This window comes from Sus scrofa, chromosome 4, assembly GCF_000003025.6.
Source record: "Sus scrofa isolate TJ Tabasco breed Duroc chromosome 4, Sscrofa11.1, whole genome shotgun sequence".
Taxonomy (NCBI): domain Eukaryota; kingdom Metazoa; phylum Chordata; class Mammalia; order Artiodactyla; family Suidae; genus Sus; species Sus scrofa.
Genome location: NC_010446.5, coordinates 111,387,559 through 111,531,737, shown reverse-complemented (window position 1 = coordinate 111,531,737; position 144,179 = coordinate 111,387,559). Strand labels below are relative to the sequence as shown.

Below are 144,179 nucleotides of genomic sequence, written 5' to 3'. Positions count from 1 at the left end.
ACTCCAGGATTTCAAGCTATACAACAAAACTATAACAATAAAAACATACAGTACTAGCTTAAAAATATTGTGCAAACTTTTTTGGTGGTACCCATGGCATGTGGACACTCTAAGGCCAGGGAGCAAACCCACGCCACAGCTGCTATCTGAGCCACAGCAGTGAGGACACCAGTTCCTTAATCTGCTGAGCCACCAGGAAACTCCTAGCATAAAAATAGACACATAAATCCATGGAACAGAGTCAAGAGCCAAGAAATATACATTGTATACAAGAAATTCATACAATTCAATAACAAAACAATCTAATGAGCACTATCACTTATGATGGAGCATAGTAATGTGAGAAGAATGTAAATATGTAGGTGTGACTGGGCCGCCTTGCTGTACAGAACACTGTAAACCAGCTATGATGGAAAAAATAAAATAAATAAATAAATAGATATCAATAGATCCAGATATCCAACATATTAAATAAAACTAAGATCAGGAGTTCCCGTCGTGGCGCAGTGGTTAACGAATCCAACTAGGAACCATGAGGTAGCGGGTTCGGTCCCTGCCCTTGCTCAGTGGGTTAACGATCCAGCATTGCCGTGAGCTGTAGTGTAGGTCGCAGATGCGGCTAGGATCCCGTGTTGCTGTGGCTCTGGCGTAGGCTGGCAGCTACAGCTCCGATTTGACCCCTAGCCTGGGAACCTCCATATGCCGCAGGAGCGGCCCAAGAAATGGCAAAAAGACAAAAAAAAATAAATAAATAAAAAATAAATAAAACTAAGATCAAAAGAAAAAAAAATCTAATGAAAAAAATTGGCAAAAGAACTAAATAGACATTTTTAAAAGAAGACATACAAATCATCAACATATATTATGAAAAGACAGTCCATATCTCTAATCATCGGGGAAATGAAAATCAAAACCACCTCACACTTGTTAGAATGGCTGTTATTACCTAAAAAAAAAACAAGCAATGATGAATGTTGGCAAGGATATGAAGAAAAGGGAGCCCTTATATACACTGTTGGTGGGAATTTAAATTGGTGCCGCCGCTATGGAAATAAGGTTCCTCAAATATTAAAAATAGAAGTACCACAGGATCCAGGAATTCCACTTTTTGGTATATAGCCAAGGATATGAAATCAGGATCTCAAAGAGATATCTGCACCTTCCTGTTCACTGCAGCATTATTCACAACAGCCAAGATACGGAAACAACCTAAATGTCCAGCTACGAATGAATGAATAAAGAACATGTGGTATAAACATACCATGGATTATTATTCGGCCACGAGAAAGAAGGAAACCCTGCCATTTGCTTCAACATAGATGGCCTTGAGGGCGTTATGCAAAATGAAACGAGCCAGACAGATAAAGACAAATACTATATGATATCACTTACATGTGGAATTTTAAAAACCAAATTTATAGAAACAGAGTAGAACGGTGGGTCCCAGGGGCTGGGAAATGGGGAGATGTTTGTCAAAGGGTATAAGCCTCCAGTTATAAGATGAATATGGGAGTTCCCATTGTGGCTCAGCAGTAATGAACCTGACTAGTACTCACGAGAATGCGGGTCCAATACTGCACACATTAACTTACAAAATGTTATATGTCAGTTATATCTCAATAAATCTGGAAAAAATAGACAAAGATATAACAGACAGATCATAGAAAAGAGCACGTGATTATCTAAGATTTCTAAGATGCCTAAAATGCAGTAGGAATGAAAGAAATGCACATTATAACAATAAGATACCACTTTACACCTAACAAAATGACAAATACTAGAAAACTAGATGATGCCAAGCAACAGCATAAGTAGAGAAATAAACCGTCATGTATTGCTGGTGGGAATGTGTTGCGAGACATGTTTTTATAATATTTTCTTAGCCTCTTTGCTGAAAACTCCATCTTGTCCTTCCTTACTTTGTCCCGTCTTCCTGCGTGAGAAACAGTCACGGTGATGGTAAATGACTTGAGCTTAAGAACAAAGACCTAAAGGCATGGGTTATTCGCAGGGTCAGCTGAATGAGGACATAATACATTGGTCTAGGCGCGCTGGACCTGTGCAGATTGGAACGCCCTTTGCACAAGCATGATATGTCCTCTAAAGAATAAGAGAAAGAGGAACCTCATGGCCAAGTGGTTTATGAGTGATCGTTAGCAGAATGTGCATTAGCAAAGAGAACCAAGGTGCAAACCTAGGCACACAGGGTTGTGGCAAATCGGCATGCCTTTTGCAGAAGCACAGGGAGGATTCTCTGAAATGCTATGCATAGATAGCTAACTCAAATGCTAATGTTTCTTAAATGCCTAAAGTTTAGAGTAAAAGTTTAACCATCTACCAGCTAAGTGACTTTTAAAATAATAAAAGAACTTATAAAATAATTTAAAAAACCTATATCCTGCACCTACACCCCCCTTTTCACTTGACATAATCCTCAAGAGCACAATAAAAGCAGTGTGGTTTCTTGAGGCAGGGCTCTTGGTCCCTGAGACCTTGAGGTCCCCCCCCCCCCCCCGCTTTCCCACTTTTACTTAAGATAAATGTCTCTGTGTCTTGTTTTATGTTAACTTTTTTTCCTTAAGTTCCACAGCACCCGTTCTTCAGCCCCATCCTGCTGAGCTGGTCTCAGCAAGAATGTAAGCAGGCACAGCAAGTCGTTTTAAGAAATAACCATGTCTATAAAATTAAAACTGGATAGCCTAGGATATTTTACAAATGTGTTATTCCTTTTGACTCAGAAATAAAGGTGAAATTCTTTAAGATACATAAGAGACAATCACTTTAAGTGTGTGAGGAGTTAGAGAAAACCTATACGTCTATCACTAGTGAAGTGGATAAGGAAGATGTGTTAAATTTGTATTGTATAGTACTCAGAAGCAATAAACTAGGTGAATGCATAACAAGAACAAATCTTAAAATCATACTGTTGAATAAATAAAATAAGAGCTAAGATGTGGCCTTTAACACAATACTATCTCTATAAATTAAAAACACACAAAAATACTACATGATTCCTAAGAATATATACATATTCAAGAATACAAATCAAAAAAGTGTCTATCCCAATAAGTAACATTTTTAAACATGTTTATTACCCGATCAACCCTTTTCTAAATATGCTAATGTACTAATTTAATTCTCAAAACTTTTACCATTATCCCCAGTATATAAATGAGGAAACTGAAGCACAGAGGGATTATATAGCTAGTGGTGGCAGATGGGGGGTTTAAATCTAGGCAGTCTGCCTCCAAAGCCTAGACTCTTAGTCTTCCCCAATATTGTATATGAAGAGAAGGCAAAAAAAGTCACAAGAATGGATGAGACTAGCAAGCCATGAAAATGACTGACTTAACCCCCTGTACCCGAGATCTAAAGAAAGAAAAAAAAATTATTCTTATTCAAGTGCTTATATAAAAAAGCTGATAGATTATATATTTGATCTTTTCTGATTGTAAAATTTTATCTTAATCTTTGACTACGTTTCCTATGATGGAAGGCCAAACATTATATCTGAAAAAAGAAAAGATATTATTTTCCCACTTTTCTAGGACAGTTAACTATAGCAGAGTAATTTATTCTCAACACAAAGTAGGCCCTTTCAGTAGATGGATAACTAGTTTAAGTTGTAGGTTTTAGCAAATAAAGAAATTGTGGTTGCTGTGTTTGTACATATAACACTAATACTCCTGGCTAAATTAGTAGAACACTCTTAGGAGAGATTACTGTTCCTTTAGCCGCTGAGGCTGGAAGTATTAGAGGGATTATATGATCATACTAACAGCTATGACATTTATGGCAAAATAAAAAGAGTGAAATACAAAGTAATCTAAGTAGAACACTTCCAGAAATGAGCAATTTCATCAATATTTGTTGCAGGATGAAGCAGAAAGTAGCACTTCCATTCATTCCAGTGTACTGTCATTGTCCCATCACTATCGATGCTGAAATTTAAAAATCATTTATAACATAGCACCTTTATAAAAATTAATTAAAGTCCTCTTACATATTTATCATAGAAGCTGCTCCTTTGGGCTTCATAAATATTGCTATATATTAAATATCTTTAATAGACTATTTTTTTTTTTGTCTTTTTGTATTTTTAGGGCTGTACCCGTGGCATATGGAAGTTCCCAGGCTAGGAGTCAAATTAGAGCTGTAGCTGCCGGCCTACTCCACAGCCACAGCAACTAAGGATCCGAGCCATGTCTGTGACTTCCACCACAGCTCACAGAAATGCCAGATCCTTAACCCACTGAGCAAGGCCAGGGATCAAACCCACATCCTCACGGATACTAGTCAGGTTCGTTAACCTCTGAGCCACGATGGGAACTCCAATAGACTATTTTTCAAAATAGTTTTAGATTTTCAGAAAAATCTTTGAGAATATTTATTGGGATTCATTGTACAATCTATTAAGATATTACTGAGAGTTCTCCATCTATCCACACACCCCATTTCCCCTAACGGTAACATCTTACATTATTATGGTACATTTGTTACAATTAGTAAACCAATATTGATACATTATTAATAACTAAAGTTCATACTTCAGCTCTTCGGGTTTTTTTAATTGAAGTATAGTTGATTTACAGTGTTGTGCCAATTTCTGCTGTACAGCAAAGTGGCCCAGGTATACACATAGATACACTTTTTTTTTTTTTTTGGCTTTTTGCCGTTTCTTGGGCTGCTCCCGCAGCACATGGACATTCCCAGGCTAGGGGTGGAAACGGAGCTGTAGTCACCGGCCTACGCCAGAGCCACAGCAACACGAGATCCGAGCCGCATCTGTGACCTACACCACAGCTCACGGCAACGCCAGATCCTTAACCCACTGAGCAAGTCCAGGGATCGAACCTCATGGTTCCTAGTCAGGTTCATTAACCACTAAGCCACAAAGGGAACTCCATATACATAGATACATTCTTTTATCTTCCATCATGTTCTACCCCAAGAGACTGGATGTAGAACCCTGTGCTATACAGTAGGGTATCATTGCTTATCCATTCTAAATGCAATAGTTTGCATCTACTCACCCCAACTCCCAGTCCATCCCACTCCCTCCCTTCTCTCCCTTGGTATCCACAAGTCTGTTCCCTGTCTGAGACTGTTTCTGTTTTGTGGCTAGGTTCTCTTGTGCCATATTTGAGATTGCACATATAATTGATATAATATGGTATTTGTTTTTCTCTTTCTGACTTACTTCACTAAGGATGAGAACCTCTAATTGCATCCATGTTACTGCAAATGGCAATAAACCACTCTTTTTATGGCTGAGTAGTAGTCCATTGTGTACATGTATCACATCTTCTTAACCCATTCATTTGTAGATACACATTTAGGCCATTTCCATGTCTTGGCTATTGTGAATAGTGCTGCAATGAAAATACAGGGGCATGTATCTTTTTTAATTATAATTTTATTGGGATATATACCCAGGACCAGGGTTGCTGGAGCATATGGTAGATCTTACAGTGGGTGTACCAATTTACATTCCCACCAACAGTGTAGAAGCATTCCCTTTCCACCACACCCTCTCCAGCATTTGTTATTTGTACACTTATTAATAATGGAAATTCTGCCTAGTGTGAAGTGGTACCTCACTGTAGTTTTAATTTGCATTTTTCTAATACTACGTGATGTTGAGGATTTTTTTCATGTGCCTACTGGCCATCTGCATGTCTTCTCTGGAGAAATGTCTACTTAGAGCTTTTTGCAGAGCCAGAACTACCACACCCCAATCAGCGGGCACCCTTGTACCTACACAAAAGTGAATGACTTTCCTCAACAAAACCACTCTAAAAAGTCTAAAAAAATATGCAGACATCAGTGCAAGGCTACAAGAAACATGAAAAATCAAGAAAACATGACACCGCCAAAGGAATACAATGATTTTCCAGTAATTGATTTCAAAGAAATGGAGAGCTACAAATTACCAAGCAAGAAATTCAAAAAAAATTATTTTAAGGAAGTTAGGTAAGCTATAAGAGAGCACAGATAGACAAGTCAATGAAATCAGGAAAGAAATACATGGACAAGATAAGAAGATCAACAGAGGGATAGAAATCATTAAAAAAGAATCAAAGAGAAACTCTTGAGCTGAAGAATACAATGAATAAAATGAAAAATGCAATAAAGTACCAACAGAAAATTTAATCAAGCACAATAAATAATCTGTGAACTCAAACACAGGTCATTCAAAATTATCCAGAGAAAAGAAAAGAATGAAGAACATCTACATGAATTATGGACCCCATCAAGAAAAAAAATATTCACATTATGGGGGGCTCAGAAGGAAAAGAGTTTGAAGAAAGGGCAGAAAGCATCTTTAAAAAATAATGGCTGAAAACTTCCCAAATCTGGGGAAAGATAATAAATATCCAGGTACTTGAAGCCCAGAGGTTCCCATACAGATTCAACCTAATGAGGGCTTCATCAAGACACATTACATTAAAACTGTCAAAAATCAGAGACATTAATTGTCCAAGAGAGAGAATTTTGAAAGCATCAAGAGAAAAATACTCGCCTCATACAATGGAAACTCCATAAGGCTACCATCAGATTCCTTAGCAGATATCTTGCAATCTGGGAGAAAGTGGGATGATATATTCAAAGCATTGAAGGAAAAAAAACAACCAAGAATACAATCAGCAAGGTTGTTCTTCAGAAATGAAAAAGAGATAAAGACTTTCCAAGACAAAGGAAAGCTGAAGGAGTTTATCACCTCCAAAACTGCCTTATAAAAAACTAAGAGGAATTCCTCAAGCAGAAATGGAAGGACACTAATGAATAACATAAAAACATGAAAAAATAACACTCACTGACAGAGATAAGTCAAATTCAAAATACTCTTAATACTACAATGGTAGTACATAAGTCACTTAACTGCAGCATAAAGTATAAAAGACAAAAGTATTAAAAAAAGTTGTATTCAGTTTAAAATACTTTATGTTTTATGTAAGCTTCATGGTAATCACAAAGCAAAAAGCTATAAGAGATAGGCAAAAGAAAAAGAGACAGAGATAAAAGCAACCACTAAAGAAACTCATGAAATCAAAAAAGAAGACAGGGAGTTCCCGTCGTGGTGCAGTGGTTAACGAATCCGACTAGGAACCATGAGGTTGCGGGTTCGGTCCCTGCCTTTGCTCAGTGGGTTAACGATCCGGCGTTACCGTGAGCTGTGGTGTAGGTTGCAGACGCAGCTCGGATCTCGTGTTGCTGTGGCTCTGGCGTAGGCCGGTGGCTACAGCTCCGATTCAACCCCTAGCCTGGGAACCTCCATATGCCGCAGGAGCGGCCCAAGAAATAGCAACAATAACAACAACAACAACAACAAAGACAAAAAGACAAAAAAAAAAAAAAAAAAAAAAAAAGAAGACAGCTAGAGAGAAATAAAGGAACAGAGGAATGACAACCCATCAAAAAACAGTTAAGAGAGATGGGATTGAGATGGCAGAACAGAGGGACTGGAGCTCAACTTCTCTCCTAAAAACAACAAAAGTTACAACCAAATGCTGAGAAATCTTCAACTAAATGGACTGGAAACTTTCAAAAAGATATCCTACTCCAGAAGAAAATGAAGAGTCCATATCAAGAGGTAGGAGGGGCAATTATGTGATATAAGCACCCCCATACCTCCCAGGTGGTAAGCCCCACAGACTGGAAAGTAACTGTATCACAGAGACTCACCTAGAGGAGTGATAGTTCTGAGCCTCACATCAAACCCCCATATGTGGAGATCTGGCAATGGGAGAAAGAGCCCCTGGAGCATCTGGCATTGAAGGCCAGTGAGGCTTGTGCACAGGAGCTGCATGGGACTGGGGGAAGTGGAGACCCCATTCTTAAAAGGCACACACAGACTTTCCATGCATTGAGTCCCAGGGAGAAGCAAAGTCTCCATAGGAATCTGGGTCAGACCTGACTGCAGGACCTGGAGGACTTCCTGGGAAAACAGGGGTGAATGTGGCTTGTTGTGGGGGAAGGACATTGGAAGCAAAGCTCTTGGGAATATTAATCAGCATGCCTTTCTCTGGAGGTGGCCATTTTGGGAAAATCTGGCCCCACCCATCAGTGCTGAGAAGCCCCAGGCCAAACAACAATCCAGGTGGGATCACAGCTCCACCCATCAGTAAAAGCCACCTAAAGACCCTCCTAGGTGCACAGAAGCCTCTAATCTCACCCAGAGACAAAGTCCTACCCACCAGAGGGATAGGAATCAGCTCCACCTACCAGTGCAGGCATCAGTCCCTCCCATCAGGAAGCCTACAGCAAGCCCCCGTACCAACTTCAGCCACAAGGGGGGCAGACACCAGAAGTAAGAGAGGCTACAACTCTGTTATCTGTAAAAAGGTCCCCACACCAAAAACCTATGAAAATGAAAAGACAGAGAACTATAACTCAGATAAGGGAGAAAAAAAAAAAAACCCAGAAAAAAAAGCTAAGTGATCAGGAGATTCTCAGCCTCCAGGAAAAAGATTTTAGACCATTGATGCTGAAGATGATGCAAGACACTGGAGATAAACTGGAGGCAAAGATGGATAATTTACAGGAAACACTGAGCAAAGAGATACAAGATATAAAACTTAAGCAAGAAGTGATGCAAAATACAATAACTGAAATAAAAAATTCATTAGAAGCAGCCAACAGCAGAATACAGGAGGCAGAAGAACGAATAAGAGAGGTGGAGGACAGATTAGTGGAAATCACGGGTGCGGAACAGAAAAGAGAAAAAAGATTGAAAACAAATGAAGAGAGTCTCAGAGAACTCTGGGACAACATTAAATGCAGCAACATCCGTATTATAACGGTACCAGAAGGAGAAGAGAGCGAGAAGGGGACAGAAAAAATATTCGAAGAGATAATAGCCAAAAAATTCCCTAACATGGGAAAGGAAGCACTCACTCAAATCCAGGAAGTGCAACGAGTACCATATAAAATAAACACAAAAAGGAGTACACCGAGACACATATGAATCAAACTGACCAAAATTAAAGATAAAGGGAAAATCTTGAAAGTAGCTAGGGAAAAGAAACAAATAACATACAAGAGAACCCTGATAAGGTTATCGGCAGGTTTTTCAGCAGACACTCTGCAAGCCAGAAGAGAGTGGCATGATATACTTAACATAATGAAAGGAAAAAACCTCCAACCAAGATTACTTTACCCAGCAAGGCTCTCATTCACATTTGAAGGAGAAATCAAAACCTTCACAGATAAAAGCTAAGAGAATTCAGCAACACTAAACCACCTTTAAAACAAATACTAAAGGAACTTCTCTAGGCAGAAAAGAAAAGGCCACAACCAGAAACAAACAAACAAACAAAAAAAAACCCACAAATGACAAGGCTCACCAGTAAAGGTATATAGACAGTAAAAATACGAAATCATCCAAGCACAATTATGCCACCAAAATCAGAAATCGTGAGAAGAGGAAGGTATAAATGGAGGACACTGGAGATGCAATTGCAATTAAGAGACCAACGACTTAAAACAATCTCATATATATACATTGACCCATATCAAAACTTCAGAGTAAGTGCAAACCAAAAATCTACAACTGATACACAAACAAATAAGAAAAATCAACTCAGGAGTTCCCGTCATGGCGCAGTGGTTAACGAATCCGACTAGGAACCTTGAGTTTGCAGGTTCGGTCCCTGCCCTTGCTCAGTGGGTTAATGATCTGGCGTTGCCGTGAGTTGTGGTGTAGGTTACAGACATGGCTCAGATCCTGCGTTGCTGTGGCTCTGGCATAGGCCAGTGGCTACAGCTCCAATTCAACCCGTAGCCTGGGAACCTCCATATGCCATGGGAGTGGCCCAAAGAAATAGCAAAAAGACAAAAAGAAAAAAAAGAAAAATCAACTCAAGTACAACACTAAAGACAGTCATCAAACCACAAGAGGAGAGAACAAGAGAAGGGAAGAAAAAAGAGCAACAAAAAAAATTTTAAAAATTAATAAAGTAGCAATAAGAACATACATATCAATAATTACCTTAAATGTTAATGGACTAAATGCCCCAACCAAAAGACATAGACTGGCTGAATGGATACAGAAGCAAGATCCATACATATGCTGTCTTCAAGAGACCCACTTCACTTCTACGGACACATACAAATTGAAAATGAGAGGATGGAAGAGAACAGACCACACAAATGGGAATCAAAAGAAAGCTGAAGTAGCAATACTCATAATAGACAAAATAAACTTTAAAATGAAGAATATTTTAAGAGACAAGGAAGGTCACTACCTAATGATCAAAGGACCAATCCAAGAAGAAGATATAGCAATTTTAAATATCTACACACCCAACACAGATTCACCACAATATATAAGGCAACTGCTAACAACCTTAAAAGGAGAAATCAACAATAACACAATCATAGTGGAGGACTTTAACACCCCACTTACAGCAATGGACAGATCAACCAGACAGAAAATCAATAAGGAAACACAGGCCCTGAATGAAGCATTAGACCAGACGGACTTAATAGATATTTGTAGGACATTCCATCCAAAAGCAACAGAATACACATTCTTCTGAAGTACACATGGAACATTCTCTTAAGATTGATCATATCCTGGGCTACAAATCCAGCCTCAGTAACTTTAAGAAAATTGAAATCATATCAAGCATCTTTTCCGACTACAATGCTATACGACTGGAAATCAACAACAAGAAAAAAACTGCAAAAAACACAAACACATGGAGACTAAACAACATGCTACTAAACAACCAATGGATCACTGAAGAAATCAAAGAGGAAATTAAAAAATACCTAGAAGAAAATGACAACAAAGATACAACACTCCAAACCTATGGGATGCAGCAAAAGCTGTTCTAAGAGGAAAGTTTATAGCAATACAAGCCCACCTCAGGAAACAAGAACAAGCTCAAATAAACAAGCTAACTTTACATCTAAAGCAGCTAGAGGGAGAAGAACAGACAAGACCTAAAGTAAGTAGAAGGAAAGAAATCATAAAGATCAGAGCAGAAATCAATGAAATAGAAACAAAGAAAACCAAGAAAAGATCAATGAAACGAAAAGCTGGTTCTCTGAAAAGATCAACAAAACTGATAAACCCTTAGCCAGACTTATCAAGAAAAAAAGAGAGAGGATTCAAATCAATAAAATTATAAATGAAAAAGGAGAAGTAACAACGAACATCACAGAAATATGAAAGATCATAAGAGACTACTATATGCAACTATACACCAATAAAATGGAAAACCTAGAAGAAATGGACAAATTCTTAGAAAAGTACAATCTTCCAAGACTAAACCAAGATGAAATAGAAAAGATGAATGGACCCATCACAAGTACTGTGAAACTGTGATTTAAAAACTTCCAACAAACAAAAGTCCAGGACCAGATGGCTTCACAGGCAAATTCTATCAAACATTTAGAGAAGAGCTAACAGCTATCCTTCTGAAACTATTCCAAAAAATTGCAGAGGAAGGGATACTCCCAAACTCATTCTATGAGGCCACCATCACCGTGACACCAAAACCAGACAAAGATACCACAAAAAAAGAAAACTACGGGCAACCTCACTGATGAACATAGACGCAAAAATCCTCAACAAAATACTAGCAAACCACATCCAACAATACATTAAAAGGATTGTACATCATGATCAAGTGGGATTTATCCCAGGGATGCAAGGGTTCTTCAATATCTGCAAATCCATCAGTGTGATACACCACATTAATAAACTGAAGACTAAAAACCATATGATCCTCTCAATAGATGCAGAAAAAGCCTTTGACAAAAATCCAACACCCATTTCTGATAAAAACCCTCCAGAAAGTAGGCATAGAGTGAATCTACCACAACATAATAAATGCCATATATGACAAACCCACGGGTAACATCATTCTCAATGGTGAAAAGCTGAAAGAATTCCCTTTGAGATCAGGAACAAGACAAGGATGCCCACTCTCGCCACTACTCTTCAACATAGTTTTGGAAGTCCTAGCCACAGAAATCAGAGAAGTAAAAGAGATAGAAGGAATCCAAATTGGAAAGGAAGAAGTAAAACTATCACTATTTGCAGATGACATGGTACTATACCTAGAGAATCCTAAAGACTCTACCAGAAAACTGTTAGAGCTCATCCATGAATTTGGCAAAGTCACAGGATACAAAATTAATACACAGAAATTGACAGCACTTCTATATACTAACAATGCAAGATCAGAAAGAGAAATTAGGGAAGCAATCCCATTTACCATCATATCCAAAAGAATAAAATACCTAGGAGTAAACCTACCTAAAGAGTCAAAAGACCTGTACTCTGAAAACTATAAGACACTGATGAAATAAATCAAAGATGACACAAATAGATGGAAAGACATCCCATGCTCTTGGATTGGAAGAGTCAATATTATCAAAATGACTATACTACCCAAGGCAATCTACAGATTCAATGCAATCCCTATCAAATTACCAAGAACATTTTTCACAGAACTCAAACAAAATATTTTAAAGTTTGTTTGGAACCACAAAAGACCCAGAATAGCCAAAGATATCCTGAAAAAGAAAAATGGAGCTGGAGGAATCAGGATCCCTGACTTCAGACTATACTACAAAGCCACAATCATCAAAACTGTATGGTACTGGCACGAAGCCAGAAATATAGATCAGTGGAACAGGATAGGAAGCCCAGAATTAAACCCAGGCACCTACAGCCAACTCATCTATGATGAAGGAGGCAAGAATATACAATGGAGAAAAGACAGCTTGTTCAATAAGTGGTGCTGGGAAAACTGGACAGCCGCATAGAAAAGAATGAAATTAGAACACTCCCTAACACCATACACAAAAATAAACTCCAAATAGATTAAAGACCTAGATATAAGACCAGACACTATCAAACGCTTAGAGGAAAACACAGGCCAAACACTCTCTGACATAAACGACAGCAACATCTTCTCAGATCCACCTCTTAGAGTAATGACAGCAAAAAAAAAAAAAAAAAATGGGACTTCATTAAACTTAAAAGTTTCTGCACAGCAAAGGAAACCCTAAACAACACGAAAAGACAACCCACAGAATGGGAGAAAATCTTTGCAAATGAAGCAACTGACAAGGGATTAATCTCCAAAATTTATAAACACCTTCTGCAGCTCCATACCAAAAAAGCAAACAACCCCATCAAAAAATGGACAGAAGATCTAAACAGAGAGTACTCCAAAGAAGACATACAGATGGCCATAAACCATGTGAAAAGATGTTCAACATCACTCATCATTAGAGAAATGCAAATCAAAATCACTATGAGGTACCACCTTACACCAGCCAGAATGGCCATCATCCAAAAGTCTACAAACATAAGTGCTGGAGAGGGTGTGGAGAAAAAGGAACCCTAGTACACTGTTGGTGGGATTGTAAATTGGTGCAGCCACTGTGGAAAACAGTATGGAGATGCCTCAGAAAACTAAACATAGAACTACCATTTGATCTGGCAATCCCACTCCTGGATATCTATCCAGAGAAAACCATGACTCACAAAGACAGACACATGTACTGCAATGTTCATTACAGCATTCTTTTCAATAGCTAAGACATGGAAACAACGTAAATGTCCGACAGAGGGGTGGATAAAGAAGATGTGGTACATATACACAATGGAATATTGCTCAGCCATTAAAAGGAATGAAATACCAGCATTTTTGCAACACAGATGGACCTAGAAATTATCATGCTAAGTGAAGTCAGCCATACAATGAGACACCAACATCAAACGCTTTCACTGACATGTGGAATCTGAAAAAAGGAAGACTGAACTTCTTTGCAGAACAGATGCTGACTCACAGACATTGAAAAACTTATGGTCTCCAGAGGAGAGAGTTTGGGGGGTGGGGGGATGTGCTTGGGCTGTGGGATGGAAATCCTGTGAAATCAGATTGTTATGATCATTATACAACTTCAGATGTGATAAATTCATTTGAGTAATTAAATAAATAAATAAATTACCTTATAAAAAAAAAAAAGACACAGGTACTCCGATGTTCATTGCAGCACTATTTGCAATGCCAAGACATGAAAACAACCTAAATGTCCATCAACAGAGGAGTGGATAAAGAAGATGTGGTACATATACACAATGGAATATTACTCAGCCATTAAAAGGAATGAAATACCAGCATTTTTAGCAATACGGATGGACCTAGAAATTATCATGCTAAGTGCAGTCAGTCATACAATGAGACACCAACATCAAATGCTTTCACTGACATGTGGAATCTGAAAAAAGGAAGACTGAACTTCTTTGCAGCACAGATACTGACTCACAGGCTGTGAAAAACTTATGGTTCCCAAAGGAGACAGTTTGCGGGGTAGGGAGATGTGCTGGGGTTGTGGGATGGAAATCCTATAAAATTGGATTGTGATGATCATTGTACAACTATAAATGTAATAAATTCATTGAATAATTTTAAGAAATAAACTTATACTAGGCAAAAAAAAATTTATGGGGTACACCTGAAACTAATACAACATTGTAAATTAAGGATATGCTAATACAATTAAATTTTTTAAAACAATTTTAAGAATTCTTGGAGTTCTCCTAGTGGCACAGTGTGTGAAGTTTACAGCATTGTCACTACAGGGGTTCAGGTCGCTGCTGTGGTGTGGGTTCAATCCCTGATCCAGAAACTTCCACATACCACAGGCATGGCCAAAAAAAGGAATTCGCCTCAGGGGATTTCTCAAATCCTTGAATGAAATTAATTTGAATAAAGATAATGAAATGCTGTGAAATGTGAGCTTCCCAAAATTTGAAGTCACCTGTCTCAATTAGCTCCCCTTCTCATTTTCCTCAGTGACTACTGCTAATTTTCATATAAATCTGCTCAAACCACTGAATCACCTTTTGGCACTCACCCTCGGGCCATATTGTCCTCCATTTCTTCCCAAAACACAAGTGTTCAAGAGCTCTCATCTTAAAATAAAATCTCTTCACCCCACCTACCCCACTATCTCCCCTCATCTCTCTTAGCCTTTGCAGTATCACTTTAAAGACTTGTCTACCTTCTGTCTCCAGTTTCTCCTTCTCATTCTCTCTGGATCCCACTCCCATCAGGCTCTCAGCACCATTACTCCACCAATGGTCTCCACAGCAATAAATCAGTGGTCCATTCTCTATCCTCCTCTTCTTTAGCCCATCAGCAGCATTTGACAAAGATAGTTGTCTCCTCCTTGAAACATTTCTTCGTTTGCATTCCAGAACAGAGTGTTCTCCCAGCTCTCCTCCTTTCTCTCTGTTTGCTCCTTCTCAGTCTCCTTTACTGGTTTCCCTCCTCTCTCCTGCCTCTAAACATTACAGAATACCAGGACTTAGTGTACTATACTCTCTCCTTGATTATCTCTTTCAGTCTCATGGCTTAAAATTCATCTAGAAGCCCATGACTCCCAAATCTCTCACCTGAATGCTCCGCTGAACTCTCGATTCCTATTTCAAGTTGCCCACTTGTCATCTCTACCTAGGTGTCTGATTAACACCTGAAACTTAACAAAAACAACCTGAACTCTGATATCCACCCCAACCCAAACCTGCTTTTCTCACAGTTCTACCCTTCTCGATATAAGGCAACTCCATTCTTCTAGATGCCCAGCACAAAAAATCTTGGCATTATCCTTGATTACTGTCTTTATTTTACACTCCACTCATGATCCAGAAGTATCCTGCCAGCATTTTGAAATACATCCAGAATCCAATCACCACTTACCTCCTTCATCCTGGTACAAGCCACCTTCACATGTACCTGTCAAATGCATTAACTGTCCTCCCTGCTTGCACCCTTGGCCTCTACAAACTCTTCTCAACACATCAGCTAGAATGAGACTGCTAAAACCTGAGCCCATGTCACACCTCTGTTTAACATCATCTAATGAATACCAAAGGAAAAGCCAAAGTCCTTAACATTTCCTGCATGATCATATGTGGTCTGACTCCTGTTACCTCTTAGGGCTCATTTCCTACCACCCTGTTCTCCACTCTTCTTCACTGTATTCCAAACACACTGTCCTCCTCTTGACGTCCTAGCCCTTTCAGGACCCCTGCCTTCCTTGGGACTTTGTTCTTGCTATTTCCATTACCTAGAAAGCTCTTCACCAGAAGAGATCCTTCCTCGCCTCCTTCAGGTCTCTACTCAAATGTCACCTTCAAGACCTTCCCAACTCACCACATCTAACACTGCAGCCTCCCTGCCACCCACACACCCATACTGTTTTCCTTCTCTGCCTTCTCTTTCTGCCTCTCACCATCTAACATAACTTATTTATGGAGATTATTTGTTTACAGTGAGTTCCACAGAGCAGAAATTTTTGCCTAGTTCCTTCGTTGCTGCCTCCCTAGCTCCTAGATGAATGTCAGGCACTCGATAAATATTTGTGGAGTGAATGAATAAATTTCTCCCTACCTGCTTGTCCTTACCTCGTGTGTTCCAGTTTCAGAGAATGAAATTTTGACTCTTATTCAAGGACCCTCTCTATCTCCTGAGCTGTTTCCTCTCAAATCTGAGAATCTCCTTTCTCTACAACTCTCTCTCTCTCTCTCTCTCTCTCTCTCTCTCTCTCTCTCTCTCTCTCTCCCTCCCTGTCTCTCCCCCACCCCCCACGGCTAGTTCTCTACGAATCTCTCTTATCCTTAGCAAAAGAAGAACACAGTTTTAAAAGACTCATTTAGTTGTCTCCGCCTCCTTATCTACACTCCCCAAATCAGTAAATCATGTTCCTAGTACCCACACCCTCACTTCCCATCCTTTCAACAGCCCCATGCAATCTGACTTAACCCTTTAGTATACCCCTAAGAACTGCTTTCACTGAGATCCCCAGGAATCACCCAAATGAGCAGATCCAACGGATTTTTTCAATATTTATGTTGCTGGTCCTTCCTGTTAAATTTGACACTCTCCACTCCGGGCTTTTGTGACATCGAATCAGTCACAAAACATGAATTGATCTACTAGTATGTTCCAGACACTGTGCCGGGCACTGGTAATAAAATGATGGATAATGTACTTTGGTTCCTGTCTTCATGAAGCTTAGCTCTAGTGGGAACAGAGAGCACAACAAATGGCCCTCCATAAAGCTGTTGTAAAAGCAAATACCAGCAAGGTCAAAGTTTCATAGGTTAGAGTCATATCTAAACTAAGACCTAAAGAATAAGTAGGAGATATTCAAGTGAAGGCCCTGGGATGGGTCTCCTAGACAGAACAGTTTATACAAGGATTGGAGGAAAGAGACACCATGGTTATTTTAAAAGACTGAAAGAAGCTCAGCCAGCCTGGAGCAAAGAGTGGAATAAGAATTGGCAATATGATGAGGCTAGAGACATAGGTGGGAACCAGTCCATGCACAGTCCTATAGACCATGGAAAGGAGTCAGGTTTCATCTTAACCCTTGAGATAGCATCAATTACTAGTACGGATATGAAAATTCTAAATGAAGTGACAGCAATCAAATTTATCCGTATACTCAGAAGTGCAACAAAAGCCATGTTTCTATTAATGAACCCAAGAACAGTTACTGAAGACCTTTATAGAGACTATATAAAACTTATTAAATAACATTAAAGAGGATCTAAAAAATGATGTATGATGTTTTCATGAAAAAGAAAATTTAACATCATAAATATATCAGTTTCGGAGTTCCCGTCGTGGCGCAGTGGTTAACGAATCCGACTAGGAACCATGAGGTTGCAGGTTCGATCCCTGCCCTTGCTCAGTGGGTTAACGATCCGGCGTTGCCGTGAGCTGTGGTGTAGGTTGCAGATGCGGCTCGGATCCCGCGTTGCTGTGGCTCTGGCATAGGCCGGTAGCTACAGCTCCGATTAGACCCCTAGCCTGGGAACCTCCATATGCGGCGGGAGCGGCCCAAGAAATAGCAACAACAACAAAAAGACAAAAAGACAAAAAAAAAAAAAATCAGTTTCCCCCAAATTAATCTATGAATTCAATGCAATTGCAAACAAAATTCCAAAAGGGGTATATGAGTGTGTATATGCACATGTGAATATTTGTGTATATAACCAAATAAGCTGATTCTAAAATCTGAGTTCCCTTGCAGCACAGCAAGTTAGGGATCCAGTATTGTCACTGCAGCTTCTCTGGTCACTGCTGTGGCATGGGTTCGACCCTTGGCCGGGGAACCTCCGCATGTTGTGGGCATGGCCAAAAATAAATAAAATTAATGTAGAAGAGAGAGCAAAGGGCCAAGAATAACATTGACACTACTGAAGATTAGGAAAGTAAAACCAGATATCAAGATGTATTCTACTATTATTAATAAGTCTACAAATAACAAATGCTGGAGAAAGTGTGGAGAAAAGGCAACCCTCCTACACTATTGGTGGGAATGTAAATTGGTACAATAATATGGAAAACAGTATGGAGGTTCCTCAGAAAACTAAATATAGAACTACCAAATGATCCAGCAACCCCACTCCTGGGCATATATCCATACAAAACTTTCATTCAAAAAGAAACCCCTATGTTCACTGCAGCACTAGTCACAATAGCCAAGACATGGAAACAATCTAAACGTCCATCGACAGATGAATGGATTAAGAAGCTGTGGTGCATATACACAATGGAATACTATTCAGCCATAAAAAAAGAACAAAACAATGCCATTTGGAGCAACATGGATGGAATCAGAGATTCTCATACTAAGTGAAGTAAGTCAGAAAGAGAAATGCAAATACCATATGATATCACTTATATCTGGAATCTAATATATGGCACAAATGAACCTATCTACAGAAAAGAAACAAACTCATGGACATGGAGAACAGACTGTGGTTGCCAAGTTGTGGGAGGAGTGGGATGGACTGGGAGTTTGGGAATGACTGACTACACAGAAAAAATAACACCTATTTCACAACATGTACATAGATGAATTTATATTCACCTATTTATAGATGAATTAAATAACTAAATGTAAAAGTACAAATCTTTAAAAATAAGATATAGATTAATATCTTTACGTCCAGGAATAAGGAAGGAAGAACTTCTCAAGATGTTAAAAGCACATCCATAAAAGAAAAAGATGGACAAATATGACTACATTAAAACTTAAAATTTCTGCATGATGGCAAAAAAAAAAAAAACTAAAAATGAATTTTAGAATAAGCAGCAAGCTGGAAAAAGACATGTGCAGCACATATAACCAATATAGAATTAACATCTAGAATTTAGAAAGACCATCAAAAAGCCCATTATGAAAAAGATGACCAATCCAGCTAAAAAATAGGCAAAAGACATGACTTAGGCAATTCATAGGACAGTAATATCTAAATGGCCAATATATGAAAAGATATTCAGACTTACTAGTAATGAGGAATTTAGGTAAATTAAGTAAAATCATATTAAAACAAGGACCCATGGGTCCTGACCCACAAGTTTGGAAAGTATTTAAATACTAGAAGACTTCACTATCAAGTACTGGGAAAGAATTACATTTCTAGTAGAATACTAAATTGGTACAACCGCTTTGGTGAACAATTTGGGATAGTAATTAAAGTTAAATGTCTGCATATCCTACAGTCAAGCACTCCACTGCAAGTAATTTACAAGGAGATGTAGACGAGAATATTCATTCCAGCGTGGTTTTGTACTAACAAAACTTTTTTAAAAATCTAAATGACCATCATCAGGAGTATTCACAAGTAAATTAAATTACATTCATTAAGTAGAACTATACACTCACTAAAATGGTTGACGTAGAGCTATATGTATCAACATAGACAAATCTCAAAAATAGAAGGTTTAGAAAATGTTTTGGTTTTTTTGTTTTTTTCGGTTTTTTTTGGGGGGGGGGGCTGTGCCCATGGCATTTGGAAGTTCCCAGGCCTGGGATCAAACCCACACCGCAGCAGTGACCCAAGCCATAGCAGTGAGAATGCCAGATCCTTAATCCCCAGAACCACCAGGGAACTCCTAGAAAAAAAGTAATTTTTAAAACTATGCAGTATGCCACCATTTAACATCTCAAAATATGGAAACAATATCATATTTAATAACATGTCTATAGTAAAAATACACACAGAGATAAAATACTGTATGAGAATGATAAATTCAGGATAGTAGTTACTTCTGGCAGCAGAGAAGGAAATGGGTTAAAAGAATACACTGACACTTCAGCTGTGGGTAATATTTTACCTATTTGAAAAAATCTGAACCAAATAGGACAAAATGTTAAATATGACAACCCCAGTGATGGGATGGTTGTTTGTCCTTTTATTCTCTTTATTGATCTGTATTTTTTTTTTAATTTGAGTATAGTTGATTTACCATGTTGTGTCAATCTCTGCTCTACAGCATAGTGACCCAGTCATACACATATATACATTCTTTTTCTCTTTGGAACTATGTCCCATCTCTTGGGGGTAGAACATAATGGAAGATGGTATGAGAAAAAGGTTTGTACGTTTTTTTTGTTTGTTTGTTTTTTTGTTTTTTTGTCTTTTTGTCTGTTGTTGTTGCTGTTGTTGCTATTTCTTGGGCCGCTCCCGCGGCATATGGAGGTTCCCAGGCTAGGGGTCCAATCGGAGCTGTAGCCACCGGCCTACGCCAGAGCCACAGCAACGCGGGATCCGAGCCGCGTCTGCGACCTACACCACAGCTCACGGCAACGCCGGATCGTTAACCCACTGAGCAAGGGCAGGGACCGAACCCGCAACCTCATGGTTCCTAGTCGGATTCGTTAACCACTGCGCCACGACGGGAACTCCTGTACGTTTTCTTGAATGAAATGTTCATAACGAGTTAGCTTGATCCCAGGAGTGTTTAGCGTTTAAAATCTACTACTATAATACATTATATAAATAGGTCAAATGAAAAAAAAGCAGTATAGTTTGAAAAAATTCAGCTCTCTTGCCTCATAAAAGATATGTTTCTTCATAGTTTTCCTATACACTCCTGTTATAATTCTTACATTGCAACTGCATTCCCTGCCCCACCCCCACAGACTGTTGGTTCTGCAAGGGAGGCACCAGCACCACCCTGTTCACCACTGAATCCTCACTGGCTACCACCTGCCTGCCGACAAGCATCAATCAGGAGTTCCCATTGAGGTCACGAACCCGAAGAGTATCCATGAGGATGCAGGTTTGATGCCTGGCCTCACTCAGTGGGTTAAGGATCCAGCACAGCCATGAGCTGTGGTGTAGGTCACAGAGGCGGCTCAGATCCCATGTTTCTGTGGCTGTGGTGTAGGCCGGCAGCTGCAGCTCCAATTTGACCCCTAGCCTGGAAACTTCCATATGCCTCAGGTGCAGCCCTGAAAAGCAAAAAAAAAAAAAAAAAAAAAAAAAAGGCATCAATAAACATCTGATTGATAGACTGCTTTGATTGACTGGATGATTGATGGATTGACTAGTTGACTAGTAATATAAAGAATGTGATCTTACAAAAAAAAACAGGTCTATGCATGAATATAAAAGATATAAAATTATATCCTTGGGTTAATTTTGGGGTGGTGGATTATGGTGACCTTGGGTGAGTGACTTAACCTCACTATTCAACAATTTCCTCATCTGAGAAATTAGGGAAATAATAAGTTTTGTTTCTAAAGTCTTGTGAGAATTAAAGGAGATAATGCGTGTCAAGTACTTACAACAATGCTAGCAAACAAATGATTATAAGCAATTATTCATGTTTCCTTAAAGTTTCCATAGTTGTCACATTGCATAAATGTGTGTGTATATATGTAAATACATATACATATTAAGAGCTGGCCTTTCAATAATCCTCAATGCCTCTTCCTCAGAAATATGGATACCTATTATGTTGAAAATATTGATGATTTCTGAAGTCTCAGTTACTCCTTTAAAGGAATAAAGAAATAAGCATCAACTGGAAGGTTTGAAAAGATGCTGACATTAAGTTGTCAAGTAGCATTTCACACATTATTACATATTCCGTAAAATAAAACACCCACCTCCCAATTATTTCTTCTACTTGCCAAGATAAAAGATGACACTGGAAAGCCCATATGATATTTCCTATGTCAATAAATAATTGACCCTCCACCCTCCAGTATTGCTCAAATAGGTCATTCTTGCCTCTTTCTTTTCCCTCACCCTGCACCTTCAACCACCAAATGTGGTCCGTTCTATGCCTCAATATCTCCAAGTCATTTATCCCCATCTCCACACAAATATGAGGGTGTTATCACTTCCCTACTGAAAACCCTTCATGGCCCTTTAGAATCAAGTCCAGAAAACGTCACAGGCCCCAATGCCCTCCATGACCCGCCTGTGCCAGCATCCCAGCCTTATCGTTGGTACCTCCCCTGGCTCCCAGCTTCAGCCTCGCTGGTCTTCCTCTAGTTTCTCAGATGAGACCAGCCCCCTTAAGGTGACCCCTGCCTCCCAACGAGCTATTTCCTCTGTCAGGGACACTGTTCCCCTCCTTTCACTTAGCTAATTTTACTGATCTTTCCAGATTCAACTTAACCATGGCTGCCACATGGAGCTTCGTGTAAAAACCTTATCAAAATGTAGTAAATATTTCTCAGACCTTTAGCTAAAAAGCATATTATTGGAAGAGTATAACCTTCTCATTGATGGTTTTATTTTTGAAAGATAGTATATGAATAAAATTCATATCATTTTAAAATATTCCTTAGAAGTAATAACAATAGAACAAAAGATGGAATTAAATAAATGAGTTTTTAATAACCTTTCTGGGAAGCCAAACACCAAATAATAAACCCTAACTAAAATGTAGTTAATTCTTGGATAAAACTGCTAACTCAATAAAAACGATCCATCATTATTTGTATCCAAACTCTTAAAAGTCAACTTCATTTTTACCTCATTATCTTTAAGGTATTGCATTAATGTGCCAAGGTTCCGTAGATTATGCTTGTTAACATCAACGGATTTTAAAATTATCTATAAGAGAGGAAAAAAATGACATTAGAGAAGACACAGATTCAGACAAGATGGATTACAAATTATAGTGCTTCAACATTTGTACATTATCATATGTAAATTAGTCTTCCATAAACTAACAGTGCCTTAGCTTAAGAGTAAAATTTCTAACACTAAAAACAGAATATCTGAGTATTCGAATTTTAAAGAATTTTAGCAATTGATTCATCTTTTCTACTCAAGAGTCATGCATTTATTTATTCACTCAACGAATATGAAAGAAACTCTTCCAAATACTTGAGAAACAGGAGTTCCCTTGTGGCTCAGGGATTAAGGATGGGGCATCACTGCAGTGGCTTTGGTCGCTGCTGTAGCGTGGGTTCAATCCCTGGACCCAGGTGTGGCCAACAAAAAAAAAAAAAAGAGAGAGAGAACCAGAAATGAATCAGCTATAGTCCTTGCCCTTGAGAAGTTTACAGGCTAAAAGAAAAAACACCAAAACCACTATGATAGAAAATGTTCAAGGATCAGTGGGCAAAAAGATGTGACTGCTCTAAAGGAGGGACGAGGATGAAGGAAATCTTCACAGAAGTGACTTAACTTGAATATTTTTTAAAAGATAGCAAAAAAGTGCGCAAATGAAGAAACAAGGGTGTGAGAAACGTAGCAGAGACCTCTAACGTCCACCAATTCCCCATCACCTTCTTTGGACACACAGCTGGCCTACACTTCCCAGCCTCCCCTGCAGTTAAGCATGGTCATGTGACCAAGATGTCTCCAACAAGATACTAGGGGTGGTAATGTACGCCACTTCTAGACCTCGCTAATAAAATCACCTCACTTATATTCCTTCATGCTCATTCTACTTTCCCCCGCTGAATGAAGACCATGACAAAATGCTTGAGAAAGAGAGAGCCGCAAGACAGAAAGAACCAGATCCCTGAGAACTGCCTCACCAACCCTACACCCACCAGATATCATGAAGAGCCTTCAATACCATGCTAAGTGGCTTGAAATTTTCCCACCAACACTGTCAGTTGCCGAAGAACTTTAAGCAGGGTTATGAAATGATCAGATGTACTTTTCGTAGTGCCCTATGGTGGCAGTGCGGAGGAAGAAATGGTGAGAGGTAAGGGCAGGAAGATTGACTATGAGAGTGCTACGGTAACTTAGGTGAGAGATGGTAGAGGCTAGGGCTTACCAGAAGCAATGGTTACGAAGGGAAGGGAACTGGTTACGAGATATATTAAGGAACTACCCAGGCCCTGTGATTACTGGATGTTGGGGTAGGGAAAAGGAGGCCTCTAGAATGACTTGGTGGTGGAACACTTAATCAAGACTACTATCACAGAGGGAGGCAGAGAGACGCAGAAGCTGGGGGAAATTATCAATGTGTGAGTCACCCATTTAGGTGATAGTTGGAGCCTTGAAAAGTCATCTTGGAGCTCACCCACATTTGAGAACTGAGCCGAAAAAAGAGTCAGTAAAGGGATCTGAAAAGCAGCAGTGGGAGAGCAGAGATCAGAAGCCGAAGGAGAAAAGGTGGAGGTTTTCATCAGTGCTCCATGCTGCAGAAAGGCCAAAGAAAGAGCCCACTGGGAGCAGCAACAGAAGTTTTTAGTGACCTTTTAGAGAGGAGAAGAATGGAGACAGAAACCTCACATCAGACAGACAACAGATGAGTGAGAAAAGTCAAGACAGAAAGCATAGACTTGCCTCCATCAAAGACCTTGACTGCTCAGGGAGGAGAATGATAGAGCAATATCTAGATGGGGCAGGGGGCGCCCACAGGAGGATGGTTGTCATTTGAGAAGAAAAGCTTGAAAATACAGGACAAAGACGGGGAACAGGTTAAGGTGTACTTTTCCTACTTTAAAGGAGATAGGAGAACACAAAGTCAGAACTGTAAGTGGAAAACCCCAACTTGGAAAAAGACCAAAAAACAAACAAACAATAAAACACCTCTCTCCTTGAGACTGGAAGGAAGAAAAGTGAACTCAAGTATAAATAACAGTAAGATTATAGCTGATGTATTAAACTTATTGAGGCTTACCTATGGAGCTTCACTGCTTTAAGCTCAGTAAAACCATTTGAAGCATTTTTCATTTATTTGAAATAAAAGCATTTTTATTTATTCGTCATGATAACCATCCTCTGAGCCGGGCACTCATATTATCCCTATTTCACAGCTTAGAACACTGTGTGAGAGGCCAGAACTCTGGAGGGCGCTCATGCCAGTTCCCCTCTATTTACTGGGTGAAGTAAAGGGTAAGCTTGGCAGCTGGGAGGCAGGAGCAAGGAACTCATGCCTGGAATAAGGACGGTTTCTCGACCCGAACACTATGGACATTTGAAACCAAGTAATTCTCTGCTGTCCTGGGCACTGCAGAATCTTCAGCATCACCCCTGACCTTTACTCAGTACATCCTGTACACACATCCCCCTGTCACGATCTTCAAAAAAAAATGTCAAAAATGTCAAATGTCTCAGAGGGACAAAATCACCCCTGATTGACAACCACTGGGATAAATGGATGGAAGATAAACCTGACAGGCTGATCAAACAGAAGACCCAGCTCTTTACTGGGAAGAGAGATGGAAAATAAGATTCTGAGGCTGCATGCTGAAGGAAAGCATCATCTCACCACTTGCCTTTCTGATTCTGCACGATGCAAAATAAATGCAACAAAAAGCCTTGGACACACGTATATATTTCATTACATATGAAATCAATACCTTCCGTATATAATGAAGACCACCATCTGTGGTTGGGTGGGCCTCAGGGAACAAATAATCAGTTTCCATGTGATGAAGGCGAGATAGGATTATCCCTCCCCCCATCTCTCTGACATACACTTTATAATCCTAAAAAATACAGACAATACAAAATGTTACTGTGCTGACTTTACGGTTTTTCTGGGTTCAGTGTTCTGTGTCCTCACATCCACCACTCAGTTCAAGCCGACCAGAAGGAAACTTAGAAAATGTTTTCTCTCAACTGAATCTAAATCGGCAGACTCACAAGGAAAAGATTTCTACAAAACTCAGTGTCCGGTCCCCTTTTCAAACACACATGCACACGTTCCCAAGCCGTGGCTGAACCTGACAGCCTCCTACTGAAGCTTTAAGAAAGCAAAGTTTTTGTGTGTGTGTGTTTTTTCTTTCTTTCTTTCTTTTTTTTTTACTCTACTGGATCAACTGGTTGAACGTACAACCCTCAAATAGCAGTGAGTATGGATACTGCAGTTTGTTAAGCTTAAGGATAAGTCTACACTATAGTGTAGGGCATAATGTTACAGGGTAGTAGAGAGATGGCTACAGTGTTAGGTTAAACTAAAGCTGTGGGTTGTCATTAGCGCGTTTAGTATCGGAGCACCTCCCTCTCCCTGCCTCCGGAGCAGCAGGTGCACACGCAGCAACGCCTGTGAGCGGCTGCAGCTCTGCGGGCGCACCCACAAAGCGCATTTATGGAGCCGCAGGAGGCCCCTGGGGAGAGCTCAGGAGGAGCCATTGCTGGCCCAGCAACGCCGACCCTTGGTGTCTCCAAGAGCCAATTTGGGCCCAGGCCTAAGCGTGGGCTCACTGCCGGGGGTTCGTTAACGTGACAGTAACGCTAGCCCGGCCTTTTCTGTGTTTGGATGGTTTGGGCCCCGCTTAGGCGAGAGGTTAAGTCTTGTACATGTTTCTCGGTAGCAGCTCACTTACAGGACACAAACACGCCGAAAGTTCCAACAGCGGGGCAGCTGAGTGAAGCAGCTCACATGCAAAGAACCTCTGAGCCCCAGGGGGAGCTCGGAAGGGCTGCGGGGGCGGGGGGTCTCCTCCGCCCGCAACTCCAGGTCTCCCCAGCAGGGTCTCCAGCCCCGAGATCTCCCCGCGGCCTGCACGCACCACGACCCACCTCCTCGTCCTGGGCCACAGGGATGCCCAGGGCTTGCAGGCCCTTCTGCGGTTCCACGATTTTCACCATGCTGTCCCCGCGGTGGTCCGGCTTCTGGAAGACCTCCTCACCGCGGCTCACGAATTCGTTTACCGGGCCAGCCACGGTGGGCAGCAGAAGCCCACTACCCGCATCCGCCTGGTCCTGCCGCACAAAAGGACCCGGGAAAGTGGAAAAGCCCCACCGGCAGGAGCAGGGGGCCTCCGAGCGAGCGAGGGGCTGCTACCCGCCGCGTAGCAACGGCCCCTGGAACACGCGTCCCATGCGTCTGGGTTCGGAGTGAAGAACGTGCCCCTGGTCGGGCAGCAACTCTGGTTCCGGATCTGCTTCTGCCAGCGGTGGCTGGGGGCTTAGCTGCTTGGGACCAACTTTTTTTCTTTTTTCTTCTCTTTTTTCTTTATTTCTTTCTTTCTTTTTTTTTTTTTTTTTTCAGGTTAATGTTTGGCTGTACGGTCCCAGACAGCACAGTCTTAATTCAAGCGTCATTCTGATATGTTCCAAATTTTTATTTACAAATTTTTCTTCGATTTTGTGCTCAGAGCCAAGGTTGATGGAGACCAACCTCCATGAAGCCTCCCTGGACCAGTTCTCCCTCTCCCTGCTCTCCCCGCTTCCCTGGGGTTGTTGAAATTCAAACTCCTTTGTAACCAAAGGAAAAAGTATTAGGACTTCTTTTTATATTTATAAAAGTAAGGGGGAAAAAATAAGCTTTCTAATATTTTATGTGAATTAACAATCACACGGATATACAATATTTAAATAACTGTACCCAAATTGAGAACAGATGAACAGGGAAATTTGCTCACAGGTATCAGAGATGATCACCTGGTCAGTGGGCTAGATGAAAGATTTGGTGATAAAATCAGCAGCAGCCAAGGAAAGCCATCAGAAGCACTGCTCAAACAAAAAGAACAGACCAGTCACACCTGCAAAGCAATGGAGACCAGCACTGAACACAGACAAGAGACCAGCTGATGCCAACCTGCATGCTTCAAGAATCTATGCACGGAGTTCCTGTAGCAGCTCAGAGGTTAACGAATCCGACTAGGAACCATGAGGTTGAGGGTTCAATCCCTGGCCTTGCTCAGTGGGTTGAGGATCCAGCATTGCTGTGGCTGTGGCATAGGCCGGCGGCTACAGCTCAGATTCAACCCCTGTCTTGGGAATCTCCATGTGCCCTGGATGCAGCCCTAGAAAAGACAAAAAAGAAAAAGAATCTACACAGGCAGTTTGTCACTTAGCCCTAATGCCACAGAAGTCACAGGTAAGCCACATGCCTCCCTCAGACACCAGCCCCCAAGACGCTCTCTTAGGGAGAGAATTAGTGAACACTTGTTATCCAAAAGGAAGTAAATGCTATTTAAAGGAGCTCATTCAGTTACCAGACGGTCTAAGCTTTAAAACACATTAAATGTTTGGTTAACTTCTTTTCCCTTTCTCTAACAGGTGAGGCTCAGGAGAAAGACCGGTTTAGGCAAATAAAGTACATTTTCTTTCTGGACATACCTGAGTTTATTATGAGCTGAGATTTAGGAGGCTTTGTCCCATTATTATTATTCTGGACTCATGCTTTGAAATCTTCTCTATGCGAACTGTTTCTTGATGGTCTCTACCCACATTGGGCCACAAGACTCAAGGTGAGAGCCAGCACCTCAGGATGACCTTAGAGGACGGAAAGAGCCCACATTCTCGGTGAGCCACTTCTGGAACCAGCTTCCACTCTTTGGACAGGAGACAAACTAAGCCTCTGTTATTGAAGCCACTTTTTGTTGGGCGTTTAAGCCATTTTTCGTTTGTTCTGTCACAGCTGCACGTATCATAACTTATAGAAAAATCATAACTCATGGAATAATTACAAACCAACGTGAGTGTAATTCTCTTTATTACACTCATCTCGGTTTGTAATTATTCTATGAAAACAGAGGCCCATACACACACACACACACACACACACACACACACACACACACACACTTATCAGGGAATGAGGGAAGGCATGCTGAAGTTTAGGTGATATTTAATCTAAGACCTGAAAGATAAGCAGAAGCTGGCCAATGACAATTGAGGAAAACAGCATTCCCTGAACTTTTAACATTTCTGAGAAGAAAAAGAACTTGAAAAGTTCAAAGAACTAAAGGAAGGCTACTGTTACTGGAGAATAAGGAACAATAGAAAGAGTGGCATAAAATGAGATTAAATTCCCTTTGTGGCTCAGCAGAAAATGAACCCAACTAGTATCCATGAGGACGCAGGTTTGATCCCTGTCCTTGCTCAATGGGTTTAGGATCCAGCATAGCTATGAGCTGTGATATAGGTCACAGATGTGACTCAGATCTCAAGTTGCTGTGGCTTGGTGTAGGCCAGTGGCTGCAGCTCCAATCTGAGCCCTAGCTTGGGAACTTCCATATGCCCCAGGTGCAGCCCTAAATATAAAAAAAAAAAAAAAAAAAAAAAAAAATTAAATTAAATTAAATTTAAAAAACCCACAAGTTTTAGTTCCTGCTGTTGGGTAGTGGGTCAGGATTCTGACTGCAGCAGCTGTGGTCACTTGCAGAGGCACGGATTCAGTCCTGGCCAGGCACAGTAGGTTAAAGGATCCAGTGTTGCCACACCAGCAATGTAGGTCAAAGCTGTGGCTCACATCCAATCCCTCGCCTGGGAACTTGCATATGTCTCAGGTGTGGCCATTAAAACAAAATTTAAAAACACCAGTGTTAAAAATCCTAGTTGTTATCCCAAGAACAATCTCGAGCTCTATAATCAGGATAAATTAGGTTACGCTGGGATAACAAGCAACTCCAGAATCTCAGGGACCCACGGGGCAAATACATTTGTAAATAGACCTATCATAAGTCAGCTGTGGTCTCTGCTCCTGGGATGTCCCTTTCCTTACTCTGGGACCCAGGCAGCCACTATCTGGAATGTCATTGGTAGCCATGGCAAAGAAAAGAGAAAAAGGGAGAAGCCTGCTGTGGCTCTTAAGCTTCTTCTGCTCAGAGGTGACATATTCAATTTTAGTGTTCATTTCATTGGCCAAAGCAAGTGACATGCTCTCCTGGCTTTACATCCTCCTGCTGGGGAGGATGCTGAACATTAATGAACAATACTACCGTCTAACCAGAAACTATTTAAGCATCTGGAAGCAGAATAAATATGATTTAATTCACAATGTACACTATCCTTCTAGCTGCCACGTGGAGAATAAGAAAAAAGGGAAGCGTCAGCGGAGTGAGATCAGTCATGAGAGTCTTGGGGCTGTCAGCTTAAACTAGGGTGGTAACAGCGGAGGAGAGAAGCAGACAGATCATGATATATTTTAAAGCTAGAACTGCAAGAACATTGTGAATGAGCGGATGAAGGAGAGAATGATCCTGCTATAGACTGAATGTTTGTGTGCCCCCACATTTGGTATGTTAAAATTCTAACCCCCAAAGTAATGGTGTTAGGACGGGGGTTTTTAGGGGATGAGGTCATGAAGAGGATCCGTGTCCTTGTAAAAAAGATTCCAAAGAGCATCTTCAGTCCTTCCTCCTTGTGAAGACACAGCAAGAAGATAGCATCTATGACCCAGAAAGTGGGCCCTCACCAGACACGGAATCTACCAGGGCCTTGATCTTGAACTTCCCAGCCTCCAGACTGTGAGAAATAAATTGCTATGGTTTATAAGACACTATTATTATGGTATTGTTATAGCAGCGCTCCTGGCCTGAGATGGTATCAAAAATCACTTTTAGGTTTCCGGCATGAAACACCATGTCAGTGGAACTGCTAGTCCCAGAAGTGGAGGAGACTGACTGCGGATAAGATGACTGGGAGTCAAGCAAGTGGCAAAACTGCATGCCCAGTTCAGAAAAGAGGTCCAGGCTAGAACTATAAGTTTGCTAGTCATTGGCATACAGATAGATTTTAAAGCTATAGGAGAGAGGTCCATCACTTAGAAAGCGTGGAGTACGGAGTTCCCGTTGTGGCTCAGTGGTTAACGAATCCGATTAGGAACCATGAAGTTTCGGGTTCAACCTCTGGCCTCGCTCAGAGGGATAAGGATCCAGTGTTGTGTGAGCTGAGGTGTAGGTTGCAGATGCAGCTCTGATCCTGTGTTGCTGTGGCTGTGGCGTAGGCCGGTGGCTACAGCTCAGATTAGACCCTAGCCACGGAAAAGACGAAAGACAAAAAAGAAAAAACGAAAGCATGAAGTAAGAAGTCCCTAGGCCAAGCTCTGGAAAACTCTAAAATGTAGGTGTCAGGGGTAGGCAACAGAGCTAGCCTGGCATAGTGGTAAAGAGTCAGGCTCAGATTCGAGCTGCCTGCATTTGAATCTTCTGGAGCAAATTACATCATTTCTCTGAGCCTCCGTTTCCTCATCAGTACCAGTTCTGTCTCAACAGTCTAATGTAGAGATTAAGGAGTTCCCATTGTGGCTCAGCAGGTTAAGGACCTGACTAGTTGCTGTGAGAGTGCCGGTTCGATCCCTGGCCTCACTCAGGGTTAAGGATCCAGCCTTATCACAAGCTGTGGCGTAGGTCCCATTCCGAAGGAGGTTGTCTTTTCATTGTTGGTTTTGTTTTTTTGTTTGTTTGTTTGTTTGTTTGTTTGTTTTATGGTTTCCTTTGCTGTGCAAAGGCTTGTTAGTTTGATTAGGTCCCATTGGTTTATTTTTGCTTTTATTTCTATTGCCTTAGGAGACTGACCTAAGAAAACATTTCTCAGAGAATATTTTGCCTATGTTCTCTCCCAGGAGTTTGAGGGTGTCTTGTCTTAGACTTAAGTCTTTAAGCCATTTTGAGTTTATTTTTGTGCATAGTGTGAGGCTGTATTCTAGTTTCATTGATTTGTACACAGCTGTCCAGTTTTCCCGGCACCACTTGCTGAAGAGACTGACTTTTTCCCATTTTATATTCTTGCCTTTGTTGGTCAAAGATTAATTGACCATAGGTGTCTGGGGAATTATAGTCATTATTTCTCTGAGGGAGACTGAACAAGAGCCTTCAGAAAAGTAGGAGAAAACAGGAAAGTTTTAAACCATAAGAAGAGGCTGTTTTTAGAAAAAGAGAGCTGCCAAAAGTGTCAAATGCTACTGAAAAATTGAGTAAAATTAAAAGCTAGAACTGAAAAGTGTCTTTTGGATTTGGCAAGAAAGGCATCAGCATTTTTAGTGAATTGGTGGAGCAGAAACCAAATTAGGGAGAGTTAAAGACGAAATGCATCCCTACGTCATACTGTGCACAGAAATAAATTCCCACTGAAGTAGATATAAAAGTAAAATGTGAAACCTTAAAATGTTATGAAGAAAATTTGGAAGAATATCTTTGCGATCTCAGTGTAGAAAAGGAGTTCCAAAACAAGACAGAAAAAGCATAAACCAGAACTTACAAAACAGAAACAGACTTAAAGATTTCAAAACCAAACTTATGTTAACCAAAGGGGAAACGTGGGGTAGGGGAGAAATTAGGGGGTTGGGGTTGATATATACACACCATTATCATACTATATATGCAATAGATGGGTAACAGGGACCTACTGTCTAGCGCTGGGAAATTTACTCAGTAGTGTATAATGAGCTGTATGGGAAAAGTTTCGGGCTCTTCGCCTGAAATTAACCCAACTTTGTAAGTCAACAATTTGCCAATAAAATTTTAAAGATGAAAAAAGAAAAAAAGAAAATCACAAACCTTAAAGCACAATTTTGGTAAAACTGAAAACATCTGTGCACCAAAATACATCATTTAAAAGGTGAAAAAGATGAGTCACAGAAAGAAAATACAAGCTTACGAATAACAAAAAGTAGTATTCAGAATATGTAAGGAATCCTGTAAATCAATAAGAAAAAGAGAAAAACCTAATAAGTGGGCAAATACTATGAACAGGGATGTTATGGGGACCTACAACCTATTAATGTTTTCACCCTAACAGTGCCCTCATCTCCTTATGTCATTTCTCTTTTTACTTCCACTTAGATTCCATAATACATCATCCTAATCAATACCTTTCATATCCCTTTACATTTTGGTCCCGCTTTCTTTTCCTTATTCATTTGGCAAAACCATAACCTTAGGTAAATTCAAATCTCCTTGTTCTTTGCAGCTTCAGCCCTTGTCTATGGCTGCCTACAGCTGTGGATGCCCTTCCTTCAGTGCAGCCAAAAAACAGGTGCAAGTCCTAATGATAGTTTGTAGTGGTGGGAAGATGAAGGGGGCCCAGGCCTTTGGAATAATGGCTTCTATTTCTTCAATAAATGAATGAAGAAATGGTGAAAGTGAGGATGCAAAGGAGAGAGCATCAGAAAAAGAGGATGTGAGAGCTGGAAATTTGAAGAGATGCAAGAAGGGATAGCATAATTATTGTAGAGAGTGGGAAGGCTATGTCACAAGAGAAACTGGGTAAGATTTGGGGGAACTTTGAGTTGCAATCTGTGGTCATGAATGTATGGAATATCCTTTGTGAAACGTACTGTGCCTATCATGTAAGCCAGAACTGGGCACACTCATCTCATGACAGTTGTAGGGGACTCAGTCCATTACATCACAGCACTTTTGGTCAAAACTACTAACATGCCAACCTCTATTCCTCCACATGGCGTGGAGTTTATTCTAGTCCACTCGCCCAAAGGCTCTGCACCTATTTATTCCACTCAGCCTACACAGCTTATGCATGCTTACACATGGTGGAGCAGTGAGACAGAAGGAGCCAGGATCTTGGGGCCTTTATGTCAGCCCTAGACTGTCTATATTTCTGTGAAACAGAAATAAACTCGGGCCTTTAGCCGCCATCATTTCAGGCCTTCTACCACCACAGCTGATCTTAAATCGAACCAATAAAAATCCTCCATTAAAAACACACGGCTAATCAAAATAACAGTTAACCAGAAAAATGCCCAGGTTAAATCACAGTCGAAATGACAGTGAATATAGTTTTAAAACTGTTAAAATATATTGAAGTGAAAATAACTTTAGCATTTTAAATGAAATCAATGTATTGGGAAAAAGTTTTACTAATTTTATGTAAATCCATGTATAATGATATTTATGAAACAACTTGATAAAATAATGATAAATGAAGATTTCTACAGCTGCGCACATTGCTTCAACTTATCATTTATCTAACATTTACGGAGTGCACATACCCTGTTAAGCAGTATGCTAGCCACCAGGAATATGAAGATAAATGAAAGAATCTTTGACTTCCCTTGAGGAGCTCACAGACCGATGATAGACATAAACAGATGTGGTACTTGATATACTTATTTTTTATTTGTGGGCTTTTTTAAATTCATGAACGTATTTTGTAAACTCAGCAATAAAATTTTTTTTGTCTTTAAAGAAGAGATCCCCTTTGTCGGGGGAAAAGGCTAAATGTAATTTGGCTCACTGATCAGTAGAGGGCGACAGAACATCAGACGGACCGCTTAACAATGCCTTCGTGGACCATGTTGTAGACAGATTTCCACATTTTATTCAATTAATTCGTTACCCCAGACTCACTAACAGCTTAGCAATGAACATACAAAGCATTTAAATTCATTCTGAATAAAACGCATTTATTATTTGGAAAAAACACAGTGAAATAAATAATTTTCACTCATTCATGTTTTATTTATCTTTCTTTTCCACAGTTTATTCTTCTATGTCCTACAATATCGTGAAAGATTCTCACCTGAAGAAATGCACTGCATCAGCTTTTTTTTCTCATAAGTGTTGCAAATACAGTTTATCTGTCTTAGTATCTTTCCAAGAATGGTCAAGTGAATGAAACCCGATGTAATGCAATGGGGGCACTGAGCCAGCGGTGGCTGCTGACACCAGGTAAGTGATAAAATCTTTATATGACCTGTGAGAAGTATAATTTTAAAGTATGAAATTTGATTCTCCTCATTCAAGTCAGTTTCCTTAGCTATAATTCATATATATAATATTAATGAGGTCAAAAATTTTCAAAACACAACTATAGTAATGCATATATTAAACCCATGCATTTTCTACCAAAGCAAAAAAAAAAAAAAATAGCTTTTCTTCATCAGAATGTGTTTTGTTTAAAATTATTGTGAAAGTACCTCTCTTGTTTAGCTTATTATAGAATTTTTTTCTCCCTTTTGAAGGAGATCAGTTGGCATTTATGGAGCATCCATTAGCTGCTCAATTTATGTGCTGTAATAAATTAACAAACTACTGCAAACTGGGTGTCTCACTGCCTCACAATTCAGGAGGCCAGAAGTCTGAATCGAAGTGTAAACAAGTTTGGTTTCTTCCGGAGGCTCTGAAGGAATCGCTTTTCCTGGCCTTTCTCCTAGTTTCTGGAGGTCACCAGCCATCCTTGGCTTGTTGCTCCAATGTCCGCCTCCATCTTCAGCTGACCTTCTCCATGTGTCTCTCTGTATCTTCACACAGCCTTCTTATAATGATGCCAGTCATTGGATTTAGGGCCCACCCTAATCAAAGATGACCTCATCTTAAATAATTCCATTTGCAAAGACCCTGCTTCCAATAAGATCACATTCCGAGGTTTTGAGCACACATAAATTGAGGAGGAGACACTATTCAACCTAATACAAATAATAAAGCTATTTTGTATGTCTTCAAATTTTAAAAGAGAAAAAAAATCTGGCTTTCTTTTTTGGAAATAATATGAAAACTGTATATATTGTATTCAAAATAGACATATCCGGGTATTCCCCTCTTGGTGCAGTGGAAACGAATCTGACTAGGAACCATGAGGTGGCAGGTTTGATCCCTGGCCTCGCTCAGTGGGTTAAGGATCCGGCGTTGCCATGAGCTGTGGTGTAGGTTGCAGACGGGGCTCGGATCCCGCGTTGCTGTGACTCTGGCGTGGGCCGATGGCTACAGCTCCGATTAGACCCCTAGCCTGGGAACCTCCATATGTGGCGGGTGCAGCCCTGGGAAACGCAAAAAGACAAAACAAAAAAACAAAAAAAAAACCATTCAGATGGTGATGTGCACAACATAGAAGATGTAGCGCTCCATTAATAATGATTAATAAATAATAATTAATAAACAGTGTACATTTTTTACTGAGACCCAGTAGAATTAGAGATTTAGTAATAAAGAAAGATCTAGAGAAAACTTCTCTATAAGTAGAATCCAAAAAGTTTCATCATATATGAAATTAATGGTCACATTATTGCAGTGTTAAAGAAAATATGCTTTTTCAATTTGTTTTCCAGTTACCGTGTGTTTTAATTTATTTATTTTCATTTATGGGATATGTAAGAAATAAACCAATTATCAGAAAATGTGCACCATGCACTGAAACTGAGTAAGCCCCATATAACCACAAAGGGGTCGTTTTTTGGATCCATTGTCCTGCTGAAGATACTGCTTTTACCTGATCCCTGGTTGAAGTTGCAGCCAAGCGGACAATGGGAACCAATTGCCAACTGCGTTCCCTCTGAAGCCACGTGATCTCGGAGACATGATCACATTTTTAAGATAGAAAAGTCAAGATCAAATAATGCTAAAACACATCATAAAGGAAAACATGGTCCCTCACACCATTCTCATTATCAGAAAGGAGAAAACACATCAGCTTCTCTGAAGAACCCAAGTTTTTTGTCGCAATGAGTTCTTTTTTAAAATGTTTCGCTGAGTAAATGAGGAGAGAAGATAATGTCCTTCAAAAATTCCTAAAGTAACTGCAGTAACAGGAAAGTCTACTTCTTGTCCATCGTTTTTTGTTATTAAAGTGGAGGTTAAAACACTACAACACCCCTCAGCGGAGGCAGTTGTGGAAAGGCTAAGATAACCGCAGTGGATGGTTGTTCCAGATTATTCCAGAAAGAGATGTTAAAGTGACTGGAAGAAAAACGGAAACAAGTATCCTTCAAACACGCCTCCCCAAATATCACCCTCCCATGGCCCTTAGGTAGGTACGAGATGGCAGACTCTCCAGCTTCTGCTCACTGATGAGACTCGGGAAAGCTAATATTCCGAGCAACTAGATCTATACGCATTTTTAAAACAAGTGAGCAGATAGTAAAGTTACACTTTTTTAAGAAAATTAAAAACTCTAAATAGAAAATAGAACAAATACTCCAGTGGTTCCTGCCAGGAAAACTCAGAATTTTCCTGAAGAAACAGTTCTGGGGGCTTCAAGTTCAGTACAGTAAAGCTAACAAAAACCTGTCTTTTCCCCACCTCCCTAACATCTGAGACCTCAGGATAACACAGGAACAAACCCAGAAAGATAAGGGGAACAGGAAAAGTTGCCGGCGGTTGAGGAATTAAATACGTGGAAGACAGAAAAAAGACTAGAAACCTGTGGTTAGATAAGAAAGGACCAGCAGCCCAGAACAGGCAGGCAGGGAATTTCAGTGGAAGAGAGAATCAGTCTCCAGGGCAGAAACCTACAGGAACTTCAGGCCGACCTGGCAGGTACCTCAGGGGTGGGAGGCAGAGGGGAGGCTAAACCAGAGAGGTTGTTTGAAACTGTCCAGTACACAGCACATGACTGCACCAGACACCTGCCTACACCCTACCTTCTTCTCGCATTCCTAAATGCATGGAATACCAACTAGCCTTTGACTTCCGGCCAAAAAAAAAAAAAAAAAAGGTTTCTTGTCTTGAAAAATGGAATAAAGTGACTGCAGAGAATTAGGAATGCTAAGGCTGGATGCCAGCGGCACAAGGAAAGCTTTCCCCATTCTTGCGTTTTGGAGTATTAAATCTTGCCCCCCCCAAAAAATGAAAAGGCCCTAGCATTCTTACCCTAAAATGAAGGCAACCAGTGGATAAGCCTATTTATAGAGGCAGCAGCTGGCTGTCTACCAAGAATTTGTGTTCCTCATTCCTTAGTGTGATGCTTCTTCTGAGAAGTGGCTGCCCAGCCAGGGACTCCATTTTTCAGCCTCTCTTGCACCCAGGTGTAGTCACCTAACTAGTGGATGTGGGTCAAAGTGATGTGTCACTTGCAGGCCAGGGCTTTTGAGAAAGCAGTTGTGGCTTTTCAGTTTCTTGTTTAATCTGCTGGCAAGAGGAAGCAGAAGGCACCAAGACCCAAGGTGATGTTGGCAGCACCAGTGGAAGGAACCTGAGACTCTGAATCACCCCATGCAAAAAAGCCACTTGCCAATCAGAAAAACTTGCTTTGGACTGTAACAGATGAGCAACAAATCTCTATTGCATAGAGCCACCAAAATCTGGAGGTTTGCTTGGGTAACAAGCATTCCAGTCATCAGTTATCCCTTCCATACCCACAGATTTGGGGGGGGGGGGTGCCGCACCTGTGGCATGTGGAGGTTCCCAGTCTAATGGTCGAATCGGAGCTGTAGCCGCTGGCCTACACAGCAGCCACAGCAATTCGGGATCCAAGCCGCGTCTGTGACCTACACCACAGCTCACGGCGATGCTGGATCCCCAACCCACAGAGCAAGGCCAGGGATTGAAGCTTCGTCCTCATGGATACTAGTCAGACTCATTTCCACTGCACCACCATGGGAACTCCCACATGCACAGATTTATCCCACAGGAAGACAGATCTATGTATACAACAATGAGAAACTCCTGAATGCTATCTAGAACAGTCCCATTTGTAAATATGATGGGCCACGAAAGATCGCAAGGAAGAAAACAAGCAACATTAAAAGAGATAGACCTATGTAAATAGCACTGATCTTAGAGGAGAAGCACAAGTATCTACGGAGTAGAAAAAGAAACTTTAAATTTTTTAAATTAGTATTATAGAGAAATCTGAAAAGATACTGCTTCCACAAAGTTAGGCTCGGATGCGCCTACCTCTCACCCTGACCTCTCCTCACATACCAAAATAAAATCCAAAAAGAGAGGAGTTCCCGTTGTGGCGCAGTGGTTAATGAATCCGACTAGGAACCATGAGGTTGCGGGTTCGATCCCTGCCCTTGCTCAGTGGGTTAAGGATCCGGCATTTCCGTGAGCTGTGGTGTAGGTGGCAGACGCGGCTCGGATCCCGCGTTGCTGTGGCTCTGACGTAGGCCAGTGGCTACAGCTCCGATTGGACCCCTAGCCTGGGAACCTCCATATGCCGCGGGAGCGGCCCAAGAAATAGCAAAAAACAAACAAACAAACAAAAGGAGAAAGACTTCTTGAAAATTAACAAACAAACAAACAAAAGGAGAAAGACTTCTTGAAAATTAACAAACAAACAAACAAAAGGAGAAAGACTTCTTGAAAATTAAGCTTATGATTGCCGAAATTTTAAACATCAGCAGAAGAGTTGAAAAACAAAGTCTAAGACCTCCCCTAGAACTTCTAAAAAAAAAAAAAAAGAATTTATTTAATAGCCTTGAGGCAATGGGTGATTAATTCTCACACAGTAAATGCAGGGAGGGCTTTTAGTCACTAATGAACTCATTAAAATATGTACTGAGCAAAGTAAGATAATGCATATTAATATTCTCAGAAAAATTGCAGTCAGGCTGAGTAGCTTGGATTTGGATCCAAAATGTCAGATAAAAATGCAAAAGTAGAAAAAATATATGAATTCAGTTAACTTCAATATATGGTTTACTGGAACCCCTCACAGTGTTTTTCAAAAGGACTTAAAACGGAGTTCCCGTTCCCGAGTTCGGTCCCTGCCCCTGCTCAGTGGGTTAAGATCCGGCGTTGCCGTGAACTGTGGTGTAGGTCGCAGACACGGCTCGGATCCTGCATTGCTGTGGCTCTGGCGTAGGCTGACAGCTACAGCTTCGATTAGACCCCTAGCCTGGAAACCTCCATATGCCGCGGGAGCGGCCCAAGAAATGGCAAAAAAAAAAAAAAAAAAAAAAAGACAAAAGGACTTAAAAGGAGTTCCTGGTGGCACAGTGCATTAGATCGGCTGTTGTCACTGCTGTGGCACAGCTTCAATCCCTGGCCTTGAAACTTCCACATGCCTCGGACCAAAAAAAGTGGGGGGACTTAGATTTTTGGGTTTGTTTTGTTTTGTTTTGTCTTTTCCAGGGCCGTGCCCATGGCATATGGAGGTTCCCAGGCTAGGGGGTCTAATCGGAGCTGTAGCTCTCAGCCTACCCCAGAACCACAGCAATGCAGGGTCCGAGCTGAGTCTGCAACCTACACTACAGCTCATGGCAACGCAGATCCTTAACTCACTGAGTGAAGCCAGGGACAGAACCTGCAACCTCATGGTTCCTGGTTGGATTCGTTAACCACTGAGCCACAACGGGAACTCCCAGATTTTATTTTAATAAGACCTAGTGAAGAGGAAATTGTTTAAAAGAGGTCATCAGTCTTTAAGAACTGCCCTTCATTTAAAGGAAATGATATAATTTCAAATCAGAACTTCCCTCTCAAGAAGTGGTATGAGGATGTAACATTGATTTAATATACAATCCTCAACAAATATGAAGTTATACAATTCACTCAGAAATAAAAATGCATGTGGAATTTGTGATGTTAGTCAATGTAATTATCTACGGGTCGCACATGTTACAGCTGGGAACAAAACAACATAATGAAAAGTTGAAGAAACCAGTCAAGTTTATGATTATTGAGAAATACAAATAAAAATTAACTTTTCCCATACATCCATTCCATTGCCATGATCACACTAGATTTCATTCCAATTTATTTTTAAAAATATTTAGATAATTTCATAATACCAAATCTTCAACACAGTGAATTCCCATTTTCTTGAGGACAAAAATAATAGAAAACAAGTAGTACTTAAATTTTCTTAGCTCTTCATAGCATATATTGTATAAAATTAAAGTTTTGCTTCCATATCCTCCAGCGTTAAAGAAAATCAAAAGTATTCCTCGTAAAGGAGATAAATAAGTACCAAGCAAACTGAATGAAAAAAGACTATCCAGATACAACATGAAATTTTAGAACATCAAATATTGAGATTTTTTTAAATTAATCAATTGTTTTTATTGTGGTAAGAACAACTAACACCAGATCTACCACCTCAGCAAATTGTTAACCATAGGCACACGGCTGTAGAGCAGAGTTCTAGAATTTTTTTTTAACAGTTATTTCCCCAATCCAATTTTTTTTCTGCCGTACAGCATGTTGACCCAATTACACATACATGTACGCATTCTATTTTCGCACATTCTCATACTCCATCGTAAGTGGCTAGACAGTTCCCAGTGCTACACAGCAGGATCTCATTGCTAATCCATTCCAAAGGCAAGAGTTTGTATCTATTAACACCAAGCTCCCCAACCACCCCACTCCCTCCCCCTCCTTCTTGGCAACCACACATCTATTCTGCAAGTCCATGATTTTCTTTTCTGTGGAAAGGTTCATTTGTGCCTTATATTAGATTCCAGCTATAAGTGATATCATGTGGTATTTGTCTTTCTCTTTCTGACTTACTTCACTCAGTACGAGTCTCTAGTTCCATCCATGTTGCTGCAAATGGCGTTATTTCACTCTTTTTTATGGGTGAGTAGTATTCCATTGTGTATATATACCACTTCTTCCTAATCCAATCGTCTGTCGATGGTCATTTGGGTTGTTTCCATGTCCTGGCTATTGTGAATAGAGCTGCAATGAATATGCAGGTGCATGTGTCTTTTTTAAGGAAAGTTTTGTCCAGATAGATGCCCAAGAGTGGGATTGCTAGGTCATATGGTAGTTCTTTGTATAGATTTCTAAGGTATCTCCATACTGATCTCCATAGTGGTTGTACCAGCTTACAATTCCCACCAAGGGTACAGGAGGGCTCCCTTTTCTCCACACCCCCTCCAGCATTTGTTATTTGTGAACTTATTAATGATGGTTATTCTGACTGGTGTGAGGTGGTATCTCATGGTAGTTTTGATTTGCATTTCTCTAACAATCAGTGATGTTGAGAGCTCTAGTATTTATCCATCTTGCATAACCAAAACTTTATACCTGCTGAACAGCAACTCCCCATTCTCCCCTCCCTCCAGCCCCTGGTAACCACCATCCTACTCTCTGTTTCTATGAATTTTGACTATTTTATTTTATTTTTTTCACATTTTATAATTTTATTTATTTATTTTTTTTATTTTCCCACTGTACAGCAAGGGGGTCAGGTTATCCTTACATGTATACATTGCAATTACAGTTTTTCCCCCACCCTTTGTTCTGTTGCAACATGAGTATCTAGACAAAGTTCTCAATGCTATTCAGCGGGATCTCCTTGTAAATCTATTCTAAGTTGTGTCTGATAAGCCCAAGCTCCCGATCCCTCCCACTCCCTCCCCCTCCCATCAGGCAGCCACAAGTCTCTTCTCCAAGTCCATGAGTTTCTTTTCTGAGGAGATGTTCATTTGTGCTGGATATTAGATTCCAGTTATAAGTGATATCATATGGTATTTGTCTTTGTCTTTCTGGCTCATTTCACTCAGTATGAGATTCTCTAGTTCCATCCATGTTGCTACAAATGGCATTATGTCATCCTTTTTTATGGCTGAGTAGTATTCCATTGTGTATATATACCACATCTTTCGAATCCAATCATCTGTCAATGGACATTTAGGTTGTTTTCATGTCCTGGCTATTGTGAATAGTGCTGCAATGAACATGCGGGTGCAAGTGTCTCTTTCAAAGTAGAGCTTTGTCCGGATAGATGCCCAAGAGTGGGATTGCAGGGTCATATGGAAGTTCTATGTATAGATTTCTAAGGTATCTCCAAACTGTTCTCCATAGTGGCTGTACCAGTTTACATTCCCACTGAATTTTGACTATTTTAGACAGCTAATACAAGTGGAATCATGCAACATTTGTCCTTTTGTGACGGGCTTATTTCCCTTAGCATAATGTCCTCAGGGTTCATTCATGTTGTTACATATGGCAGGATTTCCTTCTTTTATGGCCGAATAATATTCCATTGTAATTTTTTAATCCATTAATGCATCAATGGACATTTAGGTTCTTTCTACATCTTGGCTGTTATCAATAATGCTGCAATGAACATGAAAAGAGATTTTTTTATTGACCTCTGGTTGATTTATAATGTGTCAATTTCTGCTGTACAGCAGAGTGATTCAGTTATACGTCCATATACATTCTTTCTTATATTCTTTTCCATTATGATTTTTCTCAGGATATTGAATATAGTCCCTGTGCTATGCAATAGGACCTTGTTGTTAAGGGTTTTTTTTAAGCCTTTAAAGAGGAAGGGAAAAAAGGTCACTAAACAAGGAACAATAATAAACTAACATCTAACTTCTTATCAGTAGTTCTCTGTGCTAGAAGATAGTGGACCAATACCTGTGCAGTCCTGAAGGGGGAAAAAATATTTGAATATAGAATTCCACACTTTGCCAAACTATAAATCAATATAAAGGCATACTAAAGACATTTTCAGACTTACGAGTACTCAGCAATTTCATCTCCCATCTGTCTTCTATGATGAAGATGTTGAAAAATATATTCCAGAGAAATGAGGTGCAAACCAACAAAGAGGAAGCCAGGGAATGTAAGAAAGAGTGGAATTAACTCAGGAGTCTCATGAAAAGCAGTTCCAGGGTGAGGCTGTGCACAGAGTCACAAAACAATCTAAATCAGAACAAGAAGTCAGTGGGCCTCAAGTACAATATCTTCAAAAGGAAAAATGAAACGTAGTCTTTGCAAAAGATTGAATGACTATAGAGGTAATAAAGTAAAGAAAACACGGGGATTTTTTTCAACTGGAAATTCCAAAAGCGAGAAAAAAGAATTGCATTTCTAAAAACTCACGCTGTATATATGAAGTCAGCTAAAATGTGGCATAATGTTAAGCAATTTCTGAAATTATGAAAGAATGTATTTAATTTGGACACTATAGAACTTTCTTCTTCAAGAAGCCCAGAGGTCATTAACCTCGGACCTCTCAAAAGAAGAAACAATTTGTGTACATTATTTGGTTATTAATGAACAATAATTACATAATCATAATAATATAAATTGGGGGAAAGGTTGAATTTTAACTTTCAGAATCAACCTAAAAATAATACATGAAAGGTGGGTTACAATAAAGAATGAACTTAGCATTAACCTTGAAAACGTAAAACCAGAAGGATCGCTGACAGAATATGGTAGGTAGAAGAGCAGAAGGTGGAAAAAAGGAGCTACTAGCCTCATCCAAGGATCCCCAGAATGTGACTGCTTCTCACCAACTCCAGAAATCCCATCATGTCTCAGTCATTGCAGTAGCCTCCAGCTTCCACCAATGCCTCCCTACACTTATTCTCAACTTGGAAGCTATACAAATCCTTCTAAATATGTCAGACCACGTTACTTTCCTGCTCAAAACCTGGCAATGGCTTCGCACTGTACCCAGAGAACAGTAAAAATCCTTGTATTGGGAGTTCCCGTCGTGGCACAGTGGTTAACGAATCCGACTAGGAACCATGAGGTTGCGGGTTCGGTCCCTGCCCTTGCTCAGTGGGTTAAGATCCGGCGTTGCCGTGAGCTGTGGTGTAGGTTGCAGACGCGGCTCGGATCCCGTGTTGCTGTGGCTCTGGTGTAGGCCGGTGGCTACAGCTCCGATTGGACCCCTAGCCTGGGAACCTCCATATGCCGCGGGAGCGGCCCAAGAAATAGCAAAAAAAAAAAAAAAAAAATCCTTGTATTGATCAGTATGGCCCTTCATCATCTCTCTTATCTCTCAGATCCCATCAACCAACACGTGGCCCTTTGCTCACTCCATTCTAGTCATACCAGCCTCTGTGCGAATCCTTGAATGCGCCAGGCACACTCCTGTCTTGGGGCTTTTGCTGATTCCTTTGCCTGGAACTCTCTTCCCTAAGGGATTCACGTGGATAACTCCCTTCCTGCCTTTACATATTTGCTCAGATGTCACCTCTCAATGAGGCCAGATCCGACCACCTGGTTTAAATTGTCCCTCCCACCTCCCTGACTCCTGATCCCTCTTGCCTCGTTAAACTTATCAACATCTACAGAATAATTTGCCTTGTCGCAGCATCCCTCCTCCTCCTAGAATGTAAGGGCCAATTATCTGGGATCTTTGTCTTGTTCCCTGAGCGCTTATCATAGTGCCTGTCTCCATAGTAGGTATTGAATACATAGTCATTAAATGAAGAAATATCACTTAGAAGTCACGAGGTATTTATTATATTAGGCTGATGGGACAAAACCTAAAAGTTTAAATACATTATTTAGAAATACAAAAGCCACTAAAAATAAAACTCTAGTCAGTTTCAACATCCAGAAAGGATAGTGAAATCTTGTTTTTATTACATGCAGGGAATAGATGACTTTCAGTTTGAGAAATTAAGAAATGGCATAATAGGGAGTTCCCATTGTGGCTCAGCGGAAAATGAACCTGACTAGTGTCCATGAGGACGCAGGTTTGATCCTTGGCCTCGTTCAGGGGGTTAAGGATCTAGCATTGCTGTGAGCTGTGGTGTAGGTCACAGAAGCGGTTCGGATGTGGCATTGCTGTGGCTGTGGTGTAGGCCAGCAGCTACAGCTCCGATTTGACCTCTTCTAGCCTGGGAACCTCCATATGCCACAGGTGTGGCCCTAAAAGAAAAAAAAAAAAAAAAAGTGGCAACAGCATATAATTGAAATCTTGGAGATAATTACTGTAATACTAAAAAATTAGTAACGAGTGGCAGGGACCTCCTGTGTCTCTATATGTTTGTTACAAGCATAGAAACAAAGACGTGAAGGATACCTATCAGCTCTCTTGCTATTGTAGCTTCTCAGGAAACGGTTTAAAGGACTAAAAGGGTAAAAATCAATAATTATTTAAAATCTTTTAATCCTTTTACTTAGCAAAGGAGGGTTGCTTGCCTCTGGGAAGAGGGACTGAAAGGCAGGGCAGAAAGCTATCGCTTTTCAGTATAAATTCTTCTGTAATATTTTATTTTTACCATGTGCATGTATTACTATGAGAAAATCGAAAGAGGAAATAAGTTTTTAAAAGAAGGAAAGAATAAACAGTTCTAGGTTCACCCTCGCATGTAAACAAATACCCAAGAGATTTCCCAGAGCACCATACCATCAAGGCCAAGATCACACTGGCCTTGGAAATTTTTGAAGTGGGGTGTTACCAATTGATCACCATGGCTATCAAAAATAAAATGAGATGAGTGAGGGGTTCCCTCGTGGCTCAGCGGGTTAAGGATCTGGCACTGTCCCTGCTGCGGCTCTGGTTACAGCTATGGTACAGGTTCGATCCCTGGCCCAGGAACTTCTGCATTTGTGGGTGCGGCCAAAAAAAATAAATAAAGTAAAATAAAGTGAGATGAAATAACATTAAATATTTGGTTTTAAGCACTTTAACTTCCTGACGCATACGTGGGGATGACAAAACGTTCCTCTATTATCTAAAATAGTCTCTATTTGAAAGCAAAGGCCGGGTCTTCCATCCACCTGTCAGCTGCGAGAGAATGAGTCCAATACTTTAGCATTTGACCTTATTGTCTCCTTTCTGGATCATGTGGCTTGGCTTGGCCCCTTGATGAGTTTGCCGAAAGCAAGAGTAACACGCCAAACCAAACATCTGTCACTAAACGGAAGGAGGTTTATTACTTTTACCTGAAAAAGTAATGTTTGTTGCAGCAGAAATACTGTAATCATTAAACCAAGATGAGGCCCAGCTCCGGTGAACGGTGTAATCTTAGACACCAAGGTTTTTGGAAACAAGCTGCTTCCACCCACGCTCACAGAGCCCTGAAGGACACAGCCTCTCCTGGAGGGCTGCCAAGAAGGAGAACTGGGAAGAAGGTTCTCATGAGGAGGGGATATGCACATCCACACAGCTTTCTGCAAAACTCAAGGGCTAGAACTAAAAATGGCCCTTATTCATTAGCCAGCCCTAGTATCTGATACCAATGTTCTCCCAATCCCTAGCAAGCCTGGAGGGGTGATAAAGAGAGCTCCCAGCAAGACCTCAGACAAAAAAGAAATTCTGGTTCCCAGTACTGATTGTGTCACCAGAGGGCAGGGGAAGAAGGCAAGGAGGTAACCCCCAGAACAGAGGGTTCCTTTTTCACCACAGCTGATCTTCAGGATGGGAGTCTTGCGGTTACTCTGGTTAAAGATCAACTTACTACAGCAAAGATTGATTGCCTGTTGAGATCACTCTTGATTCTTGAAAGAAAAACCAGCTTATCATATAATTCCTCATCTACCCACTCTCATTTTCTAAAACAGTGGGACAAAAGGACAGAAGATGACTCTGCTTTAGAGCACTTTAAGTTTCAGGGGAAAACAAATTCCTGTGATGCCCACATCTTTCAATGCTGTCAAAATGTAGACTTTTGGAGTTCTCTGGTGGTGCAGTGGGTTAAGGATCCGGCGTTGTCCCTGCAGTGGCTCAGGTGGCTTCTGTGGTGCAGGTTCGATACCTGGCCCAGGAACTTCCACGTCATGGGCGCAGCCAAAAATAAAAAAATAAAATGGAGACTTTGAAAACATCAGGAAGCAGGAATGTCTACTAAGCCTATATGCAGTTCCTGTCCTCAATCTCAGTAATCTCAGTTCCGTCTAAGCGACCCAGCCAGAACCCTGGGGGCAGTTCTTGCCTCCTCCCGCTACCTTTCGCAGCATATCAACCATCCCCTACAAAGCCCTTGACTATAACTCTAAAAAGACATTGTGAACCTTTCCATGCTCCCTAGTTAAACACATTCCTCATCGTCACTATTTCAGTTGGGCTGCCACAATAATAATTTGGGGGGGGATGTTCCCATCGTGGCGCAGTGGAAGTGCATCCGACTAGGAACCATAGGTTGCAGCTTTGATCCCTGGCCTCGCTCCGTGGGTTAAGGATCCAGCGTTGCCGTGAGCTGTGGTGTAGGTCGCAGATGCAGCTTGGATCTGGTGTTGCTGTGGCTGTGGTGTAGGCCGGCAGCTGTAGTTCTGATTTGACCCCCAGCCTGGGAACCTCCATATGCCGCAGGTGCAGCCCTAAAAAAAGCAAGAAAATAAAAATAAAAAAATAATAATTTTTTTAAAAAACCTTTTTTTTTTTTTTTTTGGTGTTTTTAGGACCACATCTGCGGCATATGGAAGTCCCCAGACGAGGGGTCGAATCAGAGCTGTAGCTGCCGGCCTACACCACAGCCACAGCAACTGAGGATCTGAGCTGTGTTATGGCAACGCCAGACGCTTAACCCACCGAGCGGGGCCAGGGATCAAGTCCATGTCCTCATGGATACTAGTCGGGTTCATTAACCACTGAGCCATAACAGGAACTCCTGCAATAATAATTTTTAAAATGAAAATAGTAACAAACACTTAATAAGGCTTACTATGGGTCGGGTGCTTCTCTAAGCGCTTTATATATATTAGCTCATTTATTCCTCCCACAACCCTATAAGGTGTTCTAGTACATCCATCACCTCTGGAGGATGAGGAAACATGCACAGAGAAGTTAAGCGACTTGCCCGAAGAAACACATCTAGGAGGCAGAGAAGCCAGCAGTCACCTCCTAACTAACTCCTGCTGGGCCCCCACACCCGCCACCCTCAGACCTAATGTCCACTCAGCAGCCAGTGTGATTATTTAAAACCCTCAGCTTTCACCAGAACCACAAAGGTGAAAAGAGAAAACAGTTTAGGAGTTCCCACTGTGGCTCAGCAGGTTAAGACCCAACATAGTGTTCATGAGGATGCATGTTCGATCCCTGGCCTTGCTCAGTGGGTTAAGGATCCACAAGCTGCAGCATAGGTCGCAGATGCAGCTTGGATCCTGTGTTGCTGTGGCTGTGGTGTAGGCCTGCAGCTGCAGCTTCTATTTGACCCCTAGCCTGGGAACTTCCATTTGCCACAGGTGCCGCTCTAAAAAGAAAAGAAAAAAAAAAAAAAAAAAAAAAACAGCTTTATTCTTTTCTTCTCCAAAACCTGATCAAACCAGCTTTGCCAGACAGGTTCTTTCCTAGGACCTAGGAGAAGCCCTTTGACATTTTTGGTACTCTCACTTAATAAAAATCCTTCTTTTTAGTCACAAAGCAGTCCCATTTCAATAATTAAAATGCAGAGAGTGTACGGTATTCGCACAGTAGGTTAAGGATCTGACTGCAGCAGCTCAGGTCTCTGCAGAGATAGATGCCCGTGCAATCCCCAGCCTGGCAGGGGTGGAGAAATCAGAGAAGGAAAAGAGATAAGCAAAGTTCCTGTTTGAAAGGCCCAGATGTAATCTAGCACTAGTGTATTCCGGCTAGGACAGGTTTTTCAAGATGACTTTGCTCTCAGGGTTGTTTTTATGAGCACCTTGGATATACCCTGAAGGTTCCTCTGTCCATAGCTTCCTTGAAGCAGGCAAGGCCTCTACCTAGGCTGGACACTGACACCCCCACCCCACCCCTAGCCTCACCTTCAGCCTCTGAATCTGATGGCACATCTCCACCCTGTTTCTGCTAAGGTTGCCTGGTTTAAGCAGAAGGCTTCTTGGACGTGATCCTTTTTCAGTGACCCCAGGCGTGTCTTCCTACCAAGGGTTTCGTCCCTTTAAGATGCCAAAGAAAGGAAAAGACACTGGGTATCTCAACCTCCTGAAGTCTTGGAGAAAGACTCTCCCTAGAAAATATTTTAAAATTTAAGAAAAGACATTTTTGTAAAGATAGCTCTCAGTATTTAAGGGAAAATTGAAAATACGTAAAGGTAAAATATAGCATTAAAATATCAGACTAAATAGCCCCACTGCATATTCCTACTGCAATCCTTTCAGACCAAAAGTAAAAAAGCATAGATTTGGAATAAGGTAATGCTTAGAACAATTTGTGTTATAAAGGGAGTCACTTTTCATAACAGATCTCCTCTATTCACTTATTTAGAAAGTTCTCTAGCAAAACAACTGTTAAACCCTTTAAAAAAGAAACTTTTTAAAAAACTTAAGTTCTGACAGAACCATGTAAACCAGCTATAATGGAAAAAATAAAAATCATTATAAAAAAATAAACAAAAGAAAGACTTTGGAACTGACTTCAACCAAAAAAAAATCACAAATTCAACTGACATTTGAATATTCCTCCTTAGAAAGATTCTACAAATAAGAGTTACATTTTCCAATTGGGAAATTATTATTTGATTGCATTAATCATGATAATGACAGTAATTGTCTATGGGCTATTTATTTGAATTATATTAGCCATATCAGATTTAATCTAGAAAGCCCCGGAGTTTGTGTTCAAAGAATATGTAAGCTCAAAGCTTAAATCAAGTCCATCCATGGATGGGTGCTTTTTTTGTTGTTAAAGATCTTTTGTGCTATTTTAAGACTCTCCTTGGTGAAAGATTTTGAACGCAGTGAAAAATCTATATACCTCAGACACTTGGCTAACTACCAAGGTCAGATTAAGGTTACAAAAGGCATTTCTCCAACTCATCAGTCTGAGAACATAAATATACTTAAGTAACAAAGGAGCAACATTGAATATAAGTCACCTGGACCCTCATTATTCTCATAGTGTCAAATTCAGGATGTCCCCTAATGCACTCACACTTTCATCACTGGCATCAATTTGAGTGAACTGAACATACAAATTTCCAGAATATAGTATAAATATATTCCTTCCTTACAAGAGCTTATTTTCGATATCAATCTTCATCCTTCATTCCCTAAAGTTGCTTGAAATACCACCAGCCTCTCTGTCATGGAGGTTTATAATATTGGAGTCTTTTCGTACGTCTTCCCTTATTCCATCACAATATGCAATAAGTTGCCAGAGCCAATTGATTCTAGTTTTACAGTAACCTCTCATGCGTCTTCCCTTCTCTAATGGCTCTGCTAATACCCTAATTCAGAGCTTCCTAACCTATTGTCTGCACTGCTGAAATAAACAGCCTTTTAAGTGACCCTCGCACTAGCCTCACCCCAGCCCCGTCTATCTTAAACACACGTCCTATTAACGTTCCCAGTGAACACCTCTGATTTTTCATTCCCTTGCTCAAATATGTTGCAATCTACAAAATAAAATTTAGGCTACCCAGCCTAGCATTTAAAGCCAGGTTCCGGCCACAATCTGTATTTCCAAACTGGTTTTCTTCTACTCCTTTTCATAGCTACTTTTTCCTTTGTTATGACTCAGACTCTTCTTCTCCCTAACTTCATGCTTTCCTGCCTCTCTCCCTTGGCCCAAGTCGGAAATGCCCTTCCTTCCTCCTCCGAATTTGCAGACCCTTTGCTTCCTTCAAGGCTCGAGGTCTAGCTTGATGCCACATCCTCCACAAAGCCTTCTCTTAATGTCTCAACTGGAAGTAATTGCTTCCTCTGAGGTACTCCGGTAGTTATGTAAACGCCTCCTTCTCAACTTTCTTCTATTTCATTTTCCCTACTCTCAACTCCTTGAGAAGACCGAGCTCTTATTGCTCTTGTGCCCTCAACTGGAGAGTTGCATACTGGTCAATTTAACAAACAAGAGTTGAAGAAATAATTATGTCTATATCCAATAAACAAGAGATATTTAGGGCAAATAAGAGTTTCATGTAAAAGATGTGATCTAATGCTCAGAAAAATACTGGACAATTATTATAGCTAGACAGCTATAAAAAAAGAAAAAAAAGAACATTGGAAAGGAATATTTATACTTAGGTAATAGCATAAAATAATCTTTGCTAAGAAATATCTCCTCAAAGTATTTATTCTAATGGATACATTCTATTGCAAAACTCATGCGTAGTTTTCAATGGACAAACATGCCTAATCCTTTCATTTCTACTTTCTTTATTATCAATACTAGCCATTGCTGCTGATTTGGTTCTAGGTAGTTGAAATAACATTTGAAATGCCAACAATTCATATTTATACCAATAAATTAAAACTGAATTGAATTGAAGCACTATCAGTCTAAATATAAGCAAGCCCATCACCTGGTAATTCCTGAAAAACAAAGTCTAAGTCTGTTATTTTACTCTAAATTTTTTACATCACTTTTAAAACATCATCTAATTCATTTTTTTCACACGTGGCCAGAAAAGAACTTAGTATATAGAGATATATAGTAATTTTTTTTTTAATTAGTCCCCCACCACCACCACATATGGAGGTTCCCAGGGTAGGGGACGAATCAGAGCTATGGCTGCCTGCTTACACTACAGCCACACCAACAGGGGATCCAAGCTGTGTCTGCAACCTACACCACAGCTCACAGCAACACCAGATCCCTGACCTACTGAGGGAGACCAGGGATTGAACCCTCATCCTCATGGATACTAGTCTGATTCATTTCCATTGAGCCACAATGGGAACTCCAAGAAATACTAAATGTTGAGTGAGTGAATCTACAAAATAAGATTGCTGCCAGTATTTGTCGACTAGTACCTCTGAGTGATAATGCTTGTACTCAGAAATCAAGCCAATAATGATGAGCTAGACAGAAAATAAGTGCTTATATATATATATAGTGTGTGTGTGTGTGTTTGCTATTTCTTTGGGCCGCTCCCGTGGCATATGGAGGTTCCCAGGCTAGGGGTCAAATCGGAGCTGTAGCCACCGGCCTACACCACAGCCACAGCAACGTGGGATCCGAGCCGCGTCTGTAACCTACACCACAGCTCACGGTAATGCCAGATCGTTAACCCACTGAGCAAGGGCAGGGACCAAACCCGCAACCTCATGGTTCCTAGTCGGATTCGTTAACCACTGCGCCACGACGGGAACTCCTAAATGCTTATATTTTTTTAGTTTAGTTAATATAATTTTAGAGCTGGAGATTTTAGAGATGATTTGCCTTCTCCTAATTGCTCTTTCCTCCATGTTCACATGGTGCTTTTTGCATATGTTTACTGAAGCACATGTATTAGCAACTATCCTTTAGCTTTTCTCCATGTTAACTCCTTCGAGGCAAAGACATTGTGATGACTCACCTTGGCCAGGTAGCCTGATGTGTGAGGGATTGTAGGCACTCAAATGCCTCCTGAGTGAGTGAGAGTCTAGTCCTATGTCATCCAATATGGCAGCCATCAGCCACATGTAACTGTTTAAGTTATTTAGTGTTAAAGAAAATTTAAAAGTCAATTCCTTAATCATACTGGCCGTATGTCAAGTATTCACATGTAGCAAGTGACTACCATACTGAACAGAGCAGAGAATATTTTCATCATTGCAGAAAGTTCTATTGGACTGTGCTGGTCTAGACTAGTTCCCTCATTTGGCAGAACAAAATGAGCCCTGCTCAAAATTAAACCATGAGAAGCAGAACTGGGACTAAAACCTCGAACTCCTAAATTAGTGTTCACTGTTGTTAAGTCATAAATCTGGTTCATTTCAGAAGTCCAATTTTACATAGCCCTAACTTAGGATGAGTGATATTGTGGGAGCGTGGTCTTTATCATTTGACTACCACAAAAGCTATTTAATTGTTGCATTGTTAATTGATCAATTTGCATGTTTTATAGACAAAAATGTAACAGGTAAAAAATGTATAGAAGTTCCATAGCTCTGGTGTAAAAGGAGAAAATAGCATTATTTTAAAAATGCTTTCCGGAGTTCCCATCGTGGCGCAGTGGTTAACGAATCCGACTAGGAACCATGAGGTTGCGGGTTCGATCCCTGCCCTTGCTCAGTGGGTTAACGATCCCGGCATTGCCATGAGCTGTGGTGTAGGTTGCAGACGCAGCTCGGATCCTGCGTTGCTGTGGTTCTGGCGTAGGCCAGGGGCTACAGCTCCGATTCAACCCCTAGCCTGGGAACCTCCATATGCCGCGGGAGTGGCCCAAGAAATGGCAAAAATAAATAAATAAATAAATAAATAAACAAATAAATAAAAATGCTTTCCAGGTGCCTAGCTAAACAAAATATTATAGTATTCTAGTCTTGTGCCAGTTTAACCAGAAAACATATAGAATAGGTTCTGGTTTAATGGTTGTTTTTTGGTTTGGTTTCTTGAAAGCATTCCTCTTTGGTTTACTGATTTATAAACATTATTTGGATCCAAATCAACAATTAATAAACTTTGGGCAGATTTGGGATTTAAGGCTGATTCGGTTTGAATACTTAAAAGATTTTCTCATCTGTTTTTGAGAGCATCCATAATTTCGAATATGCTCTTAGGGAATGAGCCTTATTTTCTAAAACTTTCATAACACATGTGTTTATGAAATCAGTATTCTATGGAAGGAGAAATCCAGTACTGCCTGATGGAATAACTATAAAGCGGTGAGGAAGTAATCAGACCATGGCCACCCTATCATTAGACTCTGAAGGAGACAAGGAAAGGAAGGACCAAATCAGAATTGAAGGATCCCCCAAATGCTAACAGTCTAGGGCGCCTAGGCTAACACACTTGATCAGTGAAACAACCCTTCCTAATCCACGCTAGTGATGACCTGGCTGGAAAGGAGTTGTTAGGTAAACGCTGTGGTTTTTGATAGAAAAATGTACGATCTAGCTTTTTTTTTTAGAATCACAATTTGCTTTCTTTCCATAGAAATTTGACAAAAGATAAAAAGAAGTAGTGATGAGATCATTTTAGAATTAAAGGACGCACCTCAGAAAGTAATCTGGTTCCCTCACTGAAAGTGTTTATCTTTCCATCAGGCAGACTAATACTCAAGACAATTACATGTCAGTACTTAGGTATCAGTAACATCCTTATTTAATCACAGAACCAAAAAAGAAAAATGTGTGTTTTTATTGCCATGTTTCCTTTGATGTAAAATTTAAAAAGATTTTGCTTGGCTGGGAATGTTATTGTTCAAACTCCTGTGTCATTCTCCTATAGTCATTCCTCAGCGATGCCAGTATAATATGGTTTTAGGCAATGGAAAATTAAGGCAAATATTTACCACTCTTAGAATATATGCTTTAGCCAGCAACGCTGTGTAGTAGTGCATTCCCAAAATGAATAACATATAGAAAAAAGTCATGGATTCCAACTGTTTATTTGAATTATTATAATTACAAGGTTTCATATATGTATATTAAGCATAAAATTAGATCTTATAGCTTTATTATTTTATTTTATTTTATTTTATTTGCTTTTTAGGGCCGCACCCACAGCATATGGAAGTTTCCAGGCTAGGAATCTAATCAGAGCTACAGTTGCTGGCCTGTGTCACAGCTACAGCAATGCCAGATCTGGGCCACATCTGCAACCTACACCACAGCTCATGGCAACGCCAGATCCCTAACCCACTGAGCGAGATCAGGGATCAAACCCACAACCTCATGATTCCTAGTCGGATTCATTTCCACTACACCACGATGGACACTCCAATCTTACAGTTTTAATATAACTACACAACAATATAAATTTACAAATTAAATGCCTCATGATATCCTAAACAAATGTTTCAAATTAACGACAATTTAGTAAAGTATTCATTCATTTAGCAAACATTTATTTGAGGATCTACTCTGTTCCAGGCACAGAGTATGTAATACCAGCTGGTACAATAAACACACCCTAAATTTCAGTGGTTTTAAAAGTTAAATGCTTAAGTGAAATAAGCCACTCACTAAAGGACAAATACTGTCTGAGTCCATTCATATAAAAAGTACCTAGAGTAGGAGTTCCCACTGTGGCACAGAGGAAATGAATCCAACTAGGAATTGTGAGGTTGTGGGTTCGATCCCTGGCCTCGCTCAGTGGGTTAAGGATCTGGTGTTGCCATGAGCTGTGGTGTAGGTTGCAAATGTGGCTTGGATCTGGTGTTGCTGTGGCTGTGGTGTAGGCCGGCAGCTTGACCCCTAGCCTGGGAACCTCCATATGCTGTGGGTGCAGCCCTAAAACGACAAAAGAACAAAAATATTAAATAAATAAAAATAAATTTAAAAAAATTTTTTTAACTACCTAGAATAGTCAAATTCACAGAAAGTTGAATGGTGGTGGCCAGGGAGGGGCTGGAAGGATGGGGGCTTGGGAAGATATTGTTTAATTGGGTAAAGAGTTTCAGTTTAGAACAATGGAAAAGTTCTGTAGATGAGTGGTGGTGATGGTTGTACAACAGTGTGAATGTACTTCGTATCACTGAACTACACACTTCAAAATGGCTAAGATGGTAAATGTGGAGTTCCCACTGTGGACGGTGGGCTAAGGATCCAGCATTGCTGCTGCTGTAGTATAAGTCACAGCTGCAGCTCAGATTTGATCCCTGGCCTGGGAACTTCCATATGCCACAGTAAGACCAAGAAAAAAAAAAAAGAGAGAGATATTAAATGCTATGTTATATGTATTTTACCACAATTTTTTAAAATATTTTCTTTAGGGGAGTTCCCGTCGTGGCGCAGTGGTTAACGAATCCGACTAGGAACCATGAGGTTGCGGGTTCGGTCCCTGCCCTTGCTCAGTGGGTTAACGATCCGGCGTTGCCGTGAGCTGTGGTGTAGGTTGCAGACGCGGCTCGGATCCCGCATTGCTGTGGCTCTGGCGTAGGCCGGTGGCTACAGCTCCGATTCGACCCCTAGCCTGGGAACCTCCATATGCCGCGGGAGCGGCCCAAAGAAATAGCAAAAAGGCAAAAAAAAAATAAAAATAAAATATTTTCTTTAAAAATCACATACAAAAAATTAAATGCTAATTTCCCACTCACATCACAGACCAGTATCCTGATCAGTGGGTTTGGAAGAGTAAGGACTCTGCTATAAGCTGCTAATATAAAGACCCAGGCTGGTGGAGGCTTTCTCATTGTCAACACCTGCTTCCAAGGCCATCTTAACATCAATATCCAGCCATCAGGTGGGAGAAGAATGAAAGCACCACACACAAGAGGTTTTTATGGACCAGGCCTGGAAGATGCATGCATTTCATTGGCTGGAACTCAGTCTTGCAGTAGCATTTAATTGCCAGGGAGCCTGGAAAATTTACTCTGTGTACTCAGGAAGAAGAGAAAATGGGTTTGATGATAACTAGCACTCTATGCCATAGTCCTGCCTTGTGGTCATAAAATATCCATTTCACCTTCTTCCCCAAATAATACACTCCCTCCCTCCCCAAGAGAGATCATTTAAAATCTCACCTGGTAACTTCATCAAGTTCAAAGTACAGGGTCCCCAGGTAGCTGCACAGGCTCCTCCATCAGGGCTGGATATAACTCCACATCATCTTGGGACCTAGTGATTCTCAACCAAGGGTGATTTTTGTCCCCCAGGAAACATTAGGTAAGGTCTGAAGACATTTTTTATTTTTATTTTTATTTTTTGGCTGCAGCATATGGTAGTTTGATGTCGGATCTCAGGTCCCAGATCTCGGATTGAACCCAGGCCACAGTGGTGAAAGTACCTAAGCACTCGGCCACCAGGGAACCCCAGAGCAAGGTCTGGAGACATTTTTGATTGTGACAACGGGGCAGGAGGAAGATGCTACTGGCATCGAGTGGGTAAAGGCCAGGGATTATTCAATGCATAGGACAGCCCCACCCTCCACCTCAAAAAATTGTCTGGTTCAACATGTCAATAAGGGCCAAGGATGGAAAACTCACAGTGACCTATGGACAAATGGCTTACCTTCCGCACACATACCTGGTAGAGAATGACAGAACAAACATCTTGCAATAAACACTTCCAGATGGGAAAAGGGACGAAGGGAGACACGGGCCCCTGAAAAGATGAAATTCTTCACGGAGGCGTTGTGATGGCCCTGAACTTGCGATGGAGGAAGTTCCTAGGCTAGACCCCATTTCTCCTTTCTACAAGGAACCTTTTTCTTGTGCGTCGTCTTCTGTGGTCACTGACTCCACCATCTGGACGTTTTTCCTCTAAGCCCACATATGACGTGGCTGTAGGGGGTCATGACTTCCTTGGCAAGTCAGCTTTTAACATGGGCTCATGATTTCTTTCACAATTTCGTCCCTTACAACCCAAAAGTCTCCTCATCTATTTGCCTCCAGTCAGCTCCATGCACCAGCAACACTCAAGTTCCCTCTTACAGATAATTCTTTTTTTTTTTTTAATCAAGGAGTTTATTTAAACAACAAGACGCTTGCCTTGAAGGGAAAACGATCTAGGATTCATTTCTTTTAGATTAAATTATCCCTACTTAAAGATAGATTGCCCTACATGTAACAGCTATGTACCAAAAAAGTTATCAAATTGTCCTTGGTTTTACAACGATAAATGAAGAACATTAAAATTCTCCAATTGAACAAGATATGCAAGGATTTTTATGTTGTTCTTTTTTCTTTTTTTTTTTTAAACAGTGACAGCAAAATTACTTGCTGGAATATAAAGATAAGAAATGAATGAGCATGCCACTCATGGAGAAAGGGCGGATTTTCACAGAACCAGTATTTTTCCCCACCCCATCTCCATTTAGTTTAAAAAAAAATGCAATATGCTTGTGCACGTACACCAGTTACTTTATGTGCAGTAAAGGAATGGGGAAGGGGGAAATGAAAGAATAGAGAAAACTACGCTGTGGTCGTCAGGATGGGGTAGAACCAAATTGTGGTTTTCTCATTGAGAATGTCTTCTTGGTCTGGAGCAACAGGATTCTGGAGTCCAGAAGCAGGTTCCCCTTTCGTAGACACCTCCTGTCTGCTGCTGGAACACAGCAATTGTGTCTTCGTCCTCCCTGTCCAACTGCACAGGTGTGTCTGTTTCATTGATGGGCTGCCCGTCAAATCGGAATCTGATCTGCCTCATTGACAAACCCTGCGGTTCACAATAGGCTTTCTTTCGTTTACTGAGGCGTGTATGCCTCTTAATCTTCAACCGCACCGAAGAACCATCCTGCCCCCCCCCTTCACATTAATATGATTGGTGTTCTCAGTATTGACTCCTTCCTTGGGCTTTTCGTCGGAGTCTCCTCCGCTGCCGCTTCACAAAAGAGGTACCAGGTCCGCACCGAAGGCGCACACCTGCAGCGCCAGGACCAGGAGCAGCAGCAGAAGGAGGCGGCAGCGATGGAGGAGGGAGGGGGCGCGCACGTCCTGCGCTCCCTCCCCCTGGAGAGAATTCTTGATCCTAATTTATGTCTTTGCTTTTTCACCCCGTGCTTCTCTTCCTCTCAGTTTAAAAAGCTAACATACTTATTTAGCAATTAAAAAAAAAAAAGCTATCATACTTCAATGTGAAGGCCACACCCTAAATCTAATCTTTGCTGCGTGGCTGAGTTTTAATGGGCCCTTGTTGCTCAAAAGCTTTTTCAATCTTATTTCCTATTCTTGAAGTATAGAGCGATCGGCTTTTCCAATCCCTTGAGTCTCCAAATTGCTATACTCTCTATATTCCTCTTCAGTTATGCTTGCAAACCTGCTTATTATTGCATGAGCTCGCTCCACTTTTCTAATATCTTGCTAAAGGCAGCCAGTACACATAACTTATGAACCTTCCGTTTTCCAACGTCTTCGAGCGCCATGGGCTTTGTAGGCATCTTATTTGCCTTCTGAATTATCACAGACAACTCTTTCAGCAAATGTCTTGCATTAGGTTTCCATTTTCCAGCTCCTAACAATAGTCGTCCACTGCCTACCTGACTAGTTTTTGATTTCTATGAGATAGCATCTTACTTCTGTAACCATTTCTGAATTAAGGTATAGCTGGGTGTTGTGGCAGACCTCCCTCAAAAGGTCACAGTAAAAGTTTATTTCTTGGTCACATGACAGTTCAATGTAAATGTCCCTGGTTAGGGGGTGGGGGAATGAGGAAGTACCTCTGCCATACACACACACACACACACACACACACACGCACACGCAAGAATAACATTTTACCATTTACAACAACATGGACAGACATTGAGGGTGTTATGCTAAGTGAAATAAATCAGACAGACAAATACTGTATGATCTCATTTATATGTGGAACCTAAAAAAAAAAAAACCTCATAAATAATTAGAATAAATTGATAGTTGACAGAGGCGGGGGATAGAAGAATGGGTAAAATGGATGCTTGAAAGGTACAAACTTCCACTTAAACGATAAATAAGTTCTAGGATGTATTGTACAATATGGCGACTAGAGTTAATAATACTGTATTGTATATTTGAAAATTGCTAAGAAAGCAGATCCTAAAATTTCTCATCGCACACACACAATTTGTAACTATGTGATTGATGTTAACAAAACTTATCATGGTAATCATTTCACAATGTATACCCATTTCAAATCATTGTCATACATCTTGGACTAATACAATGCTGTATGTCCATTATATCTCAGTAAAACTTGGAGGAAACATTTATTGCAGATGTGAGCAGTTATTCTCCAGATGTTGACTCAGTGAGTTGGACTGCCTCAATCTTGTGGCTACTACAACTTAAGACGAGGTGCCCTCCACGACGCTTGCAGCAGGGAAGAGAAAGTCTAGAGAACTCCTCGAGGGCTTGTCAGTGTCTTATCCTGGAAATGATATATTACCTCTTCTCACATTTTATTGGCTAGAGCTAGTCACATGGCCCTGTTGAACTGCAAGGGGATCAGTAATGCAAACTCCCATATGCCAGAGAAGTAAAGAAGGACCAGATAAGGACCAGATATTACCAGCATCTGGTCATGTTTATCACAGATGATGTCTTGAATTCAACAGTCTGTTGACTTCTGCTCTACCAGCTCTTCCCAGGATTTCAGTAGCACTGGATGTCCTGACTGATAACCCTTTGCCTCAGGTTCCTACAGTGAATCTTGCCTGAACCAGGGGTGTGCTGGTAGCTTCCTGCCTCCTAAGCTCCATCTGCTCTCTACCCTTCTGTGCCTTACTCTGTGCCCCAAGAGTCCATCCTCTATGACCTGCATCTTCCAGGTACCTTTGCCCTCTGACTTCCTCTGGTACTGGGATCATGGGAGGTACCAACAGGAGATCAAAAAGCAGGAGGTGAGAGAGGTCAGGATATTTGTTCCACCTCCTTTCAACTCCCCACCAGACTGTGGGTTCCTTCCTTTGCCCTCAGTTCTGTCAAGAGTCCTTTCATTAAAATTTCCTCATTTAAACACTTTGAGTATGACATCTGTTTCTTGCCTGGACTTTGATTCATACATGGTGTTTAATAATCAAACAAAAGTCTAAAAAGGAATACTAGACTCTCTCCCTTCCTTTGGTTTTACTGAAGCTGGAAGCCTTTATGCACTTCAAATCTGAGTATATCATGCCTCTGTTTTAGAACTTCAGTGGCTCCCTATTACATCTCTGTCACCACCCCCACTCTAAGCTGCAGCCAGACTGAACCACTTTCAGTTCCTCCCACGACGTGGTCACTCTTCCTCTGAGCCTTTGCAGATGCAGAACCTTCTTCCTGGAAACTGCTGCCCACCCCCACACTCACCATTCAAACACAGCTCAAATGTCACTTACCCCAGAAAGTCTTCCACAGCCCTACTTATGCTAGTTGGATGTACTGTATTCGCACAGCAGCCTCTATTCACCCACCATCATATATAGATAGACTTCAGTGTTACATTGTACCAGGACTTCCTGCTTACTTATTGTGTCCTCCAACAGATCATAAGATACAGAAGAGAGATTGCATCTCAGATCTCTAGGGCCTGGGATGGCCCGTGGCACATTCTAGGCTCTGGATAAATCTCAGATAGTTCCTGAGTGTCACTGGAAAAAGCTTGAACCCGCCTCCTTTAGCAACTGTCCTCTCTCTTCATTTACTGACAATAATCTGAAAAAATTATTTTTAGTCACCCATTCCTCGTTACTAACTTCCATTCACTTCTCAGACTGTGACCTGAAAACGGAGTCCCCTCTGGTTAGGCGCTGAGCCAAAAGACACAAACAAGCCAAAGAGCGGGAGAAGGAAGGATGTGTTACTTGCAGCAAGTAAGAACACCAGGGATCTCTCCCAAAGCAAAGTCTCCCTGAACAGCAAAGTTGGGGAAGTTTTAAGCTAAGGGTATATGCATATTCGCGAAGGGTTTTGAACAAGGTAGAATTCAGCATAGAATGGGGGCAGAGGTGGACAGAGTCCAGGCTTTAGTTGAAGTCAGCAGGGTCAACTCATCATTCCATCCTCCGCCTGGGGGTGGGGTGCCTTAATTCCTGCAGAAATCAAAGACGTGCAACAGATTGCACTATGTATTCCTTGAGGAGGAACTAAGACTCTGCTTTATTGCTGAACTATTGTTTCCTGCCTGCATTTTCTCTGTTCTACATCCCTCACTTCCCTTAAGATCATTCATTACTGAGACCTATTCAAAGGCAAGCACTGTAGCCAACATTTAGATCCCAAAATTGCTTAGGCCAAAAATGGCTTCTCTTATGTCAGAAAAAAAACATGCCTGGCTCTCTTTCTCCAGGGACACCCCCTACACACACTCCCTATTTGCTTACATAAGCATTTTAATCTTACTTTGCCACCATCTTTTGTGGAGGCTTCTCTTGCCAAAACCACCGATAACCTTCTAGAACGTCAATTTAAGAGCTTCTTTTCAGTCCAAATCCTCCAGGATTTCTCTGCAACAATGCAGACTCCCCTCCTCCAGTCTCCTCCCCACTCCCTCTTTCTCTCTAATTGATCTGTCTGCAGATATATTATAAGCCCCTGTATGTCTTGCTCATTAGTATCTCTGGTCCCCAGTGCAGTGCTTGGCACACAGTAGGTCTTAAGTATGAATGTTAAATGATAAAAACTCTTTTTTGGAATTCTCTTGTGGTGCAGCAGGTGGAGGATTTGGCATTCTCGCTGCAGGGGATTGCTGCTGTGGCAAGGGTTCCATTCCTGGCCCAGGAACTTCCATATGCTGCAGGTGCAGTGCAGTAAATACATACATACATACAAACAAAAAACAAAACCCTCTTTCTTGACTTCCAGAGCATTTATCTTCCTTGATCTCTTCTCTCTGTTTGTTCTAAAGTGCCTTCACAAGCTTCTCTTCCTCATCTACTCATTAGATATTCTTCAGAGTAATTCATTTTTATCCACTCCTGGGGCTTTAGCCATCAGGGAATACTCTAATTCCCAAAGGCAAGTTTTTGGTCCTTACTCTTTGCCCTGATTCTCCTTATTCTCCTGGATGTCTCAGAGTTCAAATAAAGTCTCATTATCTCCTCCGTTCCCAACCTACCCTCCTCCTGCTTCCAAGGCAGTCAACAGAATTAACATCCATCTTGCTGTCCAAGTAACAAACCCCAGAGTCCCCTGTAACCCTGTCCACTGCCTTATCCCCTTGTCCTGAGGGCGAACCAGTTTTCTCCACTACCAAACCCGAGAACCCTAAACTCCTAAACTCTGCCCCTGGGTCTTTCCCTTCATTTCTCCCACCTGGAGCACCTTCCCTCCACCAACCCCTGACTCTGTTCCAAATCCCATTCATTCTTTGAAATTCAGAACACTGATTAACTTCAATTAATTCCTTCCTCTTCTGAGTTCCAGACAACTTGCTTCTTCATTCTAAGGAAACACACATGCTAGGTTTTGTTTTTTGGTGGGTTTTTTTGTGGGGCTTTTTTTGTTTTGTTTTGGTCTTTTTAGGGCTGCTTCCATGCTAGGGGTGGACTAGGCTCTGTAGCTGCTGGCCTATGCCACAGACACAGCAACACCAGATCCCAGCCGCATCTGCGACCTCCACCACGGCTTACAGCAACGCAGGATCCTTAACCCACTGAGGAAGGCCAGGGATCAAACCTGTGTCCTCATTGATACTAGTCAGATTTGTTTCTGCTGAGTCACCCACCACAGGAACGCCTAGGTTTTGTTTTTTGATGACTGATTTAGGTATATTTTTCTCACTAGATCGTAAAATTATTGAGGTCAGACTTTTTGTGGTTTGTGTGTGTGTGTGTGTTTTAAATCAATCACCGGGTCTGGACAATAACTGACATTTTCGGTGATTAAACATATTTTTGTACGGATGAATGCATCCATCAATGAGTGAACTGGGAACGAGAATCTCTTCAGTTGCAGCCTTTCAAAGATTACTGCGAGGGAATCTTTCGGGTTATAACTCAGGCTGAAAATATGAATATTACGTAACCAAGTAGTAACATAACGTATAATGTAACAATGTGTAACGTACACATTCTTAAACATGCATCTAAGGAGACTTCTTATTTTTTTGGCTTTTCAGTTTTCCGTATGGACGGCCACATTTTAGAAGGGAAAGTATTATTTGAATGCCTTCTGTACTCTTTTATCCTGGCTGACAGGAATTAAAGTATAAACCGGAGAAAACGCCTGTAGCAGTACAGTGCCTGGGTTCTGCACACGTTCTAATCCCTTCCTCTTCCCTGCCTCCTCCTTGCTTTATATTAGAAGGCTCGTGAATTCAGAGTACCTAAAAGAAATCTGTGTTTTCGGATTTCGATCTGATGAAAACGACGTCGTGGAGATTCTGATTAACCCTATTAACCCGTGACTCTCAAACCCAAGAGGGAAAAAAAATATATCTCTGGAGGGGGAGGGGGAGAAGGGGGGAGAGGGAGAAAGGAGGCGGGGCAAAAACTGAAAGAAAGGCCGAGAGGAAGCTGTAGAAGGAAGTTCCTTTTCGGTCGGATTTGTCTTTTTTTAACCCCAGCGAGGCGTGACGCCCCAACTGCCGTCGCGGGTCCGTTTCCCGGCGAAGCGCCCGCCCGCCGCGAATTTCCTCGCCCGCCCTCCCGCTTCCGCCCGGCGGTGCACTGCTCGTCGCCGCCGCTAGGGGCGCCGCGGGCCCCGTAGCGCCAAGGCAGCGGCGGCGGCGGTTCTCCCAGCTTCACGTCTCCTCCTCCCAGACGGGCGGCGGCGGCGGCGAGTTGCACACCGAGAGGGCGCCCACCGCTCAGGCGAGCTGCAGCACGACCGCTCCCCGCGGGCGGGCGGGGTCCGCGCCGCGGCCGCCGCCGCCGCCGCCGCGCTCCGGCCCCGGCTGCCGCGAGAGGAGGCGGCGGCCCCGGCCCCGGCCGGCCCGCGGCGCCCCCCAGCCGCGCCCCCGCGCGCAGCTCGCGGCCCCGGCCATGGGGCTGGGCGGGCCCGGGGCTCGGCCGAGTTGAAGCGGCGGCGCCGGCCCGCGCGCCCCTTGGGGCCACCCCCGCACCCCGCTCGCCGGCGTCTGGCTCTCATGATGATGAAGAAGAAGAAGTTTAAGTTTAAGGTGGACTTCGGGCTCGAGGAGCTCTCCTCGGTGCCCTTCGTCAACGGGGTCCTCTTCTGCAAGATGCGGCTGCTGGACGGCGGCAGCTTCACCGCCGAGTCCCCCAGGTAACACGCCCGCCCGCCGCCCGCGATCCCCGTTCAGCTGCGCCCTCGCCTGCCCAGCAGGGGCTTGTAGGCTGGGCAGCATCTCTTTCCGTGGCTCCTAAGCTCCAGGAGGGCGGCCAGCCTCGTGAGCTCTTCTTTCTCTAGGGATCAGTCTGAGATCGGTCGGCAGTCTATCGATCTGCTAAAGTGCTTCGCAAGTGGGTTCTTCTCGGCTGGAGTTGCCACCTGCGCTCCTGATTCCAGATGGTTCCTGGTATTTGCACTTCCCTCCTAAATTCTCTAGGAATGGGAACGATGGTCAGAAGGGCGAGGATGCTTGTGGTTTCTCTTCAGACCTTTCTATATTTGTGAGATGCAGAGTGGAACTTGAGCTGCTGTTAAAACAAAAATAACCCAAACAGCTCGAGTTCCAGGAGCGCCCGCTCTCAACAGAAGCCGGTGCCTCAGCCTTTCCCCTTCTCCTTGTTGGTTACTGGAGGGCTCGGGAGCCCAGGATGCGACTAGGGTAGGCCTGATCAGGCTTGACTTGAGTCAAGTGTTCCCTGGCAGACAGCAGTCTGTGCCTCATCTCAGAGCTGCGTGTCCAGTTACGCCCTAACACTCTCTGAATAACCCTTCTCGCAGTGGCCGCCAGTGGCTCTCAGCGTGGAGGACTTAGAACCAGAAGAACCCAAGCCCGCCCCTCTTTTTGAAGTGAGCCCCTAGGCGCTCACAGGGAGGGTCGTTGGTAGGTTATAGAGTGAAGTCAGGAGGGGTGGCATTCCTTGAGTCTTTTTAGGGCCATTTGTAGGTTGACAGATCTACCCGAGGGTAAGTGTTCCTTAAGAAAAGAGTGAATTTGTAGAATTTTTTAAAATGAACTTTTAAATTCTTGCGATCAAGGAATAAGACTCAGAGCTAATGTTTATTTTGCCTCCATATTCTGCTCACGGGCTTTATTTTTACCCTAATAAGTATTCTGCTTTCCTTTTACCTGTCATTCCCTATTAATAATGTAAAGGAAGAATAATGTCCGTGGGTTGTGGAATTGGGACCAGAAAATTGTCTATGGTGGCAATATTGAAGCCTATGGAAGCCAGAGAATGTTAATATCTAGTTGGCCAAAGCAAAGGAGAGAGGAGGCAGTATTGATTCTCAGACTTAAATAACGGTCAGCTGAGCATAGTTTTTAAAATTAAAGTATGATGACAAATCTGTGGCTGTTCAGCTAATTAATTACACCAGAGTCATTTTTAACACACTGGGAAGAAAGCGGTGTTACTCAGAATGGTGCAACAAATACTTCGCTAGCTCTTAAGGTGTAGAAAGCCTAAGGCAATTCTTGAATGTTCTGTAGGTGCAAATGACAGTCTTACCCTGCAATGCCGCAGGGTTCCCACCCCCTACTTCTGGCAGTTAGACCAACTCTTCTGGGTCAGTGGTGACACCTGGTGGTCAGGGTACTTCCCTACTGCCTCCTTTCTCCCTCAGATTATTGGTCTGGCTTCTTAAAAGTCAGGTATTCTGGTGCTGCAGGCAGTGTTTTATTCAGCAAATATGTATAGGCTAAACCCTTTAAATAGATCAACCTATTTCATTCTCACAGCAAGCCTGTAAGGTAGGGATCCCCATTTTGTAGATGAATAAACTGAGATTCAGCCTAACTCACTTTCCAAGGTCCCCACGTCTGATACGTGAAATGCCAAAATTCAAAAAACAGGTCTATCGAACTTCAAGCAGACTGCTGTCAGATAAAAGCAGACTGCTGTGTTTGAATAGGGGACTTCCTAATGGTTTTACCAAGCGAGGGGCGTAACTGGATTTGGAATGTACAAGACTGGAAAGGAAAAAGCAGAGTATTCTGTATTAAACGTATCCCGTTCTCTGCCAAATAAATGTGACTTTAATCAAAGTCACGTAGGTTAAAGAGTTGTGCTCTGTGTGACCAACCAAACAACATCCCTATGGTTTGGAGGGAAGTGATTCATTATAAGGAGCCTGTGCCTTGTTAGGGAGAGTCGTTGGTATCAAGTTAAGAGGAGGAGTTTGAAATGAGGCGGATCTGAACCTAAATCTTCCCTCCACGCTGGAAAACCTGGGTGGGTTACTTAGCCTCTCAAGTCTTCCATATGTAAAACAGAAACCATCGCTGGCTTATGGGGGTGTTGTGGAGATTTAGTAGAATGATGTCTCTAAAAACAGCTACCACAGTGCTCTGGCACCTAGCTGACATTTAAAGAGGAGACAGGGAGTTCATCTGAGAGTTAGTTTACTTTACATGTTATACTTAATTCTTTTCTCCTGAAAACTATGGAAATATTGATTTGAAAAATCTATTTTAGAAGGAAAAAAAATCCCTAAAGGATGTGAATGATTTAAAAATTGCATAGTGTTTCATTCTTGGGTGCCAGTCTAGGCAGTGCATCTCTAAATAAATGCTGGATTTTCATTTTTTAAAAAAGTTACCTTCTGCTTCTCCTAAACCAAATACAGTTAACACTTACTACTTCTCCCTTAAACATATGAAATGCACTACATAGTAAGGGGTGAACTCAGCAGGCCCAAGACTGCTTTCCTTAGATAGGCCTGCTTTACAGTGTTTTTGCTGGCATCTGGGAATTGAACGTTCAACAGTCGACTTCACTGACGTAAAACTTTCTAGTGGCTCATCGTGCCTCAATCCAAACAGTGTGATTGGTGCTGTGTACTTTCTAGGAGTCTGGAATTTTGGCTTGTGCTAGGCAGAGGGTGCCTACATCATCAGCCCTTTAGAAAAAAAAAAAAAAAAAGCCTTAGGTTCTGCATGAGCTTCCTTGGTAAAGGACACATGTTGTCACAGTTTGATGCTGGAGAAACTGCATTCGGGTGACTCCCCTGGGAGAGGGCTCTGGAAAGCTTGCACTTTGTTTCTTCAGACTTTGTTCTGTGCTCCTTTCTCCTTTGCTAATTCTGCTTTATCTCTTTTCCCTGTTCTACATCTTTATTTTTTATTTATTTATTTATTTTTTGTCTTTTTGCTATTTCTTGGGCCGCTCCCGCGGCATATGGAGGTTCCCAGGCTAGGGGTCGAATCGGAGCTGCAGCCACTGGCCTACGCCAGAGCCACAGCAACGCAGGATCTGAGCCGCGTCTGCAACCTACACCACAGCTCACGGCAACGCCGGATCGTTAACCCACTGAGCAAGGGCAGGGACCGAACCCGCAACCTCATGGTTCCTAGTCGGATTCGTTAACCACTGCGCCACGACGGGAACTCCTGTTCTACATCTTTAATGTGAACATGACCCTGTGCTGAGTCCTGTGAGTCCTCCTAGAGGATCACTGAACCTGAGAGTCTTGAGGACCCCTGATGCATGAACCTACATGAAATAATAATTCATCTTGTTAAAGAGAAGCCTTAGAAGTACATAGCAAATGATAAATATATTTGGTTGTGCGTAAAACCGAAAGATGCGTATCATTCATTGTTTACCAAATACTAATTTAGTGTTTACCAAGTTTCCCGTTGTCTGTCAGGGGGCTGTGAAAAGGACAAAAAATATTACGGCAGAAATTGGCAAACACTGTAACTCAACTGTACTTGAATTTTTTTTTGAAAGTACAAAAATATAAAGGCAGATGCTTCTACTTGATGAAATTACATCATTCATGTATAATTGCTTGACAGTAAGAAACAGTATGATTTAGTGCCTAATCAATGGGTTAGACAGTGTGTGAGTGCTGTTGAAATTCTGAAGGTAAAGAGTTTATTTGCAATTGTAATGGTTGCTAAAAACCACATCAGCTTTTCAGTTGTGCTTGCTGGGAGGATGGCTTTGCCTTGATGAGGAGCTGAGGGTGGGAGGACAGCTTGAGCAAATCATCACCAGGAGTTGCTGGTGGAACAGCCTGCTTGCAGAGAGCGTTCACATGAAGCTTCTAGTGGAAGATGGAGACTTTTGAATGCCATTATAAAGAATTTACTTCCCACTGCTCATAGGATCAAAGTCAATCTAAGATTCTTACACCAGCTTGTAATGTGATTATAAAGTGGTGTTTCAACTGGCTGGTAGGCTACTGCTCTTTGAATTCAAATGGGAATAGGTTAGAAATGAGGAGACAGAGTAGGAGCCTATTAAGATAACCAGGCAGAAGCAAAAAAAGAACTTGGAAGGTTCTCATGTAAGTGATGAAACAATAATGCTATGACAGTTGCCTTGATGATATGATGGTGTAAAGCAGTCAGGAGGGGAGTTCCCGCCATGGCACAGCAGAAACGAATCCCACTAGGAACCGTGAGGTTGTGGGTTCAATCCCTGCCTGGCTCAGTGGGTTAAGGATCCAGCATTGCTGTGGCTGTGGTACAGGCAGGCAGCTGTAGCCCTGATTAGACCCCTAGCCTGGGAACTTCCATATGCTGCGGGTGCAGCCCTGAAAAAAGAAGGCACGAGGAATCTTTGTTTTGTTTTGTTGAGGGGAATATGTGTATCCGGAGAGGATACAAGGAGGTCCATTGTAGGTTTAACATACTACATTGAGTGACAGCCTGATAAGCAGTTGGAGACTTATTTATGGAGGATTTTTTTAGATTCTGGTCTGTAAGCCTGCTTACTGATTTTTTTCATCTAGAATTTCTTTGCAGCATTTTGCCCTTTTAAAGATTATTAGTGAAAATTAATCTTAGAAGGATCCAGTTTCTCCCGGGAAGGTGTAGCCGGTGAAGAGGCTAGAAAAAATATAAAGACTGAAAGATATTTATTTGTAATAAATGTAATTTAAATGGTCAGATTTTTAATACCATAGTTAATGAAACATTCAAAATAAATACACTGTACGATTATAGTAATCTAATAAACTGAAGCCAAATTATTGCCTAGTAAAATATTTTGAAGGCCTTTCCACAGCCCATATTATATTAACATCTTTTCAGAGCACTCTTCCTCTGTTAAAATATTCAAATCGCTTTTGAGGTTTATGACGCTTTCAAGGTTACTAAGACAATTGGAACAGGTTTGATTTCTGGACTGCTTTAATAAAGAAATATGATAAGAACATTTTCCTGTATTTTTTAGGATTTCTAAGTTTGCTTTTTTCCCCTGTTTTTTTTTTTTTTTTTTTTTTTTTTTTTGTGCTCATAACTTAATAGTTTTCTAAATTCACATGAGCTTGTGGCAGAAAACCATGTGAATTCAGGGAGTGTCCAGGAAGCTAATGAGCACATCTGTGTATTGGATCTTTTACTTTGTAAACAAGCTGAAAAGATTTCTTCTCATTGGCCAGAGAATATCTTCATGTTTTCAACATTTTAGTTCACTGCACATTGTGTACTTGTTTTTAAAAATGTTATGGAAGTATGGTTGATTTATAGTATTGCGTTAGTGTGTTTGTTTCAGGTGTACAATAAAATGAACCAGTTACACAGACACATACATTCTTTTTCAGATTCTTTTCCCATGTAGGTTATTATGGAATATTGAGTAGAATTTCCTGTGCTATACAGTAAGTCCTTGTTGTCTATTTTATATGTAGCAGTGTGTTTATATATATGTTAATCCCAACCTCCTAATTTATTCCCCCCACCCCGTATTTCCCCTTTGGTAGCCCTAAGTTTGATTTTGAGATCTGTGAGTCTGCATCTGTTTTGTAAATAAGTTCATTGGTGTGAGCTTTTTAGTAACTTTTTTCCTGTATTGCAAAAATAATATGTAGTCATATGGAAAACTTAGAAAATAGAAAAGCACAAAAGCTGCATATAAATGAACCAGCTAGAGATAATCACTATTTTTAGTGTAACCTAGGAGCCTTTATTGATCTGTACACACATCCTCCACACACACTTATCACATGCTTTTTAAAAACCAAAGTGGGGTCATACTGTACTTACATTTTTTCATTGACTGTATCTTCTTATGTTATCAAGTACTCAATCGCAGAGTTATTTTTTAATAGGTACGTACCATCCCATTGTAAGAATTTCCGTGGTTTGCTGAACAAAGCCCCTTTGAAAAGTCTTTCTTCTTTGCTTTCTTTTTTATTAGTACTTTTATAAATATACCAGTGAGCCTCCTTAAAGTCAAATTTCGTCCACATCCACTGTTATTTTTTTAGAATTTTTAAACACTTAGAAATGAAACTACCGAGTCAAAGGGCATTTTTAAGGCTTTTGATATATGTATATTATCAACTTGCCCGTTGGTACATTAAATTGACTTTTTTAAGATGAAAAAAATTACTAATAAGTAGGAAACATAAAATATAACCAGTATTAGAAAATGCTATTTGACCATATAGCATAAAATTATTTATCCTCTGACCAGAAATGGGGTCATCTATCGCATTATTATACTAGCTGTAATAACGGTAGCTGGCACTTAATTGAGCACTTTGCCCACATGCCAGGAACTTTTCTAAGCCTATATATCCTCAAAATAATCCTAGGAAGATGGTACTATTAGAATATTATTACTGTTATTACTACTATTATACTCTCATTTTATACCTGCAGAATCAGAAGCACAAAGAGGTGCTGAAAGTTACACAGCTGGTAAGTGCCAGAGCCAAGAGGTAAACCGGCTCCAGAGTATGCTCTTAACCATTAAATCTGCTGCCTCTCAAATTTTATGTCATATAGTTTGCTCATTTTTATGTTTTAACAAAACACTGGATAAATATATACACTATGACTTTTTCTGAATGCTGTCTCAGAAAACTGGTTGCAGTGTGATACCACTAAACAGATCAGTAGACCTGGCCCCTTGAGATGTGTCCAAGGGCATTGTATATGAACGATAAGAAACAGGCCTCCTTGCCTGCCCGCTTGCATCATCCCATCTTAATAAATCTATTTCTTGCCTAAAAAGAAAGAAAGAGGAGTTCCCGTCGTGGTGCAGTGGTTAACGAATCCGACTAGGAACCACGAGGTTGCGGGTTCAGTCCCTGCCCTTGCTCAGTGGGTTAAGGATCGGTGTTGCCATGAGCTGTGGTGTAGGTTGCAGATGTGGCTCGGATCCCGCGTTGCTGTGGCTCTGGTGTAGGCCGGTGGCTACAGCTCCGATTGGACCCCTAGCCTGGGAACCTCCATATGCCATGGGAGTGGCCCAAGAAATGGCAAAAAGACAAAAAAAAAAAAAAAAGAAAGAAAGAAAGAAAGAAACACAGTACTCATGCATACACTTTTTCACAAGGTGTGATTTTCCAGTACTAAGTCCTCAAAAGCGTTTCATGCCTGGATAGTTGCACCTTGTAAAACTACTATTAAGGCCATTTTACACCAGTAAGTTAATATGCACTTGTGTGTATACCGATGTCTTATGTCACTAAGCTTTGCACAGTGGGCAGTTTATAAATATTTATTGAAAGAATGCAGATAGTTGGAGAAAGGGTCTGTTGTAGCTTTCTTAGGATGAGAAATCCAGAGAGATCCCCCAAATTAAATATATGGGGAAGTGTATGCTGTTCCATGCACAGAGCTTATGAAGAGTTAATGTTCCATTTGGAGTGTCAGCCTTGAGGGACAGAGCCAAGTGGAGATCCAGGGAACTGTATTAAGATTCTGAGGAATCCTGAGGTGCGTTAATACAGGAGAATGGGGTGGCTCTCAAGAGAAGACGATAGTGTTCAAATCCTAAAAAACAAACTTGTATATATGTATGTTTGATATTCCTAATTTTATTTGTGACAAAAGCCCTTTTGTAGAGGTGTGACATCCTTTTGAGTCAGGATGTAGATCGTGTGGTAACACATACATTTGAAAAAGAGCAAGTGACTTAAACCAGAGAGAGAAGTTTATTTCTCTCTCATATGAAAAGGCCAAGCTGATACGGTAGCTCTGCTCTGTCCATCTATCAGGGGCCCTGACTCTTTTTATCTTGTTCTGTCATGCTCGGGTATTGTTCTCATCCGCAGGGACAAAGTTGGCTCACCCCACATCCAAATTCCAGCCACTGGGAAGGAGGACAGGGGAAAGGGAGGGCCTTTTTGCTCACAACGCGTTGACCAGAACTCGAGCCCAAGGACACATCCAACCCCAAGGAAGATGGAGAGGGGTCACCTTTGCTGGGTGTCCATGTGCCCAGAAAAGATGCAGTTCCAATAAAGACAAGAGGAAGACAGTTATCAGGGGACACTTAGCCTCTGCCACTCCTCTCTTTTAGAGAAAAAGTTGGCCCTCAGAAAAGCCGTGTCATTTGTTGAAGAGTACATGTCAATTAAATGAAAGGCATTTGAAAACCTGTCTCATAAAGAGGGAATAGACTTATGGGTACATCAGAGGAAAGAACCGGGACCCATGGGGAAATATAAAGAAAACCCGGAGTTCCCGTTGTGGCGCAGTGGTTAACGAATCCGACTAGGAACAATGAGGTTGCAGGTTCGATCCCTGCCCTTGCTCAGTGGGTCAAGGTTCCGGCGTTGCCATGAGCTGTGGTGTAGGTCGCAGACGCGGCTCGGATCCTGCGTTGCTGTGGCTCTGGCGTAGGCCGGTGGCTACAGCTCCGATTCGACCCCTAGCCTGGGAACCTCCATATGCCGCGGGAGCAGTTCAAGAAATGGCAAAAAGACAAAAACAAAAAAAAACAAGAAAAAAAAAAAAAAGAAAACCCGTTTTGACAATATAATAGAAAAAACAAAAGTGAATAGGCTACCTCACTACATCCATTTGTCGGGAATATTATCCTTCATTAGAAGGATGGGTGATCTAGATGATTCTTAAGGTCCTTTCTAACTCTAGGGTTTCTGTAATTAAGGTTTTGATTTTATTTCCTAATACTGTTCTTCCTAACCCTCCCATTTTAGCCAAGACCGGTCAGTTTACAGCAGCCAAGGTTGTGTGCATTTCTAACTGCTATGGCTCAGGTCACTGCTGTAGCACGGGTTCAATCCCTGGCCCAGAAACTTCTAATGCTGCAGGCACGGCCAAAAAAAAAAGAAAGAAGAGGTAGTAAGACATGTTTAACTGGGGTTTGGGGTGGGGAGGCAGGTGGGAAGGGGTCAAAGGAAGTGTCGTGGAAGAGAATTCCTTAGCAAGGTTTTGAAGAAGTCTAGCTGGAGAAGGAAATGGATGGTGGAAGGAGCAGTGGACACGGAACAGCAGCTTGGTGTGTGCTGGAATCACCGTGGTTATGGGGGTGTATTAACTGCTGCCACAGAAAGAGCAGGAGGGAGAGTGGTCATTGCAAGAAATCTGGGCTGGCTTTGATACTGTAGGGTCTAGGGAACCAAGACAGAGGAGTGACTTATGCAGAGTTAGTAGGTCAGCTTAAGGCTGGTATTTAAGAGAATTCTCATCTGATGAGAATTTCTCAGTAGCAACTAAAAAGGATGAAGTAAGAGATATGAGGATAATGATAAAAGATGAGAAAAACTTCTGTAAGAAATCAGAGAGGAAGCTGACGAAAGACGACGGCCATCTGAAAGTTAGAACATGAATTTTAGTGGTGGCAGTGTGCGTGTTCATGCATCTTTCTCTTGAGAAAGTCTAGAGAGTTGGCAAGGTCCAGGGCGTAGGTGTCACCAAGTGGTGTGAGGCGAGGCGTAGGGCAAAGACCTCTGAGTCTACGGTGTTAGGTTGTTTGCATGATGTTAAAATAGCCAGTATGATTGCAGGTGTTGGAATGGAGAGAGGGAGAGAAAGGTGTATCATTAACCAGGAGAGGAAGAGTGTGACATAGCTGGATGTCACATGTCTCAGGCTTAGAAGTAGAAGAATTACAACCTGTCAGTGGCACCGAGGAGTTAGGGAAATGCCTGCTGAAGATGGGGGTGGAGAAGGAACCTCATCTACCCTGCAGGACTTCAGCACAAGCGGTGTGCTCAGGGCATGGCCAGGCTTCAGTTGGGCAGTGTGTGGACGGTTTAGTGAAGAGGCTGAGAATGTAAGAGTTTGTTTAACCCTGGAGCCAGGGTTTCAGGTGGTAGAGCAGGAGGAGTTGGAGAGAGAGCAGTGATGGGCGAATGAATCAGGGTGAGGAAGGATAGAGCAGTCTGGAGATTTAGGGAGAACAGGTGACCCGGACTTGCACTGTAGTCGTTTCCTGTGGGTGACAGGGATGCCAGGTCTGCAGAGAGCTGCATGGCCTTACGATGTCCACTATGGATATGAAATAATTTAGTGTCATATCCAAGGTCCAGGTTCTCTAGCAGCTGCTTCTAGGGGTACAGGAGTGAGGTCATGTTGGGTCGTGCCTTTCGCTTCCTAGGAGTCCTCGCCACCTTTTATTGTCTGTGTCGCCGTCTTTCTCACTGTCTCACACTCTCCACCTACAATTTAATCTTCATCCTCACACAATAATCTTATGTTCGGTGCCAACCCATCTCCATCTAACTTCTCTCTCTCTAGTTCTGGTCATGAAAGAATAATCCGAATTTGCTGTCTCTTAGGCATTTCTCCTCTCCCCTCAACCCCATACTCTGACTTCCATTCCACCACTCAATGGAAATTGTCCTTGCTAATATCATCATTAATGTCTAGTCATTATTTTCTCAATTGTGCCTTTGTGCTTTATTCAGAATTCTGTGAATACCTGTTTCTTGAAACTTGACTATTTTGGCTTCTAAGTACCTTTTTCTCTACTGTAACCTCCCATTTCCCCGATTCCTTCACTGAATTCTCTAAGGACACTTCTACTTACCCTCTTTTTTTTTTTTTTAAATAAACTTTATTTTTAGAGCGGTATTGGTTTGCAGCACAGTTGAATGGAAGTTCAGTGTTCCCATGTACCCCCTGCGTGTGCCTGCACATGTGTGTGCTCACACACACACAGCCTCCCCACTATTAACATCCCACACCAGAGTGATACATTTGCTGCAGTTGTTGACCCTATGTTGACATGTCATTATCACTGAAAGTCTGGGGTTTACATTAGGGTTCACTCTTGGTCTTGTATATCCTATGTGTATATTGACATGTACCCACCATTATAGTATCATGCGGAATAGTTTCGGTGCCCTTAAAAATCTTCTGGGTTGGAGTTCCCATCGTGGCGCAGTGGTTAACGAATCCAACTAGGAACCATAAGGTTGTGGGTTTGATCCCTGGCCTCGCTCAGTGGGTTAAGAATCCGGCATTTCTGTGAGCTGTGGTGCAGGTCACAGACACGGCTCGGATCACACGTTGCTATGGCTCTGGTATAGGCCGGTGGCTACAGCTCCGATTCGACCCCTAGCCTGGGAACCTCCACGTGCCATGCCACGGGTGTGGCCCTAGAAAAAGGCAAAACGACAAAAAAAAAAATCTGGGTGCAGCTTATCCATCCCTCCCTCCCCTAACCCCAGGCAACCACTATTCTTTTGACTGTTTCCATAGTTTTGCCTTTTCCAGAATGTCATAAGTTGGAATCATATAGTGGGTGGCCACGTTCAGATTCAGTAGGAAAGCATCTTTCACTTCGAAACCGATGTTTAAGGTTCTTCTGTGTCTTCGCGGCTTGATAGCTCATTTCTTTTTCACACTGGATACTATCCTATTATCTGGATGTACCACAGTTTATTTACCCACTCACCTACCATTCACTGTGTGATGCCACTTATATGGGGTACCTAGAGTGGTGAGATTTGTAGAGACAGGAAGTTAAATGATGGTTGCCAAGGGCTCAGGGGAGGGAGGGGTGGGGAGTTGTTGTTTAATGGGTATAGTTTTAGTTTTACAAAATAAAAGAGTTCTTGGAGATTTGGTGCACACCACTGTGAATGTTCTTAAAACTACTGAACTACTAAATGTACTTTAAAACTACGTTAAAATGGTTAGGTTATTAAATTTTGTTATATTTTCCCACAATTTAAAAAAAAATGCATAGGAGTTCCCGTCATGGCGCAGTGGTTAATGAATCCGACTAGGTTGCGGGTTCGGTCCCTGCCCTTGCTCAGTGGGTTAACGATCCGGCGTTGCTGTGAGCTGTGGTGTAGGCCGGTGGCTACAGCTCCGATTCGACCCCTAGCCTGGGAACCTCCATATGCCACGGGTGCGGCCCAAGAAATAGCAACAACAACAACAAAAGACAAAAGACAAAAAAAAAAAAAAAAAAAAAAAAAAGCATAAAGAAGGAGTTCCTGCTGTGGCTCAGCAGGTTAAGGGCCCAACGGATGCCATTTGATCCCTGGCCTCCCTCAGTGGGTTAAGGATCCAACGTTGCCACAAGCTGCAGCGTAGGTCGCAGATGTGGCTCAGGTCTGGTGTTGCTGTGGCTGTGGTGTAAGCTGGCAGCTGCAGCTCCAATTCAGTCCCTAGCTTGGGAACTTCCATATGCCGTTGGTGTGGCCCTAAAAAGAAAAAAATAAATATATTACCTTGCGGTAGAAGGTTATTCTGTGCAAATACTGTGTGATGCTTACTTTCTTCTTTGTCGTGAGCTTTTCTCATCTCAAACGATGTATTCTTCATAATATTCATTACTGTAAATATAGGTATAAAATATAATTTTTACCATCTAGGAGCCTATAGTATAGTGGTGTCTACTGACTCGTATGTTGTTAAATACAGAAAATGGCAGAGTGACAAAGGCTACAGTAAATGTAAAAATGAAATTATATGACAGTTCAGAGGAGGAAAGGAGCTGTTAATTCTGACGGAGAAAATAGGGAAGACTCCCTAGAAGAGGAGGCATGTGAGCTGAGCTTTGAACCGTTAGTGGGATTTAACCAGGAGGGGGGAATAGGGGTGAAAATGTCAGACCTTTTAGCGCTAGTATTATTTTGACTTGTTTTTATTCTTAAAAACTATCTTTTGGTGTTCCCTGGTGGCCTAGTGAGGATCTGGCGTTAGGGACGTAGCATTGTCACTGCTGTGGCTCAGGTTTGATCCCTGGCCCAGGGACTTCTGCAGGCACAGCCAAAAGAACCAAGCAAACAAAATGTTCATTTTCACATGGTTGGAGCCAAATTACATACACAATTTTTTGTCCTCCCCTTTTTATTGAACATTATAATAAAAATATTTTCTGTGTTATTAAACACTAGCACATTATTTTAATAGTGCCATCCCTGATATTCTTTCATGTATGGACTATAAATTAAGTCACAGTTCTTCTGCTTTGGATATTCCTATTTTTTTCCCCGAATTTATTCCTTCTCTTGCCAATACTGAGCTCTTGTCTGTGAACATGTGACTGTGAGGTGCAAGCAAGGTCCGTGATGTTGCACGGTAGGCAGCAAGAAAAGTGAGACCAAAACACTGGGGAAGATGTGGTATCACAGACGCTGCATGAGAAAAAAAGCTTGAGGAGAGGCTGTTCAGCCCTGCCAGAGTGTGGAGAGTTGAGTGCTGCCCTCTTTATATGACAAGCAGCAGGTCTTTGGTAAGCTTTCTTTTTAAATTATTGAGGTGTAATTGACATACGATGTTATATTAGTTTTAGATGTACAACGTAGCAACTTGGTATTTGTGTATGTTGCAAAATGATCACCACAAGTCTAATTCACATCTGTCACCATACAGGTATAGAAATTTTTTTGTGTATGTGATGCAAACTTTTTTTTTTTGTCTTTTTGCCATTCCTTGGGCCGCTCCTGCGGCATATGGAGGTTCCCAGGCTAGGGGTCCAATCGGAGCTGTAGCCACCGGCCTACGCCAGAGGCACAGCAATGCAGGATCCGAGCCCCGTCTGCAACCTACACCACAGCTCACGGCAACACCGGATCCTTAACCCACTGAGCAAGGCCAGGGATCAAACCTGCAACCTCATGGTTCCTAGTCGGATTCGTTAACCACTGCGCCACGACGGGAACTCCTGTGATGCAAACTTTTAAGATCTACTCTCTTAGTAGCTTTCACATATGCAGTATGATATTATTAACTGTAGTCACCATGACCTCATGCCTTACTTATTTTACGACTGGAAGTTTGTACCTTTTAACCCCCTTCACCCATTTCACTCATCCACATATCAGTGAGATCATACACTGTTTGTCCATATGTCTCTGTCTGACTTATTTCACGTAGCATAATGCCCTCAAGGTCCATCCCTGTTGTTGAAAATGTCGTTATTTCCTTCTCCTTTATGGCCGAATAATATTCCAGTGTGTGTTTGTCTCACACTTTCTTTGTCCATTATCCATCGATGGACACATAGGTTGTGTCCGTATCTTGGCTGTTGTAAATAATGCTGCAGTGAACATGCGGGTGGGGTGCAGACGTCTTGTAGAGTTAGTGTTTCCCTCCCCCTCCCCAGATCTATACCCAGAAGTGGAATTGCTTGATCGTAAGGTAGTTCTATTTTTGAGTTTTTGAAGAAGCTCCTCACAGTTTCCCGTAGTGGCTGTACCAGTTTACATTCTCACCAACAGTGGACAAGTGTTCTCTGTCTCCACATCCTCACCAGCACTTGTTATTTCTTGTCTTTTTGATGATCGCCATTCTAACAGGTATAAGGTGATATCTCATTGTGGTTTGATTTGCGTTTCCCTGTGGGTTAGTGATGTTGAGCATCTTTTCATGTGCCTATTGGCCATGTATGTCTTTGGGAAAATGTCTGTTCAGATCCTCTGCCCATTTTTTAATTAGATCGTTTTTTCTATTGAGTTATGTGTGTTCTTTATGTATTTTGGATATTAACACTTTATCATATATATGATTTGCAAATATTCTCTCCCATTCAGTAGGTTGCCTTTTCATTTTGCCGATGGTTTCCTTTGCTGTGCCTAAGCTTTTTAGTTTGATGTAATCGCACTTGCTTCTTTTTGTCTTTGTTGCCTTTGCTTTTGGTGTTAAATCCAAAAAGTCATGAGCAAGACCAATGATGAGAAGCTTACCACCTGTGTTTTCCTCAGGAACTTTTATGCTTTCTTACATTCATTTTAATCCAATTTGAGTTAAATTGTGTGTGTGATAGTGGTCCAGTTTCATTCTTTTGCTGTTCAGTCATGAACTTGAGAGAGTAGTCTCATCAACGTCATAGGCACAGAAACCAGGGTTCAAGGGATCAGGGAGTAAACAAGTGGTGAAAGAGCAGAAGCATTGAGTGTAGTTGTTCTTCTGAGAAGTTTGTTAATGAAAGGAAGGAGAAAAGTGGAATTAGGTAAAAGGGGGAGAATAGGAACAATTTTATGTTATTTTTAGGATAGAGATTTGAACATGGTTACAGGTTGGGGCGAGTAATAATGTTAAGAGAATCAGGAATACAAACATTAGAAATAAACCCATGATTGAAAGTTGTTTTTTTTTTTTTTTGTCTTAAAAATCTTTTTTTTTTTTTTTTTATTCTGAGATCTATTTACTCTTTCGGAAGAAATTCTTAGGCTTTTCCTAATCAGATGCTATTTCTAAGCACTGGCCTAGAAACTAACTTACACCCAAACTTATTTTATCTTAACGAAATGAGGAACTGCCCATAGTATTTATTGATTTTGGACTTTATGTGTTTGCTTCATTTCGTTGTAGTGAGTCATCACTCACATAGCATTAGAGTGAATTCACTTAGTGACATTTTCTCTCTGGTTACAGTTTTATATATTTACTTTTTCATAGACTGAAGCCACATTTCAATAGCATTTTCTGGGGGTTCTCTAGTGCTGGTGCCTAAACATAAAATTACTAACATTTTACCTTCTGTTGTTACCTTTTGAGGCCAATTTAGAATCCCTTAAGGTTTTTTTTTAAGTATTACCTCTGGGTACCATTTGGATGTGAAGGTCTCCCCATGTTAGTCACTCCTTACAGTTAAGGAATGACTTCCAGAAAGCTCAAATGAATATCTTACTTGGACTGTCTTGTAAACATCATTATTTACCCTGTGTACAAGGCAGAAACAGTTTTAGAAATAACAGCCCCAGGAAGGTAGTTTGAAAAGATTGTTCATCGTCCTTGCAAAAGAGGATTCCAAAATTTTGCTTGTAGGCTGAATCAGTAAAGAATGTTATATAAGCAACCATCAGCCACCTTCGTAATTTCTGTTAATGCGTTTCTGCTAATGGCAAAATAAATGATCATTGTTAGTAATACATATAAGATGCATTTGTAATCATAGGCAGTTGAGAGCTGGAAACTCTTGATATATTCATAAAGTGTAAGCCTTCTTGAAGCAGCCAGGAGCTGAATAGTAACTGTAATATTAGCACTGGCTGATTCCTAATTTGAGCAACTATAAATTAGCACCAATCGACAGTAAGTCAGAAAGAATCTGCTAAGGTAACTCTTTAAAACCAGAACACAAAATAATTGAGCAGCTACGTTAAATATTTATTGCAGTTTCTCTAACTCACCTACTCTGTTCCCACTGGGTTTCCATCCGTGCGAGGGATGGTATCTGACATGTGCAGTGATGCAGTGTGCTGCAAAAACATGAGTTTACCCTGACAGTGATCAAAGGCCACAGGAGATACCTCAGCAGGCCTGTGCCCCTCAAGAAATATCCCAACAAGTAGTCTCAGTATAATCCTTTTATATACAACCCCCATGTCATCTCCTCTTTTTGTCACGTCGCAGGTCTCTTCCAATCTATCCCCAGACCTCCCTTCAGAGTAGAGCTAACTAGACTGTGTTGCTGTGCCTTCGATTTTAATTTACTTCACTTGCATGAGTTTTTCCTCATTATTGTATGACTATCGTTATTTTGAGGCTAACCAAGAAGGCCAGAGTAGAGCCTTCATGGTACATTTTTATACTGTTTTGTGCTTTTGGGGTCACATTCCAGTTGTGTCACAGGCTTATTTCACTCTGAATCTCAAGAACGTAAACATCCTGCAGTCTTCTTCTTATCTGTATCTCCAAATAGGTCTTGCTGGCCCATGCATGCTCTTTGGAATTCACTCTTTAATATCCCAGTACCAGAGAGCCGCCTCTGATGCTACAGAGTTCCCTTACAATAGTTATGTTTGTGAAAATACCAAAGGAATACTTTTTTTTAACACACAGCAAAACTTCATTAAAGTCCTATTTCTCCTCCTCTCAGTATTTTTCGTTTCTCATTTTTCAGAGCAGCCCCAGCTGTGCATAAATGTCCCAGAAGTTTACAGGAACAAGAGAATGATCTTGCCCAGGGACTCAGGAAATGTACTATAGAAAAAGCTTTTGATTGAAGTCTCGATTCATAACACTTTGTAGTTTACACAGTAAATATATATATATATATATATATGTATGTATGTATATATATGGATGATTTAATTTTCAAATTACCCTTTGAAGTAAGTTTATATCATTTTCTAAGTTTAGGGTAATATATTTGCCAATTTATATGGTATATAAGTATATAATTTATATTAATATGCTTAGTTGAATTCAAAGCATTTCATTAAAAAGGAAACTTACGTAGAGGAAAGTAATTTTTATGATGTCCTTTAGTGTTGAAATTAAACTTGTCCCCAGGTCCTCTGGGTCTAAGATTTGTTCCCTTTCCATTATACCATGTGGATGAGATTAGATGGGAAGAAAAGGGATAGGAGGCATTTAGGAGGGCATCCCAAAGGGAGAGAAGAGCATGCAGCAGGCGTGCAGTGGCATGGAGCCTGGGTGGGGAATAGTGAATAATTCAGTTTGACAAAATCAACAAAGGTAAATCAGGGGGTATCAGATTTCAGAGGGTGAGGGCAGACCTTGGAGGGGTGACTATGAAGTTGAAGAATTTGACTTTTAGTGTACAGACAAAAAGCTATTCATTTCTTGATCTGGAAACTGGCTGATTGAGTAAATGATTGAAGAAACTGTTTACAGCTGTTATTTTCACACATGTTTTTAGACAATTCAAAAAGGACAAAAAGTCCTCTTGTTCAAAGTAAAATATTTTTTAGAGAGGAGGTAACTTACTGAAATGGTTTCTTGGTTTTTTTTTGTTTGTTTTCATTCTTAAGATCTAACTTTTTATTCATTTTTCTTGTGCTTGCACAATTCTTCAAGTATCCTATTTAGAAAAGGCACCGAGGTGATAGTTTTTTGCCTTGTTTTGTTCAGGTTAGATCTTGGATATCTGAGAGAGCATCTTTCTTTTTCCTTCATCCACAATATGTTGTTTGGCTAGATATGGAACCCGTAGTTCATATCAGCTTCTGAGCTCTGTTAAGTCTGTCCCTTTCCTGTGTTTTTAAGGGTTGTAGAGAACATAGTTTCATTCTATTTTATCACCTGATTTGTTTTGATAACCTGATTTTAATTTTTGATATCTTGAAGGATTTTTATCTTATGAAAATTGGGAAGTTTTGAATAGTCTTATTTGCTAGACTACAATGTGCATGCTTAAATTTTTAGTATGAGGTCTTAGGTTAAGACTTCTATTCATTTTTTATTGTGCCATCTTCATCTGTACTGCCTTTTCTAGGAAGTAAAGAAGTGATGCTATGTAGAATGTGTATTGTTAGAGCAAACTAAATTCTCATACGTGGTAAATCTTTGTCAGAATATTTATTTTTATGCTACATAGCCCCTCGTTCAGCACTTTTTTCTGGAAGAGGAAATTGAGGCCCCAACAGGTTAAATGACTTGTCCAAAGTTATGTATAGTTTATAAAAGAAAACATCTTGATTCTCCATCGTTTGCTCTTTCCATTATGCTTCTCTTTTGACTGGCTGTTTAGCAGAAAAGTTATGAATAGAAAACTCTATGTTAACTGACAGGTGACCTGGGTACTAGTCTTCCTTTTTTATGTTGTTCTGATTGTTTGTATTAAATGTTTACAGCTGTGATCCAAAAGTATATAGAAAGAATGATCTGTGAGTATACATGAGGGAACTGAAAGATACAAGTCTCTTTAGATAAACATAAATTCCTATTTTGAGTTTAAACATCTTTACGCATAAACACAGTTATTAACTAGTCAACTCTCATGCTGTTAAAACGTCCATAATTTTGCATACTTTCTTAAAGTGAAGCTCCTCATTAGAACATCTGCCAAGTTACTGAATGGCAGTCTTTCTTGTATGAGGCTTCAAATATGTTTTATAATATGTATGGCAGATTATTAACAAGCAAGTATTCAGCAAACATTCATTTGAGGACCTTCCATATACCAAATAGTACTGGGTTTTTTATAGGAAATTTCTCTTTAGAACAGCACTGGGCAGTGAACAGTGATCTGTTGACAGACTTGGTCCTTTCTCTCCTTCTCCTCATGATGGAAGAGGCGTCCCTTCTTTCCTAGGACGGTCCGCCCAGATCCCATCCCCTTCTGACATTCTCAGAATGGGTCCCCTCTGGCACCCTCATTCTGCTCTCACATCTTCGCCTTTGTCTCTGGTTCTCTACTGTAGCACTAAAGCATGTTAAAATGAAATCCCCCCTCTACCCTGTATCCCTATCTAGCTGCCACCCTGATTTTTTCCACCTTTTTACTAAAATATTTGAAATCAATTGCCCATATTCCCTGTCTCTAGTCCCCTCAGCAGTCTGCCTTCCACCTCCACCTTTTAACCGAAACTGCAATTGTGTTATCAGTGACTTCCTTGTAGCTTCTTTTTTATTTATCTTCCTTGACCTGTCCATTGCACCGATACTGTTGGGCAATTGCTTTTTAAAGATCTTTCCCTTGGCTTGGGTGATCACATGATTTCCTTTATTTCCCTGTGTTAACACTTTAGTCTCCTTTGCCTGCCCCTTTCTTCTCCTATGTCTTACGGGTCGGCGTTCTTTAGACTTGCAAAGTCTAGCACAATGGCATATGGAAACATTCTGGTTCCCCAGGGTGGAAGCTCTCAGCAAAAGGACCCAAAGGCTATCCTATTGGGTTACGTAGTCCAGGTGGTCTAAATCATTGGTCCACAGCTGTTGATTCAACCTTAAAGCCCCCTCTCCCTTCCACAGAAATCAGGGAGGGGGACCAAAAGTTCCAATCTCTAATCACATGGTTGGTTCTCCTGGCTACTAGCCCCCAACCTAGGGCAGGATCCAAACGTTACTTCACATTTTAAAAAAAAGGACACTTTTATCAATAATGACAGGAAATTCCAAGGGTTTGGGGAGCTGTGAGCCAGGAACAGTGAATGAAAACCAAATATATATGAGAAATATATTTTGGTCATTTGAGTGAACAAATACATATTTCTGTTAAGTTACAATTTCACGGGAACTCTCAGGCTCCTCAGCTCCACAATGTCCCAGACTGGATTATCATTTCCCTCACGGTCTAACACTACCAGCAGAATGAATGAATGTGTGATTGAGTGAATGAATGAGTACAAAGAAAATTTTGTGTTGTTTTTTTCCGTTGAATGAGAGTACTGCCCACCCAGTTACTCAAGCCAAAAATACCTCTAGGTCTGAGAGATTCATTGATCCTTAGCGTTGTATTTTATTTTATTTTATTTTACTTTATTTTATTTTATTTTATTTTATTTTATTTTACTTTACTTTATTTTACTTTCCTTTACTTTATCTGTACCCTTGGCATGCAGAAGTTCCTAAGCCAAGGATCAAACCCAAGTCACAGCAGTGACAATGCTGAGTCTTTAACTGCTAGGCTACCAGGGAACTCCCTTAGTGTTGCATTTTAAAGTCACAGCTTTATAGATCTAGTTTATTCTTGGAGTCCCAAAATATTATTTTTGCCTCAGTTCCCAAAGGTTCATTCTGTATCTTTTATAAAATAGAAATCTCCATTAATGTTGAAGAAAATTCTCTGCTTATAAATTTAACCATTACTTCTCTCTGGAGGGCAGATGTAAGTGGACTTAGAACTACTTATATCCTTGATAGTGACAGTTTCTAATATTTATTATTGAGGTGCTTGGCTAAGCTAGGCGTTGTTACAAACACCAAGTGTTATAATTCACTTGGTTTCCCAGAACTCCCATGAGGTATAGGTACTCTTACCATCCCTGTTTCACAGCAGAGGAAATGGAAAGGCAGAGAGTTTAAGGACTGTGTCCAAGTGACAGCTGGCAAGTAGCAGAGGCAGGATTTGAACCCAGGCAGACTGGCTCTGGTTACAGGCTCCTAACGTCCATGCAGTAATGCCGTCTGGCAAAACAGCTTGCATTCTTCGTAGCAGTTTTTTTTTAATCACTGTTTTTAGCAAGTTAAAAATGCTTTCAGTTGCCAAGATATGGTATAGTTTTAATATGTGCCTAGAATATACATGTGCAAGTTATTCTTAGAATATTAAGTCATGCAGTTTGCTGGTACAGTAACTAAATAGTCATAAAAATGGATCCCTAATTTTTATTTCATTTTATATGAGTTTTTAAGACTTTTTAGATTTTCTTTGACTCTTTTGAAGTATAAACAGTAGCCATAGCAACGTTTATCTTCTGTTAGGTCTCCTGCTTATGTATTTCACAATCAGCAACCTTATCATTTTATCTTACAAATAGTTGGCTTTCTACAGTATCAACACAAATCATGATTCATGTTCTGTTGCTTTGTTTCTTAAAAGTGGTTAAGCAACTGTATAAGACTCATAGGAAATTAATGAGTCACATAATGGAAAGCATTTACTAATGTGACTTTTGTCTCAGTTGCCAAGTAGTCTGAGTTTGTTTCCATGGTAACCCGTCAGTATAACAAACTGTCACGAACTAACTTGGCCACTTTTTTTGTTTGTTTGTGTAGTTTGGACAGCTTTCTGACAGTTGTGTGTGTGTGTGTGTGTGTGTGTGTGTGTGTATGCATCAAAGATTACCACACACACAAAAAAAAACTTCTGAGTAATTGCCTTAGGCGCACCATTTTTTTTTTTAATTCGGAGAAATTGTTTCATACTCAGGGCTATAATTTTGATAATACCAAGTCTAAAATATTATTTAAATTAACGTATCTATTTCTACTTGAGTTCCTATTAAGAAAGGACATAGGACTATTTTTGGTTTATAAATGTAAAAAATTCATTTTTAATACTGGTTCAGGAATCTGCCAGAACAAGGCCAGGATAAAGGAAATTCGGACCACCTCCTGGGGCATAGGACTGAATGGGGTGATGGAAGAGGCCAACAGCCTGTCCCGGCCAGCCCCTCCCCTGGGTGGCAGTCGTCTAGGACACAGAACAGGGATGCTGAGGCACTCAGGGGACTGAGGCAGACCGGGTCATACAGGACCCCAGGCTTTCACCCGAAGGCTGCATTGGAGCAAGATTCCTAGAGGGGTTAATGACTAATCAAAATGAGTTAGAATGAAACTGGTAGATGCAGCGGTTGAAAGGGCGAGTAGATCGTATAGGAGGGAAAGAGCACATCATGAGCAAAAGCATACCATTGAGAAATAGTGTAAATAGGGAAGGACGATTGGTACGAGACAGGAAGGGTCAAGCGGTGAGAGTAAAGGTGGGCCAGGGCCTAGTCGTGGCGATGCTGTGTTTAGGAGATTGGACCTCATCTGAGATGTGGGGACGCAGTGAAGGCTTTACACAGAGGAATGGCATTACCACATTTGTACTTCAGAAGGCGCTCTCTGGTAGCAGTGAGGAAAGTAGATGTGAGTGGGGGGCATTTGGGAAACTTGCTATATTTTGGGGAAGAGCTGTTGAGGGACTGAATTAGGGTAGTGGGGCTAACCCAAGAAAGGGGTTGATTGGGGAATAGTTGTGAGGTGATATAGGCAGGAATTGTTAGCTGGGACCATTCAGTTGTGGTCCATGTGTGACATTTATGCACTGGGCCAGCAAGGATTTGTTGAGTGTTGACTGGCTTTGGCCGTGTGTGTCCAGTGTTGCACTGGGTTCTTATTTTCTGCCTTTATCATTTTGGGGTTTCTCCTCCAATAAGGATGCTTTGTTGTACCACATTATGAGATAATTAATAGATGAGCACACTTTTCATAGCCCTACTTCATCCCAACCTGATCTCTTGGCTCTTTAGACTTTCTTACTCTCACATACGAACCTGTTCCAAAGTCTTGGTGCATATGTCAGTCTGCCACTTGGGAGGCAGTATTCGTGTGTCTGGATAGTGCCTGAATCCCCAGCAAATGGACGGGAGTTTAATTGTGACTTCATTGGATGAGGCTCTACAGGTCATGAAAAAATACAAACGATAGGTTCCACAGCATTTCATTCAAACTGTAACTTTTTTGCTTTATTGCGGTCTAATTGACGAATTGAAATTGTTTATGTTTAAGGTGTACAATGATGTTTTGATACACATCTACATCGCAGAATGACCACCACAATCAAGCTAATTAACATATCCATCACCTCAGTTACCTTTTCTTTTTTCTGTTGAGAACACTTAAGACCTACTCTCATTAGCGGATTTCAAGCATACAATACCGTATTGATAACTTTAGTGATCGTGCTGTGCATTCGCTCTCCAGAGCTTATGTTTCTTGCCCCACTGAATTGTGTGTGCTTTAACCAGCGTTTCCCCATTTCCCCTACTTCCCAACCCTGGCAACCACCATTCTACTCTGTGCTCCTGTGAGTTCAGCTGTTTTAGATTCCACGTGTAAATGAGGTCGTGCAGTATTTGTCTTTCTATGTCTGGCTTATTTCACTTTGTATAATACCCTCCAGGTTCATCATGTTATCATATTTCCTTCTTTTTGGTGGTGGAATAATATTCATATATATAATATGTATGTATATGTATCATATTTCCTTTATTCATTCATCCTTTGACACTTAGGTCCTTTATCTCAGCTGTTGTGCGTAATGCTGAACATGAAAATGCAGATGTCTATTCAAGATACTGATTTCATTTCCTTTGCGCATATACCCAGAAGTGAGATTGCTGGATCATATGATAATTCGATTCTTAATTTTTTAGGAACCTCTATACCATTTTTTATAATGGCTTTGCCAATTTATATTTCTACCAACAGTGTACAAGGGTTTCCTTTTCTCCACGTTCTTGCCAACATTTGTTATCTTTTTTTTTTTTTTTTTTTTTTTTTTGCCATTTCTTGGGCCAGTCTCACGGCATATGGAGGTTCCCAGGCTAGGGGTCGAATCGGAGCTGTAGCCTCAAGCCTATACCAGAGTCACAGCAACTCGGGCTCAGAGCTGAGTCTGCGACCTACACCACAGCTCACAGCAACACCAGATCCTTAACCCAATGAGCGAGGCCAGGGATTGAACTGCAACCTCATGGTTCATAGTCAGGTTCATTAACCACTGAGCCACGACAGGAACTCCGTGTACTTTTGCTTTTGTTGCCTGTGCTTTTGGTATCATATCAAAATAATCATTGCCCAGACCAATGTTAAAAAGCTTTTCTTCTATGTTTTCTTCTAATAGCTTTACTGTTGCAGGTCCAATGTTTAAGTCTTTAATCCATTTTGAGGTAATTCTTTTTTATGGTGGGAGGTAATTACAGGTCCAATTTCATTCTTCTGCATTTGGATAACCACTTTGGCCAGCACCATTCTCCACTGTGTGTCTTGGTAACCTTGTCAAAAATCAGTTGAGTGGGAGTTCCTGTGTGGCTCAGCAGGTTACGAACCTGACTGGTATCTATGAGGATGCAGGTTTGATCCCTGGCCTCACTCAGTGAGTTAAGGATCCAGCATTGCCATGATCTGCAGCGTAGGTCACAGACGCAGTTTGGATCCCTCTTTGCTGTGGCTGTGCCGTAGGCTGGCAGCTATAGCTCTGATTCAACCCCTAGACTGGGAATTTCTACATGCTGCAGGTGTGGCCCTAAAAAGCAAAAAAAAAAAAAAATCAGTTGAGTGTACATAGGTGGATGTATTTCTGGGTTGTCTATTTTGTTCTCTTGGTCAGTATTTGTTTGTATGTCAATACCATACTGCTTTGATTACTGTGGCTTTATAATACATTTTGAAACCAGGAAACGTAATGCCTCCAGCTTTGTACTTCCTCAAGATTGCTTTAACTCTTCAGGGACTTTTGTGGTTACATGTGAATTTTAGGGTTTTTTTCCTTTTTCTGTAAGGAATACCATTGGGATTTTTGCAGATTGCAGTAAATCTGTAGATCATCTTCAGAAATACAGACATTTTAAAAATATTTTTAGGAGTTCCCGTCGTGGCGCAGTGGTTAACGAATCCGACTAGGAACCGTGAGGTTGCGGGTTCTGTCCCTGCCCTTGCTCAGTGGGTTAACGATCCGGCGTTGCCGTGAGCTGTGGTGTAGGTCGCAGACGCGGCTCGGATCCTGCGTTGCTGTGGCTCTGGCGTAGGCCGGTGGCTACAGCTCCGATTCAACCCCTAGCCTGGGAACCTCCATATGCCGCGGGAGCGGCCCAAGAAGTAGCAACAACAACAAAAGACAAAAAGACAAAAAGACAAAAAAAATAAATAAATAAATAAAATAAAAAATTAAAAATAAAAATATTTTTAAATGATTTTTATTTTAAAAATATTAATTTTTCCAATCTGTTAACACAGGATATCTTTCCATTTATGTGTATCTTCATTAGTTTTCTTTATCAATGTTCTGTAATTTCCAGGTTTTACAGGTTTGTTTTTTTGTTGTTGTTGTTGTTAAGTTTATTTCTAAGTAGTGTATTCTTTTTGTTGCTATTGTGAGTAGGTTTCCTTAATTTCCTTTTTGGGTAGTTCATATTTTGTGTAGTCTCCTTTTTTTGAATGTTGATTTTGTATCCTACAACTTCACTGAATCCATTTATTCTAAGCTTTTTTGTTGTTGAGTCTTTAGCATTTTCTGCATATGTGATCATATCACCTGCACATAAAGATCATTTTAATATTACTTCTTTTTAAAACTTTTTTTCTTTTCTTGTCTTCTTTTTTTTTCAGTTGTAGCATGCAGTGGTTTCATGTGGGATCTCAGTTCCCTGAACAGGGATTGAATCCTGGCCACAGTGATGAAAGCACCAAATCCTAACCACTAAACCTCCAGGGGACTTCCTACTTCTTTCTAATTTGGTTACCTTTTATTTCTTTTTCTTATATATGTGCTCCGACTAGGATTTCTAGTACTATGTTGAATAGAAATGGTGAGAGTCTGTGTTCTTGCCTTGTACTAGATCTTAGAGGAAAAGCTTTCAGTTTTTCCCCAGTGATTATGATACTAGCGGTGAGCTTCTCATATGTGGTCCTTACCGTGTTCACATTAAGTTCCTGCTCTGCCTATTTTGCTGAGAGTCTTTATCACGAATGGATGTTGAATTTTTTTAAATGCTTTTTCTGCATCTATTGAGGTGACCATGTGGTTTTCATCTTTCATTCTGTTACTGTAGTTTATATATCACATTGATTTTGCATATGTTGATCCTTTTACCATGTTGTTAAATTCAGTTTGCTAGTATTTTATTGATAATTTTTGCATATATATCAGTGTTATTGGCCTATAGTTTTCTTTTCCTGTGATGTTTTTGTCTGGCTTCGGTATCAGATGATGCTCACCTCAAAAAATAAGTTTCAAGAAATAGCAACAACAACAAAAAAAAAGACAAAAGACCAAAAAAAAAAAAAAAAAAAAAAGTAAAAAAAAAAGGAGTTCCCGTCGTGGCGCAGTGGTTAACGAATCCGACTAGGAACCATGAGGTTGCGGGTTCGGTCCCTGCCCTGCTCAGTGGGTTAACAATCCGGCGTTGCCGTGAGCTGTGGTGTAGGTTGCAGACGCGGCTCGGATCCCGTGTTGCTGTGGCTCTGGCGTAGGCTGGTGGCTACAGCTCCGATTCGACCCCTAGCCTGGGAACCTCCATATGCCGCGGGAGCGGCCCAAGAAATAGCAACAACAACAACAAAAAAAAAGACAAAAGACCAAAAAAAAAAAAAAAAAAAGTAAAAAAATAAGTTTCAAAGTGTTCCCTCTTTTCTGTCTTTGGTAAGTGTTTAAGAAGGATTGGTATTCCTCTTTGACTTTTTGGTTAAATTCACCCAGCTTGCTGGTCCTGGGCTTTTTTCATTGTCATTAGAAAGTTTTAGATTACTGATTCAGTGTCCTTATTTGTTACTGGTCTTTTCAGGTTTTCTTTTTCTTCTTGATTGTTTTGGTAAATTATATGGTTCTAGGAATTTATCAGTTTCTTCTGGATCATCTAATTTGTTGACATGTAATTATTCCTAATAATCCCTTCAGGCCCTTTTATTTCTGAAGTATCTGTTGTAATAGCTCCACTTCCATTTCTGATTTTATTTGAGTCTTCTCTGTTTTAAATTTGTCTAACCAAGGGTTTGTTGATTTTGTTTACTTTTTAAATAGCTAACTCTTTTTTGTTTGTTGTTTTGCTGTTTGTTTTAGCTGCATGTGCAGCATGCAGAAGTTCCCAGGCCAGGGATCGAACCCACACAACAGCAGTAACAGTGCCAGATCCTTAACCTACTGAGCCACCAGGGAATTCCATCGACTCTTATATTTTTGTTGATTTTTTTTCTGTTGTCTTTCTATCTCCTATTTGATTCATGTCCTCTATAATCTTTATTATTTCCTCCACTCTCCTAACTTTGAGCTTAGTTTCTTCTTTTTCTAGTTTTGAGGTATAAAGTTAAGTTTGAGATCTTTCTTTTTTAATGAAAGTGTTTGTTGGTGTAAACTTAGAATGTTTTTACTACACACAGTCCATAAGTTTTGGTATGCTGTGGTTCTGTTTTCATCTGCCTTGAGATAGTTTTAAAATTCCATTTTGATTTCCTCTTTGAATCAATAGTTGTTCGAGGATGTTGTTTAGTTTTCACATACTTTTTACTTTTTTCCATCTTCTTACCGTTATTGATATCTAGTTTCACTTCATTGTAACTGGAAAAGATACTTGGACTGATTTAGGTCTAATTAAATTTGTTTATCTCTTCTGTGACCTACCTCATGATTGATCCTGAAGAATGTTCTGTGTGCATGTAAGAAACATGTGTGTTCTGCTGATGGAAAGTTCTGTATATGTCTCTTAGGTCCATAGCATTGTTTAATTCAATGTGTCCTTTCTGATTTTCTGTCTGGAGGATCTATCCACTGTAGTGATGGGATTATGAAGTCTCCTGGCAGGAGAAGATCTTTACCTGCCAAGACCAGTCTGTAAAGACTGGAAGAATCTCCTCTTTCAAACGCACAAACCATACAAGGATACACAGATCATGAAGAATCAGGTAAACATGATATCACCAAAGGAAATTAATAAAACTCTGCTACCAACTGAGGCTCAGGCCTGCCTTCTCAAGAGGACCTCCTTAGTTTTTGGGCTCCACCATGGTGTCGCAGCCTCCTACCTGGAACTTAAGGCCCCCGAAAAGCCAGTTTTGTTTGTGGCTATCTGTCAAATAGCTGTTTTTGCAAGGGGGCAAGGGCTCAGGACTTCTTGCTCTATCTGGTGCCGTACAATAATTAGGGGAACAGGACTCTGGAGCTTCTGGAGCACCTACCGTAATGCAAATAACATTTGAACTCTGTAGATTCCTTTCTTTGGGAATGATCAGTTCTAGGCTATATCACTTAGGATTTGGTTCAGCTGCATATAACAAGACCCCCAATAAGCATTTTAAATCATGCAGTTTAAGTTTGGAGGGAACCAGGGCTACATGATGGCTGGAACCCATCTTCTGTCTCTGTGAACCATCACCCCAGAGCTTTTCCTCGCGTTAAGGTGGAAGATGGCTAATGACACTCTAACTGTTGTCATTACAATTTTCTAGGCAGAGGAATGAATAAAGAGGAAAGGTAAAAGCATGTATCTCAACTATTTTTTTTTCTTGTGCCTCTCCAGCAGCCACACCAAATAACTTCCATTTAGATCACTGGCTTGTACTCAGTCCCATGGTGACCCCAAGCTGCAAGGAAGAGTGAGAAAATGCAGTTTTTTTAACTGGATGCATTGCCATTCTGAATAAAATCAGAGTTCTGTTTTCAAAGAAGAGACGAGACTGGATATTGGATAAGCAATTGGCAATCTCTGTCACATATGCACCTGGGAAAACCATTGGACTAGTTTAGCTTACCTAAACTGGTTAACCTGCTCGTGAGTGTCATGATGGACAGAGGTCAGAGGCCTGAAGCCTTTCCTAGAGACTAGGAGTCCTAGATGGAGATTGCTAGTCAATTGGTGGATAGCTTAATCCAGTGACTAAAGTAGAAGACTTTAGATTTGTATGTTCTCAGCACACATGTGGTAGTTGAGGTCGTACAGGTAAATAGAAAAAGTTAGAGACATCAACACTTTACACGGTGGACACCAATATTTTAAGGGGACAGAAGCTGAGAAGAACTAGTCACAGAAGAAGAAAGGGACTAGAGTATTTCAAGAAGATGTAAGAGGAGTCAACTATGATTTAAAAAAAAAGAAGAAGAAGAAGAACTCATTGGATTTGGCAGTTAGTAGATCACAGGTGAGCAGCCTGATCAGGGGATGGAAAAGTCACCGAGAGATAAGGAAATGGAAGGAAAATGTCTACACTGTAGACGGTTCTTCAGATCCTGGTTCCAAACAAGTGACATACTTTCCCCTTTTATCTGTAAAATGGAGCTAACAGTACCTTCCTCATAAAGTTGCTTTGAGGAGTAAATGAGATGCTACATGTAAAGTATTTACAACAGTGTCTTGTGTATGATAAGCACTCAGTAAATGCTGTCATTTTGTCATCCTCACAGAGATTGGATCTGAAGAGGAAGATAATGGTGCTAAGTAGATGGGAACATAGGGTTATAGAAGGGTATTCTTTTCCCTTAAGATGTAATGTCAGATCCTTTATGGAAATACTCTTCACTGCTCTTCTACACTGTAAAATCAATTATCTACCTGTATTTATAATGCTAAGGTTTTTAAGTCTTTTTTTCTTCCCAAGTCCAGCAGACTTAATGTTGTCTTCCTCCGCTCTCGAGCCAAACTAGACCAATGTTTCTGTAAATACGCCTCTCCTACTTGGGTGTTTTTAATAGGAACACCCACATATGAAATTTGTTTGATTTCTTTTATCTTTAGTATTCAGACCAAAGCTGCCCTCCATTTGTGGTAGCATATACCATTTGGTATGTAAAGGCTGCTGTGTTACAAGGGTGTTTTAAACTAGATAAAAATCGAAAGATGTATTTCTGTAATTAGTATTGCTGGGGTATTGTGTCACAAATGAGTGAAGTGTAACAGAATATAAAGCAAAGTTTTAGGGTTTTGCACTGAGTATTACAGTTTATTAATACTGAGTAGTATTAGGGTTTTTGTACTTATGACATAATTCCTAGAGTAATTTGGCTGAATAGCACTTTAAGATACCATTTAATTTTCATGTATTAGTCAATAAAGAAGGTTCTTAGGCAGTTCCTGTCATGGCTCAGTGGAAATGAATCCAACTAGGAACCATGAGGTTACGGGTTCGATCCCTGGCCTCGCTCAGTGGGTTAAAAATCCAGCATTGCTATGAGCTGTGGTGTGGGTTGCAGATGCGGCTTGGATCTGGCATGGCTGTGGCTGTGGTGTGGGCCGGCAGCTATAGTTCTGATTTGACCCCTAGCCTGGGAACTTCCATGTGCTGCAGGTGCAGCCCTAAAAAGGACAAAAAGACAAGACAAAACAAAGCAAAACAAAAAAAAGAAAGTTCTAAGGGTTTTTGTTTTTGTTTTTTAAAACACAACTAGAAAAAAATGGCCTGCGATGTTTATGTAATTTTGTTCCGGTTTTCAGATTATTCAGTTCTTAACAGTGTTCATTTGTTAATTACATTTTAATTTTAACAAAGTTACAAGTCCTTATAGTTTAGAGTCCAAGTTCTACAAGGCATATTACGGAGAACTGCAGTCCCCAGCCGCCTATTTGTCACATGACCTGATAGGGAAGGAGCCGAGAGAATAAATACACCAGCTCCTCGATCCTGCCCGCTACCTTTCCATTGTTTGTCCCCTTAGCACGTTCAGAGGCCGAGGGCAGGAGGGCCTGGTTGATCCAGCCCATAGCAACCAGCCTCCTGGGCCTCAGAGAAGGGTAGAGGGTATCTAGAATGACAAAGAGAGAGTCAAGCCCATAGTTTTGATTTCCATGAATACTTTTTAGTTTCCTGTAGGTTCCTTTTTTTTTTCTTTTAACAGCAGCCTATTCCTATAAATTCAGTGTACTTTCTCTGAGAATCTGTTTTTCTTCCAGCACAGTCATTGTTTAGTTCGAGTTGCTTTTTTTGCTATTCTTTCATATTAAGAGACGTTCCTTAAGTGTCTGCTTGTATTGGTGCCGTATTAGTGCTGTTAAGCACTAAAGTTTGATTAGAAGCTTTGTGCACATGGAGGGTGCTCACTGACTCCGGTTTTTACACATTTTACACATTGTTTTGTTGAGAACCTCAACTTCCATCTCATTTTCTTTGGGGCTGGTTGGATTCCCCAGGGAATATTCTTTCCACATTTTGAGGAATATACCTCTGGCTCCAGCCTTCTGAGTAGCCAGGTTAAGAGAAGAAGGTTGGAGGTCTTGGCACTCAGGAAAGCACCTTTCTTTCACCCTCCTCCCCCAATATGGTGATGGCATCATGCCATTTTTAATACCTGCCCTCAACTCAGGTATTTCTGAGGTCCCTTTGTTTTACCGTGAGAGGGCAGTGATCTCAGCCTTCTGCAAGTGTCAAGAGAGGGGATCTGAGGTTCTGTTTCTAAAACAGTTTTCAGTCAAGCCTTCTGCCTTTTGTCCTTCCTCCAACCTACTTCAACATCAGTTTTAGATTCCAGCTCTTGGCTTTCACTGTTACCAACTTAAGGTTTAGCTTTCTTCAGTTTGCTTAATCCTTATCACTTGTCTGTCCCTGGACACTATTGGGGTTCTTTTTGGGGGGGCGAGGGGTGTTCTTTGTTTTTGTCTACTGTCTGGTTCTCTTTGTCCTTGTGAAATGGTGACTTAAAAATTTTTTTGGAGTTCCCACTGCGGTACAGCAGGTTAATGATCCAGTGTTGTCTCTGTGGCGGTGCCAGTTCAATTCCTGGTCTGGTGCAATGGGTTGAGGATCCAGCATTGCTGCACTTGTGGCATAGGTCACAGATCCCTGGCCCAGGAACTTCCATATGCTGCAGGTACAGCTGAAAAGAAAAAAAGAAATTTTTTTTAACTTAGAAGGTTTTGGGGGGAGCAGAGGCTAATACAGGTATGCACCTGCCATCCTTAATCAGAAGTTTTTATGTAATTTTATCAGAAAAGTAAAATAACAGGTTTTTTTTTAAATGTTGTTTCTGATTCTTGATCATATATCAGTGGTCTCAGGGACAGGAACATTCAGGTGCCCTGAAGCTCAGCATATACCTGAAGGGTCCAGGCATACTGGCACATTAGTATATCTGCATCCTTTTTTTTTTTTTTGGAAAGCTGCAGAGGCCACAGCTGACACCTTGTGAGGCCAAGAATTGTTGAGAAGGAAGCAACAATAAAAAAAATTTTATTGTTTTATTTTTCTTGCTTGTTATTCTCATTATTTACTGATTTTTTTAAATTCACTTATTTTTGAGAGTACAGGTAAACTACTGCTTATCTTACTGGGGATGCCTGAGGTTACCTGACAAACACCTTCAGACCCATCCTTTGCCAAACGGCTCTCCTTCTGCCTATGTTGTGACCATATATATAAATTGCACCCCTCCTGGATTTCTAGAAACTGCTCCAGGAACACATATACATTCTCTTCATATCCTAATTCCTTAAGTCACCTAAAGATTCCCAATGAGAAAAAAAAAGAACTAGTTATCACAGTTAAACCTATAATAAATACACGCCCTCCATTCTGTGTGTCTGTTTATACGTAAACAAACATGCACATGCAAACACATACTTGGTTTTTTACATTATATTTGTCTTTGTACTTCTTGTTCTAGGATTTCTGTGCGTTGATGGAGAAATCTGTAAAAAAAAAACCTGATTGGTCCCGATACAAATTCATTTTATTCACTGAGGCAGCTACAAGTTGGCTCCCTGTCACATCCACTCTCCTCAACCTTCATCTGAACTTAGAGCCCGTCCAGAATTTGCTGTCATCCTACAGTAACCTCACCTGTTCCTTTCCTAAGAAAATGAAAACTCTTTAACCCGAGCTCTCTTGCCTTTCCCTTTTGCTTTCTGCAGCTTTATCTTTATTTTTGCCCCCTGGCTTTCTCTTCTTCCCCTGTTAGAGAAATAATTACCTTTCTTTTCTAAGAGAATAGTAAAGGGAATAGCATGTGCAAAGGCCTGAAAACTTGAAAGAACAGCATTGTTGGAAGAAATAGGCAAATGGGCCTTTGTGTTAAACAAGCCTGGCTTGAATGCTAGTTGTGCTACTTCCTACCTAAATGACCTTGAGTTAGCATCTCTTCTTGTGCTTCATTGTCTTTACCTATAAAGTGAGAATAATGCCAGCTACTTCCTAGGGTAGTTGTGAGATTAAGTAGCATGTGGTAGAACGAAATGCCATTTGCAGCAACATGGATGGATCTAGAGATTATCATACTAAGTGAAGTAAGTCAGAGAAAGATATCATACGGTATCACTTATATGTGGAATCTAATTTAAAAATGACACAGAAGAACTGATTTACAAATAGACTCACAGATTTCAAAATCAAATTTATGGTTACCAAAGGGGAAACATTGGGAGGAAGGATTAATCAGGAGTTTGGGATTAACATATACACACTACTGTATATAAAATATGTAACTAACAAGGACCAACTGTATAGCACAGGGAAATCTAGTCAATATTCTGTAATAACTTATATAGGAAAAGAATCTGAAAAGTAATGGATATATGTGTGTGTGTAACTGATTCACTTTGATGTATACCTTAAGCTAACACAACATTGTAAGTCAACTGTACTCCAGTAAAATTTTTTAAAAAGTAGCGTGTGATAAACACTCCATAAGTGGTAGCTGCCATTGCTCTTATGACTGGAATAGGAGTGAAATCGTGACCGTAGTTCATTTTAGAATGAGTATTTTTTATGTTTTGTCTCTTACACTAACTATAAACTATAAGCCCCACAAGGTTAGAAATACTATCATTCTCATCTTCACATTTTAATCACCCAGCACATACTTATCACTCCTAGTGTATGTAAACAAACGTGTGTTGAGTGAATGAAGTGTCATTTGTATTGACTAAATTGGTAGGTAAGTAAACTCACTTTTTTTCAGTTTCCCATGGCTAATTAAAACCTTCTAAAGATTTTCATATCACATTGTTAGGACTTTGTTTTCTCCATGTCTCACTGTTTCCAGACCCTGGCTTTTAATATATCATGTTTGCATTACAGACCTGAGTGAAAGAATGTGCTTTTTAACATGTTGTCAATAATAGATATTAACCGTTGTTTTTGTTTTGTTTTGTTTTTGTTTCCCCTTCAGGGAGGTGGTGCAAGCAAACTGTGTTCACTGGAAAAAGAAGTTCTCATTTATGTGCAAAATGAGTGCAAGTGCCGCCACAGGCATCCTGGATCCTTGTATCTACAGAGTATCTGTGAGGAAGGTATAAAAATAGCCCATTACTTCTCCCCTTTCAGAAACCATAATTAGTTCCATAATCACTGACTCACTTTATTTAGCTCTACTTTATTGTTAGAGCTTATACACGATTTCACTTCATACTTGTCGCAGTAATTTAAATTACGGTGACAAATGTGAAGAATATGAAGTTACAAATTAAAACATAACAAGAACCTTCATCTCATCCTCGCTATACATATAAGTATTAATCTGATTGTATTAGTTTGGGGGCTATATATGTCTGTATCCTGCCATTCAATTTGTATTTGTTATGCATTGTTTTTAGGGACTTTTACCTATTTTGTGTCTAAAAACAACCCTGAAAATGGTGTTGTTTTTTCCATTTTCAGGAAAACAGGCTCAGAGAGGTTGTTACTTGTGCAAAGTCACAGAGCTAATAAACAGCAAAGTAAGAATTCAGGCTCACATTTTTCTAAGGACTTGTTTTCTTTTTTTTGTTTTTATAGATTTCCTTTTCATATATCAGGTTGAGGCATAATACCAATTATCTACAAAAATAGCCGTCTCAGATTGGTTCAGCTTAATGAGTCTATGATCCTGCCTTTTTTGGGTGAGAAAGAGAAAATCATTAGGAAACTACTGCTGGTGAATTAAACTCCTGGCCTTAAAATGTAAACTTTATGTTTTATTTTATAAACATTTTTTAAATTACCAAAGTAATACGCATACATGTTGTAAAATTAAGTAGAGAAGTATTTAGAATGAAAAGCAAGAATCCCTTGCCTCATGCTTTTTCTTTGGCATCCTTCTGTATCCGGTAAAAAGTTGTATTTTTAGCTTTTTTCTTCTGCTTTTTGAGTGAACTGATAGCGCTCTGATATCTGTAGCTATATTTTAACTTCTCTTATATTGCTTAATCTGCTCAGTTAAAATATTACTCAAGTACATGTGTACATTTTATAGGCTTTAATAAAAATAGATGTCTAAAACAGTCATTTGGAGCAGCAATAATGGAAAGGAGCCTTCCTTGAGGGAAGTATGGTGCAGCGATCGTGTTTATGGCATCATGTTGACCCGGGTTTGAATCCCGTATTTGCTGTTTTTTAACTGCGAAGCCCTAGGCAATTCCCCTAACTTTTAAAAAAATCAGTTTCCTTTTCCAAATAAGGATGCAATAACTTCCACATGGAGTTATTAGGATTCACTAAGATAAAAGTAAATTAGCCTACCTTCTTCCCTTCCTACCTCAATTCCTGCTGTGGCTTTTACATTGAAACTTTTTCTAAATGGATTTTAAATCATGATTTTTTGAAACATGATCTGTCAGTCTTTGGATTTTAAGAAAAAGAAAATATGAAACCAAGTTATAGTAAAACACAACTCACTATCTTTTTTTTCCTGCTGTTTAAGGTAGACCTGTCCATCTGAGTTAAACCAGTTCCTCAGACAATAGTGGTTTGGTATATTTGTTAAGGCATATATAATAAGCTGCTGAAACAGAGACTCAAATATGCAGTGACTTAAACAAAACAGAAATGTATGTCTCTCTTGAGTAATTGCCCAGGGGTCCCTGGCTGGTAGAGCAGCTCTGCCATCTTCCCCATATGGTGCCCATTTTTAGATCCAAGTAAGTTGCTATAGTACCGTTGTCTCTCTACCCACGAGAAAATAGAAAAAGCCACAGAAAACAAATGCATTCCTTTTTAGGGCGTGACTCAAAAGTGATGGCCATAGCTTTTGCTCATGTCGCACTGGTTATAACTTAGCTACCTGGCCACACCAAACTGGAAGAGTGGCTATCAGATTCCAACATTAAAGAAGGAAAGAATAGATGTATATGAACCTAGCATTCTCTTGCCATGCTTGGTAAATGGAAGTATTTACTGAGCTTACTCTACCTTATCCTGTCTAACTATTACATAAAAGAAAGAACCCATAAAGAAAAATCATAAAACTCAACTATATATGGACCCCAGCCATTAAAAAACTCAGCTGTGTAAACAGTTTCTGCATTGCAAAAAAATACCTTAAGCAAAGTTATTAATTGGGAAATATCTGCAAATTATGTCAGAGGACTAATTTCCTTAGTATAGAAAGAATATCTTCAAATAAATAAATAAGAAAAAGATGAAGATCTGTTTTAAAAAAAATAGGCAAGGGACAGAATATACATTTCACAAAAAGGAAAATGTACATAGCTTTTAAACATATAAGTTAGTCTCATATATGTTAAAATTACAAATAAGATTCCCTTTTTTACCTATAAGTTTGACAAAGATTAAAAAGTTTGATAATGTGGGAGTTCCCACTGTGGCTCAGCGGAAACAAATCTGAGTAGTATCCATGAGAATGCAAGTTCAATCCCTGGCCTCGCTCAGTGGGTTAAGGGTCTGGCATTGCCATGAGCTGTGGCGTAGGTCACAGACACGGCTCAGATCTGGAGTTGCTGTGGCTGTGGTGTAGGCCAGCGGCTACAGCTCCAATTTGACCCTAACCTGGGAACCTCTGTATGCCACTGGTGCAGCCCTAAAAAGACCAAAAAAAAAAAAAAAAAAAAAGTTTGATAATGTACTCTGTTGCTTAGGACATAGGGAAGCCATCTGTTACCAGTGAATAAGTATATAAGTATGTGAATGCCTATAATGTGCCAGGTACTATCTAAGGCCCTGAAAAGACAGTGGTGACCTGGAGGGAGTTCCTGCTGCCAAGGACAGGAACTGGTTGCAAATGAGCAGAGAGTGGTAGGAATGCAGAGACTTAGCATGTAAACAAATAAGATTATTTGGAGAGTGATAAGTGTTATGTTATAAAATACATTGAAGAGATAGAAAATAACTTAGGGAGAGAGATTGTTCTAGAAAATTGGAGGAAGCATCAGTGATAACTTTTCTGAAAGGTAACATTTAAAGGGGAGGCGCCCAGGAGTTCCCATCATGGCTCAGTGGTTAATGAACTCAGCTAGTATCCATGAGGACGTAGGTTCGATCCCTGACCTTGCTTAGTGCATTAAGATGTAGACCGGTGGCTACAGCTCCGATTGGACCCCTAGCCTAGGAACCTCCATGTGCCACCAGTATAATCCTAACTAGACAAAAGACAAAAAATAAATAAATAAAGGGGAGGCACCCATGTTAAAGATCTAGGGAAAGGCTAGTCTAAAGGAGTAGGTCATTACATTAGTCAGCAATGCAGAGAAACGGAATATATATATATATATTCATGTATATGAATATCAAATATATAATCTATGCTCTATAGTATATTCAATATAGTGTATTCAATAGAATTATATATAAGATTTCCTATAAGAAATTGATTACACAATTATGGAGGCTGGGAATTGCCACAATTTGTCATCTGCAAGTTGGGGACCCTGGAGAGCCGGTGGTGTAGTCTGGAGTCTAAAGCCTTAAGAACCAGAAGAACCAATGTTATAAGTCCCAGTCCAAGTTCAAAGGCCCAAGGCCTAGTGTGAGGGCAGAAGAAGACCATGTCTTGGCTCAAACGGAGAATTCAGCCTTTCTCTGTCTATTTCTGATATTCATGTCCTCAGCAGATGAGGTGATGCCCACTCACATGGGGAGAACAGTCTGCTTTACTCGGTCAACCAATTCAAGTGTGCATCTCATCAAGAAACACCCTCACAGACACACTGAGAAATAATGTTTAACCAAATTATCTGGACACCCCATGGCCCAGTCAAGTTGACTCATAAAATTAACCATCACAAACCTGAAAGTAAAAAGGCCCTTTGTTAGTTTGCTAGGGCTGCTGTAACAAAGCACCACAAGCTGACTGGCTTAAGACAACAGAAATATATTGTCTTATACTGGAGGCCAGAAGTCCAAAATCAAGATGACAGCAGGGCCATGCTCCCTCTGCAGGAGCTAGGGGAGAAACTGTTCCATGCCTTTCTCCTAGTTTCCTACTAGCCTAAGGCCTTCCTTGACTTTTGGATACATATCATTCCAGTTACATACTGTCTTCTCCCTTTGTGTCTTTATATCATCTTCTCTTTGTGCATGTCTGTCTGTATTCAAATTTCCCTTTTTTTAAAGACGCTAATCATATTGGAGTAAGACTTCATTTTAACGATTGTCTATGTAAAGACTCTCTTTACAAATAGGGTCATATTCTGAAGTACTACAGGTTAAGATTTCAACATATCTTTTGAAGCAGCACAATTCATAACAGGCCCTGAGATTATAATAAACCTAGGATTTTATGCTTCTGAAACTAATGGACCAGCTTGTTACAGACGATACTTCCCTCTGACAACAACCGGAAAAGCTAGGGAAAATATTAAAAATAGCTGCTTCAAGGCATCAGAAGCTGCCAAGGCAATAGGAAGAGGCTTAGAATCATAGACAAGGGAAGCGTAAAGAGATGAGCCTGACATTTGGCATTGCTTTTACCCTCAAAGCATTGGCTAAATTGTAAGCAGTTGCTAAGGAGCTGAGCCAGAAGCAGGGATGAAGAGATAGAAGCTGAGCTGAGATTCTGGCAGTTTTGCAGGACTAAAGGGACAAAAATGGAGTCTAGGGCCCACCTGAAGAAGGAGCCTTGGTAAATACCTCAGGCTTTTTGTTGGAATTCCCTAAGAGTTTCAGCATAGAAGGAGAAGTATAGTGGCTATAGATTGACCCTTACAAGGACTGAAACTCAGCCTCCAATCAGCTCAATCACCTGACCTTACTACTTACCAGAGGCAAATGTATATCTTTTCTGGAGGAGGAGAACATTATTCTGAGCCTAAAATTATTTCTTCAATTGATCATGCACAAAATTTACAAAGCATACTGAAAGACATGTCTACATAATCAAAAGGAAAAATATGTACTAAAAACAGACTCGTGGGCATTCTCTTGTGGCACAGTGGGTTAAGGTATTGTCACTGCAGTAGCTTGGGTCACTGCTGTGGTGTGGGTTTGATCGCTGGCCCAGGAACTTTCACGTGCAGCAGGTACAGCCAAAAACAAAACAGACTCATGGAACACTCAGGTTTGGAGAAGGTCTAAGACAAACTTTTTACAATAATTGTAATTAGTGAACAATATGGGAAATTAGAGAACTAGAAACTATTTAAAAGATCAGCTAGAATTTTAGAACTGATAAATACAATATAACTAAAAGCTGAGTAGATGAAACTGAATCTCAGCAGATGTATTTAATAGCAGTTTGTCACAACTGAAGAAAGCTTTGAGAAATAAGACAGAAGAAAATATCCAGACTAAAATCACAGAGAGGAAAAGGGTGGAATACACAAAACAGAGTGTAGGCATGGGAAGCAGTGTAAAAGGCCGACGTATATGTAATTGGGCCCTAGAAGGAGAGATGAGAGATTGTAGCTGAGAATCTTCTAAAACTGATGAAAGATATTGAGCCACAGATTCAAAAGTGCTATGAATCTTATGCAGGATAAACAGCAAATCTGGAATGTTTTTGTTGTCGTTGCTATCGTTGTTGTTTACGGCTGCACAAGCAGTATACGAAAGTTCCCAGGGCAGGGGTTGAATCCAAGCTGCAGCTGTGGCAATGCCAGATGCCTTAACCCACTGCACTGGGCCCGGGGATTGAACCTGCACTTCCTGAGCTGCTGCAATCTGATTCTTAACCCACTGCACTGCAGGGTAACTCCAAATCTGGCATGTTTTAAGATAGAAGACCCTCCTGGGTGGAACATGGAAAACATAGGGAAGTTCTTAGAAACATTGGATCAGGTAGGTCCTTATAGGAGTTTAGATTTTATTGCAATATTATTTGGAATCAGTTTGAAGATTTTAATGATCTTATAAGATCACTTTTGCTCCTATGTGGAGGATGAATTGCAGAGACCACTTGGGTTGGGATACTTCAGGTGAGGAATCGTTATATTTTGGCATGGAGTTCTAACAGTAGAGGCAGTATGATTCAGGGTGTGTTTTGAAGGCAGACCCCCCCCCCCAACTAATGGATTTCATATGGCGAATGAAGAAAAAGGAATTGAGAATAACTCTTAGACCTTTTGCCTGCACATATAGGAAGGTGGTTGTGCTCTTTAAGACTCAAAGTGGAATAGTTTCAGAGGTAGATAATTAGAGATCAGTAGGCCTGTTTTGGCCATATTAAATTTGAGGTGTCTATGAAACCTCAGGTGGACATGTTATTTAGGCATTTAAAATACTAATCTGGAACTTAGGGAAGAAGTTCAGACTAGAGATAAAGATTTGAGAGTCATCAGTATACAATATTTATTTAAAACCGTAGACTCAAACGGGATAAGCCAGGGAGAAAATATAGCCAGAAACGACAAAGAGGCTCTAGACCAAACCCTTGGAGATGGTATAGAATTACCTAGCAGGTACAGGAAAGGAGCAAGAATTCATATATATCACTTCTTATATATACTTTTGGCCAGACTTTTTTGTGTGTGTGCATACCCGAAGCATGCAGAGCTTCCACGGCCAGGGATCAAACCCACACCACAGCCGTGACCAAACCCACAGCAGTGACAATGACTTTTGGCCAGCTCTTAGTCACACTATCATAGTACAAAAAGAAAGTGGAAAATGTAGTCAGTTACTTTATTTGGGGTAGCCAACACCTGACTAAAAATAGAGGATTCTCTTATGGAGGGGGGCAGTGTGGATGGTTGGGGTACACCGCCCATTCTTCCCACAGAGGTTGAGTAAAGGAGTGGGCCCTGCAAGACAGAGGAGCAGCCAGTGAACTAGGACTAAAACTAGGCAACTATGACACGATGGAAGTTTAGAGACAAAAAAAAAAATGGTATGAGAAAGGAAGCAGAGCGGCTAGGCCTGTCAAATCCTACTGTGAAATTAAGTAAGATGAATACAAAGCCCTTGGCTTTGATGACAGTGGAGATGGTGGGTAATCCTAGGAGCCACTGCAGAGGGAAAATGAGGGCAAAAGCCCAATTAGAGTAGACTGACTAGAGAGTGGGTTACAGCAAATTTTGATAAGTCTTCTGAAGTGTTTGGCTGTAGAGGGGAGCAAAGAAAAGAGTTAGTAGAGACAGGGGTCATCTGGAGAAAGGTTTGTTCTGCTTTGTTTAATGAAAGATGCTATTAAGGATATAACAGTGGGAGTCCCCGCTGTGGTGCAGTGGGTTAAGGATCGGCGTCTTGGGTTAGGGTCTGGCATTGGCCTCAGCTGCAGCTCAGATTCAATCCCTGACCCAGGAACTTCCATGTGCCATGGGTGCGACCAAAAAAAGAAAAAAAAAAAAAAAAAAAAGGATGTAACAATGACCTACATTCGTAACAGGGTAGATCTGGCAGCATGGCCACAGCCTGACCAATGGGGCAGGGACAGCAAATACTCATGAACAATGGATTATGTCTCAACTTATTTAAATTCACCTCTTTAAAGATGAAAATGGTAGGTAATGCATTACATATCTGGTTTATGAAAGATGAGACAACTCCCTTCAGCAAACACAGTTTTAAAAGTGAGTGAGGAGAGGAAAATTTGGCCCTTATTTTCATGGCAAACAATACAAAGTACATATACAGTGTGCTAGTCCATATTCTAAGTGTTTTACACTTAATTCTCGCATCTTTGTGATGTCCTAAATCCAGAGATTTAGCACATTAATGTAGTTATATATTTTAAAGTAAAATGTTAAGAAATAGTATTTTTTCTTATTTTTTCACTTTTGCCAGTCTTACTCATATTAGGTAAGCAATGCGAGAGTTTCTACTCCACTACCACGGAACAAGGCTATGTATGTTAAGTGGAAAAAAGTAAGATAGAGCATAGTATGTATAGTGTGCTATCATTCGAGTAAAGGGGGAGAGTGTGTGTGTGTGTGTGTGTGTGTGTGTGTGTGTGTACACATGCATGCATGTTATATATGTGTATGTACATACATGTACATATATACACATCTTTTGGACAATTCCTAAAAATTGATAGCAGTGATTCTCTATAGGATGAGGGTTTCCACTCTTGTTGAAATCTTTGTACAATGGATTATTAATGTGCTTAACTAAGTAATTTAACCTTTCTTTGGTGATTCAGGTTCTTGCAATGTGTCCAGGATACTTTTTGGCAATTTATTCCTCAGCAAATGGATTAAATATTAGCTTATCTTCTCACCATTTTTGAGATGCTAATAATAATTTTTAAAATTCTGGTCATTTGCTGGAGAGGGGGCATCCAAATAGTTGGATGTGAGATCATCAGAATATTAGTCTATATTTGCCAGCATGTAAATGTCTACTTCAGAATTATTTGGCATATATATAATTTTAAATCTTTAACTGTGTGATAGCCTTATAGTGTTTTCTATCTTTGGCAGGAATTAAAAGGTGGAAAAGCTTATGCAAAGGTAAGTCTGTTTTCTTTAACTCTTTTGGACTTTGTAATATCACTCATTGCTATTTATAAGCTTAAAAATGAAATGGTTTGCTTTTCTAGTTGCTGTTCAAGTTTGGCTGTTTTTAAATATAACAACTTGGAGAGTGAATTGTTGAATACAATTAATTATAGGCCCATTCTTTCTAAATGCTGATTATGGGATGTTATTCCCAAGTTTCAGCTTCCTTACTGGGAGATGATCTCTGGTTTGCATTAAACAATAGTGGCTGTAGATTCAGTCTCCCTTGGGACGTATTTCAGTCCCCCCAACCCCCAGTGGAGCGGGACCCCCCTCTGGGCTCCCTTAGCACTCTGTATAGACATGATCAACACTGTCCTTTATACTTTTACTAGCTATGTGGAATTACCAGTAAGTGTGCTCACTTTTTTGCTGTATAGAAGGAACCAGTAGTTAATACCACCTGATACCCACATACCCTGTTTTATTTCCAGTCTCTGTGATGGTCTTTCCATCAATCCAGTCATCTAAGCCGAGAACCAGGGCCCTGGTTTCAACCATCAAATCTACCTAACTCCATAAACTAGTTGCTCGCAATGTCAGTTAGGATGCTCTTTGCTACAAGTCACAGGAAACTCTCCTCACCTAAGAGATTTTTTTTCCATCTCGTAAAGCAAGTAGATATGAGATAGAGCTAAAAATATGAGATAGAGCTACTCCAGGACTGGTTAATCCACTGACTAAAAACATCATCAAGAACCCATGTCACTTTTCTCTTTGTCTTCTTACATTCTTTCTGTGATGGTTTGGTCTTTAGTCTCTGGGTGACTGGCTGCTCAAGTGTTAACATATGACAAAACCCAGCTGATTCTCCATGTGTGACTTTTTTTTGAGTGAGAAAACTTTTCCTAGATGCCCCCCAGAGGATTTCCCAGTACCTTTGACTGGCCACAACTGGGTCATACGCCTACTCCTAAACTAGTCGTGGGCGGTAGGAATGGATTGCCACAGTTAACTTAGACTAATTACAGTTTAACAGTCAGCAAAAGCTTGGCTTACTTTCCTTGTGCACCTGGATGAGCTAAGACTGGACACTTGAATAAAATCAGGACTTGCTAGCAAGGAATATCGGGGCTTTGAATGGTGGGTAGGCAAAAAAACAGGGTCTGCTGTGATTGACACATCTTGATTTCTCCTTTCTAAAAAGCTTTGAAACCATAAAATCTGCATTGGCCTCCTATCTTGTTCTCTGCCTCTATTGTCTCCTTCCAGTTCATTCCCTGTGTTATTGCCAGGGTGATCGTTCTAAAATTCAGAAATAATCCTATGCTTTCCCTACTTTTAGCCCTTCAGCTGCTCTCTATTGCCTGTAAAGGAAAATGAAATGAGAAGTCCTTGACCTAGCATATTAGACCATCTTGGTGGGTAAATCATATCTGCACCTGCACACACATGCACACACTCAGCCTTGTGCTTCGGACATACTGTCTCAGAAACTTCCTCGAGTGTGTCGTGCTGTTTAGTCTCGTTGCCTTGTGACTTGATATTTTCTGCCATGTGTGTGCTTCTTATGAATCATGAAAACCTCAGCTTAGTCATCCCTCCTCACTGAGAAATTTTCTTTTCCTCTCTTTCTTGTAATTGTGCCTTCCTCCATTACAGCCCTTATTCTTTTTCATAGGAATATGTTTCCTTTTCTGTCTTCCCTTGAGTTCCCCAGAGTTCCCTTGTGGTGCAGCAGGTTAAGGGTCCAGCATTGTCACGGCAGTGGCTTGGGTCGCTGCTGCAGCATGGCTTTGATCCCTGGCCCAGGAACTTCCTCATGCCACAGGTGCAGAGAAAAAAAAAAAAAAAGAGGAACTATGAGCTCCCCGAGAATAGGAATGAGTTATATTCCTAGTGCCTAACATTATCTGGAATGAAGATGCTCAAAATGAATTGCCAGCTGAAGGAAGACCCACCACAGAGATACCTAGAATGTGTATGTATATGTGCCATTTTAATGAGACAGTTATCTCAGTGACGCCAAAGAGAAAATCATAAAGAAATATGGACTCTCTCGTACCACGGTGGAATGTAAACTCTTTCAAGACAGTTCTCCTCTGTCCTGTTCATCACTGGTTTCCAGTATCTAGAATAGGGTCTGGCACATAAAAGTTACCCAGTAAATGACCTTAATGCTTTCTTAATGACCAGATTCTTTTTCTTTAAACTTGTGTTTTGTTTAGTTAACACTGTAACAGTAACATTCCAACAGTGGATGATAAGCCAAAGGGCTATTTCTTATTCAAAAACATGTGCATTAATTGCCTGCCGTGTGCCAAACATTGTTCCTGACACTATTCTAAGTACTAGTGATACGGCAGTGAACAATATCTTCAAAAATCTGTACCTTTCCGGGGCACACATTCTAATGGAGGGTTGAAGGAGGGAGACAGACCATAAACAAATAAATATGAAAGGGGATGTGCATGATGTGATGGAAACTACAAAGAAAAATAAAGCGGGAGTTCCCTTCGTGGCACAATGGAAACAACTCCAACTAGGAACCATGAGGTGGTGGGTTCGATCCCTGGCCTCACCCAGTGGGTTAAGGATCCCGCGTTGCTGTGGCTGTGGTGTAGGCTGACAGCCGTAGCTCCAATTCGACCTCTAGCCTGGGAACCTCCATATGCCATGGGTGCAGCTCTAAAAATCAAAAAAAGAAAAAGAAAGCAGATAAGGGGTAGAGGGTGACAGCCAGAGGGAAGGGGAGGGAGGAGGCAGGCATGTTTTAGAATGGTCAGGGAGATGACATGTGCACATAGATCTGAGTGGAGTGAGGAAGAAGCCGAAGAAGATCTGAAAGAGAATGTCTCCGGCAGAAGAACAGGAAGTGCTGAAGGCCTCAAGCTGGTCTTGGCATCAGCAAGGAAAGCAACTTTGTGGCTGGAAGAGTAAATAAGGAGAAAAGGGGGACATGAAGCTGCCGAGGTAGCCATGGGCAGAGGCGCCAGAGACTGTCAAACAGAGACAAGTCGCTCAAGGAGTTTTGCTCCAAAGAGGAGCAGAAGAAATGGTACAGTAGACTGGAGAGGGATGCAGGGTGAGGTTTGTTTTCTTTTGTCCATTAAGATGGGAGAAAGTCCAGTACGTGTGCGCGCTGATGGGAGTGGTGCAGTAGAGAGGGGCGAATTCCTGAAGCAGTGAACTTGAATGGGTGAGAGGAGAGCACTTGGCCCCAGATGAGGGCACAGCCAGCTCACTGAGTAAATGGGAAGGCGAATGCGGGACCACAGATGCAGGCAGGTGAGCACACGTGGCTGGCTGTGAGGGCTTGTAGAAGTTGAGTGCTCTTTGGATTGCTTTTATTTCCAAGTGTCATAGGAAGTAGAGCTTCAGCAAAGAGTGCGGATGGAAAAGATGTTGGAGGTTCCGAGAGAAAGGATAAGGTATGAAATAGGGCGTGTGGATGATGCCTGATCACAGAGCCACAGGAGTCTTCACGGGTTCATTTGGACGTGGCTTTGCCCAGGGCGTGTCCAGGCTTTTCTGCTGATTTCTGGGCCCCTAAGAGGCAGTAAGACTAGAGCAGCCATGCAGAGAAGAGGTAGCTGTTACCTGTAGTTTGCTGTGTTCCTGACCTCCTGCCTTTGGCGCTCATGGCCCTTCAACTGGTCTCCTCAGTTCTTCTTCTTCATTCTTTGTGTACCAATTAAAAACCGCTAAAATAATGCTCCAGCCTACGATTAAAATCCTCCTCTGGAATGCCATTCGTATATGCCCACTGCAGGTTTTAAAGCATTAAAGCAGGCAACTTAAAGTCACAGCAGGGTTTGAAGTGTATGATACTTTTTATTATATATTCAGGGAGAAGTGCTTAATTAATTGCAAGCTCAAAACATTTTTTGTAATTAAAAGACTGTATACAGAGTTCCCTGGTGCCTCAGTGAGTTAAGAATCTGGTGTTGTCACTACTGTCGCTGAGGTTGCTGCTGTGGTGCAGGTTCCATCCCTGGTCCAGGAACTTCCACATGCCATGGGTAAAACCAAAAAACTTTTACATGACTTTTAATTAGTCATGAAAAATAGACTCCGTTGTTCCAAAGATAATGGGAGTTCCTATTGTGGTGCAGTGGAAACAAATCCAACTAGTATCCATGCGGATGCGGGTTCCATTCCTGGCCTTGCTCAGTGGGTTGGGTTCCTGCATTGCTGTGGCTGTGGTGTAGGCCGGCAGCTCTAGCTCCAGTTTGACCCCTAGCCTGGAAGCTTCCACATACTGTGGGTGTGGCCCTAAAAAGCAAAAAATAATAGTAAGCAGGAGGATGGGTTTTTGTACCACTTGGAAATGAGAAATAGGGTTGAGCAACATCAAAGGAAGGAATCTTTGGTAGCATCAGAAAATGGGGACCATGGAGTTCCCGTCGTGGCGCAGTGGTTAACGAATCCGACTAGGAACCATGAGGTTGCGGGTTCGATCCCTGGCCTCGCTCAGTGGGTTGACCATCCGGCATTGCCGTGAGCTGTGGTGTAGGTCGCAGACGCGGCTCGGATCCTGCGTTGCTGTGGCTCTGGTATAGGCCGGTGGCTACGGCTCCGATTAAAACCCCAAGCCTGGGAATCTCCATATGCCGCGGAAGCGGCCCTAGAAAAGGCAAAAAGACAAAAAAAAAAAGAAAAAAAAAGAAAATGGGGACCAAACCTGTGTAGTAGTGAGAGGAAGGAGTGGGTTTGAGCTGAGCTTCTGGGTAACAGCAGAGAAGGTTGGTGTGGGGAAGTGGGGGAAGACGACTTCCTAAAGAGCAACTCAGCTTAAGGGGGAGGAACCTGTGCCAAACAAAGTGTGTGAAATACTTACATCATTTCGTTGTGGGGTGGAGACTGAGAACTTGACAACCTATGACTGTCTGCAGTCACCAGTGGTTAACTGGGAACAGACCAGAGCAGGGAAAGGGGCGTCGAATCCGTTTCCTGCGTGTGCACGTGGCCGTGATCGACCTACTAGTATTTCCCGCAGTGCAGTGTGGGCGTCACTGCTACTTGCACTGATTTCAGTTATGTAATATGCATTATTTTACATTAACAGTTATATATTTTAATGGGTACAGAACAATGTATTTAGCAATCAAAGCTATAGTTTCAAAGACCACATTACTTAAGACAGGCGTAGAACAGGTAATACATTTTTGCAAAAAGTGAGCCAATTTTTAAGACCTGTTAAGCAAAGAATAGAACAGGTGTTCTTCAGTTGGCGAAAATTGCAAACAACTGAAATTTGAGACAACTTGGCTAGAGCATAGGTTGAATGTTTATTTTAAAGAGAATATGATAGAAGCCTAGCAGATATTCTATTAATATAATTCTCTTTCTTTTCATAGCTGGGCTTTGCAGATCTCAACCTGGCAGAGTTTGCTGGATCAGGAAATACCACTCGTCGCTGTTTACTGGAAGGCTACGATACCAAAAATACAAGACAGGATAATTCCATTCTTAAAGTAAGCACGTTTCCAGATTTACATGTCAACAAATGAGATTCTCTGCCTTTAAATAAGCATAAGCGTATAGTGTCAGGGGCAAGGCGGGAATCAATACTGAGATGCATAAGCTGACCACGCCACCGAAACACTCGCCACCTGGGAGAAAAAACTACCCAAGTCACGGAAGCACTGAGAAGTAACAGATGTTCCTAAGGTATTTCTCTGTGGTGCTGTGAGCATTCAGGGAAGAATCCACACAACCACTGCAGCCTAAGGGCTCATGGAGCGGAAGGAGCATCATAAGTGAATACCTTACAATGGTTATAGCTCCCAAGAGTGATTTCCCCCGCAGCTGTGGTGGATACATAGAAGTCACCAGGTTCTCTCGCAGCAAGTGAAGCGGCAGGCGCAACTCACATTGGGCATTTGCCCTCCTATTTCCAGGCACCTTCAAGATCACATATTCTGGGGAACCCAGAGGGAACACACTTCAGAGAACTGGTGGGAGTGTTAAGGGAGACCAGTAGAGAAAACGTCAAGTAGCTTGCACCTAGCAAAACTCACTGGATAGACCTTTTGCTGTGTTTCAGTCAGGTTACCGTGTTAGGGTGAGTTATCTAATGATAAGAAAGGAAAATACTTCTGAATGAAAACTGAGTGGTCGGAAGTTCGTGAACAAACAATTACCCTATACCTAACGGTTTTCAAACTCATTTGACTTGTGCCTGGCACTTAATAGAGTCTCCAATCATGACTGCTGTTAACATTGTTGTTATTGCCATTATCATTATTATTCCCGGAAGAACGTAGTAAGATCCTATGGCTGATTCTTAAAAGGCAGTCAGCAGCTGGAGAATAGCAGCATTTCAGAAAGCGTTAGCAAAACTTTAAATTCTGGTCCAACAAAGAACACCATTTCCAAATAAGAGTAATCTAGCTGTTTGTTCATTCATTCATTCAACATTCAGCCAGAGTTTTTTGAGTAGCCATAGGCTTCTCGAGCTTAAGGGCCATGGAGTGTGGCATCGGGGCTCTGTGTTTGTTCTTAGCTCTCTGGAGCCCTGTGTGAGACCTTCACCTCTGCCCCGCTATTTCCTCCTCTGTAAAAGGGGGATCTCAGTACCTGCCCCAGCAGGCGGTTCTTGGAGCCGAAGGAGCTACCACATGCAGTTTTGTCAGCACGCTTTAGTTGTACGGAATAGGAATCCCTCAGGTTGGCTCATATGAAATAGAACTTTAGTTCAAACACAAAGACATCTCCCAGAGCCCGAGGATGGGAAGCTACAACCAGACCTGAACTCTCAGGAACTGAAGGAGCTTTCTAGGTCTTTTGGGGACTGTTCTTGACTCTCCGCATTATCATTTTGTCTGTGGACCAGCGTCCTGTGCTTACTCACAGCTTCCCTGCCCTCCCTAGAACTTCAGCTGCTAAGTGGCGTTGGCTTGCTGTGATACCAGCAGCATCTAGGAGGCAGAGGGAGGCTGTTCTTAGAGACTTTCTCCAAAAAGTCTTGACCTGGTAGGTTTCCCAAAATGTGTCTGTAGTAGTATACGCACAGAACACAAAAACATATGTCTACTCTAGGGCAGAGTGGATGTGCTTCAGATGCTAACTCCTCCTTCCCAGAAGGTGACGAGAACATTCGTTAAAGTCACATAGCACCTTGAGAGACAGGCTGATCCTCTGGTAGATAAAGAGGGACATAGAGCACTTCTAAGTTTTATTGAGCTATGATGCACAATTTACTGACCATCCAATTCACCAGTTAAAGTATGCAGTTGAATGGTTTTTAGTATCTTCCCTAGGTGTGTTCAACTATTGCCAGAATCAGTTTTAGGACATCTTCATGTCCCCCAAAAGAAACCTCACATGTGGGAGGTACTCTGGTGGCTCAGCGAGTTAAGAATCCAGCTAGTATCCATGAGGATGCAGATTCAATTGCTGCCCTCGCTCAGTGGGTTAAGGATCTGGCATTGCCATGAGCTGTGGTGTAGGTCGCAGATGTGGCTCAGATCCCATGTTGCTGTGGCTGTGGCATAAGCCGGCAGCTGTAGCTCCACTTGGACCCCCTAGCCTGGGAACCTCCATATGCCACCAGTGCGGCCCTAAAAGAGCAAAAAAAAAAAAAAAAAAGAAGAAAGAAAGAAAAGAAACCTCATATGTGTCCAGTCACAATCACTTCCCACTTTCCCCCAACTCTGTTCCTGCCCCCAGCCCTAGGTAACCACTAATCTGCTTGCTGTCTATGGATTTACCTATTCTGAACTTTTCATATAAATGGGATTCTAGAATATGTAGTGTTTTATGTCTGGCTTCTTTTACTTAGCATAATGTTTTCAAGGTTCATCCATGTTGTAACATGTATCAGTACTTCATTCCTTTTCATGGCTAAATAGCTTTCCATTGCGTGGTTATATCACATTTTACTTATTCATCAGTTAGTGGTCATTTGGGTTGTTTGTACTTTTTAGCTGTTATGAACAATACTATGATGACCATTCATATATGAGTCTTAGTATGGGCATATGTTTTCATTTCTCTTGGGCATATATCCAAAAGTATGTACTCTTGGAGCGGAATTCTTGGGTCACATGGTAACTCTGCATTTAACCTTTTTTTGCAGAACCACCTGTTTTTCAAAGTGGCTGAACCATTTCACATTCCCATTAGCAGGGTCTATGAGGGTTCAGATTTCTCCACATATTGAGTACTTTTATTCTTTAGCTTCTTAGAATAGGTATTTCAGATGCTGCTAATAGGCAGGTGGAGACTTGCATTAAGCATTTAAGTCTTTATGATAATCACATATAGAGATCCTCTGGAGGAAATGCCTGTTACTGTGGGTGAAAGGCCTTCTGGTTATTAAATAGTTTGGGGTGTCAGGAAGATCAGATGTTTCTAAGCCTGGCATATTACAAGGTTTACAAAATAATTGTTGCCTGAATGAATAAAATCATGAGTGATACATATATTTATTCATGCTTTCTGGTCTAATGTTAAACCAAAGGCCAGAAACATTCTGCTCTTGGAGGCCAGCAACAGGCACACCCGCAAACATCATCGTGACAAACACACGGGAGGAGATCATTTCAGGCTCTTGAACACTACAGGCCTCCGGGAGGGATGGCAGATAAAATGGACCAGAAGAGCAAACACCCACAGGATTGTCCCTTGTGAAGCCCTTGCTTTATGTTTCCATCTTTTCCACTCTTATTTGTGCAGTTTAAAAAGTTTTGGGGAGTTCCCGTCGTGGCGCAGTGGTTAACGAATCCGACTAGGAACCATGAGGTTGCGGGTTCGGTCCCTGCCCTTGCTCAGTGGGTTAACGATCCGGCGTTGCCGTGACCTGTGGTGTAAGTTGCAGACGCGGCTCGGATCCCACGTTGCTGTGGCTCTGGTGTAGGCCGGTGGCTACAGCTCCGATTGGACCCCTAGCCTGGGAACCTCCATATGCCTCGGGAGTGGACCAAAGAAATAGCAAAAAGACAAAAAAAAATAAAAAATAAAAAAATAAAAAAAAATAAAAAGTTTTGAGTGTTGGAGTTCCCGTTGTGGCGCAGTGGTTAACGAATCCAACTAGGAACCATGAGGTTGCGGGTTCGATCCCTGCCCTTGCTCAGTGGGTTAACAATCCGGCGTTGCCGTGAGCTGTAGTGTAGGTTGCAGACGTGGCTCGGATCCTACGTTGCTGTGGCTCTGGCGTAGGCCGGTGGCTACAGCTCCGATTGGACCCCTAGCCTGGGAACCTCCATATGCAGCAGAAGCGGTCCAAGAAATAGCAAAAAAAAAAAAAAAAAAAAAAGGAAAAAAAAAAAAGTTTTGAGTGTTAAAAATTATTTTTAACCTCTCTCTTTATAAAGCAGCAATTCAGCATGGGATGTAACCCAACTCAGCAGTCATTTTATTTAATACTTTCTAAATAGGTAACACCGGACTGTGGAGGTGCACAGATTATCAGAACATGGCTTCTCCTCTTGAGACCTTTTATAATTACAGTCTTTCTTCTTGTTGTGTTTAGGTTTTGATCAGCATGCAACTGATGTCTGGTGACCCATGTTTTAAAACGTAAGTCGATGCTCAGCAAATGAGTCAGTTATCTGAAGGTGTGATAGTGCTTTGTTTGTTTCAGTGTTCACATTCGTATTTTGTCATGCTCGTAGGCTAATTCCAGTCAAGGCCTAGTTCCTCTCCTCAGACACTGACCTGACCTTCACAGAAGTTATCATTACTTATTCCCAAACAAACTCTCCACACTCTAAATTATTTAAGTTATGAGTCTTTTGTCATCTTCAGGCTTTGGGTAAAATTATACAAGTTAAAAATTTTAATTTGACCTCTGTGGACTTATTCATGTCGTCACCAAATGCCTGTAAAGTGCCATGTGCTAGGCCCGAATTTAGACACTCAAGGAACAGCAGAGAAAAAAAAGCAGATCAAGTCCCTGACATCTTGGAGCTTATCTTCTCAGAGGCAAACAAACAGCAGACTAACGAGTAAATACATAGTATAAAGGTGGTGACGAATGCCTTGGGGAAAAATAAAGTGGAGTAGGAGGACCATGGCGCAGAGAAGTATTGCTCTTTTATGTAGTCAGGGAAGTTCTTCCTGGAAAAGGTGGTATTTGGGCGGAGACCTGAGGGAGGTGGGAAGCAAGCCCTGCAGGTATTTGGGGAAAGAGCGTCTGAGGCAGAGGTAACGAGGACAGAGGCCTTGCGAGAGGAGCGTGTGTGGTGTGTTCAGGTATCTACCAGGAGACCAGTAAGTCTAGAAGAGAGTGAGGAGGAGGAGGGTGGGCGGAGGTGAGACGGAGTCCTGTAGACCATCACCGTAATTGTCTCCTGGGCCGCTTGTAAGCTGGGTGAGATAAAAAGCTCCTGGAGGGTTTAAAAAACAGAGGAGGAAAATCAGCAGACTTAGGGCGACTGGGTAGAGAATAGACAATCTGTGGGAGCAACTAAGGGGCCAAGGGCAGATATAGGTAGACGAAGGCTGTTTCAGTCATCCACGGTTGAGCCCTGGGTGACTAGAAAAATGCTGTAAATTTATTGAAATGACAGAGCCTGCAAGAGGAACAGGTCGGGAGCTTAGATGCTGGGCGTGTTACGTTTGAGGTCCCTATTTAACATCCAGCCAGGTATTGGGTAGGTAGTTGGGTACCTCACTCCAGGGTTCAGGGGGAAGCCCAGACTGGAGGCGTAAACCTAGAAATCACGACATCATCAGCACACAGACTAGTTAAAGCCAAGAGCTTTGATGAAATGATCTAGAGGGAAGGAGTATAAATAAAGGAAAGGACCACGACGGAGTGAGGCTTGGGACACTCGGGCGTGTTAGGGGTTAGGGAGGTAAGGAAGGACCCGCAAAGGAGCAACCAGGGAGACAGGAAGAAGGAACCAAAGGAGAGGACTGTCCTGAAACCGGGCGAAGAGTGTGATTCCAAAAGGAGGGTGTGATCACGTGACTGTGTCACTCTACCGCAGAAGGACACGGACGATGAGGGCTGAAAATCGACTTTCGGGCTTTGCCGCATAGAAACCACTGGCAACTCTGACAAGCGCTGGTGGGATGCTTTGAAACCATAGCCATACTGGAGTGGGTTAAGGGGAGTCTTGGAGAAGAAAAATCGGAGATAGTGAGTATAAACAATTCTTAGGAGGAGTTTTGTTGCAAAAAAGAAACAGAAAAACGAGGTCATACGTCAAAAGAGGATATGGGGTTAAGGACATCTCTTTGTTTTGGTGTTTTGTTTTGTTCTTTCTAAGACGGCAGACAGCACAACATACTTGTCTCCTGATGTCAGTGGTCCAGTAGACAAAAACGTGGTGCAGAGGAGAAAAGGGACAAGTGCCAGAACAGTGTCCTTGGATTGTCAAGAGGAAAGAGGGCAGGGACTGTGGCTACAGATGCAGATACAGGCGACGTGGAAAGTATATGCATTATTTTCAAATTGCTCCTGATGCCTTAGTGACGTAGGAAGTAAGCTAGTCATTGACGAGCAGGGACAGGGAAGGTGGAGGTGGATGTGACGAAAGAGGAGAAAACTGTGTGGTTTTCAGAGAATGAGAGAGTGATCTGCATGGGAATAGGCAGCGGGATGCCCGTCAGGGATCTTGAGACACTTACTCATTAAAAACAAAAGTTAATCAGATATCATTTCAATATCTGAGCAAAAATATATTTTGAAAAGTAAACAGTTATCCCTGTACATCAACTGGATGTTCAAACTAGCAGCCTCCTCCTACTTACATACAGTTTTATAAAGATGAAAAAATATATATTTAACACAAATCAATTCTTGATTAAAATTATGTATTTTCCTGTAATTTATGCATCCTGTGATGTTTTCTCTCAAATGATAATCTCCTAGCTTCTTTCTTCATTTCCTGCTATTTTGGGACTAAACAATTTTTGGTTTCTTAGGTAACAATATGTTTTCCTAGTGGAATCCATTTAGGTTAAATGAGAAAACGAGCAGCAAAATTTAGAAGAAGAAATGTATTTATCCTCCCTTCTTAGGAGGTCTTTATAAGTGTTCCCTTTCTGGCCCTTTCTCTGCCATTGTGTGTCTCTATTTGTGAAACTCACATACTGAGAAGCTCAAAAATAGATCATCTTATGTTCTATATTAGCTCCACAAATATAATTCTGATAACGTAGAATTTATATTTATGGAGAAAGACCTTTTTTTTTGGCTTTTTAGGGCCACACCTGCAGCATATGGAGGTTCCCAGGCTAGGGGTCTAATTGGAGCTATAGCCACCAGCCTAACACCACAGCCACGTGGGAAGAGCCACTTCTGCGACCTACACCACAGGTCACGGCAACGCTGGATCCTTAACCCACTGAGCAAGGCAAGGGTCAAACCCGAGTCCTCATGGGTACTAGTCTGGTTCGTTAACCACTGAGCCACAATGGGAACTCCGAGAAAGACTTTTTATAACTGGTTAAAATAAACAAATTTTACCTAATCCCAAGGAACATAAAAGTATTTCTCAGGAGAATCAAACCCCCAATATTTGATTTAATCTTTTCTTTGAGCATCTAAAATTGTGTAAGTGTTAGTGGAAAAGGGGCAGCTCCACCATATCCATGCACTTCCGCACACTGGGTGTAACTCGAATAGAAAAATGTTTGGATTCGTGTGCATGTTACGAATCGTAGACATGAGTCGGTTCGTTGTTATCAGTTAAATCCGTTGCGTGTGTTTAGCGCCTCATGTGTTGTGTCTTGGCCGTGCTACAGTCATAATACTGGAAATATGCGGACAAAAAAAAAAAAAAAAAAAAAAAAAAAAAAAAAAAAAAAAAAAAAAAAAAAAAAAAATGTATAAAAAATTCTGTACATTGTTATATATCAAATATGTAAAATCACAATGCTTAAGAGCCAAAAAGAGTGTTGGAAAGTTGTCTGGTCCAGTGATTTTTTTTTTCTAGAATATTTAGCCACACAAATCCTTTGCGCAAATTATGACTCTCATATATAACATTTTTCTATCGAGGGGACAAAGAGTGTAGTATCCTCCTACCCCCTGAAGTCCCTACGGGAACTTCATGAAGCCAGTTTTACCCGTGTTGGTATAATCCAGGGTCTCTTCTTACAGGTGGGGACCCTAAGGCACAGAGCAGTTGAGTGACTTGACTATTTGTCTATAATAGCTGTTAAAGAACCACACTGAGAGCAAGGAGCCCGAAGTAGAAGTAGGCAGACTAGCGAGGAGACTCACGCAATCACCTAGGAAAAGGTGTGAAAGCCAAGGTCAAGTAATTAGTGCAGGCGGAGAAGAAGGAAAACTAGTGAGAGAGCATCTGTGGGGTTTGGAAATTGATTGGATATGGGGAAAAAAATGAATAGGAAGGAGACAAAGGCAGTGTCTAGAATTCTAGTTTTATTAACATTTTTCTCTTATTTTTAGCGGAATATAATTGATTTACAATATTGTGTTAGTTTCAGGTGTACAGCAGAATGATTCAGTTATGTATATTTTTCATATTATTTTCCATTATAGGTTATTATAAGATATTGAAGGTTATTCCCTGTGTTATACAACAAATCATTATTGCTTATCTATTTTATGTATGATAGTTTGTATCTGTTAATCCCATACTCCTAATGTATTCCTCCCTTTCCCCTTTGGTAACCATAAATTTGTCAGTAAGTCTGTTTCTGTTTTGTATATAGACTCATTTGTGTTAAAGACTCCACATATAAGTGATATATTTGTCTTTTTCTGTCTACTAAAGTGTAATATTACTAAGTGTAATATTCTCCAAGTCCATCCGTGTTGCTGCAAATGACAATTTATTTCATTCTTTTTAATGGCTGAGTAGTATTCCAGTGTGTATATATATGCCACATCTTCTTAAGTCAGTCATCTGTTGATGGGCTCTTGAGTTGATTCCATGTCTTGGCTATTGTAAATAGTGCTGCTGTGAACATAGATTGGGGTGCTTACTATGTCAGCATTTTTGCCTGTACTCTCTTCTAGGAGTTTTATGGCGCCCTATATTATATTTAGGTCTTTAAACCATTTTGAGTTTATTTTTATATATGGTATGAGGGAGTGTTCTAATTTCATTGATTGACATGTAGCTGTCCAGCTTTCCTAACACCACTTGCTGAAGAGACTGTTTTTTCTCCATCATGTATTTTTGCCTTCTTTATCCTGGGTTAATTGACCATAGGTGTGTAGGTTTATTTCTGGGCATTCTGTTCTGCGCCATTAATCTGGATATTGGTTTTTGTACCAATACAACATTGTTTTGATTACTGTAGCTTTGTAGAGTAGTCTGAAGTCTAAAAGGGTTATGCCCCCACTTTTGTTCTTTTTCCTCAGGATTGCTTTGGCAGTTCTGGGTCTTTGTGCAGTTCCTGCTATGGCACCATGGGTTAAGAATCTAACTGCAGCAGCTCAGGTCACTGTGGAGGCATGGGTTCAATCCCTAGCCTGGCACACTGGGTTAAATGATCCAGCATTGCCACTGCTGCAGCATAGTTTGTAGCTGCAGCTTGGATTAATCCCTGGCCTAAGAACTTCTATAACCCCCAACTCCACCCCACCCCTAAACCAAAAAAAAAAAAAAAAAAAAAAGCAGCAGCAGCAGCTCAGTGTTTGTGATTCCATTTAATTTTAGGATTTTTTTTTTTTCTTTTGGCCGCACCTGTGGCCTGTAGAAGTTCCCAGGCCAGAGATCAAACCCAAGCCACAGCAGCAACCCAAGCCACTGCAGTGACAATACTAGATCCTTAACCCACTGAGCTATATGGGAACTTCAGATTTGGGGATTATTTGTTCTAGTTTTGTGGAAGATGTCGTGGCTGTCTTGATAGGGATTGCTCTGGGTGGTATGGCCACATCAACAGTAGTCTTCCAATCTAAGAGCATGGGATATCTTTCCATTTCTTCGAATTAGCTTCAGTTTCCTTTATCAGTATTTTATACTTTTCAGTGTATATGTTTTTTCACCTCTTTAAGTTTATTCCTAGGTTTTATTTTTTTACTCATTTTAATTGGGACTTCTTTTTAACTTTTTTCTATTCCATTGTTAGTGTAAAGAAAGGCAGTTGATTTCTGTACAGTAATTTTGTATCTTGTTGCCTTGTTGGATTCATTCATTCGTTCTCATAGTTTTTGTGTAGCTGCAGAGTCAGTATTCAAGGATTCTAGCTGGTGACTTTTAGATTGTGATGGGATTCACAGAGGAAGGGAATATAAGAAGAAAGATTTGGGGGAAGAATATGAGTTAAGTTGGACAAAAACTTGTAGGGTAAATACTTAAATATCCCAATAGGATATACTGTTTTGCAATTTAGGAGACCCTGGGATAGGAGTAATCTATCAATTAACTAGATTTGATGGCAGTCTTAAATGTCTCTATCCCAAGGACCTGAATAGCCTGAGGATCCCATTGGAACTCATACAGTAAGATTTTAAGGTCAGCTTCATGATCCCCTATTTCAGGTGACCAAGGAATAGTTTCTAGGAAGATGTGATTTTCCTCTAGGTATCAACCACAAAAGATAAGGGATGTTTTCTTAAAAAAAAAAAAAAGGTTAGACCTCAGTCTGGCCCCTCCCTGTTGCACAGCTTCTACGTGGAGAGAGGAGTCTTGAATGAGCCAGTGAAAGTATATCCACCACCTACTCCCAGAGAATCCAGCCCCCAAAAGCAAATCTGTACTGGGGCTCTTTGTAGACTCTCCCTGGGGCAGGTGCAATGTCTACAGAGAAGAAGGTAGAAGATAAAAGCATGGATAATTTAGGTAAATGGAGCCAACAATCGGTCTTGGGCGCTGGAGCAGGAGGCATGAGGTAGCCCCTCCAGCCTCAGCTGCAGAGGGGTCTGTGCCTCCGCCTCCACCTCACAGGTACACCCCCACCCAGCCTGAGGCCTGGGAGTGGAGCTGGCAGCTGGAGCCCCTCCACCAACACTGCCAGACACACACGTCTCTTTTCCCGACTCCGTGAAGATGGGAACCCTTTCTGATCTCACTTTTTTTGTTGTGTAAAAATCCCTATTTTCCCTCCGTGAACTTTATTCAAATCTTGAGGCTGTTCATACATTATTTGTTGATTTTTGTCATTTTCATCCTCAAAGAGGCAGCAGCATCACCAGGCACCTTGCTAAGGCTGTGTACTGCCTATACAACAGTCTCTAACAATGTTTTCAAACCTTCAGATGTACCATAAATTCAGTACTGATCCTTGGAAATATTTGTTTACAGGCCTCCTTCTACATCAATGTCTATACCGATTGCTGGTGAATCTGAATCTCTGGAAGAAGATAGAAAAGGTGGAGAGACTCTCAAAATTCATCTTGGGATAGCAGGTATGGCTGTGTCGCCTACTGGTTTTTCAGTTTATAAGAAGTGGTACTACTACTTGATAACCTAAAAGATTCAAAGTTGCTCCCAGATTTAAAATTCTCTGGGCATATACAACTAGAAAGGGGCCAGTTAAGTATCAGCAGAGTTTTAATTATTCAGTTTTTGTTTAAGCCAGCACTTCATGTTGTCTCATGGGTGTGTTATGGTCTGACCGACTAAGAGCTAAATGTCACGGTGACCAGCACTGTATGCTTCCGCTCCCCGCAGGACACGGGACCCCACGGGACTTGGCCCATCCCCCACGCCGGGCAGCCCTGCCGGCCACCTCCCAGGCGCTGCTTCTCTTCGGGGAATCACACACCCTCTTTGTCAGTGGTTCCTGAACACCAGTGCACATCAGAATTCCCTGGTGGGCTTGTGAAACCATAACAGACACTGCAGCCAGAGTGGTTGATGAAGTCCTTCTGGGTTGGGGCCCAAGAACTGAATGACTCAGCTCCCAGATGCTGCTGCTCCTGCTGCTCGCCCCCTGGCCACACCCTGAGAGCCCCTTCTCCAGGTGCCCTCCTGGCCGTAGACAGTCTGCTCCCCAAGTTAAAAGCAGGCAGGGGAATGTCAAAGTGACTGAGAGAAAAGCACTCACAAGCTCCCTTTTTTTCTCCCAGGCCATGGGACCAAGGTTTTTATTCAAAAGAATGAAAAGAAATTATCATGTTCACCACTTTTCGCATTAGAAGGATGAGGTGTTTTATACATAATGAAGATAATGGAATTTCCTGACATGGGAACTTTGTGTACTTTTAACTCTTCCAGTAGCTCCTTCCGTTCACTAGTTGAATATTCTGAACTCATGCTCTTATTGGAAACCACATGTTTCCTCATTAGCCCTGCATCCTTCTGTCTGCTGCTCCTCTGTGGGCTCACACTCTCCTTCCCCCACCCGCTTTCTCTCACACGTTTTATAGTGAAACTTCTAGGAAGAATATTCTGCCCATTTACCTCTAAGCACACGTGCAGCCTGGCTTCTCCGCTCTGCCCTCTCTTGTCCCCTGTGGGCAGTTTTCTGCTCTCATCTGAATAAATTGGCTCTTTATTCTTTCTTGAAGCTTTCTCTCCCCTGGCTTCCACCTCTCTGACTGTTCCTTTTTTAGCTTCTCGGAGGCTTCTTTTCTTCAACCTTCCTCTTAAAAGGTGGGTGCTCTGCAGGGCTCGGCTCCCTCCGCTCACTATCCCTGGTCCGTGTCGTCTGTCCTGGGGTGTAACTCTCATGTACCTGTAAATGCTATCGTGTAAATATGAGTTAATATGTTCCATTTACAAATGTGTGCTGCCTCCAGATCTCTGTCTTGAACTCCAGCACATGTTTCCAGACGCCTTTGGAAAGGTTCACTTGATATCATATGAGACTGGCATCCGTCTGTTTATCTTTTTGCCTCAGCTAGCCTCTAAGTGCCTCATGTTCAGGTCTTAATCTGTCTTTGTGTCCATAGCAGAATGGCCAGGGACACAGTAGAAATTCAGCGACTAGGGACTGGACATCCTAAGGTGTCTCGAGTTCCACATACCCAGCACATCTTCCTAACTCATCCTCCTGTGTTCTCTAGCTCAATATTCCTGACACACACTTCTAGTTAGTAATTAAGTACTGTCATTTGTGCCTGCTAACCATCTCCCAGCTGGATTATTATAGAAGTCCTGGGGAGTTCCCGTCGTGGCGCAGTGGTTAACGAATCCGACTAGGAACCATGAGGTTGCGGGTTCAGTCCCTGCCCCTGCTCAGTGGGTTAACGATCCGGCGTTGCGTGAGCTGTGGTGTAGGTTGCAGAAGCGGCTCGGATCCACGTGCGTGGCTCTGGCGTAGGCAGTGGCTAAGTCGAATCTGCCTAGCTGGAACTCCATATGGCAAGTGAAAAATAGCAAAAAAAAAAAAAAAAAAAAAAAAAAAAAAAAAAAAAAAAAAATAATCTGGACCATCATGCACAGTGGTTAATGAATCCTACTAGGAACCATGAGGTTGGGGTTCGGTCCCTGGCCTTGCTCAGTGGGTTAAGGATCCGGTGTTGCTGTGAGCTGTGGTGTAGGTTGCAGACGCGGCTCGGATCCTGCGTTGCTGTGGCCCTGGCGTAGGCTGGCAGCTACAGCTCCGATTCGACCCCTAGCCTGGGAACCTCCATATGCCGCGGGAGTGGCCCTGGAAAAAAGGCAAAAAAAAAAAAAAAGCTACCAGATTATTTCCCTCCTTAAACTCATGGAAAGTCCTTCATTAGTAGGCACCCGCTCATCTCTCTCTCCTTCAATCATCTACACCACTGCCCTGTGTGCCAACTTTACCAAACTTTGCTTTTCCACAGACAAGGCAAGGCTAGACCCACCTGATCTAGCTGAGGAATTCCTACGTATTGTTAGAGAGCTGGAGTTAACCTCCTCTGTGAGGTCTTTGCATTACCTGGTAGTGTTTGATGCACTTGTTCTTTGGAGCTCTTGATAGCTTTTTTTTTTTTTTTTGGTAGGTGTTATTTTGGTACTTGCTACATTGTATTATAATTGCCTCTACTCCGAATTGTGAAGTATGTATTTTATTTTACTGATTTCATACCCCTATATCTTATACAGTATTGGGCACCTGATCTGATAAGAGCTTAATAGACACTTATTGAATGAATAAATTTAGAAAACCCGTAAATAGATGGATGAATTAAGATCTGAGCTGAAGTTCGCTGGTGGCTCAGCAGATTAAAGATCTGGTGTTGTCACTACTGTGGCATGGGTTCAGTCCCTGGCCTGGGAACTTAGGCATGCTGCAGGTACAGCCAAAAAAATTAAAATATTAATTGATTAATTATTTAATAATCTGACCCAATCCTAGGAGTAAAGGAAATAATTCTTGATATGAACCAACTTTTTTAGTTCGGAATTTGCTGTAGCTCAACCTTGGGGTTTGGGACCACTGTCAAGCAGGACGAGCAATGATGGTTTGGATTTGTATCTTGCAATGTGTCTAGAAAGGAGAAACCCTTTACAGAAGAGCCAGGTCACTCCAGTAGCTTGCTTATTTGGCAGCATTTTTTGGCTGATCTGTGCTCAGTATCATTTATAGAACTGCTGCTATAATTGCCGTTACTCAGTTGGTTCTCTTTTGCCTCTTAAGTGGAAAACACTTCTAGTTTCCAAATATTTCACCCTAATGCAAATGGTCACAGGTCTGTGTTCTGTGTAGGAAACCTGGCTCTGGAAGTACATCATTGGCGTCTGGAATATGCACGTGATCAGGGAAATAGCAGAAAGGGCTTTGACCCTGCTTTTGTGTACATTTACTCTGAAACTGAATACTATCATCAATTTCTCAAGAACTTTATTCTCAGTGCTACCTCACATGCTGTGCTGATTTAAACCACAGACATTTGGCCAAATTACAGCCTAGCACTGGCGTCACTAACACGAAAAAGTAACAAAGTGCTCTTTAGCCTCCTGCTGGGATGGATTGGAGGGAGCAAGATTTCCTCCAAAACTGGGCGATTTTGTGAGAATTTATAAGAATACATCTGACTAATTTTTATTAGAGAAATGCTGAACATGATGGCGAAAATGTTTTGAAGGTAGAGTGCTATTAAGTATCATGAAGAGTACTATAGTTCTTCAGGAAACTGAAGTACTTAAATTCTTTGTATTTCTTACAACAGTTCTCACGTTGTATGGATTTAAAGGGATTTTTTTTTTTTACTCTGAAACTTGATAATGAACCTATCAAGCCATTTATGAAATCCATAGATTAGAATCCAAGTTGACCGTCGACTTGTAGACAGTCATAGTAACATTATGTTATGACACATTGCAGATCTCTCAGCAAAGAGTGCCTCTGTTCCTGATGAACTTGGTGCCTGTGGACACTCTAGAACATCAAGCTATGCAAGCCAGCAGTCGAAAGTATCAGGTAGGGGCTCAAAGTGAAGCGGAATCGCTCTAAAGGGGCTTGCAATTGCTCTGGCGCAGGGAAGGATGGTTGCAGTGTGTTCCATATTAATTTTACATCCAGAGTGATTTTCCCTTACAGGGTATAGCTCCTGCCACTCCCGGTCATCCAGTTTCTCTGAGCTCTGCCACAGAAGAAATACCTCGGTGGGAAGTACATCAACAGGAATTGAAAGTATTCTAGAGCCCTGTGATGAACTTGAGCAAAAGATAGCTGAGCCAAATCTTGATCCGGCTGATAAAGAAGATACAGCCTCAGAAACACTCAACAGGTATCATTTTGGTCTCAGTTTAAATGGGAAGGAAAGGAGTTCCCATCGTGGCACAGTGGTTAACGAATCCGACTAGGAACCATGAGGTTGCGGGTTTGATCCCTGGCCTCTCTCAGTGGGTTAATGATCCGGCGTTGCCGTGAGCTGTGGTGCAGGTCGCAGATGCGGCTCGGATCCCGCGTTGCTGTGGCTCTGGCGTAGGCCAGTGGCTACAGCTCCGATTGGACCCCTAGCCTGGGAACCTCCATATGCCGCGGGAGCGGCCCAAGAAATGGCAAAAAGACTAAATAAATAAATAAATAAATGGGAAGGAAAAAAAAAAAACCATTTTGTTTTCATATCGTAATTAAAGAGGAGGACATTTTTTAAAATTCTTTTCGAAGATGCCCAGTGAAACAAGATTCTGTAGAATCTCAGCTGAAGCGAGTGGATGACACCAGAGTGGATGCAGACGATATTGTGGAGAAAATATTACAAAGTCAAGACTTCAGCCTAGATTCCAGTGCAGAAGGTATGTCGACAACCATTAAGTGTACATAGATGTATGTGACCTAGGTGTGTATAATCCACACGGTCTGCAGCAAAGAGGCAGTACCCCGTGATACCGACTGTTGCATAGTTGTAAATTTCTCGCCCATAAAAATCTGAGGATAACTTTATAGCTCATTTGTTAGTGGATATTAAATATGGAAAAGAACTTTAAAAATACCAATTTTAAGGAAAGCTTTTTTTTTTTTTTTTAAGCATCTTTAAGACATTTTGCCTTTGGGGGTTTTTTTGTTTGTCTTTTTGCCTCTTCTAGGGCCGCACCTGCGGCATATGGAGGTTCCCAGGCTAGGGGTCTATTGGAGCTGTAGCTGCTGGCCTACGCCAGAGCCACAGCAACTCGGGATCCAAGCCGAGTCTGCAGCCTACACCACAGCTCACGGCAATGCCGGATCCTTAACCCAGTGAGCAAGGGCAGGGATCGAACCCGCAACCTCATAGTTCCTAGTCGAATTCGTTAACCAGTGAGCCACAAGGGGAACTCTAAGGGAAAGCTTTTATTTTATGTTTTAACCAAGCGCCAGTGCCTGCCATGTTTCTTTGCCTTACGGTAGATATCTGCATCCGCTTTGTCGTCACTGGGCGTGAGTACCTCAAGCCACTGTTGTAGTTTGGAAGGTTGGGTGGTGATCTTACAATGATAGTGAGTAACAGAATCCCCCATTCCCTCCGTAGCATTTTCACTGAAACTGAAAATTTACATGCCGCCAATTTGAAAGGTATAATTATTCATGCTGGTGTGAATAAAGAGCAGTTAGCAAAGGACTTCGTTTCATTATGTAACTGGTTGTAAAGAGAAATAATTAAGCCCTACTTGAGGAAATTTGTAGGAACAGCTGTCCTCTTCTTTACTCAGCTTTAAGAAAAAGAGCTTTAAGAGAGTTAATGAGAAGTAACTGTTAGGATATCTTTTAAACTGCCTGTTTTAAAACATGGATGTAGCTGTTTTTTAAGTTTTTTATTTCTGTAATAAACCTGAAATGCAACATGTGAATTTATTATGAATATTATTTGACAATAATCTAATGATTGCACCTATAACAAGTATCGTAAACATGTATTGCAGAAGAAGGACTGAGGTTATTTGTGGGTCCTGGAGGAAGTACAACTTTTGGCAGCCGTCATCTTCCAAACAGGTACGTAGTCCAAGTAGTATCTTTCCAAAAATAAAGAACAGACTGACTTTTTCTTTTAAATGTTCATGAGTGGAATATAAAGGTTACAAAGTTTGTTTTATATTGAGGCTAGACAACACAATATTAGTGGAGTTCCTGTTGTGGCTCAGCAGGTTATGAACCCGACAGTATCCATGAGGATGCAGGTTCGATCCCTGGCCTCACTCAGTCAGTCAAGGGTCCAGTGTTGCCGTGAGCTCTGGTGTAGGACACAGACATGGCTCGGATCTGGATTTGCTGTAGCAGTGGTGTGGGAACTTGCTGGGAACTTCCATATGCTGCAGGTGCGGTCCTAAAAAGCAAAAAACAAACAAAAAACCCCACACAATGTTAGTAGTTCCATGAGAGGAGTTACAGCTCTTAGTGTAGCTTAGTTGTCGTTATGCTGAGTATGTTTGAAATTGTATTTTATACGTTTATTTGTTGAATTCCTTAGATGTATTTTTAGGCTGTGTTACTAGAGAAGTGTAGAACATTGGGCAAGATGCACTCTAAAAAGGACATTTAGAAATGAGCTCTCCGTCTGCCATCTTGGAGCCAAAGGCAAAATTCTGTTTTCAGTCGGTGGTCTGTCTGTCATGAGCAGTTACACAGCCACTCAGCAGCAGACCCTGAAGCTATTCTTTTCTGTGCTGCCTTTTCTCCACCCCACCAGAATCTAACATATATATTAAGAAAATAAGTTCAGAAAACCAGTCTTCATTCTGGTAGTTATTCAGATGAAGAAAAGGCACCTGACAAACTTAACTATTCCGGTTCCCAGCACTGCAGCAAATGATAGTGGCTGAAGATACCAAGGACACCGTAGAAATTCTGATCATGCCACTGCTTCCCCACAGCCTGATCCCTGTGCACCCGGTATCAGTACTTCCATGTGATGTTTCTGGCGCGTTCCAGCACAACTGCAGAATGAATCGGAGTTACAGGGGGAGGGAGCCCTCTTGGTTCAAGACAGTTATTCTCTTGTCTAATGCTCAGAACCTGAAAGAATGCTGAATTCATTTCTTCTGCCAACACTCATTTTTAGTGAGTACCTCCTGCGTGTCCAGCACATGGCAGGGCCCAAAGGATGCAAAGGATTAAACACCTACATCAACAGCAAACTACAGTCAGATATGATAGGTGGCAAGAGGGAATTGAAAGATGCTGCGGGGGAGTAGTTCGTGTGAAAAGAGGTGTTTAGAGGACTAATACAATGTACTCCTTTTGTAACTTTCATTAACTTATCCGCTTATTAATTCAATAGCAATTTATTGGGCCAACTCGTGAGTAAAGGGGCAGAAAGTCTAGGACGTGCGTTTGGAAGACTACAGCCCGTGGGCCCTGTTGGCTTACTGCCTGTTTTTGTGAATCAAGTTTTATTGGAAGCAACTCACTGTTTAGGCATTGTCTGTAGCTACTTTGTGCTATAGTAGGAGCACTGAGCAGTGTAACAGACTGTGTAGCCCACCAAGCCCAAGATATTTATTCTCTGACCCTTTCTAGCAGGTGAAATAGACAAATTTGACAATAGTATAATAAGTTCTATAATTTAATATGGAAGTAGAGGGAACTCTGAGAGAACAGAGGGAGGACCTCTCAGAGGAGTTGACACTTGAAGAGAGTCTTTGGGAGAATAAAAGATAAGTGAGAGATTACCAGGCGGAGGACAAATATTCTTCGTAGTAGGAACAAATAGAAGGAACTTACAGGTGTAATACATTATGTAATAATGAATACATAATTATAGACAACACTCATTGAGCATCTATTAGTTATATGCCAAGCACCGTATGTATGTTTCATTCAATTCTTATATTATTTCTTTCAGTACTCAAAAAAATACTATTTTTAGTTTTTTAAGAGGAAACAAAGGGAAAAAGAGGTTAAGGTAATTTACCCAAAGAAGGCCTTAAAGCTCATAAGTGGTAAAACCACGATTCAAACCCATAAAGCCCATTCATTGTACTTAACCATTTTACCCTGCGGGCTTACGAATAATGTAACCTCCGTAGAGAATTGCCAATAAACAGGTTTTTCCAAGGAGGTGGGACATGTGAAATGGGGTCTTGGGACACAAGGCTGGAGAGTATCTCCACAAGGCTAGACAGTATCTTGAGGCCAGGTTGTAAAGCGCCTCTGTCGCCAACAGAATGTGTACCCTTCTTGTGTACACCATGAGCCATTGGTCATTCTTTGGCAGAGAATCGATCTATCCGATGGGCGTTTTAGAAAAGTAATTGGCAGAGTTCCCATTGTGGCTCAATGGTAAGAAACCCGACTAGTATCCATGAGGACTCAGATCGGAACCGTGGCCTTACTCAGAGGCTTAAGGATCCAGCGTTGCCATGGGCTGTGGTGTAGGTCACAGATTTGGCTCAGATCTGGCGTTGCTGCTCCGACTCGACCCCCAGCCTGGGAACTTCCATATACCTCAGGTGTGGCCCCAAAAAGACCAAAAAAAAAGAAAAGAAAGAAAGAAAAATAATTGGCCATAATTCTGAGAGTAGATTGGAGCAGGGAGAGGCTAGTAGCAGGGAACAAATAGAAGAATAGCATTTATAAGGACAGTGATGTATGTATCATAGAGAGAATGTGTTTCTGAGTTAAAGAGATGGGTTCACATTCTAACCAGACCGCTTTGGGAGTAAATCATTCCACTTTAGTTGAACTTGACTGAAAAATGTGGCTCGCATGCCTACTTCATGGAGTTGTTTTAAAGGATAAATGACCTGATACACTCAGTAAGACTTAGGTATGATTATTTTAGGTGGAAGAACAGCAAAAGATACAGTTCCAGCCAAAAGGAACCAAAATAATAAATGCTCAAAAGCATGGACTGTCTCCGTAGACTGTTCAGGGTCCAGTCATAGCTCTTCTACTGTTGACTTCCCAGTATTAGGAACCCTCTATAAGCCTCATTATTCTCGCTTGTAAAATGGAAATGATCAAAAAGCTACCTAACTCACGATTCTTGTGAGGGTTAAGTTAGTTTATATAAAGTTATTTTCCACTGTGTATGGCACATAGAAAGCTCTCAATATTAAGCTAGCTCTTTGTGTTGTTACTCAGAGAAGGATGGTTTCTAATTGGGAAAGAATCTAGAACCTAGAATATAAAGGCATGTATGTAGTTAAGAACTCTGGCTCCCATCCTTCTTCCAAATGAATGTTAGAATCATCACCCAGTACGTGAAAACCTAGAGGGACACTTCGTTGTTGAAGTAAATGATTAGTATCACGTGCTGAAGACCGTCCGAGACAATGTGTCATGATGGAAGGAGGATGAGCCACGGAGGCAGACAGGGGTTCTGTTCCTGGCTTAGCCATGATCTTTGACACACTGCATCTCTCACTTGCTACAGAAAGACAACTGCATCTCTTGGAGAACAACATAGCCTCTGGAGTGGGCTGCCTGAGTTCAGTCCCAAGCTCCACCACTTAGTAGCTGTATGTAAATTCCTTGGCTTCTCTCTGCCTTCGTTTCCTCCTCACCTGTAAAATAGTGATGATAATAGGTCCCACCTCATAAGACTTACACCGTTTAAATTAAGTGAGGTAAGACATGTAAATGCTTCGGACAAAATCTGGCGTGCGGTAAACACTCAAGTATTTTATATGCACCAATGAAAGGGCTGTCTTTCAGAGCTATTACGGCATCTGTTTGAATGGTCCAGCAAGTACCTACACACGTGTAGGCTCTCCATAAGTAGTGGATATTCGTCAAAGAAGCTAACGTGTTAGTGTTAGATCCATCATGTAGGATAAACCAGTAACCCAGAATGAAAGCAGAATCATTTTACTTAGGACACAGAAGAGGCACAAGACCCACAGTTCAGAAAGGGAACCCACGTGATTGAAGAGAACAGAGCGACAAGTGATAGCGACACGGGGAGGAATATCTGCAGGAATGCGTCTGAGTCCAGCACAGACAGCCTGGCCAGCTCAGCCCTGCTTGCAGAACCCTGCGTGCCCTTCCCAGCTTGTCTGTGGGACATTTAATTTCTGACAAGACGTCTGCTTTCGTTGCTGTTTTTATTTGTGTGTGTCTTTTCATCTCTTTCATCTGCTTTTAAGCTCTTCTCTTTATCCCTGGTTTTTCGCAGTTTGGTTATGGTGTACCACGGTGTATTCTTCTTTGTGTTTATTCTGCTTGGGGTTCATTGAACTTCCCCTTGAATCTGTAGGTTTATGATTTTCATCAAAAGGGGAAGGTCTCCAGCCATTATCCTTCTGACATCCTGGACTTAGAAATTCACGCCCCCAGCATCCCTGAGCTCTGACCTGACTCCTCCACTCAGAGGGACCCCCGAGCTGCATTTGGGTTCCATCTCTGCACTACAGGCTGCGAGGATACGGAAGGACATGGCTTCAGGCAGCAGGCTGGGGCAGTTTGTCTGGCTTTCTTCATGTATTTCCCTTCGCTCAGGACCAGCCCATGCTGCCTGTTGTGAAAAGTGTTGTTTCATATATTCCCTCCAGTTTTCTAGTTACTTAAAGCAGGAGCAAAAGTCTGGTTTATGCCATCAACTGCCACAAGCCAGAATCATTTTAGGGCGTCTCAAGGCCAACATGCAGTGGTGCTCCCCAAGATTGCTTCAAATTCTGACTCCCTGCAGCTGTCAAAGGGTGTTCATTGGCCTTCTGTTGAGGATGTTCCTGTTTCTTCTTTTTTTTTTTTTGTCTTTTTGCCATTTCTTGGGCCGCTCTCGCGGCATATGGAGGTTCCCAGGCTAGGGGTCAAATCGGAGCTGCAGCCACCAGCCTACACCAGAGCCACAGCAACGCGGGATCCGAGCCGCTTCTGCAACCTACACCACAGCTCACGGCAACGCCGGATCATTAACCCACTGAGCAAGGGCAGGGACCGAACCCGCAACCTCATGGTTCCTGGTCGGATTCGTTAACCACTGCGCCACGACGGGAACTCCCCTGTTTCTTCTTTAGAATGAATCTGTAAGAACAGAAGTCTCTGAGAGTCAGCTGAAAACTCCAGTTCCATCCACAGGGGACTAGTAACCACTACTATACTTCTATTTTTTCAGACTTTCCTCTTAAAATTTCCATTAAGGGCAGAGACCAGTCATGATGGTTGCTTCTGGCTACTCAGTGAAACGTCAGGTGGTAGCCCCTGACATCTGATGGGTGAGGCGATAGGTACCTGGTGATAGCTTGGGGCAGTAATACCCTCCCTCCGTGCAGCACCGCTTTAGCTTCCCTCTTGGTCACTCGGGAAGGATCAAGGAACGGACAAAATGAGCCTCATCCAAAAATAAATCGAGCTCCAGCAGCGAGACACTGTATTTACAGGCGTGTAGAAAACCTTTATCAGGGAGTTCGGTGTTTGGAGCCCTGGCTGCCCTGGACTCCTTTCTTGAGCCCTGCAATAAACCGCACTTTCTTTCCTTCACCCACACAAACAAAACACCAACTCACCTTCATCCTCTCAGACCAAACACCAATAGAGAGAACATGGGTGTTCATTCCATGATAACACAACACCAAGGTACTAGGTGCATCAACAATAGCAAAAACCAGAACCAAAAAACCTTCTATTGATGAGGCCATTACTTAATTTAGAAACTTCTAAGTACTTTATTCACAAATGTTGCAAATTTCAAGTTTTTTAGTATTCTTCCTATTTCATTAATAGAGGTCAGTTAGTACCTGGCAAAAGCTAATATGTACTGTAGAGAGACCCAAATATATAATAACGAGAGGCCCAAAAATAACACGGAGAGATGGCTTTGCCGCAAAAATGATTCATGGGTGCAGGTACCTCCACTCTGTCCGCTACCCTCCTCCTGGCCTGTGTTGTCCAAATTGCTGCCAGTCCAAGGCAGGCACTTTCCTTTAAGCAAGTGAGGCAGAAGTTGGCCTGTCTCCGTTCAGGTTCCCCCGGGGGAACCTTAGTCACAAGGCCACACCCGTAGATACAAAGGAGTTCAGCAAATGTGGTCTCTAGCAAGCAGCCTGTACCTGGCTAAAACCATGCAAAAGGGGAGACTGGATTTGGGGGAACAGCCAGCAGGCTAACAAACCAGGCTTGTGAGGAAATAAACTGCTCTTCTAGATCATTTTTCCCTTTTAATCTGTGTTAACATGGATATAACTGCCATACTGACCGCTCACAAAGGCATTTGCCTATGGACTAAAATAATGTTTGCACTTTCTGGTAAAGTGTGTCAAGATGCCGCCCTACTGATGATGCAAGTGAAATTATCATCCATTAACTCAGTGCGGTACCTGAACCATCAATGTGTTTATATACAAACAGGTTTGCCGCAGTGCACTGGTAGGGTAAGAATTTGGAAACATGACTAGGTTATTGTGGAGTAAGTATGAAGTGATCTGGGCCTAGACTAATCCCAGTGTATCAGTTATAAACATTTAATAATCCAAGTACTTGCCCTCTGTGATATCTTTAAATCAGGTAGAAAAGAATGCACTGTCTCTTTGGGGACAAGGTTAACTAGAACCGTTTCAAACACTGCAGCTCACAAGGTTGAAGTTTGTTTTTTCTGTTCCCCCCTCCTACTTTTAGGGTGGGATCTGGAGCTTACGAACAAGTTGTGATCAAACGCTAGAAGTCACGCTGCTGAACTGACGCTTCCCTGAGGGTGGAAGAGGTGGGCCGTTGAGCCGTCAAGGCACTTTATTCAAGCTCTTATGAGAAAAAGAACCTATTTTAAAAATGAAGCCTGTTCATCTATCAAGAGGAAAGCCAACACTGCTTTCTTATCTGAAGGTGCCTGCCGTTCTCCTTTCTCACCCACCGACAGGGACGGTCGGGAAGGGTAGCATCGGGGAAGGGTAGCATCGGGGCGGTGTGCTGTGTGCTCGTAGGTCACGGCGTCTGTGGTCACTGCACAGAATCAGGAAAAGCCTGCTTTTTCCTTCAGAACAGCCAGTGGGAAAAACAGTGCTACACATCTGAGTATCGTTTTAGTGTTGAAATGTAAAACCTGTGATAGATGTACTCGACAGATTCAAGCTCTAAGTATTTAATTTTGTATTTGAGAGACAGTAAGTGAAACTAACGTAAGCCCTATAAACTCTGCCAAGAATAGTGATCATTTCTGTGAAGGAAGTCTTTCGTGTTATGCTACCTACAGCATTGTGCTAAGCTCATTCACTCTTTTTGATGCAATAATTGGTATAAAATGTGGGTGTTCGTGCTTTGGGAAAGTGTTATGCTACAATTTAAACATGTAAAATGCTTGATTCTAAACGTATCAGTCATAAATTGAATAACAAGTGTGAGTTATTTAAGTCTGAGATACGTGAATGGGTCTAATGCCATTAATATGCAGTATGTGTCTTTGCTTGTTCCTGTTCGATGAGCTGCAAAACCCCCGCTAGCACGAGGTAAGAGATTGAAGAGAAGTTTAAGACTCAGTATGTTAGGCTTTCATAAGATGCCCTAACATAAGAGCTCTGTTAACTAGCAGCATAATATCTTCCGGTTTCAGGAGTCAGAATTTAGAACAGCAGGAGGAAAACTGTGATATGATCAGAAACAGAGCCACCTTTTCTTTAAGTTCAGGCTTATCTGAAGCTGAAAATTATTCCAAGGAGGCAATGGATAAAAGACAGGGGACAGCTGCTTGATATCACTGACATGGATCCTGGTTTTCTATTTTTCACACACACACACCCCCCCCCCAGATCAGATATATGTTGTCTTCTTCATTGCGTCAGAAATTATTGCAAGAAAAGAATGTAACACACATCAGACTGAGCTTTTGAAATAGGAATATCTGATCTGGATCCAGCAGAGCAGAGAAACCTTAGGCATTTTTCTGGTCTTACCTGACAGTTTCTGTGGGGAAAGATCTCAGTTTTCCTGGAGTCACTTAGTCACGGAAGAAGAACGTTGCTTCTGTAAATTACTTTCAAAGTCAGGTCCAAGAAATGCAGTATGTTAGAATAGAATTACTTTGCTCTAGTATTTCCATGTTGGCAAAATAAGGGGGGAAATACTATTTTTTTAAGAAAATTTATTTTAATATCCAAATTTAGAGGTTTAAAAATGTTTTCATAGTTCGTGTTAGGATTTTTTTTAAATATTTCAAGCATTGGGTATTCCAAAATAGTTCGATACTACTTTTATAGATTCTAAGGTTTTTTAAATAGATAACACCCCATTTTAGAATATTTTGAGTGTTGAGAGATTTAATTTTCTGAGTCGTTAATTCTACTTCCTTACTTTTTAAGATCGGTTTTGAAAAATATTGACCTGAACATTTTAGTCTAACCAAGGAAGGTATTAGCTTAAGTGGTCAAAGCTTGCTGTCTGCAAGGAGAATTGATCCATTCATTATATATTATGGGAAGAAAAAAATCAAAGAAAGTTTTTAATGGAGATATGAAAATATTGTTTAGAGAGATATTTATTATGACATGTCTTAAAAACATATTTTTCTATTTTCAAAGTATTGTTTCTAGGCCATATGTTTTATTGGCACTTCTGCAAATGATTTTGCAGTTTGGAAAGTGGTAATAAAAACTAGATTGTAAGTTAGGTTCAATGATATGTAAAAGATGCTGTGATTAGCACTGCCCCCATCTTACTCATTCTTGGCCGCCCTTGGCCCAATACCTTTATTCAGGACTGGCTCTTGGTATTTCAGGTGACATAGAATTATTTTTAAAAAATAAAGTGTGGAGAGAGTTTGAAAAGCATAAAAATCGTGCCTCTATAATTCGAGCAGCCACCAGATACATCTTGATTAATGGAGTAGTAAATATAGCAGATATTTTAGTAAGTAGAAACCGTAGGAAGAAAAAAGATGACAGGGTCTCTGTAGTCATTGAAAGGAGTAGGCGCTATTAACATCTTAACCAGGCAGCGATTGAAAACAATCTGCATATGAAATTCAAAGTCCGATTTTGATTTCACTTTGAGTTTAGAAAATCAAATTTGAAAAATTAAATCCTAATAAATGTTCAACTTTTAAATATTAAATATTTTTCATATTAAAGTTGAATTTGGGGGGCCACACCCGCAGCATGCTCAAGTTGAATTTTAAATCACCCAGTCTTACAGAATTTGCAGGTGTGTAACATGTTCTAATCTTATCCAAGGTGTGTAACATGTTCTAATCTTATCCAAGAGAAAAGATTTGTGGTATTTTCAAGTTACGTATCTGTGATCCGGTAATGAGTGTTTTAAATACCTTGTTTGAAGGAATTTGCCGTGAGGGGTGGCAAAGGCAGAGAACGCCTGGGGCCATTACTTTATGCTCTGAGGGTCGACTCCCCTGTGCGATGGTGGTGGTGAAGCCTTCCGTATGCAGAGAGCGAATTCGGATTGGTACTTAACAGTATGAGAAAGTCTTGACCAAGAGTCCTCAGGTCCACCATCCCATTCCAGCAAAATGTTACCAGGGTAATGATGTCCAAACTAGGTTCTTCTGTATGTGCTTTTCTGTTTCGTGAATGAAAACCATGAACTACAGGGGTCCACCACTTGGGCCATTTGTTGTTAGAAGAGAGAAAAGAAATCTCCTCCCAGCCTCCAGTCAAAACATATTCTGGTATCGTGAGTTCTAATAAACCAGAACGTCCAGAAGTATATTTAGAATTTAAGATTTCCATGCTATAGACCACTTTGCAAGTTCAAGCTGATAGTTATTAAATACGTCACTGAAGCTCTCAGAGGCATGAGGCTTCCATTCTGTGTGATAATGCTTGGAAAGAGACTGGGTTTGTATGATGGGGTTGCATTTTATTTTAACAGCTCTTTCACTGGGGCAGTTCAGGAGTTTTACTCGTCCCTTCTCCTAGATGGTACGTCATGTTCATATAACCTAGTACTGTAGCTGAAACTGTTATGCTGTTACCCATGTATTGGCTTAGGTACTGTACATGGTCTTAAGAGCTGAGATGTTAAAGTGTGTGACGTCTTGGAGTTCTCTGGCGGCACAGTGGGTTAAGGAGCCCACATTGTCGCTGCAGTGGCTCGGGTCACTGCTGTGGCGTGGGCTCCATCCCTGGCCCAGAAACTGTATGCCGCGGGGCACGGCCAAAAAAAAAAAAAAAAGAAGTCTGCAAACAGAAAGGATGAACTATGCCTACCTTAACCTGCATTAAGACTGCTTTGGATATAAAGGCCTTATTCCCTTATATATATATGTGACTTGTCAGAAGATAATATATATACACAGTGTATTTTAAGTAGCTGTGTGGGTGGTCTCGAGCCACTCTCCATGCGACAGAACTGGTAACATTTTCTGTTTACTTGGACAACATACTCCACATGTGCTCATGTTTAGGCTCAGCTCACGTGTATAACAAAGAATTCTCTTGCTAATATTCATTGGCCAAATCTCATATATAGGAAGACATTTAGGGTATGTTCGGTTGGGTTTTGGAAGTGCATCTTATTTGGCAGATCACCTTCCTCTGACACCTCTATTGGGTCCCCTGGCAGTGGATACAATTGTGCGTCATCATGTAAATGTTTATGGAAAATTTGTTATTGAAGTGATTCCATTAGTATTCTCATCTCTAATACTGGGAAAATGACCTTCATGTTTATATATTTCTTTGTTTTAACTGTCCAACTATGAGTCCAGGAGAACATTTTCCTTTTCTTTTTTACCAAAATTAATTTTTTATTATAAAATATTTGAGTAATGTAAAGGTGAATCTTAAGACATGTTCAATAAAAATCCTATCCTAAAATTTAGAATGTTGTCTATTCTTTAAAATTTCAGATAAGATCCCAGCAGAAATCTGTCAGCTTCTTCCCAGGAAAGAAAACCGAGGGGAAAGGACCAGTGTACGACTTCTCCCTGAGGGCTTCCCTTTATTTATGACCAGGTACTAAAGCAAGGGTGCAGACCTGAACGCCTCCAGCAAAGGACGGTTCTCTGCAGTCCTGTGGTCACGGACTTGGGAGTGAGACAGGCCTGAGTCTGAATTCCACCTCCCCCCGGACCTGTTTTTCTCGTCTAGGATGGAGATGTGACCACCACCTCTTTGGGGCAGTGATGAAGAACACATGCGCTAATGTTAAGATTATGCCACTTAGGAGTTCCCGTTGTGGCTCAGTGGGTTAAGAACCTAACATAGCGTCTGTGAGGATGAGGGTTCGATCCCTGGCCCCGCCACTGAGGTTAAGGATCCAGCATTGCCACAGGCTGCAGCGTGGGTCACAGATGCGGCTCAGAGCCGATGTTGATGTGACTGTGGTGTAGGCTGGCAGCTGCAGCTCCAAAGGTGAGGCCATAAAAAGAAAAAAGAAAAAAAAAAGAATATGCCACTTAGCAGGCACTCAGAGTTTGATCAAGCCAAAATTTGTCTTTAAGTAGCATCTGCATACATACCTTAATTCTATGGTATGTATGACACAGAAGATGGTCAATAAATGTGGCCTTGTTAGAGGTTAAGGTCATGACTGAAGTGACACTCAGGGTCACCACACCCTTGTACGGACTGTTCTTCCTTTTGACTAGAATGCCGTCCCAGACGCAAAACAGTGCCAACACATTCCCTCTGCTGATATTCAAATTGTAACAGCAGTTTAAAGGTAATAAAGAACTGCGGTTCCCTATGAGTTTGAACCCAGATCTTTCTATGTAGATCGTCACGGCTTCCCTGGACAGTGCAGATGATGAAAGATTATGTGCGTTAAGGAAAAGCACCCTGCCTGCTGGCAGAAGTGGGGGTGGGGTATGGGCACTTTCGGGGAAACCCTTAACCCCTGCTCCCAATGCACAGGCTCATACAGGATCATGCCAGATAACTCTGTGCCAGATCACAGCAGAACTTGGCAGGACCCTCTGATCTGTCCCCTCAGACTTTCTTTCCAAGTAGTTGATGCACAATAGTATAGTTATAATAAAATATCAGCTGTATTCCCTGTGGTGTACAATATATCCTTATAGCTTGTTTATTTTATACATAATAGTCTATACATTTTTATCTCCTACCCCTGTGTTGCCCCTCCCCTAGATAACCACTGATTTGTTCTCTGTAAGTCTATTTCTTTTTCATTACATTCACTAATGTATTTTTTAGATTCCACGTGGAAGTGATACAGTATTTGTCTTCCTCTAATTTACTTCACTTAGCATAATACCCTCCAAGTCCATCTATGTTGTTGCAAATGGCAAGATTTCATTCTTTTTGATGACTGAGTAATATTCCATTATATATTTACCACATCATCTTTATTCATTCACCTGCTGATGGACAGATGTTAAATGACTTCTGTGTCTTGGCACCTGTAAAACTGCTATGAACACTGGGGTACATGTATCCTTTCAAGTTAGTGTTTTCATTTTTTTCAGATGTATACCAAAGAGTGGAATTGCTGGGTCATATGGTAGCTATTTTCCGTTTTTTGAGAAACTGCCATACTGTTTCCCACAATGGCTGCACCAATTTACATTCCCTCCAATGTATGAGGGTTCCCTTTTCTCTACATCCTTGCCAACATTTTTGTTATTTTTTATGATACCCATTCTGGCAGGAGTGGGGTGGTATCTCATTGTGGTTTCATACGCATTTCTCTGAGGATTAACAATGTTGAGCATCTTTTCCTGTGGCTGTTGGCTACCTGTATGTCTTCCAGAAAAATATCTCTTCAGGTCTTTTGCTCATTATTTAATCAGGTTGTTTGGGTTTTTTTGTTTTGTTTTGTTTTTCATTTTAGGACCGCACCTGAGGCATATGGAAGTTCCCAGGATAACAGCCACAGCAATGGAGTGGCAGCCACTGGCCTGCACCACAGCCACAGCAATGCCAGATCTGAGCCACATCTGCAACCCATGCCACAAGTTGCAGCAATGCCAGATCCTTAACCCACTAAGCAAGGCCAGGGATCGAACCTGTATCCTCATGGGTACTAGTTGGGTCCTTCACCCACTGAGCCACAACAGGAACTACCAGGTTGTTTGTTTTGTTGGTTTTTGGTTTTTTTGTTCTTTGGGGGTTTTTTTGTTTTATTTTGTTTTGTTGCTTTTTAGGGCCACACCTGCAGCATATAAAGGTTTCCAGATTGGGGGTCGAATTGGAGCTACAGCTGCCAGGCTAAACCACAGACACAGCAATGCAGGATCTGAGCCACATCTGTGACCTACACCACAGCTCACACAATACCAGCTCCTTAACCCACTGAGCAGCGAGGCCAGGGATCGAACCCACGATTTCATGCTTCCCAGTTGGATTCGTTTTTGCTGTGCCACGATGGGAACTCCCATTTTGGGTTTGTTTGTTTGTTTTTGTCTTCAGTCTTTTGAGGGCCACACCCAGGCATATGGAGGTTCCCAAGCTAGGGGTCAAATCAGAGCTGTAACTGCTGGCCTATGCCACAGCCACAGCAACACGGGATCCAAGCCATGTCCGCAACCTACACTACAGCTCATGGCAACACTGGATCCTTAAGCCACTGAGGGCAAGGCCAGGGATTGAACCCACAACCTCATGGCTCCTAGTCGGATTTGTTAACCACTGAGCCACGATGGGAACTCCAGACCCCACTCCTATGCAGTTAGAGTCCGCTAGGTTAAGGTGTCTCTTCAACCATTTCTCTTAAGAAATTGACACCACCACCAGATCTTTAAACCTTTGCAGCAGTGAGTTTCCTGAGTATGTATTGCAAAAAGTTTCAAAGTTATGCTCTAAAAAAAGGGCATAACTAGGAGTTCCCATCATGGATCAGTGGTTAACAATCCAACTAGGAACCATGAGGTGCAGGTTCAATCCCTGGCCTTGCTCAGTGGGTTATGGATCCGGTGTTGCTGTGAGATGTGGTGTTGGTTGCAGATGTGCTTCGGATCTAGCATTGCTGTGCCTGTAGCATAGGCCGGCGGCTACAGCTCCAATTAGATCCCTAGCCTGGGAACCTCCATATGCTGCAGGGTACAGCCCTAGAAAAGACAAAAAGAAAATGGGGCATAACTAAGATTTTTTTCCATCTATCTAATATCACATATTACAGGGTCCTCAAAGCAAGAATACATTTACTTTCCGTGAGAAAAGTGTGCCACCTTCTGGTATTGAACTTGAATGATTCCGTTCAAATCTGCCTCTCCCACATGATCCTGAGACTGGCTCTTCTTTCCCCCGTATTCTATGGCCTTAAGACCAAAGGAAAAACACACTTCATACTTTTTAAGTAGTGAATTTTAAAAATTTGAAATACTTGAAAAGATTTTAAAGCATTACATACCGTGCTTCAATAAGGCACGATTTTTCCTTGAGTACGAGACTAACAAAAGATTCTGTAAGTTCAGTGACATGACGACTCCTCCTAGAAAAGACCAGATGGTCAGCATAATAGAGGGATTCCAGACAGAGGGACAAAGCTGGACAAAGACGTAGCAGTAGGAAAACAAAGCCTATCAAATGAAAGCACAGTGTTTGAGTCAAGGATGAAGGATGAAGTGTGAGGATAGGCAGCAATGTAGCATTTCTGGGAAAGAGTGGGATGATGAGAGTTTAATATGACTAGTCCCAGATAGGGTCACAAGATACAGGATGAAATGGAACAGGCAGCAATAACCAGCAGATAAATTGGCAGAGGCCATTGACAGTTAACTTTCAAAAGACAGGTGTATATGGAGTTCCCGTCGTGGCTCAGTGGTTAATGAATCCGACTAGGAACCATGAGGTTGCAGGTTTGATCCCTGGCCTACTCAGTGGGTTAAGGATCCGGCGTTGCCATGAGTTATGGTGTAGTTTGCAGACGCAGCTTGGATCCTGTGTTGCTGCGGCTCTGGCATAGGCCAGTGACTACAGCTCCAATTAGACCCCTAGCCTGGGAACCTCCATATGCCGCAGGAGCAGCCCAAGA

At 41.4% G+C, this 144,179-nt stretch overlaps 1 protein-coding gene and 1 pseudogene across 1 annotated transcript; one reads left to right on the top strand and one right to left on the bottom strand.

Annotated features, from left to right (window-relative positions):
- On the bottom strand, positions 58,066-58,969 carry LOC100737067 (annotated as a pseudogene).
- Positions 64,508-140,066, top strand: FAM102B (family with sequence similarity 102 member B). The gene is made up of 11 exons (XM_021090109.1): positions 64,508-64,730; positions 98,732-98,852; positions 107,133-107,162; positions 112,511-112,627; positions 116,629-116,675; positions 123,332-123,435; positions 127,269-127,364; positions 127,485-127,674; positions 128,058-128,185; positions 129,287-129,356; positions 135,918-140,066. Exons 1-11 carry the CDS (start codon positions 64,591-64,593, stop codon positions 135,958-135,960), a joined length of 1,086 nt encoding a protein of 361 aa, XP_020945768.1. The 5' UTR covers positions 64,508-64,590; the 3' UTR covers positions 135,961-140,066.

Excerpts from the sequence above, each read along its gene's own strand:
- FAM102B (XM_021090109.1), top strand. The coding sequence starts at position 64,591 with ATGATGATGAAGAAGAAGAAGTTTAAGTTTAAGGTGGACTTCGGGCTC. Across the intron at positions 98,853-107,132 it reads ACAGAGTATCTGTGAGGAAG|GAATTAAAAGGTGGAAAAGC; the intron begins GTATAAAAATAG and ends TATCTTTGGCAG. Across the intron at positions 116,676-123,331 it reads GGTGACCCATGTTTTAAAAC|GCCTCCTTCTACATCAATGT; the intron begins GTAAGTCGATGC and ends ATTTGTTTACAG.